A 127,260-nucleotide genomic window follows, 5' to 3' on the forward strand; every position below is an offset into this window, starting at 1 on the left:
TCTCTGACTCAGGTCTTGGAGTTCCCCTGGGACACTCAGTTGCTCTGGTTGCCTGGGAGACGAGCCCGGATGGTGCATGATTCAACAGGAAAGGCAACATCTGGGAACGATTTACAACGCAACAACTGGTCACAGGAGCAAGGCTCTACAGCTGGCAAATTTACATGAACTTTGACAAGAAGGCCTGTGTCAGTGTTACTGGACCTCATCCAGCTGGATGGAGTTTTACTCAGATATTGGCTAGAGTTGGGTCCAGAGCAGTCCTGTGCTCACTGTCTCTACCTGGAGAATTGGAAATGTGCTTCTGCCATTTTGTACGTCAGAAATCATTGCTCCATCAGCCTATTAATGATAACCATTTTATTAGAATTATGTTGAATTTACAGCACAGAATCAGGCTATTGGGCCCAACAGGTCTGTGCCAGTGTTTATGCTCCACATGCATCTCCTCCATCCTGCTCAATCGTTCCTGATAGTTCTATCCTCTCAATTCTGGTATCATCCTAGTAAATCTTTATTGCACCGTCTCCAGTGCATAGCCTTCTATTCCTTTCTCCCTCATGTCCTTATCTAGCTCCCCCTTAAATGCATCTATGCTAATCGCCTCGATCACTCCTTGTGGGAGCGAGTTCCACATTCTCACCACTCTCTGAGTAAAGAAGTTTCTCCTGAATTCCCCATTGGATTTATTAGTGTATATCTTATATTTATGGCCCCCCTAGTTTTGGTCTCCCCTACAAGTGGAAACATCTTCTCTACGTCTACCCTATCAAACCCTCTATCAGGTCACCCCGCAGTCTTCTCTTTCTAGAGAAAAGAGCCCCAGCCTGTTCAATCTTTCCTGATAGGTATAACCTCTCAATTCTGGGATCATCCTTGTAAATCTTTATTGCACCTTCTCCAGTGCCTCGATATCCTTTTTATAAAATGGAGACCAGAACTGTGCACAGTGGTGTAGTCTAACCAAAGTTCTATACAAGTTTTACATAACTTCTCTGCTTTTGAATGTTATTCCTCCAGAAATGATCACCATTTTTCCTTACAAATCCATATTTTAAGTACTTTTATTTCCAGTTTTATTTCTTTGCAATTTTTCTGCCTAACCGTCTGCACCACCGCTCCCCCCCATCCTAAAAACATTTGGGGGGGAAATAAGATTCCAGCGGGGAAACGGTGCATCTTGGTGACCCGTTAAAAACGAGCGCCTGAAGACGGAGGCCCTGAATTTCACCCCGCATTGGGCCTCGGGCCTCAGCTCCATAATCCCAGCAAGCTGCGGGCACAAGGTTGCCAACTCTGGTCTGACGAATTCCTGGAGGTTTCATCGCATGGCCTCCACCCCGCCCCCATGCCACGGCCATTGATCATCCGACATGCCCGTCACATTGGCTTCCCACGCCAATTCGAAAGGCACGGCCACCAGTGGTGGGGTGAAGGAAGTGGGGGATGCGCAAGAGGCAAGAATTGGAGGAGCGCAGAGATCTCGGAGGGCTGTAGGGCTGGAGGAGGTTACAGAGATAGGGAGGGGCGAGGCCGTGGAGGTGAACGGGACTCGGTGCGAGTCAGGATACGGGCGGGAGAGTTTTTTGATGAGCTCGAGTTTACGGAAGGTGGAAGATGGGAGACTGGCCAGGAGAGCATTAAAATAGTCGGGACTGGAGGTAACAAAAGCGAGGATGAGGGTTTCAGCCAGGAAGAAGGACGAAGTATGCCTCACCATGCTGGGTGTTGGCTGATCACAGAGCAGCATTAATACTGATCAGGTAATTTGCAGCGTAACCCACAGGAAAGGGATAACGGGGTGGAAACTCAGCAGACCGGCCGCTCTGCTCTTTGTTAAGAAACGTTTTGTTCAAATACTCACTTAGAAAGCATTAGCTTCGCAAGACGGCTCCCAGGTGAGTTGTGGATTGGGAGGCTGACAAATGCTAATTACAATGTGAGATGGGAAGCTGTTTTTGAAATTAAAAATGTTTCTGTCATAGACCCAATCAATGAAGTGGAGATGCCGGTGATGGACTGGGGTTGACAATTGTAAACAATTTTACAACACCAAGTTATAGTCCAGCAATTTTATTTGATCAACTTTGACAAAAAATGCGAGAGAAACGGTTTCCTCAGTGAAATTAGTTACTGACAGATGCAGGGCTTCTGTTTATCAGTGAAAGTACATCAACAAATACCAAATACTCTGTGGGTAAGTGTACAATCCGATGTACACTGAGGTGTACAAAATAAAATTGTTGGACTATAACTTGGTGTTGTAAAATTGTTTACAACCAATCAATGAACACTTTGATAGCCGTGTCTGGTTACTCAGACTTAGCATCTCAGCGTTGGAAATATTTTCTATTCTCTGTTTTAGGGCTTTTAGAAATCAGAACACAGACGCCAAAGACTTGGGTGCCAGCCGTGGCTCAGCGGGAGCACTCACATCTACTGAGTGTTGTGGGTCTGAGCCCCACTCCAGGGACTCGAGCACATAATCCAGGCTGACACTCCCAGTGCAGTACCGAGGGAGCGCTGCACTGCTGGAAGGTGCTGATTTTCGGATGAGACGTTAATCCGAGGCCCATCTGCTCTCTCAGGTGGACGTAAACGATCCCACGGCCACCATTTCGAAGAAGTGCAAGGGGAGTTCTCCCCGGTGTCCTGTCCAATATTTATCCCTCAACAAAACATCACAAAAGCAGATTATTTGGTTATTACCGCATTGCTGTTTGTGGGACCTTGAAGTGTGGTAAAACTAGCACCTCTGACAGGGCAGCACTCCCTCAGCAACAGATTATGTGCTTAAGTCCCTGGAGTGGGACTTGAACCCACAACCTTCGAACTCAGAGGCGAGAGTGTAAGCCGCTGCGGACACATTTAATTATTTAGGCCAAACAATCCTGGCCAATTATATCACCCCTTCTACTGCCCTCGCTGAGGTCAGATAAGTCAGTACAAATATGGTGGAATAAATGTGGAACCTTTTGGTCTGTACACCTCAGTATACATCGGATTGTACACTTACCCACAGAGTATTTGGTATTTGTTGATGTACTTTCACTGATAAACAGAAGCCCTGCATCTGCCAGTAACTAATTTCACTGAGGAAACCGTTCCTCTTGCATTTTTTGTCAAAGTTGATTAACGCATGGACACTCACACATGTCTCGATACGCACGCTGATAGGAAGGGCCTGAAGAAAGTCTGTCTGTTGTTGAATTCTGCTGCCTGCTCTGTTTGTTTTGGCTTTTGGAATGTAATTGGAGATGAGAGGCCAAAACGAGATTGTACGAGCAGGACTGTTAGTCGATCGCCTTACTCCTGTGGCTCTGGCAACACACTTCGAGTAAGCGTGAGACACTTGACAGCTGAATATACGGAGCAGACTTTATTCACACAGCATCGGTGATCGATCGATACAGTGCAAGGCTGGTATCTGGTTTCTCTCGCTCCTGCTACATGACTTAGCCCTGCAATCTCACCCTCTTTTACACACTGCTTATTTACTAGAAAATGGTATTACAGAACTAGACAGGTCTTCAGGCTGCCAAGTCCTTCAAACTCCCTTATGATTAGTTACCTGGCTTATAATTAGTTGTCTCTGGACTTTACCAAGGACACCATGTTTATTGCAAAGCATCCTGTATTCTATGACTAATTAGTAAGAACTATAGTTATACATTGGAACGAATGTCGGCCGTAATTAATGTATACTCCCTTGCCTTGCAGTTGATAACAACAACAACAACTTGCATTTATCTAGCGCCTTTAAGTAGTAAAACGTCCCCAAGGTGCTTCGCAGGAGCGATTGTCAAACAAAATTTGACACCGAGCCCCATAAGGAGATATTAGGACAGGTGACCAAAAGCTTGGTCAAAGAGGTAGATTGTAAGGAGGTCTTAAAGGGTGAGAGAGAAGTAGAGAAAGGTTTAGGGAGGGAATTCCAGAGTTTAGGGCCCAGGCAGCTGAAGGCACGGCCGCCAATAGTGGAGCGATTAAAATCGGGGATGCGCAAGAGGCCAGAATTGGAGGAGCCCAGAGATCTCGGAGGGTTGTAGGGCTGGAGGAGGTTACAGAGATAGGGAGGGGGCGAGGTCATTGTGGGATTGAAAACAAGAATGAAAATTTTTAAATTGAGGCGTTCCCGGACATGGAGCCAATGTAGGTCAGTGAGCACAGGGGTGATGGGTGAACGGGATTTTGTGCGAGTTAGGATACAGGGCAGCAGAGTTTTGGATGAGCTCAAGTTCATGGAGGGTGGAAGATGGGAGGCCGGCCAGGAGAACATTGGAATAGTCAAGTCTGGAGGTAACAAAGGCATGGATGAGGGTTTCAGCAGCAGATGAGCTGAGGCAGGGGCGGAGACGGGCGATGTTATGGAGGTGGAAGTAGGTGGTCTTGGTGATGGAGCGGATATGTGGTCGGAAGCTCATCTCAGGGTCAAATAGGACGCCAGGGTTGTGAACGGTCTGGTTCAGCCTCAGACAGTGGCCAGGGAGAGGGATGGAGTCGGTGGCTAGGGAACGGAGTTTGTGGTGGGGACCAAAGACAATGGCTTCGGTCTTCCCAATATTTAATAGGAGGAAATTTTTGCTCATCCAGTACTGGATGTCGGACAGGCAGTGTGACAAATGAGAGACAGTGGAGGGGTCGAGGGAGGTGGTGGTGAGGTAGTGCTGGGTGTCGTCAGTGGAATCTGATGTTGTGTTTTTGGATGATGTCGCCGAAGGGCAGACATCTGGAGCGGAACAGAACTCAACCCCCCTTGTTCACGTTCCATCTTTCTTTGCTGATTCATTCACCAGTTGTGGTTACTATAGTTCATTGTTAACACTCAACTCTCCAACATATCCAACAAGGACCAGTTAGCAGGCTGCAGTTCATCAAAGGGTAGTCCTTTTCTTCAGCTCAACATTTTAAAGTATCCCATTATTGATTCAAAACCAGCATTAATTAATATTCCTCTTTGTGTTTTATTTCCCCATTCCTTTTTTATTTTATTTCAGCCGCGGCTCATCTCTCTCACCTCAGTGTCAGATGGCCGTGGCATCGAGCCCAACTCTGGATACTTGAGCCCACAATCCAGGCTGACACTCCCAGTGCCAGTACTGAGGGAGTGCTGCACTGTCGGAGGTGCCGTCTTCCAGATGAGACGTTAAACCGAGTCCCATCTGCCCTCTCAGGTGGACGTAAAAGATCCCATGGCACTATTTCAAATAAGAGCAGGGGAGTTCTTCCCGGTGTGCTGGTCAATATTTATCCCTCAACCAACATCACTAAAAAAAATGTTCCGGTCATCATCTCATTGCTGTTTGTGGGATCTTGCTGTGCGCAAATTGGCTGCCACGTTTCCTACATTACAACAGTGACTACACTTCAAAAGTACTTCATTGGCTGTAAAGCGCTTTGGGACGTCCTGAGGTCGTGAAAGGCGCTATATAAATGCAAATTCTTTCTTTCTAGCCCTAACTGTCTCCACTAAAACTCCCTCTTCTCCTGACTCTGGCCTCTTGTGCACCGACCCCTCCTTCAACGCATCATTGGCGGCCATGCCTTTAGCTATCTAGGCCGCATACACTGGAATTCCCTCCCTAAACCTGACCACCTCTCCACTTCCCTCTATTCCTTCAAGATGCTCCTTAAAACCCACCTCTCTGACCAAGATATTGATCACCCCTCCTGATTTCCCCTTCTCTGGCTTGGCATCCATTTTTTGATTATGCCTCTGTGAAGCTCCTTGGAACATTTTTCTACTTAAAAGGCTCTATCTAAATGCAAGTTATTCTTGTTTTCATCATTGTTGTCCAACGAGTTAACAGTAGGAGACCTTAGCCACCCATTCCATTCCCCTCCCTGACCAGTCTCAGGCTGAACCAGACTATTCGTAACCTTGGCGTCCCATATGACCCCGAGCTGACCTTCCGACCCCATGTCCTCTCCATCAGAAAGATCGCCTACTTCCACCTCCGTAATATCGCCTGTCTCCGCCCCTGCCTCAGGCCATCTGTCACTGAAACACTCACCCATTTCTTTGCCACCTCCAAACTCCACTAATCCAATGCTCTCCTGGCCAGCCTCCAATCCTCCACCCTCTATAAACTACAGTTCATCCAAATCTGCGGTCTATAGCCTACCTCACACCAAGTCTCACTTGCCCATCACCCCAGTCCTCGCTGACCTACTCTGCCTCCCAGTAGGGTTGCCAGCTCTGGGAAACCCTCATCCATGCTTGTGTTACCTCCAGACTCAACTAATCCAATGCTCTCATGGCCGATCACCTCTCATCCCCCTCCATAAACTTGAGCTCATTCAAAACTCTGCTGCCCGTATCCTAACTCGCACCAAAACACGTTCACCCATCAACCCTGTGCTTGCTGACCGACATTGGCTCCCGGTCCCCGAATGACTTGATTTAAAACTTCTCATCCTTGTTTTCAAATCCCTCCATGGCCTCGCCCCTCCCTATCTCTGTAGCCTCCTCCAGCCCTACAACTCTCCGACCACTCTTTGTTCCTCCAACTCTGCCCTCTTATGCATCCCCCACTTCCTTCGCCTCACCATTGGCGGCTGTGCCTTTGGCTGCCTAGGCCCTAAGCTCTGGAATTCCCTCCCTAAACCTCTCCGCCCCCTCCCTCTTCCTTTAAGATGCTCCTTAAAACCTACTTGACCAACCTGCCCTAATATCTCCTTCTTTGGCTCGGTGTCAATTTCTGTCTGATTATGTTCCTGTGAAGCGCCTTGGGACGTTTTGCGATGTTAACGATGCTGTATAAATGCAAATTGTTGTTGAGACAGTTCGATGGGTGCTCTAATACTAAAACTATCAATATCAGTGGCATCTAATCTCCCAAACATGAATGTTGCTTGTGGAACAACATTTAGAAAACAGGACAGATGTGTTTGAAAGTATATGATGTGGAGATGCCAGTGATGGACTGGGGTTGACAATTGTAAACAATTGAAAGTATAGTGAGGTGATTGTTTATACTTTGTCCCCTCCGTTGCTATGGGTAACCGTTAATTGGATTGATATCCAGGACAAACAGGCAGTTCACATCAAAGTTTTAAAAAAAAACTCATCCTCTCAGGTGATTGCACAGGAAACTAGCCAGACAAGATTATTTGCCAACTGACTTGTTTTAAACCTTCCCCAAATTCTTCGCAAGGTTTTTTTTAAAAAATTGTTGCCAAACACTAGCTGATCATTTCAATGATTTTCCCAAGATAACCTCGAATTCCTTTCTTGTTTAAAGAAAGACCTGCATTTATACAGCACCTTTCATGACCTCAGGACTTCCCAAAGCACCTTACAGACAATTAATTATTTTGAAGTGTAGTCACTGTTGCTTCGTAGGGAATTGTGTCGGCCAATTTGTGCACAGGAAGGCCCCACCTTGTGGTAATGCATTTCAAAGCTTTACAAACCTTTGTGTAAAAAATTTCTTGCTCTCTGTCCTAAATCTCATACATTTAATCTTATATCTATGTCCCCTTATTCTGGACCCCTCAAGCACTGGAAACATCTCTATCAAATCACCCCATAATCTTCTCTGTTCTAACAAAAGCAGGCCCCATGTGAAGTCCTATAAAATCACTTAAACCAGGTTGATAAGGCCATAAAAAAGCAAACCAAGCACTGGGGTTCATTTCTAGAGGGATAGAATTGAAAAGCAAAGAAGTTATGTCAAACTTGTGTAGAACCTTGGTTAGACCACACTTGGAGTATTGTGAACAGTTCTGGTCTCCATATTATAAAAAGGATATCGAGGCACTGGAGGAGGTACAAAAAAAGATTCACAAGGATGATACCAGAACTGAGAGGATATATTTATCAGGAATGGCTGAACAGGCTGGACTCTGTTCTCTAGAAAAGAGGGGTGACCAGATAGAGGTCTTTAAGATTATGAAAGGGTTTGATAGGGTAGACGTAGAGAAAATGTTTCCATGTGTGGGGGAGACCAAAACTAGAGGTCATAAATATAAGATAGTCACTAATAAATCCAATAGAGAATTCAGGAGAAACTACCCTGTGATAAGGTACAGCATTGTAGACTCATATCTAAGGTCAGAGCATGTGGAGTCAGGGGGCTGTCAGCAGAATGAATAGCAAGTGGCTACAAAATGGAGAACAAAGAGTAGGGGGTTAAAGGTAGTTACTCAGATTGGCGGGAGGTGGGGAGTGGTTGGTGCTGGGACCACTGTTGATCACCATTTACATTAACGATTTGGACTCGGGAATCGGAAGTACAATTTCAAAATTTGAGGATGACACCAAATTGAGGGGTATATTTAATACTGAGGAGGACGGTAGCAAAATACCACCCTAAACATTCACTCCCTTCACCACCGGCGCACCGTGGCTGCAGTGTGTACCATCCACAGGATGCACTGCAGCAACTCACCAAGGCTTCTTCGACAGCACCTCCCAAACCCACGATCTCTACCACCTAGAAGTACAAGGGCAGCAGGCACAAAGGAACAACACCACCTGCACGTTCCCCTCCAAGTCACACACCATCCCGACTTGGAAATATATCGCCGTTCCTTCATCGTCGCTGGGTCAAAATCCTGGAACTCCCTTCCTAACAGCACTGTGGGAGAACCTTCACCACACGGACTGCAGCGGTTCAAGAAGGCGGCTCACCACCACCTTCTCAAGGGCAATTAGGGATGGGCAATAAATGCCGGCCTCGCCAGCGACGCCCACATCCCATGAACAAATAAAAAAAACTTGCAGAATGGGGAAGTAAACGACAAATTAATTTCAATATAGATGAGTGTGAGGTGGTGCATTTTGGTATTAGGCCACCTACTCCTTAGAAAACAAGGGTCTAAATGGGGAAGAGGCGCAAAGTAATCTAAGGGTACAGATACACAAATCATTAAAAGTAGAGCAATGCAGGTTAACAAGGGCATAAAAATCCAAACAAATCCCTGGGGTTAATTTCTACCACAAGGAGTAGTTGAGGCGAATAGTGTAGATACATTTAAGGGGAAGCTGGATAAACACATGAGGGAGAAAGGAAGAGAAGGATATGCTGATAGGGTGAGATGAAATAAGGCGGGAGGAGGCTCGTGTGGAACATAAACACCGGCATGGACCAGTTGGGCCGAATGGCCTGTTTCTGTGCTGTAAATTCTACGTAATTAACTCAATATTAGGGGGAGTGTAAAGGGAGATAATGTTAAATTTATATGTAAGGAATCTTACAACACCAGGTTACAGTCCAACAATTTTATTTTAAAATCACAAGCTTTCGGAGATTATCCCCTTCGTCAGGTGAGTGAATTCACTCACCTGACGAAGGGGATAATCTCCGAAAGCTTGTGATTTTAAAATAAAATTGTTGGACTGTAACCTGGTGTTGTAAGATTCCTTACATTTGTCCACCCCAGTCCATCACCGGCATCTCCACATCAAATTTATATGGAATCTTGGTCAGAACACTTGGAGGACTGTGCACAGTTCTGATCTCCATAATACAAAAAGAATATTGAAGCACTGGGAAAAGTGCAGAAAAGATTTACAAGGATGATACCAGAATTGAGAGGATGCAACTATCAGGAAATATTGAGCAGGCTGGGGCTCTTTTGTTTGGAAAAGAGAAGACTAAGAGAAGACCTGATAGAGGATTCTATTGGGTTGGTTGTGGTGTTTCCACTTATGGGTGAGTCCAGAACAAGGGGGTATAAATATAAGATAGCCACTAACAGATCAAATAAAGAATTTAGGAGGAATTTTTTTTACACAGAGATTGGTGAGAATGTGGAACTCACTTTCACGTGGAGTGGTTGAAGCAGAGAGCGTTGATGCATTTAATATAGATCAGTATTTACAGTAGAAAAAGAGGATAGCATGCCGGAAATCACAAGAAAATTAATAATGAATCGGGGACAGGGACTCAATAAAATAAACATAAGTAAAACAACTGTAATGAAGAAAATAATAGCACTAAAGAATGACAAATCCCCAGGACCAGATGGTTTCCATCCCAGGGTTTTAAAGGAAGTAGGTGAGCACATTTCGGATGCCCTAACTATAATCTTTCAAAGTTCTCTAGATTGGAAAATTGCACGTCACTCCGCTTTTTAAGAAAAGAGAGAGAGGGAAACCAGAGAATTATAGACCAGTTAGTCCAACATCTGTTGTGGGGAAAATGCTGGAGTCTATAATTAAGGATAGGGTGACTGAACACCTCGAGAATTTTCAGTTAATCAGAGAGAGCCAGCATGGATTTGTGAAAGGTAGGTCGTGCCTGACAAACCTGATTGAATTTTTTTGAAGAGGTGACTAAAGTAATGGACAGGGGAATGTCAATGGATGTTATTTATATGGACTTCCAGAAGGCATTTGATAAAGTCCCACATAAGAGACTGTCAGCTAAGATCAAAGCCCACGGAATCGAGGGAGAAGTACGGACTTGATTAGGAAGTTGGCTGAGCGAAAGGCGACAGAGAGTAGGGATAATGGGAAGGTACTCACATTGGCAGGATGTGACTAGTGGAGTCCTGCAGGGATCTGTCTTGGGGCCTCAATTATTCACAATATTTATTAACGACTTAGATGAAGGCATAGAAAGTCTCATATCTAAGTTTGCCGATGACACAAAGATTGGTGGCATTGTAAACAGTGTAGATGAAAACATAAAATTACAAAGCGATATTGATAGATTAGGTGAATGGGCAAAACTGTGGCAAATGGAATTCAATGTAGACAAATGTGAGGTCATCCACTTTGGATCAAAAAAGGATAGAACAGGGTACTTTCTAAATGGTAAAAAGTTAAGAACAGTGGATGTCCAAAGGGACTTAGGGGTACAGGTACATGGATCATTGAAGTGTCATGAACAGGTGCAGAAAATAATCAATAAGGCTAATGGAATGCTGGCCTTTATATCTAGAGGACTGGAGTACAAGGGGGCAGAAGTTATGCTGCAGCTATACAAAATCCTGGTTAGACCGCACCTGGAGTACTGTGAGCAGTTCTGGGCACCGCACCTTCGGAAGGACATATTGGCCTTGGAGATAGTGCAGCGTAGGTTTACTAGAATGATACCCGGACTTCAAGGGTTAAGTTACGAGGAGAGATTACACAAATTGGGGTTGTATTCTCTGGAGTTTCGAAGGTTAAGAGGTGATCTGATCGAAGTTTATAAGATATTAAGGGGAACAGATAGGGTGGATAGAGAGAAACTATTTCCGCTGGTTGGGGATTCTAGGAGTAGGGGGCACAGTCGAAAAATTAGAGCCAGACCTTTCAGGAGTGAGATTAGAAAACATTTCTACACACAAAGGGTGGTAGAAGTTTGGAATTATCTTCCGCAAACGGCAATTGATACTAGCTCAATTGCTAAATTTAAATCTGAGATAGACAGCTTTTTGGCAACCAAAGGTATTAAGGGATATGGGCCAAAGGCAGGTATATGGAGTTAGATCACAGATCAGCCATGATCTTATCAAATGGTGGAGTGGGCTCGAGGGGCTGAATGGCCGACTCCTGTTCCTATGTTAAGGGAAGGCTTGATTCACACACGGGGGAGAATGGAATAGAGGGCTATGGGGGCAGAGTGGGAAGAGGCCCTTTTGGATTATCAACACTGGAATAGACCAGTTGGGCTGAATGGCCTGCTTCCAATCTGTAAATTCTACACAATGAAGAACTGTTTGCTGGGACACTGGGAAAGTCCCACCTCCCCTCTTTGAATAGATCTTTAATGGGTACTGGAAGAGACAGAGGTAATTGGCAAAAGATGAGGGTATGGTAGCATAGTAGTTATGTTACTGGACTAGTAATCCAGAGGCCTGGACTAAAAATCCAGGGTCATGAATTCAAATCCTGCCACGGCAGTTGGCGAATTTAAATTCAATTAATTAAATTTTTTAAAATCTGGAATTAAAATACCATTATCAGTAATGGTGGCCATGAAACTACCGGATTGTCGTAAAAACCCATCTGGTTCACTAATGACCTTTAGGGAAGGAAACCTGCCGCCCTTACCCGGTCTGGCCCACATGTGACTCCAGACCCACAGCAATGTGGTTGATTCTTAATTGCCCTCTGAAATGACCTAGCAAGCCACTCAGTTGTAAAATCTCGCTACGAAAAGTGATAATAAGAATAAAACCGGATGGACCACCCGGCATCGGATCATGAGGCACCGGACACGACAACGGCAAACCAAGCCTAGTCGACCCTGCAGTGTCCTCCTCACTAACATCTGGGGACTTGTGCCGAAATTGGGAGAGCTGTCCCACAGACTAGTCAAGCAATAGCCTGACATAGTCCTACTCACAGAATCAAACCTTTCAGCCAACATCCCAGACTCTTCCATCACCATCCCTGGGTGTGTCCTGTCCCACCGGCAGGACAAACCCACCAGAGGTGGCGGTACAGTGATATACAGTCAGGAGGGAGTAGCCCTGGGAGTCCTCAACATTGACTCTGGACCCCATGAAATCTCATGGCATCAGGTCAAACATGGGCAAGGAAACCTCCTGCTGATTATCACCTACCGCCCTCCCTCAGCTGATGAATCAGTCCTCCTCCATGTTGAGCACCACTTGGAGGAAGCACTGAGGGTAGCAAGGGCACAAAATGTACTCTGGGTGGGGGACTTCAATGTTCATCACCAAGAGTGGCTCGGTAGCACCACTACTGACCGAGCTGGCCGAGTCCTAAAGGACATAGCTGCCAGACTGGGCCTGCGGCAGGTGGTGAGCGAACCAACACGAGGGAAAAACTTACTTGACCTCGTTCTCACCAATCTACCTGTCGCAATTGCATCTGTCCATGACAGTATTGGTAGGAGTGACCACCGCACAGTCCTCATGGAGACGAAGTCCCGTCCTCGCACTGAGGACACCATCCAACGTGTTGTGTGGCACTACCACCATGCTAAATGGGATAGATTCAGAACAGATCTAGCAGCTCAAAACTGGGCATCCATGAGGCGCTGTGGGCCATCAGCAGCAGCAGAATTATATTCCAGCACAATCTGTAACCTCATGGCCTGGCGTATTCCTCACTCCACCATTACCAACAAGCCAGGCGATCAACCCTGGTTCAATGAGGAGTGTAGAAGAGCATGCCAGGAGCAGCACCAGGTGTACCTAAAAATGAGGTGCCAACCTGGTGAACTTACAACTCAGGACTACATGCATGCTAAACAGCGGAAGCAACATGCTATAGACAGAGCTAAGCGATTCCACAACCAACGGATCAGATCAAAGCTCTGCAGTCTTGCCACATCCAGTCGTGAATGGTGGTGGACAATTAAACAACTAACGGGAGGAGGAGGCTCTGCAAACATCACCATTCTCAATGATGGCGGAGTCCAGCACTTGAGTGCAAAAGACAAGTCTGAAGCGTTTGCAACCATCTTCAGCCAGAAGTGCCGAGTGGATGATCCATCTCGGCCTCCTCCCGATATCCCCACCATCACAGAAGCCAGTCGTCAGCCAATTCGATTCATTCCATGTGATATCAAGAAATGGCTGGGTGCACTGGACACAACAAAGGCTATGGGCCCCGACAACATCCCGGCTGTAGTGCTGAAGATTTGTGCTCCAGAACTAGCTGCGCCTCTAGCCAAGCTGTTCCAGTACAGCTACAACACTGGCATTTACCCGACAATGTGGAAAATTGCCCTGGTACGTCCTGTCCACAAAAAGCAGGACAAATCCAATCCGGCCGATTACTGCCCCATCAGCCTACTCTCAATCATCAGCAAAGTGATGGAAGGTGTCATCGACAGTGCTATCAAGTGGCACTTACTCACCAATAACCTGCTCACCGATGCTCAGTTTGGGTTCCGCCAGGACCACTCGGCTCCAGACCTCATTACAGCCTTGGTCCAAACATGGACAAAAGAGCTGAATTCCAGAGGTGAGGGAGAGTGACTGCCCTTGACATCAAGGCAGCATTTGACCGAGTGTGGCACCAAGGAGCCCTAGTAAAATTGAAGTCAATGGGAATCAGGGGGAAAACTCTCCAGTGGCTGGAGTCATACCTAGCACAAAGGAAGATGGTAGTGGTTGTTGGAGGCCAATCATCTCAGCCCCAGGACATTGCTGCAAGAGTTCCTCGGGGCAGTGTCCTAGGACCAACCATCTTCAGCTGCTTCATCAATGACCTTCCCTCCATCATAAGGTCAGAAATGGGGATGTTCGCTGATGATTGCACAGTGTTCAATTCCATTCGCAACCCCTCAAATAATGAAGCAGTCCGAGCCCGCATGCAGCAAGACCTGGACAACATCCAGGCTTAGGCTTATAAGTGGCAAGTAACATTCGCGCCAGATAAGTGCCAGGCAATGACCATCTCCAACAAGAGAGAGTCTAGACACCTCCCTTGACATTCAACGGCATTACCATCACTGAATCCCCCACCATCAACATCCTGGGGGTCACCATTGACCAGAAACTTAACTGGACCAGCCATATAAATACTGTGGCTACGAGAGCAGGTCAGAGGCTGGGTATTCTGCGGCGAGTGACTCACCTCCTGACTCCCCAAAGCCTTTCCACCATCTAGAAGGCACAAGTCAGGAGTGTGATGGAATACTCTCCACTTGCTTGGATGAGTGCAGCTCCAACAACACTCAAGAAGCTCGACACCATCCAAGATAAAGCAGCCCGCTTGATTGACACCCCATCCACCACCCTAAACATTCACTCCCTTCACCACCAGCGCACAGTGGCTGCAGTGTGCACCATCCACAGGATGCACTGCAGCAACTCGCCAAGGCTTCTTCGACAGCACCTCCCAAACCCACGACCTCTACCACCTAGAAGGACAAGGGCAGCAGGCACATGGGAACAACACCACCTGCACGTTCCCCTCCAAGTCACACACCATCCTGACTTGGAAATATATCGCCGTTCCTTCATCGTCGCTGGGTCAAAATCCTGGAACTCCCTTCCTAACAGCACCGTGGGAGAACCGTCACCACACGGACTGCAGCGGTTCAAGAAGGCGGCTCACCACCACCTTCTCGAGGGCAATTAGGGATGGGCAATAAAATGCCGTCCTCGCCAGCGACGCCCACATCCCGTGAACGAATAAAAAAAAAGAACCAGAGGGGAAATGAGGAGTTTCTTTTTTTTTTAGACAGGGAGTCGTTACGATCTGGAATGCGCTGTTCGAAAAGGAGGTGGGAGCAGATTGGATAATGAACTTTCAAAGGGGAATTGGGTATATGGGGGAAGGAGGAGAGGGCCTGATTGGATAGCTCTTTGAAAAGAGCCTCCTCCTGCACTGTGTGATTCCCATCTCAGGCAAGAAAGACAAACCAGGCGGGGTCAGTGTCTTCTTCTTTGCCTTTCCCTCCCCTCCCACAACTGCATCAGCGACGAGGCGGAGCTCTCGGGTTATAAACCTGACGCTGGCGTGGTTTCTACCAAAGGATGGGCTTCGGGAGTCAGTTTCAGCCGCAGATCATTGGAAATTAACAAGTGATTAACCAGCGCCTCTCACCCGGCGGCGGATTTTAACAACCCATTTCTGGTCTTGGGTAAGAGTTTTTGTGGGTTTTTAAAAAAAAAATCCATCCTATTGCATTGAGTAGATTATTTCATCCTGGGTTTATTGGGTTTTTCATTTCTCTCTCTTTTGGTGTCAGGAAGTGCTACTTTTATGGGTTTCATATCTATATTTTTGTTTTATTTTTTTTAATATATATAATGTATATACACAACTGCACTTTAAGAAATTGCGGCAGAGTTTGAGGTTGCAGGGTCGGCGGGGAGAAGTCCCGCCCCGGTTGTTGCCTTTGCTCGTTTCTCATTGCTCGGCTCCGCTCTCATTCATTGCGATTAGCGGAGTTCCCCTTTCATTGATGGCAAGGCTCATTCACTCAAATGCGCAGACTCTCCTCCAGTTTAAAGCCCCCCACCCCATTGCTCCCCCCAACCCCCCCCCCAAAAAAAATATCCCCCATGGGAACTCCAACTCCAACCCCCCCCCCAATTGTTCTCACTTTTGGAGCTATCAATGGTGGAGATAATAGGGAAAGGGGGGATTTGAACCCGTTCGCTGTGGGTAACGAGGCTGAAGCCAACTTGCTAATTCACAAAAAAATGGCATCTGCGAGGCAGCCTTTGCTAAACAAAAAAAAACACCTGAGAGAAACTGAGGCTAAGTTTTCGAAATAAGTGAACAAAGGTTATCAGGCAATAATCCCCCCAGTCCAGAATTTGAGTGACCAATTATATTTTGGGAAGTTATAATGTCTTGATCATATATACCACCTCTGTGGGTTTTAAGGAATGTTGGAGAAAGGGAGGGTGAGAAACATAGAAAATAGGAGCAGGAGAGGGACATTGAGAGAGGAGAGGGACAGTGTCTACCAAAACCCATTCTTTTAAAAAATTCTGACGGTGGATTTCTTTAACCTCTGGGGCCCAACGTTTGAATCCAGCACCCACTGAAAAAAAAAATTGCATTTATATAGCACCTTTCACAGCCTCAGGAGGTCCCAAAGTGCTTTACAGGCAATAAAATACTTTTTTTTTTGAAGTACAGTTGTAATGTAGGAAACAGGGCAGCCAATTTGTGCACAGCAAGGTCCCACAAACATCATTGAGATAATGACCAGATCATCGGTTTTAATGATGTCGGTTGAGGGGATAAATATTGGCCCAGGACACCTGCGCGTCTTGGAATAGTGCCATGGGATCTTTTGGGCCTTGGTGTAATGTCTCCTCTAAAAGACTGCAGTGCAGCACTCCCTCGGAATGTCAGCCTGGATTATGTGCTCAAGTCCCTGGAGTGGGACTCGAACCCACAACCTGCTGACTCAGAGGTGATAGTGCTACCCACTGAGCCAAGGCTGGCACTACAACTGATTTAATGATGATGAAAGTCTATATTTTCTCTTGCTGGCTGAGAGGGCATGCTCCATCTCGTCCGTAGTCTATTGTACAAAAATGCCTTCCGTTGGGTGTCAAATTTGACACAGCCTTGGGAGCGGCCAGTCCAGGAAATGGAGACCCTCTTAAAGTTGGGAAACAATGGCGAGAGCTTCACTCTGTAGCTGGCCCTCCACTAACTGAACTGGGAGTGCCGAATGGTGACACTGAGTGTTGCAAGCGGAGAATTATTCTATTCCCTAGCACTGATACTCTTTACTAAAACACATTGCTGTTTGTGGGATCTTGCTGTGCGCAAATTGGCTGCCGTGTTTCCTACATTACAACAGTGACTACGCTTCAAAAATATGCTTAATTGGCTGTAAAGCGCTGCGGGACGTCCTGAGGTCATGGAAGGAGCTATAGAAACGCAAGTCTTTTACTGCGATCGATCAAAAAAAATTTTCCAGCCCCTGAACAAAAGTTAAAATACAACAGTATGACAATTATTGAGATACTTGGTAACTTGACTGACTAAAATATGTTACTGTCCCTTCAGTAATGTGAATGTTGTTACTTAATAACTCCATGATCTGGTTTTTAAAAAAGAATGACGAGCTTGCATGTTTTTGGGGGCAGGAGTGGACTTTGGGTAATTGCACTTTGGCTGCTCCCTCTAGCTCCTGAGCAATGTTTCCCTCTTAATCCAAATAAGGAAGAAAGGACCTTGCATTTCTATAGTGCCTTTCATGGCCTCAAGGCAATCCCAAAGTACTTTTTTAAAGTGTAGTCACTGTTGTAAAGTAGGAAACGTGACAGCCAATTTGCGCACAGCAAGATCCCACAAACAGCAATGAAATAAACGACCGGGTGGGGGAGGGGGCGCTGCTGCGGTGGAAAATTTAACGGGTGAACCCTTTCTCAGGCCGCGAGCAGCAGTGCCCAGGACGTTCATGCCGCATTCTGGGAGATTCCCGCGGGGGGCAATTCGGGAGGGTTGGTTAAACCATAAATCCGTTGCCTTTGGGTTATATAAAAAAGTGTCTGCATTACTTTCCTTCTCACTTCAAATTCCCTGATTTTTAACCTGTTTCCCCTGGTGTTTGAATGTTCCCTGGTTCCTCAGTGAACCTTTTAACTAAATCAGCTTCATCAATTCTCCCCATTATCTTAGTTTATAATAACAACTTGCATTCATATAGTGCCTTTAACATAGTAAAACATCCCAAGGCGCTTCACAGGAGCGTTATCAGACAAAAATTGACACCAGGCCACATAAGGAGATATTAGGACAGGCTTGGTCAAAGAGGTAGGTCTTAAATGAGGAGAGAGAGGTTTAGGGAGGGAATTCCAGATCTTAGGGCCTAAGCAACTGAAGGCATGGCCGCCAATGGTGGAGCGATTAAAACCTGGGATGCACAAGAGGTCAGAATTGGAGGAACGCAGAGATCTCGGAGGGTTGTAGGGCTGGAAGAGATACAGAGATAGGGAGGGGGCGAGGCAATGTAGGGATTTGAAAACAAGGATGAGAATTTTAAAATCGAGGCGTTGCTGGACCTGGAGCCAACGTAGGTCAGCGAGCACTGGGGTGATGGGGGAACGGGACTTGGTGCGAGTTAGGATACGGGCAGCAGAGTTTTGGATGAGCTCAAGTTCGTGGAGGGTGGAGGATGGGAGGCCGGCCAGGAGAACGTTGGAATAGTCGAGCCTGGAGGTAACAAAGGCATGGATGAGGGTTTATGGCTTGCTTGAAATCTCTTTCTAAATGGACAACAGGACCAACTCCCTTAACGTCCCTGATGCCTGGGCTCACCTTTGTCTGTACACTTTCTGGGCCAATTGTATCCTTCAGTTGGGTTTTGCTAAACTTTTTTTTCCGATGTTCAATACCGATTTTTTTTTTTCTCTCCCCTCTTAAAACTAGGTTGAGAAGATGGTTCTAGTCAACAAGATCTGCTGTATCGGTGCCGGCTATGTTGGGGGTCCAACCTGCAGTGTCATCGCACAGATGTGCAAGGAGATCACCGTGACTGTGGTGGACGTAAACGTCGAGCGAATCGAGGCCTGGAACTCCAACCAGCTTCCTATCTTTGAGGTGAATCTATTGAGTGCATTCCTTTTGTTGAAGGAATGTGTGAAGATGATCTTTGGACGGGGAAGCATAAACGTTCCTGCTGATACAGCCCCGTAATTTTAATTTTTGATTAGTGAGTTGAATCCTGTGCGCACGGTGCTGAATCTCACGCTCCTATCCCCGGGGGTCAGACTCGTAGGAAATTAGTGATCTAGAGGTCGTTGCTGGGATAAGGGAGCCATTTGTAGGCAGTGTAAATGCTGATCTCGCCGCATTTAAATTAAAATGGTGCCAGAATGAGTACTGCTTCAAGTGTTAACTAGAGGGAGAGGGAGGTGGGCAGGGAGAAGAGAGAGTGAGTGAGAGAGAGAGAGAGAAGACCATGGGAACTTAAACTTTCTCCACAAGAGAAACTTTCTCACTCACTCACCTGACGAAGGAGATAATCTCCGCAAGCTTGTGATTTTAAAATAAAATTGTTGGACTATAACCTGGTGTTGTAAGATTCCTTACATTTGTCCATCACCGGCATCTCCACATCATTTCTCCACAAGAGACTAAGGAAGCTGGGAATGTTTACACAGTGGGAGGGGAAAGGCTGAGGGGCTGATTTTAGGAAAGATTTCACATTTCTGGATAAACTGAACCCCTTTCCCTTTGTCCCTCCGACATTCCGATAGGGCAAGAATTCGACTGCATGATCCATCAGAGACTGAACATACCTCCACAGGGACAATGTGCTCCTCTAATCTACAGACACTCTTTTAGCAAATACTGAACACCCACCAGACCTGAGCCCTTCCCATGATCACATGACTAGAGGCTCGCTCCTCAACCAGGAGAAGAAGCCATGATGTGGAGATGCCGGTGATGGACTGGGGTTGACAATTGTAAACAATTTTACAACACCAAGTTATAGTCCAGCAATTTTATTTTAAATTCACAAGCTTTCGGAGGCTTCCTCCTCCCTCAGGTGAACGTTGTGGAGAAGAAGCAGCCTATCCTGTAACTTGGGTGACAGATTACGTTGGCTCAGTGGGCAGCACTCTCGCCTCGAGTCAGACGGTCACGGGTTCAAGTCCAACTCCAGACACTTGAGCACATAATGCAGGCTGACGCTCCCGGTGCCAGTTCTGAGGGAGAGCTGCACTGTCGGAGGTGCCGTCTTTCGGATGAGACGTTAAACCAAGGCCCAGTCCGCCCTCTCCAATGGAAGCACTGTTTCGAAGAAGAGCAGGGGAGTATTCTCCGGTGTCCTGGCCAATATTTATCCCTCAGCCAACATCATTAAAACAGATTAATTGGCATTAATCTCAGTGAGAGCTTACTTTGTGCAAAATTCTTTCCTTCCCTTCCATTTCCTTCCCTCACGATCTAACTCTTCGTCATCCGTTTGGACTACTTCGCTTCCCTCAAAATATATCTGCCACAATCTATCATAAGAATTTCTTGGATCTTCTTCCTTTTCTTCGCTCAGTTTGATGAACCATCATAACAAGCTCCTCAATTCCTCTGGTGTTGCGTCGAACTCTCTTATTAGTGCTGACCTCATGAGTGTAGCTCATTCTTGTTAACGTCTGCTGATTACTTTTACATTCTGCTTCTTTGCTCAACTAATCTTTGCTTAGCTTCTCATAAAAGTGATCTTTTGGTTATAAAACTTTTTGTGCCAACTCTGATCTAACCTCCCGCGTGGCTAATTCTTTCTGGTTTAACTGTTGTGCAACTAGTGCTATCTGAATTAACCGTTGTGTAAGTTCTCGCTCGTTTTGGTTCATCTGTTGGGTGAACTCCCAGTTCTTTGAGTTAGCTGTTGCTTCAGTTGTGCCTCTTGCAGTTCCTGGGCTACCTGCTGTTTTAAACACTTGCACTTTTTGAACTAACTTGTTGTTTAAATCCTGCTTGTTAGTTGCTGTTTAAATTCTAGCTCGCTTTTGCGTTGACCGTTTAAATTCTGTTCGCATGGCGCCTGGCCTCTTGTGCGTCCCCCCGCTCCCTTCACCCCACCGTTGGCGGCTGTGCCTTCAGCCGTCTAGGCCCAAAGCGCTGGAATTTCCTCCCTAAACCTGTCTATAGAACCATAGAAAAGATTCTACTTCTCTCTCCTACTTTAATTCGCTCCTTTTAAAACCTACCCCTTTGACCAAGCTTGTGGTCACCCATCCTAATATCTCCTTCTTTGGCTCGGCGTCACTTTTTTGGCTGATAACGCTCCTGTGAAGCGTTTTCCTACGTTAAAGGCGCTGTAGAAATGCGAGTTGTTTGTTGCTGCTTAGCTTTTGAGTATGGAAATACATTATCGCAACAAGAGAAGTGTGGATGGCTAATTATTATTGTTCAGTTTCTCCACTCTTGGACTTCTCGAGTGTAATTTTGAACGGTGGTTGTTTTGAAGATTCAGGAGGCGACAGCTGCATCTGCAAGAGTTCATCAGTCGTGATGATTACATCTGATTAATCCACGTTGAGAACTTTTTTTTTTAATCGCTTGTTTTGGTCGATTCATTGCGGTGCCTCTTTAAATGTACGCAACGAACAGCAAGTGCTGGCTCTTTAAACGGCCTGTGCTGCCGACTAGTTCTGCCCCCCTTTCACTCCCACGGGTCCGCTGCCATTAATTACTCTTGTACACAGCTTCTGCTTTAAGGTAACGTATAAATTATTCATGCAACAAACTGTGATTTTTACCAAGGGGATTCAAAACCTGGCGACAAGCCCTGAGTAAATGTAAGAACGCTGGGTTTTGGTATCGCGACAAATGTATGTCAAAGAACCAGATAAAACCTTCATCCCTCACCCCTCACCTCCGCAACAACAACTTGCATTTATATAGCGCCTTTTAATGTAGTAAAATGTCCCAGGGCGTTTCACAGGAGCGAATATCAAACACAATCTTGACACCGAACCACATAAGCAGGTATTAGAACAGGCAAAGAGATGGGTTTTAAGGCACGTCTTAAAGGAGGAGAGAGAGGCGGAGAGGTTTAGGGGAGGGAATTCCAGAGCTTAAGGCCTAGGCAGCTGAAGGCACGGCCGCCAATGGTGGAGCGATGAAAATCGGGGATGCGCAAGAGGCCAGAATTGGAGCAGTGCAGAGATCTCGGAGGGTTTTAGGGCTGGAGAAGGTTACAGAGGTAGGGAGGGGCGAGGCCGTGGAGAGATTTGAAAACGAGGATGAGAATTTTAAAACAAGGCGTTGCCGGAACTGGGAGCGCAGGGGGTGACGGGTGAACAGGACTTGGTGCGAGTTAGGATACGAGCAGCAGAGTTTTGGATGAGTTAAAGTTTATGGAGGGTGCAAAGTGGGATTAACTCCTCAATAAGGAACTGTCTGGGATTTACCATTCCGCCTACGCCTGGGGTAAATGATGCCCAAATTTAGTTCGCTGAACTGTCTTGTGTCATCCAGTTCGGATTGAATTGAGTTCACTTCACCAGCCCTCCATTAGGATACCCGCAGGCCGCTGAGTAAATGTATTAACCCTTTCTTGCCAAAGAAATGAGACAGCAGATCACGCACTGACAACTATTGATTGACTTTGAAATCATGATTAGTAACATAAGATAGTCGCTAATAAATCCAATCGGGAATTCAGGAGAAACTTCTTTACCCAGAGAGTGGTGAGAATGTGGAACTCGCTCCCACAAGGAGCAGTTGAGGCGAATAGCATAGATGCGTTTAAGAGGAAGCTAGATAAACACACGAGGGAGAAAGGAATAGAAGGATAGGGTTTGATGAAAAGGGAGAGGAGGAGGCTCGTGTGGAGCGTCAATGCCAGCATTGACCAGTTGGGCTCAACGTGCTGTACATTCTATGTAATATGTAATTAAACATTTGAGTATAGCAATAATTAGTAGATATAACTAGTTGTAGATGGTCAACTGAGCAATTCAAATGATAAATAATTAATAGACAGTGTTACTTAATGAAATGAATAACCCAGAGGCTGTAAAGGCAGCTCGGTGCATCCCATAATCAGCATTAACTCCCCAGGGCCGAGTTTCAGTGCTTGCCGTCAGCGAGACAGGTTTGGAACTGGGGCGGGAGACGAGTGCATTGGTGAACTTTATCAAGTTGCAAATGAGTTTAAAATGCTCAGTGCAATCTTTAACAGTCAACGGTAACTCGATGGTTTTCTCCATCGCTGAGCTTGTTTCTGAAGTTCAAAATTAAAAAGCAAAAGAGTCTCGCACCCAACACTCAAACTCTGCAGGGGGTACAGTCCCACTGAACTGGGTCCTGACGTGACCGTATAGAGTTTCAAAGTTGCAAATCGTTTTGAGGTTCAGGGCAGTTGTGGAGGTTTGATTAACGATTAAACATTTATTAAATGAAACAAGTCTTTTCTTTTTAAAAAGTAAACTTCTCATCTTCATATAGAAGGTAAGTGTCTTTTTGGCTAACACATGTCCCATGTGATCTCCTGGACTGGTTTAGACCGCCTGAGGGGGTCAGAGAGGAATTTTCCAGAGATTTTTTTTTTCTCCCTAATTGGCCCTGGGTTTTTTTTTCTTTTTTGCCTCTCCCGGGAGATTACAGGGGGTGGGAAGAAGTGTTTAGTCATGGTGGTCTGGCCATCAGGGTGTGGGGACGGCTTGATAGACCAGCTGGACTTTTCCTGCCCATTAATTTCGTATGTCCGTATAGTCTCTCACTCGGGTTTAATCGGAGAGATCTGATATCAGAGATCGCTGGAATTTGAATTTAAACCATCAAGCCATGACTAGATTTTAATATATGTGCAGTCAGTTTGAGGGGTGGGTGTTTATATTTGGGGGGGTAGGGGACACTGAATTCCTGTCTTCAATGATTTAATGCAGATGTTAACTGTGGTTATAAATATCAGAAAATCTACCCTGTGCTGTTTAAAGAAAGCTGGAATGAGCTCCCATGTTATGTGTAGCACAATATTGCGAACAACCGTGTCCTTCCTTTATTCCAGCCAGGCTGCTTGTAAACTCTTAAGACTTATTAAAGTAATCTAGCATTATTTAAAAGGCTTTATTATTGACCGCTCCATAACCCAACAACATCCTGGTTGCATTGTGTCAGACCCAGTGATTGAGTGACTTGGCCAGAACTTCAACAGTGGATAAGGCAGGTTCAGCCAGTTAACGATGGGTTTGAAAGGCAGGTATCTCAGCTTGGTGATACCGCGTGCGCTCGAGTGTGTCCCGCGTGCGCTCGAGTGTGTCCCGCGTGCGCTCGAGTGTGTCATGATCTGTTTAACTTGGAGGAGGTGAAGATAGCCAGGATTGAAGAGTAGCAAAGAGAGAAAGGGGGTGGGGAGAGTAACCGAGAAAGGGAGGAAGAGCAAAAAGATTTGCCAGCTGGTGAGAGTTTCCTAGGTTGATCAATGCTCTCCAGGTCACTCTGCGGTGGATCACGTTGGCCTATACAGAGCTAGGTGGGAAAGTAAGCTGTGAGGAGGACGTAAAGGGATATAGACAGGTTAAGTGAGTGGGCAAGAAGATGGAGTTTAATGTGGGGAATATGAAATTATCCACTTTGGGGAGAATAGAAAAACAAAATTTTTTTATAAGACTTAAGAAATGTTGGTATTCAGTGGGATTTGGGTGTCCTTGTACACGAATCACAGAAAGTTAACGTGCGTGTACAGCAAGCAATTAGGAAGGCAAATGGTATGTTAACCTTTTTTGCAAAGGGGTTGGAGTATTAGAGTAAGGAGGTCTTACTGCAATTATATAGAGCTCTGGTGAGACCACACCTGGAGTATTGTGTACAGTTTTGGTCTCCTTACCTAAGGAAGCATTTACTTGCCTTAGAGGGGGTGCAACAAAGGTTCACTCAATTGATTCCTGAGATAAGATGGTTGTCCAATGAGGAGAGTTTGAGTAAAATGGGCCTATGTTCTCTGGAGTTTAGAAGAATGAGAGGTGATCTCCATTGAGAAGTATAAAATTCTTAGAGGGCTTGACAGGGTAGATGCTGAGAGGCTGTTTCCCCTGGCTGGAGAATCAAGAGCTAGAGGTCATAGTCTCAAGATAAGGGGTGGGCCATTTAGGGCCGAGATGAGGAAAAATTTCTTCACTGAGGGTTGTTGATCTTTGGAATTCTCTACCCCAGAGGACTGTGGATGCTCAGTCGTTGAGTATATTCAAGATTGAAATCAATAGATTTTTGGACACTGAGGGAATCAAGGGACATGGGGATCAGGCGGGAAAGTGGAGTTGAGGTAGAAGATCAGCCATGATCTTATTAAATGACAGAGCAGACTCGAGGGCCGTATGGTCTACTCCTGCTCCTATTTCTTATGTTCTTATGGAGCATTGAATGAGATTTAAGCAAAAGGAAATGTTCTAAAACTGTGGCCCTCAATAAAATGTTGGTAGAAAAGACTTGTTTTTTTTATAAATAAACAACCTGCAGCGAGGCACTTCAAAAGATGCATTTCCTCATTGTAACTCTACGATCTACCGTAGCTTTGTAAGATCCAATGTAACTCTACGATCTACCGTAGCCTTGTAAGATCCAATGTAACTCTACGATCTACCGTAGCCTTCCAGTTTTCTTCCTTGCTCTCCTGAAGGTGTTGACGTAGGGTCGGATACAAATCCACGTGTGTGAGCTGCCTTCTGGTAACTTGCCCAAGTGACCATTGATCGTGTATGAACTTGGATGGTGCAGATCATGAGGGAGCATCACAGCTGAGCTGGTTCCTGCACTCTCCCTCCTTCGTGTGCGTGCATGCGTGATGTTTGTCCCCCTCCCTCCCTCCCTCCCCCGCCTCCAACGTTTAGGGGCAATGAGACGGACTGCTTTTGTCGACCTCCCTGAGATCAGCGGGCTCAGCACAGATTGAGATTGCACCTCGGACCCTCCTGATCCGTGTAGCTCAGTCACATGTAGGACTTGCCAGACGAAAGAAGACCCTCGCTCCATCTAGTTCACCTTCTACCCTCCCGGTAATCGCATGATACAATTATAATGGAGTTGTTGACTAAACATAACAATCAATGAGTCTACAACAGACCCAGATATGAGGCGAGGAGAACCCCCAGTGGTGGAGAGCTTTGGGAAACACAGGTCTAAAGCCCTCCCAAGCATCTTACACTTACCACATGTCCTACTACTGGGCCAGTGAATATACCAATCAAGTCACTGGGGGATATTGAGTGTTTTTGATTATTAATGTGATTTTTTTTTTATATATAATGTGAATCAATACGTGACTTTTCCAATGTTAACCACAGCCAGGTCTTCAGGAAGTGGTGGACTCCTGCCGTGGGCGAAATCTCTTCTTCTCCACTGACATCGACAGTGCGATTAAAGAAGCTGATCTGATCTTTATATCGGTGAGCACGTTTAATATCCCGCGTTTTTAACGTTTCCCCTCAGTTCACAACTTCCTCTCCTTTGTGCTGCTGTCGGCCTCTCCGTTCTAGACCATAACAAAACAAAGCAATCGCTACAATAGAAAGCCCACCGCCAGTTTCCCCCAGGGACAGCGAGGGGTGAGCGGGCAGTGCGGCATTGCCAGAGTGCTGCCCATGTCCAAAAAGCGAAGTAATACGCTGCCCGCCGACACCAACAGCTGCCGCCCCTGAGGCTGAACCCACAGGACTGGCTCCCTGCAGTTTGTGCCACTCAAACCACAAACCTTAACCCAACTGGAGTATTATCGCGGTATCATCCTTGTAAATTTTTTTGCACCTTCTCCAGTGCTTCTACACCCAATGAATAAATGCACCTTCACTGGGACTGTTGTTGATGTCAATCATCTGATCATCTTGCTTCCCTCCCCCCGGCGGTTCTAAATAGGTAAACACTCCCACAAAGACCTTTGGGATTGGCAAGGGCCGGGCCGCGGACCTGAAGTACATCGAGGCTTGCGCTCGCAGGATAGCGGAGGTGGGCAACGGTGGCAAGATCGTGGTGGAAAAGAGCACCGTGCCAGTGAGGGCGGCCGAGAGCATCAGGAGGATATTCAACGCCAACACCAAGCCCAGCTTGAACCTTCAGGTAGGAGAGCAGGTTCGGTCAGGGATCGACTCGTCCTACTGCAGCCGATTCTCCGAACCTTGACCGTGGTTGAGTTTTGACACTTATATTATTTTGTGAGGGGTGAGGAAAGAAAGGAAAAAAAAGACTTGCATTTATACAGCACCTTTCACGACCTCAGGACGTCCCAAAGCGCTTTACAGCCAGTGAAGAACTTTTGAAGTGTAGTCACTGTTGTAATGAGGGAAACGCGGCAGCCAATTTGCGCACAGCAAGATCCCACAAACAGCAATGTGATAATGACCAGATCATCCGTTTTAGTGATGTTGGTTGAGGGATGAATATTGGCCCCGGGACATCGGGGAGAACTCCGCTGCTCTTCTTTGAAATAGTGACGTGGGATCTTTTACGTTCACCTGAGAGGGCAGACAGGGCCTCCGTTTAACATCTCATCCGAAAGACGGCACCTCCAACAGTGCAGCCCTCCTCCAAGAGTAGTTGAGGTGAAAAGCATAGATGCATTTAAGGGGAAGCTAGATAAGCACATGAGGGGGAAAAAGGAATAGAAGGATATGCTGATAGGGTGAGATGAATTAGGGAGGAAGGGGCTCGTGTGGAGCGTAAACACCGGCATAGACCTGTTGGGCCGAATGGTCAGTTACTATGCTGTAAAATTCCAGGCAATTCTGTATAATACAATCGATCCTAGGTAGAATAACTTGTGTACAAACTTCCAGCATGAGAGAGTTGAACGTTGCTTTGTATATTAATGTGTGTGAACATTTGTATTTCAAGGTACTCTCAAATCCTGAGTTTTTGGCTGAAGGAACGGCCATTGCTGATCTCAAAAATCCCGACAGAGTTTTGATTGGTGGAGACGAGACGCCTGAAGGTCAAAAGGCCATTCTGGCCCTCAAAAGTATCTATGAACATTGGGTCCCGGAGAACAAGATCATTACAACCAACACCTGGTCATCGGAGCTCTCTAAACTGGTACATAGTCTTTTAGTAGGGCATGGGGTTTTTAAACTGGGGTCCCTGAGGTATCGGACTTACATAGAACGTACAGCATAGAAACAGGCCAAACGGCCCAACAGGTCCGTGTCTGTGTTTATGCTCCACACGAGCCTCCTCCCTCCCTACATCATCTCACCCTATCAGCATATCCTTCTATTCCTTTCTCCCTCATGTGTTTATCCAGCTTCCCCTTAAATGTATCTACACTATTCGCCTCAACTACTCCTTGTGGCAGCGAGTTCCACATTCTCACCACTCTCTGGGTAAAGAAGTTTCTTCTGAATTCCCTATTGGATTTATTAGTGGACTATCTTATATTTATGGCCCTTCGTTCTGGTCTCCCCCACAAGTGGAAACATCTTCCCTACATCCACCCTATCAAATCCTTTCATAATATTAAAGACCTCTATCAGGTCACCCCTCAGTCTTCGCTTTTCTAGAGAAAAGAGCCCCAGCCTGTTCAATCTTTCTTGATAGAAGACTTCTGTCTATCTTGGGCACAGCGATTCAAACCCTATAATCTGTATTTGTTGACTTGCATTGGGTTATGCCTCTGTCCCATACTTAAGAAAAGACATACTTGCTCTCGAGGCAGTACAAAGAAGGTTCACTCGGTTAATCCCGGGGATGAGGGGGCGGACGTATGAGGAGAGGTTGAGTAGATTGGGACTCTACTCATTGGAGTTCAGAAGAATGAGAGGCGATCTTATTGAAACATATAAGATTGTGAAGGGGCTTGATCGGGTGGATGCGGTAAGGATGTTCCCAAGGATGGGTGAAACTAGAACTAGGGGGCATAATCTTAGAATAAGGGGCTGCTCTTTCAAAACTGAGATGAGGAGAAACTTCTTCACTCAGAGGGTAGTAGGTCTGTGGAATTTGCTGCCCCAGGAAGCTGTGGAAGATACATCATTAAATAAATTTAAAACAGAAATAGACAGTTTCCTAGAAGTAAAGGGAATTAGGGGTTACGGGGAGCGGGCAGGAAATTGGACATGAATTTAGATTTGAGGTTAGGATCAGATCAGCCATGATCTTATTGAATGGCGGAGCAGGCTCGAGGGGCCGATTGGCCTACTCCTGCTCCTATTTCTTATGTTCTTATGTCCCCAAAGGATTCGACAAGATAGATACAGAACAGAGAAGCTATTTCCTCTGGTGGAAGGGGCACAATCTTAAAATTAGAGCCAAGCCATTCAGGAGTGAAATCAGGAAGCACTTTTTCACATTAAAGGCAGTGGAATTTTGGAATTCTCTTTTCCCGACCCACCACCAAAGGGCTGTGGATGTTGGGGGTCAATTGAACTTTTCAAGACCTCAGATCGACAGATTTTTGTTGGGTAAGGGAATCATGGGATATGGAGCAAAGGCGGGCAAATGGAGTTGAGCTACAGATCGGCCGTGATCTGATTGAATGGCGGGAAAGGCTCGAGGGGCTGAATGGTCCACTCCTGTTTCTATATTTCTGTGTTTCAAGACAATGCAGCTTTGAGCTTTACAGATGGGGTGAAAGGCTGAAGTTTACTCTTCAAAAGTGAATTCGTGTCTGGGTGTCAGAATGAGCTTGGCATTAACAGCCGAGTTAGGCCTGACTGGAGTCATTTGTGTTCCTGGATTTGTTAACTGAAGATATACAGTGAGTTCCAATCCCCTTGAATCCATTTGCCATCTCGATTACTTTTTGTACCTGTGCACTAGCTATTTAGTGAGAAAAACACGCTGTGTAAAATGTAATATTTAATCAAAGATCTGTGCGTCTGTTTCCTCCTCCCCACTGACCTGACCTGCTCCCCCTCCCCTAGGCTGCGAATGCCTTCCTCGCCCAGCGGATCAGCAGCATTAACTCCATCAGTGCCCTGTGTGAGGCGACTGGTGCCGATGTGGAGGAAGTGGCCCATGCCATCGGCACCGACCAAAGGATTGGAAGCAAGTTCCTAAAAGCCAGTGTCGGTAAGAATCTGATTGCATCGAATTTACAGCACAGAAAACAGGCCATTTGGCCCAACACGTCTATGCCGGTTTTATGCTCCACACGAGCCTCCTTCCACCCCTCTTCATCTCACCCTATCAGCATATCCTTCTATTCCTTTCTCCCTCATGTGTTTATCTAGCTTCCCCTTAAATGCATCTACACTATTCACCTCACCACTCCATCTGGTAGCGGGTTCCACATTCTCACCACTCTCTGAGCAAAGAAGTTTCTCCTGAATTCCTTACTGGATTTATTAGTGCCTACCTTATAATTATGGCCCCTAGTTCTGGTCTCCCCCACAAGTGGAAACATCTTCTCTACGTCTACCCTATCAAACCCCTTCATAATCCAGGTCACCTCTTGGCATTCTCCTTTCTGAAGAAAGGAGCCCCAGCCTGTTCAATCTTTCCTAATAGTTATAATTTCTCAGTTCCGGTATCATCCTTGTAAATTTTGTTTGCTCCTTCTCAAATGCATCTACATCCTTTTTGTAAACATAAACAAATGTGAAAGAAAATGAGGTACTTTTGAAGTGTGGTCACTGTTGTAATGTAGGAAACGCAGCCGCCAATTTACACAGAGCAAGATCCCACAAACAGCAATGTGATAATGACCAGATAATCTGTTTTAGTGATGTTGGTTGATGGATAAATATTGGTCCAGGACACCGGGGAGAACTCCCCTGCTCTTCGAAATAGTGACCATGGGATCTTTTAGTTCCCCCTGAGAGGGCAGGCTCTGTTTAACGCCTCATTTGACGGTGCAGCACTCCCTCAGTACTACACTGGGAGCATCAGCCGAGATTTTGTGCTGAAGTGTGTGAAGTGGGACTTGAACCCACAACGTTATCTATTACTCGCTTTTTATTTACCAGTCAGAATTTCAGTTAGCCATATCTGAATTCTCAATTAGCCACATGTGGCTAAAGTATTGGAAAACGCTGATCTAAAGCAGCCTTTATTGGCCAGCTGTCCCAATGTGGCGTTCGCTTGTTAGGCTGCTTTAGATGTCGTCGGGCAGACGACCTCGATACTTCTATTCGCGTGGCGTACGCATGTGAACTTTTTAACCTTTTTGTGCGTTTGTTGGTAAAACGGTGAGATGAAAAGCAGGTTCGGTGCCCAAAACTGAATGGAGTATTCCAGAAAGGATCTGACCGAGACTTTCTACAACTGGAGCATAACTTCCTCCCCTTTGTGTTCCAGTCACCCTTGAGATAAAGGCCAACATTCCATTAGCCCTTTTTTGATTGATTTTTGCACATGTCTACTAGGTTTTGATGATTATGAACTTGGACTCCCAAATCTCTTTGCTCCTCTATAGTTCCTAGTTTCTCACCATTTAGAAAATACTCTGATTTATCTTTCTTGGGTCCAAAGTGGACGACCTCACATTTGCTCACATTGAACTCCATTTGCCATAGTTTTGCCCACTCACTTAGTCAGACATGACGTACCTTTAACAAAGCCATGTTGGCTCTGTCTGATCAGTTTATATTTGCTCGAGTGCTCAGTCACTCTATCCCTAAAGACAGATTCGAGTCTTCGCCCCACAATTGACATTAAACTAACAGGCCTGTAATTACCTGGTTTCTCTCTCCCATCCTTTCTTTAAATAATGAAGTGACATTAGCAAATTTCCCAACTATTGGCACGATTCCCGAATCAAGAATGCTTTGAAAGATTATGACTAATGCTTCTGCAATTTCCTCACCTACTTCTTTTAATACCCTAGGGTGGAAACACAAGAAATAGCAGTAGGCCATGCGGCCCCTCGAGCCTGTTCCACCATTCAATAAGATCATGGCTGATCTTCTACCTCAACTCCACTTTCCCGCCCAATCCCCATATCCCTTGAAGGCGGCTCACCAACACCTTCTCGAGGGCAATTAGGGATGGGCAATAAATGCCGGCCTCGCCAGCGATGCCCACATCCCATGATATAATAATAATAAAAAAAAATTCCCCTAGAGTCCAAAAATCTATCGATCTCAGCCTTGAATATACTCAACGACTGAGCATCCACAGCCCTCTGGGGTAGAGAATTCCATAGATTCACAACCCTCTGAGTCCCTGGAGATTTATCTATCCTAAGTTCCATTATTTTCTCCATTTACCATTTTGTTACTTGGATTGAATCTGAGAAGTTCCTCCCCTTGAATTATTTTTAGATTGTTTCTCTTCTTTCACTGGTATTATATTCTATCGCTCTTCCTTCAGACTTGTGTTTTTTTAATTGCAGGCTTTGGAGGCAGTTGCTTTCAGAAGGATGTTCTCAATCTGGTTTATCTCTGCGAAGCCCTCAATTTGCCAGAAGTGGCCAGGTACTGGCAACAGGTGAGAATTTGCTAACTGAATGAGATCACAACTAGAGGTGGAAGATTAATGAAGAAGGCAACGTGCAAATGGGATCTTTCAGCAGTTAGACTCGTTCAAATGTTCTCATTTCTCCAACACCTTCTCACATCTCGAGCAGCTCCAAACCTTTCACATATTAACTCAATACACTCCATGGGAAACACCATCACCTCCCAAGTGCCCCTCTCAAGTTACAGCCGTCCTGACTTGGACGTGTATCGCTGTTCCTTCATTGTCGCTGGGTCAGTATCCTGGAATGCCCTACTGAACACCATTGTGGGAGCACTATCAGGACTGCAGCGGTTTAAAGAGAAGGCCCATCACCAACAACATCTCAGGGCAACAAAGGATGGGCAATGAATGCTACCCTTGCCAGCGTCACCCACATCCCGAGAACAAGCCTAAAAAAGTACACTGAATTACTTTGGAGTACAGTTAGTGCGTTTTGCATACAGCAAGATCCCAGAAACAGCAATGAGACGAATGACCCAGTTAATTGTGGAGTTTTCTTTGTGCGTGTGTGGTATTAGTTGAGAGAGGAATGTTGTCCAGGACAACCTCGCCTTAAAAATAGTGCCAAGGGATCATTAATATCCACTGGAACAGACAGATGCAAAGTCTATAATCACCTTTTTATATACCAGTAAGATTCAGTCTGGTTCTGGACATTTTTATTTTGTCTGGAAATTTAAAAAAATAATTGCCTCCCCTTCCTTTTCTTGCCCTCCCAAGATTATGTCTGTCAATTATTAATGTTATTAAGGCTTCCAGTGAAATCCCTTCATTGGTAAAACAAAGTACTCGAGCCATGATCCACCCCCACTTCATTATTCTGCTGAATCTGAGTTTAATTTGCTGCACTTTTTTTTTTAATGGCACTGAAGTTTTTTTATACAGAGCTGATCTATTAATCATGAACAATACTTTTAATTTACAGTGATCTGGAATTCACTGCCTGAAAGGGCGGTGGAAGCAGATTCAATAGTAACTTTCAAAAGGGAATTGGATAAATACTTGAAAAGGGAAAAAAAGTGCAGGGGAGCGGGGCTAATTGGATAGCTCTTTCAAAGAGCCGGCACAGGCACGATGGGCCAAATGGCCTCCTTCTGTGCTGTCAGATTTTACGATTTACCGTTTTTGCCGGCCATTTAACCCATTATTTCCTCCCTGACTGGAAAAGTTGTTATTCTTTTCTATCTGTCTTTTATTTTCGTTGCCCACCCCCTATTAAATTAAATTAAATTATTCGGTCCTATTAAATGGCTCATTTATCCTTTAGCTTCTGATGGAAGGTCAGGGAAAGATGGTATTAATCCCACAGTGTGGAGAGAGACGAGGAAGGAGATTTCTGAGGCACTGACAATCATTGAGGGAGTAACTAGACACTGAGGAGGTACCAGCCTATTGGAAACAGGCCAATGAGGTGACAAAACAGAACCAGGAAACGACAGACTCATAGTCTCACCTCCATTCCATGTAAAATAATTGAATTGATTATCTGGAGTAAACTTGAGGATTATCCGTACAGTAATAACCCAGTAAACAGCAGTCACATTCAGAAGGGGAAGATCCCGCATGATCAACCTCCAACTTTTTTGAGGAAGTGACTACCCCACGTGGACTGTGGAAAGCCCTGTGACATGGAGAACTTTCAAAAGATTATGACAACTGTGACGGCCAAGGCTCAGTCGGTAGCACTCTCACCTCTGAGTCAGAAGGTCGTGGGTTCAAGTCCCACTCCATAGACTTGAGCCCATAATCCAAGCTGACGCTCCCAGTGCAGCACTGAGGGAGTGCTGCACTGTCGGAGGTGCCGTCTTTCGGATGAGACGTTAAACCGAGGCCCTGTCTGCCCCCCTCAGGTGAACGTAAAAGATTCCATGGTACTATTCGAAGAAGAGCAGGGGTGTTCTCCCCGGTGTCCTGGCCAATATTTATGTCTCAACCAAAACCACTAAAACAGATTATCTGGTCATTATCTCATTGCTGTTTGTGGGACCTTGCAGTGTGCAAAATTTGCTGCCATGTTTCCTACATTACTAAAGTGTCTATACTTCAAAAGTACTTCATTGGTGATAAAGTGCTTTAGGACATCTTGAGGTCGTGAATGTCGCTATATAAATGCAAGTTATTTCTATCTTCTTTTAAATGACGCGGATTAAGAAACTCAATGCAAGTTGGTCAAATTCCCTAGAGCATACCGAACTGTAAGAGGCAGCTCAAAATTAACAATGCGATGGAAAACTTATGCCCGTCGCTCCCAGATTTCCTGCCTGACGCTCACCTCGTGACCTCCTGCTTGGCCGCCAGGAGCCAACTCTGTGCCTCGGTTGGCCATCGTGCTCACCAATGACTTCAATCGCAGTCCGACTAATTAATGATCATTGGCCCGATCACCTCCTTCCTCTCTGTTTAGATTCTTGTCACTGAAAGCCTGTACGTCCCTATTGGTTGAGGCCGAGGGAAGGATCCAAAAGGAAAGGGTTTGAGGTTATCATTGAATGGGGTCTAATGAGCCCTGTGGAGAAACAAGTTTGAAAGTAACTTTTTTTTAACAACTGGGTCATAAAAGTATATAGAGCAAGTCTAGTTTCCCCAATAGGCATCAGGAACCATAGAATCATAGAAGGTTACAGCACGGAAGGAGGCCATTCAGCCCATCTAGTCCGTGCCGGCTCCATGCATGTGCAATCCCACTGCCCCGCTCTATCCCCGTAGCCCTGCACATTTCTTCATCTCAAGTACTTGTCCAGTTCCCTTTTGAAGGCCATGATTGAATCTGCCTCCACCACCCCCTCGGGCAGTGCATTCCAGATCCTAAACACTCGCTGTGTAAAACATTTTTTCCTCATGTCACCTTTTGGTTCTTTTGCCAATCACCTTAAATCTATGTCCTCTGGTTCATGACCCTTCCGCCAATGGGAACAGTTTCTCTCTATCCACTCTGTCTAGATCCTTCATGATTGGAAGACAGAAGCCATCATTTTGGCCCCTTCCATGAACTCTGCTCCCTTGCTCCTGACTCCACCTCCTTCCCCGTCATTTGCCTAGATAGTGCAAAAACTTGGTGTCCAGTGCTCAACTTCAAGCAGCACATCCCATCCATCACGAAGACTGTTTACCTCCACCTTAGCAAGATCTCCTTCCTCCACCCTTACCTCATCTTCTCCCACTACCCCTAAAGCCCTTCTCAATGATTTTGTCACCTCTGCACATTCTTTTCTCCAACGTCCTCCTTGCCACCGTCCTCCACCTCCATAAGCTCTGACGTGTCTCAGAACTTTAGCTGCTCGTATCCTGCCCTGCGCAGTGTGCGCCCCCACCCCCCACCCGCCGTGACCATTACTCGCGTCCTCACTGATATCTCCCTGTTGCCCAACGCATTGCATTTAACGTCCATGTCTACAAATTGGATATATACTTGAAAAGGAAAAATCTGCAGGGCTATGGGGAAAGAGCAGGGAGGGAGTGAGACTAATTGGATAGCTCTTTCTGAAGAGCCAGCACAGGCATGATGGGCCGAATGGCCGCCTTCTGTGCTGTATGATTGGATGAACTCCCCCGCTGGCTTTGGCCCCACTCTATCTCTGCATCCTCTCCGACTCCCTGCAGCCCTGGCTCTGGCAATCTGTACACTTTTCCCCCTCCATCTGCCCACCATTGTTGGCAAAGTCTTCAGCCACCTCGATGCTGGAAGGTCTCTCCCAAAAACCTTTTCCCCATCCGTTACTCTTCACCCAAAAACATTTAAAGTCCATCTTTACGACTAAGCTTTCAGTCACCTCTCCTAATTCTCGTGCCATGCCTCAGCATTCAATCCTTTATTTCTTTGATCTGTCCTCCCCCACCACATTAAATACTTTGGGACTTGTTCGACATTAAGGTGCTAATTAAAAGCAAGTTGCTGGTTTGTTTTATCGGGCGATAGAATTTTTTTAATGGCGCTGTGAATCAAATATGAGCGATTGGTGCAGACCATAGAGGACGTTTATAATCCCCCCGTTGATTTAACTAAATTGGGCTCGTAAAACCAAATCATCTCTCCCAAATCCTAAGATTTTGGGTATTTGTGTGAATTAGCAAGTCTGTCAATGAGAAAGCCATTACGGTTTCCAAACTGAAAACCAAGATCTTGGCATCAGGTGGTATTTAATGGGCATGTCTTTGTATTTAAGCCTGACACTGCACATGACATCCTTTGGAAAGCCATCTTAAGACCTTAATCCAGGGCTGTGATTTCTTTCACTAATTTTGCAGGGGAGACCAAAACTAGGGGCCATAAATATAAGATAGTCACTAATAAATCCAAAAGGGAATTCAGGAGAAACTTCTTTACCCGGAAAGTGGTGAGAATGTGGAACTCGCTACCACAAGGAGCGGTTGAGGAAAATAGCATAGATGCATTTAAGGGGAAGCTGGATAAACACATGAGGGAGAAAGGAATGGAAGGATATGCTGATAGGGTGAGATGTAGTAAGGTCGGAGGAGGCTCATGTGGAGCATTATCACCGGCATCGACCAGTTGGGCCCCATGGCCTGTTTTTAGGGTTGCCAACTCTGGTTGGCGGCATTCCTGGAGGTTTGAACATGTGACGTTCTAGCCACATGACATCTGACCGTGCGATGCCCGATCGGGTGACATCTGATCACATGACTCCTACAACTATTATTGCATTTACTGTATAAAGGTCGGGTCCCGTGTAGTTGAGTATTTTTGCTCATGGTTTCGCGTCAGTAGCTGTTGAGACAAGTTCCAAGAACCAGGATGCCACACATGAGCAGGAGAATCGGGGGAGGAGGGCAAACCGAGACCGGGGAAGAGGGGATACGGCCCCCCCCCCCCCCACAATTCCGGGAAACTCCTGGTCATTCCGGGAGGGTTGGGAGCCCCAGCCTGCTCCTGGGCTGTAGATTCTATATAATTCCACGTGATTTTTTTTTTGCGACCAGGTGATCGAGATTAACGACTACCAGCGGAGAAGGTTTGCAGCGCGGGTAATCGGCTGCCTTTTCAACACCGTCACCGATAAGAAGATCGGATTGTTGGGATTTGCCTTCAAGAAGGACACCGGGGACACGAGGTACGGTTTGGTGAATTGCCGCAGTGTCCAAACAGCTCTGTCTTTGGGCACAAGCCCTGCACCGATGGAACATGCTGTGCTAACACATCACTTAATTCTTCCATGATGTGGAGATGCCGGTGATGGACTGGGGTTGACAATTGTAAAGAATTTTACAACACCAAGTTATAGTCCAGCAATTTTATTTGAAAATCACAAGCTTTCGGAGGCTTCCTTCTTCCTCAGGTGAATGTCAAGAAATCCTCGAACCTTTCGCATTTATAAATCACAGAACAATACCTGGTGATTACAGATAGTCTTTCCAGCTGCCCGTTGCCAAGGCAATCACAGTGTGCAGACAGAGAGGTGTTACCTACAGGGCCACCGAATATACAAACAACCAAAAAAAAAACAGAGAGAGAGAGAGGCAGAAACATAGAAACATCCTGAAGGAAGAGAAAGACAGCAAATGACCCGTTATATTAAAAACAGATAACTTTTGTTCGCTGGTGGGGTTACGTGTAGCGTGACATGAACCCAGCCAGATGATCTGAAAACCGGGCAACGGTTGTGTGTTTGTCTTTTCTCTGTGGTAACTGGGACATTTACCACAGCGAGCGATTCTTTATTTTTGGTACTGCAGAATATCCCACAGCAAGTCCTGCGAATTTCCACACTCGTGTGATTTGCTGTCTCTTGAGTACGGCAGTTTTACACAAGTCCCTCAGGTGGTCAACTTGCTGGTTTTGGAGCAAGAACATACAGGAGCAGGCCGTTCAGCCCCTCGAGCCTATTCCACCATTCTGTTAGATTATGGCTGGTCTGTACTACAACTCCATTTACCTGCCTGTGGACCAAACCCTTACCTAATGAAAATCTATCAATCTCAGTCTTGAAAGCTTCAATTGACCCCCCAGCATCCACAGTCTTTTGGGGGAGAGAATTCCAGATTTCCACTACCCTTTGTGTGGAAGAAGTGCTTCCTGATTTAATTCCTGAATGTCCTAGCTCTAATTTTAAGAATTGGTCCCCCTCTTTTTTGATTTCCCCCACCAGAGGAAATAGTTCCTCTATATTTACCGTATCAAATCCCTTTATCATTTTAAACACCTCAATCAGATCATCCCTCAACCTTCTGAACTCGAACAAATACAAGTTTTGTCCAACCTGTCCTCATAATTTAACCCTTTAAGCCTGGGTATCATTCTGGTGAATCTGCGCTGCGCCCCCTCCAAGGCCAATCTATCCTTCCTGAGGCTCGGTGCCCAGAACTGAACGCAGTCTCTCCAGATGGGGTCTGACCAAGGTTCTGTAGAACTGTGGCATAACCTCCTCCTCAGTGATTCAAACTTCCTTGAGATAAAGGCCAACATTCCACTCGACTTTTTGATTACTTGTACCTGTGCACCAGCTTTTAGTGATCCGTGTACATAGACGCCCAAATCTCTTTACTCTCCTACAATTCCTCGTTTCTCAACATTTAAGAAAATATTCCGATTTGTCTTTCTCAGATCCAAAAAATCCCCACATTGAACTTTTCTTAAAAAAAAAATTAAAACACTTTTTTTTTAAATAAAGGAAAGCCATTTATTTCCAGCTGGCTTCTTGTTGTAAATCCTCCCCTTAGAGGGGGGGGGGGCCAAGAAGCTGCCAATCTACCAAGGAACTGTGACTCAGCAACATTAATTAGCCTCTAATTGATCCAGGGAAGGGCCTAATTACGACAATTAGTCTTTGTGGCTTTAAATGGATAGGCCAGTTAAATCTGGATCCACCTTTAGTAACATTATTTTAAAACAGCAGCGTCACTGGAGACCTATCAGTATGTTTGTTATTATTATTCATTCTCGGGATGTGGGTGTGACCGACAAGGCTGGCATTTATGGCCTATCCCAATTTGATACAATTAAGTGGTTTGCTGGGCCGCTTCAGAGGGGAGTTAAGAGTCAACCACGTCGGTGTGGGACTGGAGTCACATATAGGCCCAGACCGGGTAAGGACGGCAGGTTTCCTTCCCTAAAGGAGATTAGTGAACCAGTTGATGATATAAATTGATACCAGGGAAGTTCTTGGTGCACAAAGTAGTCCCTTAGTTTTCCTTCTTTTTAAAGCCAAATATTTTGTGGAAATCCTTTCATTACAGGGATGGAGGAAAATTCTACTTTTTTATTGATGGGTTGGACAAGTAGCAATTTTTTTTTTCATTTTTGTAAGCAAGAAAATAAATCTTCCCTTGTAAATTGGGAAAACAGAGAAGCTGGGATTGTTCTCCTTTAGAGCAGGGAAGGTTAAGGGGAGATTTGAAGAAAGTTAGAATCATAGAAAGTTATGGCACAGAAGGAGGCCATTCGGCCCATCGTGTCCGTGCCTGTAATAGAGCTGCTCAAAATTATGAGGGGTTTTGATGAGTAAATTGGGAGAAAATGTTTCCACTGGCGGGACGATCGGTAACCAGAGGACAGGTATTTAAGATAATTGCCAAAAGAACCAGGGGGAAGATGAGGAGAATTTTTTTTTTGTAATGCACTGCCTGAAAGGGTTGGCAGAAGCAACTTGAGTAGTAACTTTCAAAAGGGAATTGGATATATACTCGAAGGTGAAAAAATTGCAGGGTTATGGGGAAAGAGCAGGGGAGTTCGACCAATAGGAGCAGGAGTAGGCCACACGGCCCCTCGAGCCTGCTCCGACATTCAGTAAGATCATGGCTGATCTTCGACCTCAACCCCACTTTCGCGCCCCATTTTCCATATCCCTTGATTCCCATAGTGTCCAAAAATCGATATCAATCTTGAATATACTCAACGACTGAGCATCCACAGCCCTCTGGGATAGAGAATTCCAAAGATTCACAACTCTTGAGTGAAGACATTTTTCCTCATCTCGGTCCAAAATGGCCGACCCCTTATCTTAAGGCTATGACCTTCCAGCCGAGGGAGGCAACCTTTTAGCATCTACTGTAATTTTATATGTTTCAGTGAGATCACCTCTCATTCTTCTAAACTCCAGAGAGTATAGGCCCATTCTACTCGATCTCTCCTCATAGGACAATCCACTTTCTCAGGAATTAATCTAGTGAACCTCTGTTGTACCCTCTAAGGCAAATATATCCTTCCTTAGGTAAGGAGACCAAAACTGTACACAGTACTCCAGATGTGGTCTCACCAGAGCCCTATATAATTGCAGCAAGACCTCCTTCCTCTTACTCCACCACCCTTGCCATAAAGGCTAACATAGCATTTGCCTTCCTAATTGCTTGCTGTACCTGCATGTTAACTTTTTGTGATTTTGTGTACAAGGACACCCAAATCCCTCTGAATACCATCTTAGTCTCTTACCTTTTAAAAAATATTCTGTTTTTCTATTCTTCCTACCAAAGTGAATAACCTCACATTTCCCCACATTATACTCCATCTGCCACCTTCTCGCCCACTCATTTAACCTGTCTATATCCCTTTGCAGCCTCTTTGCATCCTCCTCACAGCTTACTTTCCCACCTAGTTTTGTATCGTCAGCAAACTTGGATCCATTACACTCGGTCCCTTCATCTAAGTCATTGATATATATTGTAAACAGCTGAGGCCCAAGCACTGATCCTTGCGGCACCCCACTAGTTACAGCTTGCCAACCTGAAAATGACCTCTTTATTCCTACTCTCTGTTTTCTGTCCATTAACCAATCCTCAATCCATGCTAATATATTACCCCCAACCCAATGAACCCTAATCTTGTGTAACAACCTCTTGTGTGGCACCTTATCAAAAGCATTTTTTTTTTCTTTTTGTGAACAAGAAAATAAATCCTCCCCTGTAAAGTCGGCAAACAATTCTAACACCAAGCTTTTAATTTCATTGCTGGTGGTGCTCCTGAGCCAACTGGCTTCTTGTTTCAAGTTTGAATTCTGTTGCAGAGAGTCTTCCAGTATCTACATATCCAAATACCTCCTGGATGAGGGAGCCAGGCTGCACATCTTCGATCCAAAAGTGAAGAAGGAGCAAATTGTTCAAGACCTGTCTCACCCCAGTGTTTGCGATGATGATCCCGACAGGGGTACGTATTCAAGGCGATGGACAAGATTTTTTTTGACCAGATAGGTATGTGTGAGAAAGGCCAATTCTCTTGGCTCATCCGTCCAGAAGAGCCTGCAGAAACCCATTATGCTGTTTCTGAAAATTGCTTTGAAGGTTTTTGCCTGCACTATCCTACCAGGTTGATTCCATGTGTTTCTTACTCAGTATGAAGAAAAAAACTTTCAAAACTTGCCTTTTGCTAATTTGAGGGAATTGGATATAAACTTGAAAAGGACTTTATTGTAAGGGGGTTGGAGTATAAGGGTAATGAGGCCCTCCTGCAATTATATACGGCTCTGGTGAGACCACATCTGGAGTACTGTGTACAGTTTTGGCCTCATTATCTAAGGAAGGATATACTTGCCTCTGAGGGGGTGCAACAAAGGTTCACTGGATTAATTCCTGAGATGAGAGGGTTGTCCTGTGGGGAGAGCTTGAGTAGAATGGGCTTATATTCTCTGGAATTTAGAAGAATGAGAGGTGATCTCATTGAAACGTATAAAATTGTTAGAGGGCTTGACAGGGTAGATGCTGATGGGCTGTTTCCCCTGGCTGGAGAGTCTAGAACTAGAGGTCTTGGTCTCAAGATAAGGGGTCGGCCATTTAGGACAGAGATGAGGAAAAATCTCTTCACTCGGAGAGTTGTGAATCCTTGGAATTCTCTACCCTAGAAGGCTGTGGATGCTCAGTCGTTGAGTATATTCAAGACTGAGATCGATGGACATTAAAGGAATCGAGGAGTATGGGGAACGTGGAGTTGAGGTAAAAGATCAGCCATGATCTTATTTAATGGCGGACCAGTCTCGAGGGGTCGTATGGCCTACTCCTGCTCCTATTTCTTATGTTCTTATGACACAGATTTAAGTTCATTAGCAAAAGAACCAGGGGGGAAATGAGTAGAATTTTTTTTTTTGCTGGTGAGTTGTTATGATCAGGAATGCGCTGCCTGAAAGGGCGGTGGAAGTAAATTCAATAATAAGTTTCAAAAGGGAATTGGATAAATACTTAAAAAGGAAAAAATGACAGGGCTATTGGGGAAAGAGCACGCGGGAGTGGGACTGATTGGATAACTCTTTCAAATAGCCAGCACAGACACAATGGGCCGAATGGCCTCCTTCTGTGCTTATACTTATTCAGCTTGTTGGTTAACCTGTAATCTAACAATGCCTTCACTCATTATTTTTGTGTGTATTCCATTGTTTGTAATGCGCTTTGGGGAGTCCTGAGGTTGTGAAAAGTGCTGTATAAATGGCTCAGTGGCAGGACTCTCGCATCTGAGTCAGAGGTTGTGGGTTGAAGTCCCACTCCAGAGACCTGAGCACAAAATCTAGGCTGACTCTCCCAGTGCAGTACTGAGGGAGTGCGGCACTGTTGGAGGTGCCGTCCTTCAGATGAAACGTTGAACCGAGGCCTTCTCGGGTGAACGTAAAAGATCCCATGGCATTATTGGAAGAAGACCAGGGGAGTTTTCCCTGGTGTCCTGGCCAATATTTATCTCTCAACCAACATCACTAAAACGATTATCTAGTCATTATCACATTGCTGTTTGTGGGATCTTGCTGTGCGCAAATTGGCTGCCGCGTTTCCTTCATTACAGCAGTGACTACACTTCAAAAGTACTTCATTGGCTGTGAAACGCTTTGGGACGTCCTGAAGTCATGAAAGGCATTGTATAAAATGCAAATTCTTTCTAAATGCAAGTTTGTTCTTTTCTTGTAGTGTCACGTTTGGTCACCGTCTCCTTGGACCCATATGAAGCTTGTAAGAATGCCCACGCCATTGTGATCTGCACCGAGTGGGATATGTTCAAGGTAAAAACAAAAAGAACTGGACCCTTCACATCACTGCCAGTGTGGCTACTTTTCTTTGTATCCTCTCACTCCGCCCACGAAGGTCGTTGAGAAGCCTGGCCCTTTGCTGGCCCAGTGGTTATCCCCCTGTTATTCCACTTATTTGACTGTAGGTCAATTACAGCCAAACCTGACCTGCCCTTATCTCACATCCACCCAAGTGCATATCCAGATAATATCTGAAGTCCAGATTTGCTTTTACCATTTAATGTGCTTTGTTTGAATCAAAAACATGAGGGAGGTTCAAAAACATGTTGGTATGATTGCATAGAGCATACAGCACAGAAACAGGCTGTTCAGGCCAACTGGTCTACGCCGGTGTTTATGCTCCACACGAGCCTCCTCCCACCCCTCTTCATTCAACGGCATTACCATCGCCGAATCCCCCACCATCAACATCCTGGGGGTCACCATTGACCAGAAACTTAACTGGACCAGCCATATAAATACTGTGGCTACGAGAGCAGGTCAGAGGCTGGGTATTCTGCGGCGAGTGACTCACCTCCTGACTCCCCAAAGCCTTTCCACCATCTACAAGGCACAAGTCAGGAGTGTGATGGAATATTCTCCACTTGCCTGGATGAATGCAGCTCCAACATCACTCGAGAAGCTCGACACCATCCAGGACAAAGCAGCCTGCTTGATTGGCACCCCATCCACCACCCTAAACATTCACTCCCTTCACCACCGGTGCACTGTGGCTGCAGTGTGTACCATCCACAGGACGCACTGCAGCAACTCGCCAAGGCTTCTTCAACAGCACCTCCCAAACCCGCGACCTCTACCGCTTAGAAGGACAAGAGCAGCAGGCACATGGGAACAACACCACCTGCACGTTCCCCTCCAAGTCACACACCATCCCGACTTGGAAATATATCGCCGTTCCTTCATCGTCGCTGGGTCAAAATCCTGGAACTCCCTTCCTAACAGCACTGTGGGAGAACCGTCACCACACGGACTGCAGCGGTTCAAGAAGGCGGCTCACCACCACCTTCTCAAGGGCAATTAGGGATGGGCAATAAATGCCGGCCTCGCCAGCGACTCCCACATCCCATGAACGAATTTTTAAAAAAATCTCACCCATCAGCATATCCTTCTGTTCCTTTCTCCCTCATGTACTTAGCCAGCTTCCCCTGATGTGTGTAGTCCTTTTTGAAATCTGAACAAAGATTGGCTTCAACCAATGAGAGAATATGTGGGCACAAGGAATAGTCCTTTGGGCCAAATAAGCCTGTCCCCTTTTATGTAGATCAATAATTGGTTAATTATATAGCCGTGCTGTCATTCTGAAGCTGTACACAGGCCAAAGTTTACACCTGGGACTTTCCTGATTTGTGTGGCTTGGTGTCACCCTATTTGATGGGTATACCCTGACTGGGAGCGGGGAGCTTCCAAAAACAGGAAAAGTGTGTCCCATATTATGTGACCGAGGTTGAAGTTAATGCTGTAAAGTGGGTGTATCTGATGGTGCCCAGGATTTTAAACCGTGGAAATAGATGTTTGAACTATCATACCGCAACACGTTTTATTTGAAGGAATGAAAAGGAACTGTCAGAGCATTAGTTAGGTGATTTCCAGTTGCCACTTTCATTGGGAGGGTCTAGGACTACGGAACATAGCCTAAAAATTAGAGCCAGGACTTTCAGGAGTGAAGTTAGGAAATACTTCTACACGCAAAGGGCGGTAGAAGTTTGGAACTCTTCCGCAAACGGCAGTTGATGCCAGCTCGATTGTTAATTTTAAATCTGAGATTGATAGATTTTTGTTAACCAAAGGTATTAAGGGATATAGGGCTAAGGCCGGTAAATGGAGTTGAGATACAGATCAGCCATGATCTCACTGAATGGCGGAACGGGCTCGAGGGGCTGAATGGCCTACGCCTGTTCCTATGTTCCTGTGTGTGCTGGCAAGATCAGCATTCGCAAAAGTATCTGATCTGGTGGTTAATGCGCAGCAGTTCTATTTAAAATTCTGACTATTTTATAAAACCCTTATTAAAATAATTGCAACTCAGGGGGCCATGCCAATTTGCATGGGTTAATTGTTCCAGGTTCCAATCTATCCTGCAGCCTTAAGTAGGAGGGGTTTAGAACACTGATAACCGGGTCGTATTGCGAGTGTAAACGGGATATCGATGAAGATCTTGTCCGCATCTCAGTTTTAAATTTGTCGCCTTTCAGGAGCTGGACTACGAGAGGATCTACAAGGCAATGCTGAAACCAGCGTTTATCTTTGACGGTAGGCGCATTTTGGACAGTCTTCATGAAAAGCTCCAGCACATAGGTTTCCAGGTAAGGGAACGAGTGGTAGCAAAGCATGGGTCCCAGCGCTGGGATTGACCGCTTGGGTCAAGTCCAAAATTGGGTGAGGTGGGCAGGGGAGGTGAAGGGTACTTTCTCTGTGACCTCCTCCAGACCTAAAACCCTCCGAGGTCTCTGCGCTTCGCCAATTCTGGCCTCTTGCGCATCCCCGATTTCCACCGCTGCACCATTGGCGGCCGTGCCTTCAGCTGTCTAGGCCCTAAGCTCTGGACTTCCCTCCCTAAACCTCTCCACCTCTCTCTCCTCCTTTAAGACACTCCTTAAAACTTACCTCTTTGACCAAGCTTTTGGTCACCCGTCCTAAAATATATAGCTCGGTGTCAGATTTTGTTTGATAATCGCTCCTGTGAAGCGCCTTGGGACGTTTTACTACATTAAAGGCGATATATAAATGCAAGTTGTTGTTGCTAGAGGTCTGATGTTCTGCTCTGCTGCTGAATATTTACCTGAAAGCCTTAACTCTTCACACTAATAAATGATTTTTAAAAAAAAAGCCACGCTGGAAACTCAGTGGGGCTGATTTTTGTCTACTGGTGTTAAGTCCGATCTGAATGATCTGATGAAAGATCTTCGACCTGAAACATTAACTCTGTTTCTTTCTCCACAGATGCTGCCTCACTTGCTGAGTATTTGCAGCATTTTTTGTTGTTTTTTATTTCAGATTTCCAGCATTCGCAGTGTTTTGCTTTTGCCTGAATGATTAAGAATTGGTGCAAATCTTGCTAGAATAATGTGCTAATTTGATTTAATTTAATGTGTTAGCTCATTTGCATAATTATTCACCGCAAGGAGTGCACTGATGGTTGGAGCTTAGAATTGTGTGTCGCTTAAATTTCAAGGGTAATTAAAGGGGAGGGTCTCAATGGGGCGGCAAAAATTATGCAAGTCTTTAGAAAGATTCAAATGGCGTTCCAACCCATTGGCAGCCCATGCCAAGGCTGACTGGAGAGGAGATTAATAAGTGACGGGCAAAATTGAAAGGGAAACCCAAGTAACAAGAATAGCCCAGTACCCGAGCCCCTGTTTGATGATTGCTGAAATGGAGATGGTAATCCATGAGGTTTGTTATGAGAAGGGTGGCCTTCTAGAAACATAGAAAATAGGAGCAAGCGTAGGCCATTCAGCCCTTCGGGCCTGCTCCGCTGTTCAAAATGGTCATGGCTGATCGATCTTCTTTGGCACTCCGATGTACCATTCTCATAAGTCCTATAGGGGGAGAACAAAAAGGTCTATTGTCACATTGGGCTCAATTTTAGGGTCGGGTTTCCGGCGGGTTACCAGCGGGGTGGCCCCGAAAATCCCGATCTCCGGTCACGTGACCGGATCGCGACGAAATCCCGGCCACTTCCGGGTACCGCGCTGACGTGCGGGGCTGCGCGCGCAAGCCCCGCTGGTGGGAATCCCGCAGGCAATTAAAGCCAGCGGGGTTCCACTTGAGAGTACTTAACTTGCTCGTTGTGGTCAGTTAATGAGCTGAAGCAGCTGTCAAAAGAGGAAGTGTGGGATTTTAGGTTCAAGGCAGTGAGTTTCCCACACTGGGGGAAACAGACTCCCTCCAACCAGGCGTGTTGCAGCCAGCAGCCTGTGGCAGGTGCCAAGGTGCGCTCCACGGGGGAGAGCCCTCACCCACGCAGGAGGCCACCGCGTCACATAGGGCAACCCCTGCCCTCCACCACCCCCCGCCAAGCCAGAGGACAGACCGACACGAAACCGCAGCCCCAGTCCGAGGACCCACACACCTACCCTGCACAACCCCTCAGACCAACACCTGCCAGTTGGGTGGTGTGTGGACACCCTCGGAGGACGAAGAGCATGACCAGCACCAGCAGCCTCGCAGTCCACGCCGTCTGCCGCAGAGACGTGGATCCCCCCAACACGGTGTTGTTGCACGCCCACCTGCACAGCAGGAGGGAGGGCTACCGCAGAGAGAGACGCGTCGCAGAGGGCACTACCCTCGCCACAGGGTCCACAGACCGAGGCGCAGCTCCCCGGACCTCTCCGAGCAGCAGTGCACAGGGAGGCGCAGATTCGCTCGACATGTAGTCGTGGAGATCTGCAGCCTCTTTCATGCCGAGCTGCTCCTGGCTGGCCCCAGCACCAACTGCTTACCTGTCGCTGGCAAAGTCACCACTGCCCTCCACACCTTCTCCTCCGCATCCTTCCAGGGTGCAGCCGGCTACACCGCCGATGTCTCTCAGTCGTCAGCGCGGACGAGCCCTGCAAATACACCTGCACCTACTCTGCAGTAACACGATGGGTGGCATCAGTGGTGGGTCCTCATAGTGATACCCAGGAGCGGGCATTATTGGACACAACGGACAGGATTCGCGGAGACATGGCAGTGGTGGTGTCAATATAATGTGTGCTGTTTGTTGCTCTGAAATTCAATATGGGTAACACCCATGACAAACCCTCAGACACCCTTGTGTACCCCCTTCATGCTGACGAGACGTTTGCCTTACCCTGCCTACTGCACATATGTGATGCATGCCCTGTGGCTGCAGCACAGGTGGTGGCAGGTTGAGTGAGGCTGGCTGTGAGGGAGATGCACGAGAGGGTGCGTATGGGATGGAGCCATGAGATTGTATGAGGATTGGGTCGCGTGTTAGTGGCAGGATGAGTACTGGCGAGGTGAGTAGGTGGAGGTAAGATGAGGATGGGGTGTGAGTGGGTATGAAGGGTGATGTGACAGAATAGTGTTGGCGGTGCCGAAGGAGGTGTGGGGTGGGGGCAGTGTTGTGGCAGACGGAGTGTAGGGGAAAGACTTCGTGTTCTCACTGTGGCGGACCTACTGCGGTCATTGCAGCGCCTCCTGCACTGTATGCAGGTGGGCGATATGTTGGTGGCGCAGGTGACCCCCTCTGCCACCTCGAGCCAGGCCTTCTTGGTGGCAGAGGCAGGCCGCTTCCTCCCGCCCGCCGGGGGGAAGATCTGTGTCCTCCCCCTCCTCCTCACCCCATCTGATGATACCTGGGGTGAGGCATCATTAAACTGGGAGCAGCCTTCCCCCTGGGCTGCTCCATGCTGCAATTTGTCCCATTGGTTGCAGCATCTGTCAGTGGAGGACTGCCCCTTTAACTGGAGAGCCTCCAGCTGACAGATCGTACTGCGCATGCGCAGCCCGACCGACGCGCAGACCAGCGCCGTGGACCCCGGAGGAGCAGGTAATTGATTCCTATTAGTGTGTTGCCTGCTACGATCGCGTGGGCAACCCACTAATTTCGCCGTTCGCGTTTTCGACGCTCCCGGAGGACCACCCGCTGGGAACCCGCAGGCCTGCTAAATTCGAGCCCATTGTCTCACGTAAAATACTTCCGTTCCTCTGGATGGGATTCTGATTTTTTTGTTCGCTTTCTCGTTTGAACATTTTGTGAAGGTGGAGAGGTTGTTGCTGTTGGCGGGCGAGGGGGGAGGGAATGAAACTCTTTCCCATTTCAGGCACGCCATGTTAGCTCAGCATCCAGCTCTCCCAGGTCAGATAACACACGGTTAGATGCACAGTAGATCTCCCTCTCCTCTTCCCCAACGCCAACCTCAATAAATTTGCGCCAGTGTGATTTTTTTAAGTACATAAGAAATAGGAGCAGGAGTGGGCCATTCGGCCCCTCGAGCCTGCTCCACCATTCAATAAGATCATGGCTGATCTTTGACCTCAACTCCACTTTCCAGCTTGATCCTCATATCCCTTGATTCCCCCGGAGTCCAAAAATCTGTCTATCTATCTCAGTCTTGAACATATTCAACTATTCCAAATATTCAGGACCCTCTGAATGAGGAAATTCCTCCTCATCTCCGTCCTAAATATCCGACCTCTTATCCTGAGACTATGTCCCCAAGTTCTAGACTTTCCAGCCAAGGGAAACATCTTCTCGGCATCTACCCTGTCAAGCCCCCTTATAATCTTATGTTTCAATGAGATCACCTCTCATCTAAACTCCAGAGAATATAGGCCCATTCTACTCAATCTCTCTTCACAGGACAACCCTCTCATCCCAGGAATCAACCTAGTGACTATTTGTTGCACCACCTCTAAGGTAAGTATATCCGTCCTTAGGAAAGGAGACCAAAACTGTACTCAATACTCCAGGTGTGGTCCAATCTCCATTTGAGTCACCCTGTGATCTGTTTAAAGGTAAAGTCAATCTTGTACTTGGCCTAAACTCTTTCCCAATTGGACCCTTAACACCAGTATTCAGAGAGGACTTTAATCCCATCAGTCTCGGCTGGATTTTAACACCGCTCCTGGAGGTGAAAGACTAATTGTCCAACCCACTGCTTCACCCAATTGTCGTGTCAGACCTTTTTAAAGCATTTTTCTTTCTTTTGAGCCAGTCAGACTCTTGACTCGTGAGTCTCCCAGTCGGCCACACTCAACAGTATAAATTGGTCAGCCTGCTTTGTTCAAGTGGCAAAGGAGACCCTACTGTTTTTATTGTGTGTGTGTGTGGGCTACTGAATCTGCTTCTAATAAAAACAGAAAATGCTGGAAATGCTCAGCGGGTCAGGCAGCATCTGCGGAGCGAGAAACAGAGTTAATGGAGGGCGGGGCAATTATAACCTAACCCACCCGTCAGGAAACTGACAGGGTTTGATGCAAAACTGGCTTTACACCCTGCCTGATTTTACACTCCACTGAAGTCAACAGAGAGTAATTATCGGGCGGGGTGGAAGACCATTGTTCCAAACAATCCCGGGGGTTTCCTGACCGGTGAGTTACCACAGCAACAACTTGGATTTATATTGCATCATTAACATAGTAAAACGTCCCAAGGCGATTCACAGGAGCGATTATCAAACAAAATTTTACATTGAGCCACATAAGGCGATATTAGGACTGGTGACCAAAAGCTTGGTCAAAGAGGTAGGCTTTAAGGTGCGTCTTAAAGGAGGAGAGAGAGGTAGAGAGGAGGAGAGGTTTAGGGAGGGAATTCCAGAGCTTAGGGCCCACGCAGCTGAAGGCACGGCCGCCAATGGTGGGGCGATTTAAAATCGGGGACGTGCAAGAGACAAGAATTGGAGGAGTGCAGAGATCTCAGAGGGTTGTAGGGCTGGAGGAGGTTAAAGAGCTAGGGAGGAGCGAGGCCGTGGAGGGATTTGAAAACATGGATGAGAATTTACCCCCAACGTTTCAGGTCGATGACCGTTCATCAGAACTGGAAGATGTTAGAAATGAACAACTTTTAAGCAAGTACAGATACAGGGAAAAGGGGGTAAGAAAAGATCAAAGGGGAATAGGGTGGAGGGCAAGAATGATTAAATGACAAAAGTGATGATGGTGCAATGATAAAGGAGGTGATAATGAGACAAGTATAGAAACAAAGAATGGGTCCAGAGGAGATGCAAACGATTGAAGCTTTGCACTTGCTTAAAAGCTGTCCATCGCTAACGGGACGTTTTACTATGTTAATGACGCAATATAAATCCAGTTCTGATGAAAGGTCATCGACCTGAAACGTTAACTCTGTTTCTCTTCCACCCCGCCCGATAATTACTCTCTGTTGACTTCAGTGGAGTGTAAAATCAGGCAGGGTGTAAAGCCAGTGTTGCACCAAACCCTGTCAGTTTCCTGACGGGCGGGTTAGGATAAAATTGCCCCCGCCCTCCATTAACTCTGTTTCTCTCTCCGCAGATGCTGCCTGACCTGCCGAGTATTTCCGGCATTTTCTGTTCTTATGTCAGATTTCCAGCATTCGCAGTGTTTTGCTTTTGCCTAGGCCCGAAGCTCTGGAATTCCCTCCCTAAACCTCTCCGCATCGCTCCCTCTCTCTTCTCCTCCTTTTTAAGTCGTGCCTTAAAACCTACCTCTTTGACCAAGCTTTGGGCCACCTGTCCTAATATCTCCTTATGTGGCTCGGTGTCAGATTCTGTTTGATGATCGCTCCTATGAAGCGCCTTGGGGTGTTTTTCACTACGTTAAAGGCGCTATATAAATGCAAGTTTCGCTGAATCTGCCTGTTGGAAATACTCCCTAAGATCCCAGGAGATCCTGATGGGAGACCATGGCGGGCTTCACTCGCGAGCACGATGAGGGAGGATGTTTTGAACTGCACCGAGCCGCCATGTAATGGGGCCTCTGACTCAAATTTCCGTTTCTCTAACTCCGTTAACAGGTTGAAACCATCGGAAAGAAGGTGACGGAGAGGATACCATTCACAGCCAACAAAGATATCTCCAGGATAGACCTGCAAGCTCCTCCTGCCAAGAAACTAAAGATTTAATGAGCAACTGATCCTTGTGCCTTTCAGGCCTGTGTTTTATACACTCAGTATTAGTTACTTTTTTAAATGAGAGAAATTTTCAACCTATATCTATTATGCTCTATGACACTACACTACATTTTTAGGTAGTTTTTTATTAAAAAAAATGTTACAGCGGCCTCATCAATCAGTGTTTCTCGTCCTTTTGATTTGGATGGGGCCTATGCACAAGGCCCCGTTGAACTGGAGGAGTTTTCACTGGTTTACATTGAGGCCCAATGTCTAACCTGAGAGTTCATTATTGAGTAAGTTATTCTGAATTTTTAATCATAACCCAAAGTAAGCTTGTTTGGTGGGGGGGGGGGTTAGCGGGGAGTGGGGGGCAAGAGTAGAAATGAAATCCTTTGGCCGTGTCTTTCTAGCAATTTCCTCATGGACCAAGTAGGGTTGCCAACTCTGGACGTGTTCCTGATCTCCTACTCCCGCCATTGGTCGCCCGACAGATCCACACTCGCGGGGCACCATCCTCCCACGGCCAATCGGAAAACGAATAGACTCTTCCATTACCCGATTGGATGATTCTTGACTGTTGGTCAAACAGCCCTTTCTCCACCCCCCACCCCCCCTCCACCTCCATGAACAAAAGCGTTCAAAGAAAAACATTTCTTTAAAACACAATTCACTTTAACGCCCCCTATGATTTTTTTCTCCTGGGTTTTTGCTTGTAGCAGTGTCCTGGAGATCAGTCTTTAATTTCTGGAGACTCCAGGGCAAATCCTGGAGGGTTGGCGACCCCTAGGACCAAGTGGGTAGAACCTTTCAGCTTTCTTAACTGAATTGTCTGCCTACCGTCTCCCTTTCCAAAGAGGGAGCAGTAACTTTTTAGTCTTTAAGCAAAAAGTGGCTTAGTCCTTTTTTATAAAAGATATTTTAAGTTCACTGCTCTGTTGGGCACCGTTAGTGCCCTCTGCTGCTAATCTTCATTTAGGATTGCCACCTGGTGCCAAGCCCATAACCGGAGAGGTGCAGGGCTTAGAAGGGATGGGGAAAATCCTTTGGCTTGTGTCCTGACTTTAGCTTTGCTTCATTACTTTTTTTAGTAGCTCCTCCATATTATAAGGCACAGTAGGGAAGGGGGGAAATGGATTCTATTTTAATCGTCTATACTTTAGTTACACGTTGGAAATTTCTAAACATTCCACTCCGAAACCAGACATGGTGGTAGCACTAGATTTCACCCAATGTCGTCAGACCCCGCCTGATCATTCTCTCCGTTGATTTCAGTAGAGAGTAAAATCGGGCGGGGTGTAAATCCAGTGTTGCATCCAATCCCGTGCGTTTCCTCACGGGTGAGTTAGGTTAAAATTGCGCCCCTCCCCTCCCCAAGATATGAATCTCCGCTGAAGCAGTGGGAGTTGAACTTTCTATAAATCACGCGGGGGCAACAGCAGTTGGGAGGTGTGACAACGCAGATCAAGATTACCGTATAGGTATTGTTCCCCCCCCCCTGAAGCAGTCTTTTTTTTTTAAACTGGTAGCTTAAGTGTTTAAAAAAAAAACTCTTCATTGCTGCTCTAACTTTTGTACTGAGGGTAGAGAAATGGGGCTTCATTCAAAATGGCCGTCGAGTCTTGACGGGAATGGTGCATTTGAGTCCACTGGATTATTATGGGCAAACCTTGGTGTGTTTGGAACATGATCAAAATGTGTTCAAAATCATGGAAGGGCCTCGGCAAAAAACTGTTCCCACAGGCAGAAGGGTCGCAAACCGGAGGACACAGGTTTAAGGTGATTGGCAAAAGAATCAAAGGCGACATGAGGAAAAACTTTTTTAGGCAGCGAGTGGTTAGGATCTGGAATTCACTGCCCGAAAGGGTGGCGGAAGCAGGGTCAATTGTGGCTTTCAAAAAGAAATTAGATAGGTACCTGAAGGAGGAAAATTTGCAGGGCTACAAGGAAAGAGCGGGGGAGTGGGACTAGCTGGGTTGCTCTTGCAGCGAGCCATGCACAGGCTCGATGGGCCGAATGGTTACGGCACAGAAGGCCATTCTATGATTCTGAAATGCTAATTTATACAAGAGACTGAGATCTAATCTAATTTTCACATTTCACAGTAAACTAAAAGTGTCTCTCTTTCAAAAAGGGTAGATTGCACAGCTGGTAGATTTTGTATAGTTAAATGTACTTTTTTTTTTAAAAGTCCTCCAGTTCCACAAAAGTTGGGTTTTATTGGCATTATTAGCAAATTGAAAGATAAGTGAATTCACTTCACAAACCCTTTGTTATCTATCCTTTGTTATGCCAGGACTGGAGTGCCTGTAGGTTGTGAAATGGAGCAGAAAAGGATCATGAGACATAAATCCAAGTTTTTAACTTTCACGATTGATGTAGAATCATAGAATCATACAGCACAGAAGGAGGACATTCGGCCCATCGTGCCTGTGCTGGCTCTTTGAAAGAGCTATCCAATTAGTCCCACTCTTCCCCCGCACTTTCCCCGTAGCCCTTCAAATTTTTTCCCTTCAAGTATTTATTCAATTCCTTTTTGAAAGCTGTGATTGAATCTGCTTCCGCTGCCTTTTCAGGCCGTGTATTCCAGATCATAACTCACTGCGTTTTTTAAAAAAAATTCTCCTCATGTTGCCTCTGGTTCTTTTGCTAATTACCTTTAAATCCGTGTCCTCTGGTTACTGATCCTCCCGCCCGTGGGCGTCTATTGATACTGTGAAAAAATGTGCATTCATACTCCCGAGTCGATAATACCTGGTTCCTGGTTTACCAATTTTTTTAAAAATTTTAAGAACACTTCTGTACAAACCTTTGTTTGTTTGTTTATTGAGGTCGGACCATAAATCATATTTGATATGCCTCTTTCTTAATAAAATCGAGATTTGGAAACTTGAGGGATTTAGTGTACGAGTCTTTTTCCACACCCACCACAAGAAATGAGGGCCTAGCTTTGTGTCGGTCGGCATTATATTAAGGCGAGCAATGGCTCTTGGTTGAAATAAGGCCTCTTAATGCTAAAGGGATCAAGGGATATGGGGGGAAAAAGCTGGAACAGGGTACTGAGTTAGAAGATCAGCCATGATCATTTTGAATGGCGGAGAAGGGCCGAATGGCCTACTCTTGCTCCTATTTTCTATGTTTCTATGGAAACCCTAGGCTTACATTGGTGTTGCCTCTAATACTTGATGCAGCGGTGGAGGTTTTCGTTCTGCCAGTGAATGTTGAGCCCTGTTGAATCTCTAATTTCCTTGATGAAATATCAGCAAATTCTCCTAAGGGTTTGTTGCCTGCTGAGTTAATCGGTGGGCACTGCAGGGCAGCAAAGTATTTCTATGGACAAGAGCTGGATTATGGATTAGTTTTATTTTGTAAACCTCTTCTTAGTTTGAGTGGACCATTTGTATGAGTTATATCCTCCTCTTGGGGTGGGGGCACTTGTACTGCTAGTTTTGTCCTAGTGGCATTGGGTTACCCTGGTGTCACCCTAGATGGATAGTTTTATCTTTTATCATCGGGCAAAAAACGGGTGATAGCGAATCAGCTGCCTGTTTTACACCTTGCCTGATTTTTTTTTTTCCTCTTCATTTGGAAAAGAAAATCCTTTTCTGTTGTTGCATTGAACCTAACTATGTTGTGGTCACTGTTTCCCAATTGTTCTCCAACTCACACATAGGTTATTTGCCCTATTTTTAATTTCCCAGAGCTAAATCAAGTAATGCTTCTTTCCTTGTTGGACCAGAAACATACTGATCCAAGAATTAGTCCTGGACACGTTCTAAAAAGTGTTCCTCACTTTGCATTGCCTTCATCCCATCCTCCCAATATTATTCCCTGTTTTCCTTGTCTATCTCCCTCGCTGCCTCATCTCCACTGTGTGGTGGCCAGTGACGCAAACCGAGAATTCTACTGTTTCCCTTTCTGTTTTGTAAGTCTATCCATATAGATTCTGTCTTAACACAACCCCTTAGCACATCCTTACTTTCTAGCCCTGTAATAGACTTTTTTCGCTAACACTGCCACCCGACCTTTTTTTACCCTCCTCTCTATCTCTCCTGAAAATGTTATAACCAGGAATATTAAGTTCCCAGTCATAGGAATAGGAGTAGGCCATTCAGCCCCTCGAGCCTGTTCTGTCATTCAATTAGATCATGGCTGATCTGTATCTCAACCCCATTTTCTCGCCTTTGCTCCATATCCCTTGATACCCTTGCCTAACAATTATTTTATTCAAACCTAAGCCATGCCTAGAAGGACAATGGCAGCAGGTGCGTGGGAACACCATCACCTCCATGCTCCCCTCCAAATCACACACCATCCTGACTTGAGCGTATAGCGGCCATTCCTTCATCGTCGCTGGGTCAAAATCCTGGAACTCCAAAAGTCTTCTACAGGTATATAAACAGTAAACGGGTAGTAAGAGGAGGGGTGGGGCCAATTAGGGACCATAAAGGAGATCTACTCATGGAGGCAGAGGGCTTAGCCGAGGTATTAAATAAGTACTTTGCATCTGTCTTTACCAAGGAAGAAGATGCTGCCAGAGTCTCAGTAATGGAAGATACAGTTAAGATACTGGATGGGCTAAAAATTGATAAAGCGGAGGTACTCGAAAGGCTAGCTGTACTTATAGATAACCCTAACTTATAGATAAGTCACCTGGTCCAGATGGGATGCATGCTAGGTTGCTGAGGGAAGTAAGGGTGGAAATTGCGGAGGTACTGGCCATAATATCTGGGGGTGCTGCCAGAGGACTGGAGAATTGAAAATGTTACAACCTTGTTCAAAAAAGGGTGCAAGGATAAACCCAGCAATTACAGGCTAGTCAGTCAGTGGTGGGGAAACTTTTAGAAACGATAATCCGGGACAGAATTAACAGTCACTTGGACGGTTGTGGATTGATTAAGGAAATCCAGCATGGATTTGTTAAAGGCAAAGTTTTTTGATGAGGTACAGAGAGGGTAGATGAGGGCAATGTAGTCGATGGGCTTTCAAAAGGCGTTTGATAAAGGTAGGCTTGTCGTCAAGATTGCGGCCCATGGAATAAAGGGGGCAGTAGCAACGTGGATAAAGAATTGGCTAAGTGACAGGAAACAGAGAGTAGTGGTGAATGGTTGTTTTTTGGACTGGAGGGAGGTGTACAGTAGTGTTCCCCAGCGGTTGGTGCTGGGACAACTGCTTTTCTTGATCTATATTAATGACTTGGACTTGGGTGTACAGGGCACAATTTCAAAATTTGCAGATGACATGAAACTTGGAAGGGTAGTGAACAGTGAGGGGGATAGTGATAGACTTCAAGAGGATATAGACAGGCTGGTGGCATAGGCGGACACATGGCAGATGAAATTTAACGTAGAAACATGTAAAGTGATACATTTTGCTAGGAAGAACACGGAGAGGCAATATAAACTAGAGGGCACAATTCTAAAAGGGGTACAGGAACAGAGAGATCTGGGGGTATATGTGAACAAATCGTTGAAGGTGGCAGGGCAGGTTGAGAAAACAGTTTAAAAAAAGCATATGGGATGCTGGGCTTTATAAATAGAGACATGGAGTACAAAAGTAAGGAAGTCATGATGAACTTTTTATAAAACACTGGTTTGGCCACAACTGGAGTATTGTGTCCAGTTCTGGGCACCGCACTTTAGGAAAGATGCGAAGTCCTTAGAGGGGGTGCAGAGGAGATTTACTAGAATGATTCCTGGGATGAGGGACTTTAGTTACGCGGATAGACTGGAGAAGCTGGGGTTGTTCTCGGAACAGGGAAGGCTGCGAGGAGATTTGATAGATGTATTCAAAATCATGAAGGGCCTAGACAGAGAGAAACTGTTCCCATTGGCGGAAGGAACAAGACCAGAGGGCATAGATTTAAGGTGATTGGCAAAAGAACCAATGCTTACATGAGGAAAAGCTTTTTTACATAGCGAGTGGTTAAGATCTGGAATGCACTGTCCGAGGAGGTGGTGGAGGCAGATTTAATCATGGCCTTCAAAAGGGAACTGGATAAGTACTTGAAATTAAAAAATTGGCAGGGCTATGGGGATAGGGCGGGGGAGTGGGACTAGCCGGATTGCTCTTGCATAGGGCCAGTGAGGGGGACGATGGGACGAATGGCCTCCTTCCGTGCTGTGACCTTTCTATGAACTCCCCACCTAACACTGTGGGAGCACCTTCACCTCACGGACTGCAGCGATTCAAGAAGGAGGCAGCCCACCACCACCACCACCATCACCACCACCTTCACCACCATCACCACCACCATCACCACCACCTTCTCAAGGGCAACTAGGGGATGGGCAATAAATGCCGGCCTTGCCAGCGACACCCATTTCCCTAGAATGAATTTTTAAAAAATTATAGCTACTATATCACTTCCCTCCGTAGTGATTAATGCTTCTCATTCTCCAAATTCCTTTTCGATGCCTTCTGCATTCATGTACACACCACTCCCAATTTTTTTGGAATGCTGTCCCTTAATTCTGTTTCCTGGTTTTCTACTTTAAATTTTTGATTTAGAAAGCAGTGTTTTTAACCCTCACTACCTCTTCAGCCTCTCCCTTTCACCATCAATGTCATCTCCTGGACTGGTTTCGATTGCTTGAGGGGGTCGCAGAGGAATTTTTCAGAGATTCCACCTCCTCCCCCCCCACCCCGACCCTTATTTGCCCTGGGGTTTTTTTTCTATTTTTATTTTGCCTCTCCCAGGAGATTATATGGCTGGGGTTGGGTTGTGGGTGGGGGGTGTGTGGAGGATGTGTCTAGACATGAAGCTCCAGGTGTCATGAGGTGTGGGGCAGGCTTGATGGACCAGTTGGTCTTTTTCTGCCCATCATTTTTCATGCTCGTGTCAGTAGAATTGCCTGAATATTATCAGTGGGTAAATATACTGCACAGTGTGGAACTAAGTTATGCAAAGCAGGAAATCAGCCAGAGCCCCTGTTACCTGATCACTGTCTCTGCCCATTGCAAAGTGTTGAGGGAATGGTGTTTTCTGTTTCAATAATGAATTGCTAGTTGAGCAGGGTATCAGAAGGTACCTTCGGGATGGGGGTGAGGAAGAGGAAGAGGATGAGGGGGAAAAAATTGATGGTTATTCTGTTTCCACTGGCAGGAGGGTCAGCAACAAGAGGATACAGATTAAAGATAATTGGCAAAAGAACCAGAAGGGGAGATGGGGCGAATTTTTCTTTGCGCAGTGAGTTGTCATGAGCTGGACTGAAAGGGCAGTGGAATTGGATTCGATAGTAACTTTCAGAAGGGAATTGGATAAATACTTGAAAAGGAAAAATTGGGGGAAAGAGCAGAGGGAGCTGGGCTAATTGGACAGCTCTTTCAAAGAGCCGCACAGGCATGACGGGCCGAATGGCCTCTTTCTGTGCTGTAAAATTCTATTAGATTTTTGTGGCGCGTAGACGTGATTTAGTCGCATGGAATCAGTGAGCCCTCTTCGATGAAATGGAAAATTAACAAGTTATGAGTGCCCGAAACCAAAACGGAACAAACTAAAGGCAAAAAAAAACGTCAAACTTTATTTTTTAAAATGTACAGCAATCTTTTAAAACTTCTGGCGTAATGCAAACTTGTGCACAATAGAATCTTTCGTGAAATGTGTTTACAGAGAGCGCGTGGTCACAGAAAGAGATTCCTGGGTAAGACTTCGGGTTGAATATACTCTGCTAGCTGCTCCGGCCTCGTGACAAAAATTACTTTCTTGGCTGTGTTTTCATCCAGCCTGAAAGAGAGTGGGGTTCAAAAATGTTAATGTTCCAATACAGCTAAACACTAAGCAGTGCCCGTGGCTCAGTGGGTAGCTCTCTCGCCTCGGAGTCAGGAGGGCATGGGTTCAAGTCCGACTCCAGAGACTTGAGCACAAAATCCAGGCCGACACTCGCAGTGCAGTTACTGAGGGAGTGCTGCGCTGTCGGAGGTGCCGTCTTTCGGATGAGACGTTAAACTGAGGCCCTGTCTGCCCTCACAGGTAGGTGTAAAAGATTCCAGGGCACTTATCGCAGAAGGGTGGGGGAGTTCTCTGCTGCCCTTATCCTAATTCGCACCAAGTCCTGTTTGTCTATCACCCCTGTACTTGCTGACCTACATTGGCTCCTGATTTTAAAATGTTTATCCTTGTGTTCAAATCCCTCTATGGCCTTGGCTCTCCCTATCTCTGTAACCCCCTACAACCCTCTGGTCTCTTGTACATGCCCCACTTACTTCACCCCACCATTGGCAGCCATGCCTTCGGCTGTCTGGGCCCTAGGCTCTAGAATTCCCTTCCTAAACCTCTCCTCCTTTTAAGACGCTCCTTAAAACCTACATCTTTGACCAAGCTTTTAGACACTGTCCTAATATGACCTTATGTGGCTTGGTGTCAATTTTTGTCTGATTACGCTCCTGTGAAACACCTTGGGATGTTTTACTACATTAAAGGTGCTATATAAATGCAGCTCTCACCTCTGAGTCAGAAGGATTCAAGCCCCACTCCAGAAAGTTGAGCACATAATCCAGGCTGACAGTCCAGTGCAGTCCTGAGGGAGTGCTGCACTGTCGGAGGTGCCGTCTTTTGGATGAGACGTTAAACCGAGGTCCCGTCTGCCCTCTCAGGTGGATGCAAATGATCCCATGGTACTATTCGAAGTTCTCCCCGGCGTCCTGGGCCAATATTTATCCCTCAAGCAACATCACTAAAACAGATGATCTGGTCATTTACCTAATTGCTGTTTGTGGGATCTTGCTCTGCGCAAATTAGCTGCCGGGTTTGCCTACATTACTACCGTGACTACACTTCAAAAGCACTTCATTGGCTGTAAAGCGCTTTGGGGCGTCCTTGGGTCGGTAAAGGCTCTATAGAAGATTTTTCTTCTTTACATAGAAAGGGGAACTTCTGGCCCCTGATTAGTCATTTATCAATTAAATTACATGCAAAAATTACTAACTTTTTTCTTCTCCTTGACTATGATTTTTATTGTTGCTGATCCACCTTTCCCTGGGTTGGGGTTCCACCCTAGTTACAGCAGGAGACGGTAAGATCCCATTCCCCCCTCGGAATTTCAGCCCCAAAGGTGGTTTTATTTAGAAAAATAAGACATACCAACTGCGTATAATCACCCAGCATCCGCTGAAAAGCACCGGAGGGTTAATGATGAGCCAAATGCCTAGTCGCTCTGGGTAATAATTGGAGAGCAACCAGATTAAATTCTTAACAAACTGGTAATCCATGCTATTCATCGAAAAGTCTTTCATGTCAAATACAATGCAGAAGTTATCACATATGTCATCATCGCACAGGTTGCCTGCTGATTCCTGCAGAGTACAGAACAAATTAAAAGACAGGCCGTTTAATGGATGAAGCTTTTGCTGCTGTTTGTTTGAACATAAGAAATAGGAGTAGGCCATTCGGCCCCTCGAGCCTGCTCCGCCATTCAATCAGATCGTGGCTGACCTCCGACCTCAACTCCACTTTCCTGCCTGATCCCCATATCCCTTGATTCCCCTAGAGTCCAAAAATCTGTCTAACTCAGCCTTGAATATATTCAACAACTCAGTATCCACAGTCCTCTGGGGTAGAGAATTCCAAAGATTCACCACCCTCTGAGTGAAGAAATTCCTCCTCATCTCAGTCTTAAATGGCCGACCCCTTATCCTGATACTATGCCCCCTAGTTCTAGACTCTCCAGCCATGGGAAACAACCTCTCAGCATCTACCCTGTCAAACCCCCTCAGAATCTTGTATGTTTCAATAAGATCACCTCTCATTCTTCTAAACTCCAGAGAGTATAGGCCCATTCTACTCACATTCAGACAGTGTATAAGAATCTTGTGCCAGCTATATCAGCAACTTTCCCCTCCCTCCGGGTTCATCCCCCTCCTTTCTCGAAGGCACAGGGTATAATTCCACATTAGCCTGTAACCCTCCACTACCTGATCCAAGTAGCTATTTTTCATGTGTGTGTGTGTGTCAGCAGGGGCTCAGTGGGCAGCACTCTCGCCTCTGAGTCAGGAGGTTGTGGGTTTCAGTCTCACTCCAGAGACTTGGGCACAAAATCCAGACTGATACTCCCAGTGCAGTACTGAGGGAGTGCTGCACTGTCGGAGGTGCTGTCTTTCGGATGCGATGTTAAACCGAGGCTCCATTTGCCCTCCCAGGTGGACGTAAAAGATCCCACGGCCACTATTTTGAAGAAGAGCAGCGGAGTTCTCCCCGGTGTCCTGGGGCCATTGTTTATCCGTCAACCAAGATCACTAAAAACAGATTATCTGGTCATTATCACTTTGCTGTTTGTGGGATCTTGCTGTGCGCACATTGGCTGCCGTGTTTACTACATTACAACAGTGACTACACTTCAAAAGTACTTCAATGGCTGTAAAGCGCTTTGGGATGTCCTGAGGTTGGGAAAGACACTATAGAAATGCAAATCTTTCTTTTTGGGAAGGATAGTCCACCAGAGTGGATGTTCCAGCTGATCCTGACCCTCATTCAACGTTCCGCACATACACACACACACACACACACACACACACACGCACACACACACACACACACACACACACTTCCAGTACAGTTCACCGGATAGCAGTCTGGAGTAGGAACCCTGGCAAATTACCACCATCTCTCCTCCAACCAATTGAAAATAAAGAACAGAAAATGCTGGAGAAGCTCAGCAAATGAGGCAGCGTCTGTGGAGAAAGAAACAGAGTTAACGTTTCAGGTCGAAGACCTTTCGTCAGAACTGGAAGATGTTAAAAGAATTTAAGTTTTTAAGCAAGTACAGAGCCAGGGTAAGGGGGGGTGGGAGAGAGGGGAGGGGAGGAAAGAACAAAAGGGAAGGTCTGTGATAGGGTGGAGGGCAGGAGTGATTAAATGACAAAAGGAATGGTGGTGCAAGGCAAGGAGGGTGGGAATGGGACAGTAAAGAAACAAAAAATTGGTCAGGAGCAGCTGTAAATGGCAACAGCAGAACCATTACCAGCACCTGCTGTCCGAGAAAATGGGAGCAGTGGTTATGATCTGAAGTTATTGAAATCAATGTTGAGTCTGCAGGATTGTAAAGTGCCTAAATGAAAGATGAGGTGCTGTTCCTCAAGCTTACGTTGAGTTTCATTGGAACAGTGTAAGAGGCCGAGGGCAGAGAGATCAGAGTGGGAGTGGGACGGGGAATTAAAATGGCAAGCGACCAGCAGGTCAGGGTCACACTTGCGGACAGAGCGGAGGTGTTCAGCAAAGTGATCACCCAATCTGCATTTGGTCTCCCCGACGTAGAGGAGACCCCATTGTGAGCAGCGAATACAGTATACTAAATTGAAAGAAGTACAAGTAAACAGCTGTTTCACCTGGAAGGAGTGTTTGGGGCCCTGGATGGTGGGGAGGGAGGAAGTGACGGGGCAGGTGTTGCATCTCCTGCGCTCACACGGGAAAGTGCCGCGGGGAGGAGAGCGGGTCTTGGAGGTGACGGAAGAGTGGAGCAGGGTGTCGTGGAGGGAGCGGTCCCTTCAGAATGCTGAAAGGGGAAGATGTGTTTGGTGGTGGGATCGCGCTGGAGGTGGCAGAAATGGCGGAGGATGATACGTTGAATGTGGAGGCTGGTGGGGTGGAAGGTGAGGACAAGGGGATCCCTTATCATGGTTCTGAGGGGGAAGGGAAGCGGTGAGGGCAGAAGTGCGGTAAATAGTACCGATTCGGTCAACTACAGTGGAGGGAAATCCTCAGTTGAGGAAAATTCTACAATGGATACTTAATTGGTTGACTGATAGAACCCAGAGGGTGGTGGTACAGGGATTTTCATCAGCCTGGGAGAATGTTACCAGTGGGGACCCACAGGGTCTGTTTTGGGACCTCTTTTGTTTAATATCTTCACAAATGATCTGGAGCTAGGAATGGCTAAATTTGCAGATGATACAAAGCGAAGGAAGGTGGTAGACACCAAAGCTGAACAGGATAAGCTACAGGAGGATTTGAATATACTTGAAAGTTGGGCAGACAGGTGGCAGATGAACTTCATTGTAGAGAAATGCAAAGTGCTTCTTACGGGAACTGAAAATCCAGGAAGGGACTTGCACTTAAATAGATGGAAAATCATGTGCATGGAAAATGAGAGTGATCTGGGGGACCTGAGTGACAATCAACTGAAGCTATCGCAACAATGCTTGGTGGCAGTGAGTAAAGAAAATCAGATGTTGGGTTGCATTGAAAGGTCAATATTTAGCCGAAAATAGTGAGGTAATCCTGCCACTTTGTAAATCATTGGTGTGACCGCACTTAGAATAGTGTGTACAGTTCTGGTCTCCACAGTACAAGAAGGATATTGAAAGTTATAGAAAGGATACAGAAGAGAGCAACCAGAATGATGGAGGGATTGGATTATGAGGAGCGATTACGTAAACTGGAAAAGAGAAGATTAAGAGGTTATATGATTGCTGTTGTTAGAATTCTAAAGGGACTAGATAACGTAGACCATGATAAGCTGTTTCACCTTGTCCAGAACAGTAGAACCAGGAGGACACGGCCTGCGCTCGAAGGGGAGTAAATTCAAAACTAATCTGCATAAAAAATTATTTCACTGAGCGGGTGGTCAATCTATGGAACAAGCTCCCTCGGGAGACGGTGGAAGCAGATGGTATTGATTCATTCAATTGAAAATTAGATAGATTTCTTTCAGAAAATAATATTTTGGGATACAGTACGTGAGTAATTTGAGACGTGACATGTGGTGCGTGTAACGGGCTTGGGAGGAACTGGTAACTTTGGACCTATGGTTCCCAAAGCTCTCCACCGCTGGGATTTTTCCTCACCTCATGTCAGGGTCTGTTGGAGACTCGTTGATGGAGATTGATTACCACGATTAGTCAACAACTCCATTATCATTGTATCATGGGACTACCGGGATGGTAGAAGGTGAACTAGATGGACCGTGGGGGTCTTTTTTCGTCTAGCAATTTCCATCGCCATCTAATGCCGTTCTGGCTGAGATCAGCTTACTCAACACAGACTGGAGATTAAACCTGGCAACTCCCTGTACACTGGGTAAACTCACAGGTTATAGTGTCGACTCGGGCGGAAGTGCAAAGTGGGCGATAGTGAATCGCCAACCCGTTTTGTACTCCGCCCTGTGGGAAAGAAAATCAGGCGGGGTGTAAGCGGGGCAGCCGATTCGCTGGCCGCCCATGTTCTAAACTGGATAGCCCGGTGGTGAAGGATCAAATACTGGAGCCCGGTCTTCAGTTGCTTCCAAGCCTCTATTCTCAGAGCACCACATCACACCCACACCGCACCTGAGATCAGCTCTCTTATAAATGGATTCAAGAGAGTTCCCAATTGATAAACGCCACCTGAAAACAATTAACATTAATTAATATAAATCACATGGATACAATTAACAGCACAAAACTAATTTATACCCCACAGAGTCATGGCGAAAGCTGAAGGAGATTAGGAATATTAATTTAGTGATATTTTAAATACCGTTCAGATTCTCTATTTTCAACATTCAAATTGGATAGATTTCTTTCAGTAAATAATATTTTGGGATATAGTACGTGAGTAATTTGAGACATGATGTGGTAAGTGTAATGGGCTTGGGATAAAGCAATGGATCCTTATTAAACTATAATGTTTGATACTTCTATAAAGTTTGCTGATATGCGTGCTGAACTCACCAGAAGATATACAATGAATTTCATAAGGCTTTGCAGGTTCCGGTCCTTTGAATGATGGAGTTTGGCTGTTACCAGTAGGATGGGCCTGAGGGAACAAAATCATAACCTTAGGTCCCGTGAGCATCCGATCTTATGGGTTCCAGCCGGCAGTTGCAGCAACTCATTAATAGACTTCCAGCAGGTCCAAGGAAATTTCAGGCACCAAGGGCTGCCCATTTTAAAAGCAATCAGTGCATACGCTGCCTTTCAGTTCTGCTACTGTGCTCACTTCTGCAATTTTTCTTTTATTCGTTCATGGGATGTGGGCGTCGCTGGCGAGGCCAGCATTTATTGCCCATCCCTAAAGCCCTTGAGAAGGCGGTAGCGAGCCGCCTTCTTGAACCGCTGCAGTCCGTGTGGTGAAGGTTCTCCCACAATGCTGTTGGGAAGGGAGTTCCAGGATTTTGACCCAGTGACGATGAAGGAACGGCGATTTATTTCCAAGTCGGGATGGTGCGTGACTTGGAGGGGAACGTGCAGGTGGTGTTGTTCCCATGTGCCTGCTGCCCTTGTCCTTCTAGGTGGTAGAGGTCGCGGGTTTGGGAAGTGCTGTCGAAGAAGCCTTGGCGAGATGCTGCAGTGCATCCTGTGGATGGTACACACTGCAGCCACGGTGCGCCGGTGGTGAAGGGAGTGAATGTTTAGGGTGGTGGATGGGGTGCCAATCAAGCGGGCTGCTTTGTCCTGGATGGTGTCGAGCTTCTTGAGTGTTGTTGGATTGCAAGGTGTTTCAGGATGAGGAAGGCCATACGGCGTATCCATCCATAAGACCCTAAAGTCCCCCCAGTGCAGATCCAACGAGTTCTTGGCCAATATTTATCCCTCAAGCAACATCACTAAAAAAAATTACCTGGTCCTTTATCTCATTGCTGTTTGTGGGATCTTGTTGTGTGCAAATTGGCTGTCCATGTTTCCTAGATTACAACAGTGACTACACTTCAAGAAGTACTTCATGAGCTGTGAAGAGTTTTGGGATGTCCTGAGGTCATGGAAGGCGCTGTATAAATGAAAGTTCTTTTCCTTAATGAATGCAGGATTTTGCCTCCACTACTCTATCTGGGAGTCCATTCTGTGACTAGATCACTCTTTGTGTGAAGAATAACCTCCTGATATCAATCCAACATTTCCATTTTACTACTTTGAATCTGGGTCCTCTTGTCCCACTCTCACAATATAGTTTGAAGTAATTTTTCAAATTTCCCTTTTTCATAACGTTTACTATCGTATGTACCTTTACAACATTAACTCTCAGAAGCCTTCTTTCAAGGCTGTATAGCTCAGGTTTCACTAGGCTTTTCTCTCAATTCAGATCTCTAACACTAGGAGTGACCTTTGTGGCTCTTCACTGTATTGCCTCCAGTACGTCTTTTGAAGGAGACGTTAAACCGAGGCCCTGTCTGTCCTCTCAGATGAACGTAAAAGATCCCATGGCACTATTTCAAAGAAGAGCATTGGAGTTCTCCCCCGGTGCCCTGGCCAATATTCATCCCTCAACCGACATCACTAAGACAGATTATCTGATCATTATCACATTGCTGTTTGTGGGAGCTTGCTGTGCGCAAATTGGCCGCTGCATTTCCTAAATTATAACAGCGACTACACTTCAATAGTGCTTCATTGGCTGTAAAGCGCTTTGGTCGTGAAAGGCACGACAGAAATGGGAGTTCTTTCTTTTACTTAAATGCCTCCCCTGTGTCTTGGACATGTCGCAGTACTTTAGTATACAATGCAATCTAAGAGCAGAGGACACAGGAAAGGTCACTCATCTTCACTCTTGTGAATGATGGCTTTTTTTTAAATAGATGTATTTTCCTCCCCTTGTTTTTTAATTAAAGAACCTGGTTAGTAAAGTGTGGGGATACCTGCCTGCCAACATTGTCTTTGTGCTCCAGCAACATCGCTTTTCCACTTCTCAGTTCATTTTTGATATCCGAGTCCTCAACTGTAATCGAGTCAACACCAAACTCCTTCCTCCATTTCAAATAACGGAGGATCGCGTTGAAGGCCTGGTCGACTGACCTGAAAGCTCGCAGGAACCTTGCAAATGCCTTGTCATTCAGATCCTGCAAAAGCATCAATTAACGCTCATGACATTTTGCTCTGATTCGTTCTTTGATGCAGTTCATTTTTTTTCCTCCCCATCTGAACTCTTTTTGAGCGACAGTTCCAAGGACTCTGGCCTTCTCCATGAGTGAGTCTAGGCTGTGAGCACCAGTCGGCTTTTTAACCCCCGGGGAAGGATCACATACTAGCCTGATCCTGTACACGCCCGTACATTTCGAGTATTGGTCGCAGGCTAGTGTTTCTGTCAGCCGTGGCTCAGTTGGCAGCACTCATGCTTCACAGCCAGAAGGTTGTGAGTTCAAGTCCCACTCCAGAGACCTGAGCACATAATCTAGAGCTGACACTCCCAGTGCCAGTACTGAGGGAGTGCTGCACTGTTGGAGGCGCTGTCTTTTGGATGAGATTTTAAACCAAGACTTAAAAGATCCCACGGCACTATTTGAAGAAGAGCAGGAGGAGTTCTCCCTGTTGTCCTGGCCAATATTTATCCCTCTACCAACATCCAAAACAGATTATCTGGTCATTTATTTTATTGCTGTTTGTGGGATCTTGCTATGCACAAATTGGCTGCCGCGTTTCCTACAGTAACTACGCTTCACAAGTACTTCATTGGCTGTACTTTGGGACGTCCTGAGATCGTTAAAGGCGCTATATAAATGCAAGATCTTTCTTTCTTTAAATCCATTGGACTCCATGCGTAACACACCTCCCAGTGCACTGTCTAGCTCCGTCCACATCACACCACATTTAGTCCCAATAGGCCTGCACCTAGTCTTCACACAAGGTATCTTCAAAGGGAGATTTTGATGTTGTAATTTACGAACCTAATCCCTACCTTTGGAAAAGTTCTGCACAGATCCTGAAAAGGAAAATAAACAAAATATAAAAATTGTGATTATTTTTGGTAATTAATATCATTACTCGGAGATGGGTGAAACAATCATACCTTTGCTTTCTCTCCGAGCAGGACTTTATTCTCCTCTGAGTCTGATACAGTTGGACAAGCCCTTTCTTCACTCATGAGGTTTTCATTTTCCCTAATAAAATTTTAAGACATTTAAAAATTAAAATGATATATGTGCAGTGGATATACAATAGGGTATAGTGAGGTACAAGTTTTATTCCGCAAATTTTACATTTATTCCATCCAAAACTCAAGTTCCTTTGGGAATTATCCTCCAGCTCTCTTTGACAGGATACATGGAACCCCTCTTTGTAATGAACCAATAAATCCATTCAAGCCCACATGGATCACACCGCTCCTCCAATTCTATCTGGTACGCCCTCTGCTGATTTTTGAACGCTGGGTGCCGGGGCCAAATAGCGGTCTGTATCCAGACTCAACTATTCCAATGATCAGCTGGCTGGCCTTCCATCTTCCACCCTCCATTATCTTAAGTTCATCCAAATTCTTGCTGCCCGTATCCTAACTTGCACCGTTCCGTTCACCCATCACTCCCTTTGCTCGCTGACCTACATTGGCTCCCAGTCCGGCAATGCCCTCGATTTTAAAATCCTCATCCTCTTGTTCAAATGCCTCCGTGGTCTCGCCACTCCCTAGCTCTGTAACCTCTGACCGAGAGTCCCGAAGGCTGTGGTGCCTGTCCACTGCCAGGGTTAAGGCCATCTCCTCGCGGCTGGAAAAGAACTTGGTGCATAAGGGGTAGGATCCAGTCATCATGATCCGCGTAGGAGCCAACAACATAGGTAGAACTAGGAATGAGGGTCTGCTGAGACAGTTTGAGGAGATAAGGTCTAAATTAATAAGTAGAACCTCAAAGGTAATAATCTCTGGATTACTATCTGAGCCACGTGCAAATCGGCATAGGGACAAACAGATCAGTGAGTTAAATGTGTGGCTCAAAGAGTGGTGTGGGAGACAGGGGTTTCGATTAATTGGGCACTGGCCCAGTACTGGGGAAAGAGGGAGCTGTTCTGACAGGATGGGCTCCACTTAAACCGGGCTGGGACCAGCGTCCTGGCGAATCGAATAACTAGGGCTGTAAATAGGGCTTTAAACTAAAAAGGGAGGGGGGAGGGGGGAGGGGGTCAGGTGAGAGGAAATTTAGAAATCTAATGAGAAAAGTTAAGACAATAGCGCAGTGTAGTGACTTGGGTAAAGATAAGCAGAGTGTGGCAGGAAGGGACAGAGAGTTTACCAATAATAGTGCATCAACAACTAAGGTCAAAGCAGGAAAAAATAGTAAAAGTCAAAATTAAAGGCTCTTTATCTGAATGCACGGACATTCATAACAAGATAGATGAATTAATTACACAAATAGCCATTTGTGCAATAGCCATTACAGAGACAAGGTTGCAAAATGACCAAGGTCGGGAACTAAATATTTCAGGGTGCATGACATTTAGAAAAGACAGGCGGAATGGAAAAGCAGGGGGTGTAGCCCTGATATTAAAGGATGGCATAAGGACAGTGGTGAGAAAGGATCTTTGCTCGGAAAATCAGGAAGTAGAATCAATATGGGTAGAAATTAGAAACAACAAGGGGCAGAAAATATTGGTGGGAGTAGTTCATAGGCCCTCTAATAGGTGCAATACAGCTGGACAGAGTATTAATCATGAAATAATGGGAGCTTGTAACAAAGGAAATGCAGTCATGAAGGGGGTCTTTAATCTGCATATAGACTGGGCAAATCAAATTGGCAAAGGTAGTTTGGAAGACTAGTTTATGGAATGTATTTGAGATGGTTTCCTACAGCAATATGTCATGGAACCAACCAAGGAACAGACTATTTTAGATCTTGTATTATGTAATATAGAAACATAGAAAATAGAAACATAGAAAATAGGAGCAGGAGTAGGCCATTCGGCCCATCGAGCCTGCTTCGCCATTCAATATGATCATGGCTGATCCTCTACCTCAATACCATATTCCCGCTCTCTCCCCATGCCCCGTGATGCCTTTTGTGTCTAGAAATCTATCTAACTCCTTCTTAAATATATTCAGTGACTTGGCCTCACAGCCTTCTGTAGTAGAGAATTCCACAGGTTCACCAACCTCTGAGTGAAGAAAGTTCTCCCCCTCTCAGTCCTAAATGTCCTATCCCGTATCCTGAGACTGTAATGAGATAGGGTTGATTAATAATCTCACAGTAAAAGAACATCTGGGGAAGAGTGATCATAATATGATAGAATTTCACATTGAGTTTGAAAGTAATGTACTTATGTCAGAAACTAGAATCTTAAACTTAAATAAAGCCAATTATATAGGCATGAGGGGCAGGTTGACAAAGGTAGATTGGGAAATTAAATTAAAGGGTTTGACAGTTGAAAAGCAATGGCAAACATTTAAAGAAATATTTCAATATTCTCAATAAGTATATATTCCATTGAGAAATAAAAACTCCACGGGAAAAGTGATCCACCCGTGGCTAACCAAAGAAGTTAAGGATAGTATTAGATTGAAAGGAAAGACGTAGAATGTTACCAAGAAGAGTAATAAGCCTGGGGATTGGGAGAGTTTTAGAAACCAACAAAGGACAACCAAAAAATTGATAAAACGGGAGAAAATAGAATATGAAAGTAAACTAGCAAGAGATATAAAAATAGATTTTAAGAGCTTCTACAAGTATGTAAAAAGGAAGAGAGTAGCAAAAGTAAACGTTGGTCCCTTTGAGGCTGAGACAGGAGAAATTATAACGGGGAATCAGAAAATGGGAGATGTGTTAAACAAACATTTTATATCTGTCTTCACAGTAGAAGACACAAAAAGCATACCAGAAATAATGGGGAACCAAGGGGTAAATGAGAGTGAGGAACTTAAAACAATTGGTATCAGTAGAGAAAAAGTACCGGACAAACTAATGGGACTAAAAGCCGACAAATCCCCGGACCTGATGGCCTACATCCTAGGATTCTAAAAGAGGTGGCTGCAGAGATAGAGGATGCATTGGTTGTGATCTTTCAAAATTCTCTTGATTCAGGAAAGGTCCTAGTGGACTGGAAGGTAGCAAATATTAACTTGCTATTCAAGAAGGGAGGGAGAGAGAAAACCGGGAACGACAGGCCAGTTAGTCTGACATCAGTCATCAGGAAAATGCTGGAATACATTAACAAGGAAATGGTAACAGGGCATTAGAAATCATAATATGATTAGGCAGAGTCAATACTGTTTTATAAGAGGGAAATTGTATTTGACAAATTTATTAGAGTTTTTTGAGGATGTAACTAGCAAGGTAAATAAAGGGGAACCAGTGGATGTAGTATATTTGGATTTTCACAAGGTATTCGATAAGGTGCCACATAAAAGGTTGTTACACAAGGCGCGGGCTCATGGGGTTGGGGGTATATTAGCATGGATAGAGGATTGGTTAATGGACAGAAAATAGAGAGGAGGAATATACGGGTCATTCTCGGGTTGGCAGGCTGTAACTAGTGGGGAATCAAGGATCGGTGCTTGGGCCTCAGCAATTTACAATCTATATTAATGACTTAGATGAAGGGACCGAGTGTAATGTATCCAAGTTTGCTGACAATACAAAGCTAGGTGGGAAAGTAAGCTGTGAGGAGGACACAAAGAGTCTGCAAAGGGATATAGACAGGTTAAGTGAGTGGGCAAGAAGTTGGCAGATAATGTGGGGAAATGTGAGGTTATTCACTTTGGTAGGAAGAATAGAAAAACAGAATATTTTTTAAATGGTGAAAAGCTATTAAATGTTGGTGATCAGAGAGATTTGGGTGTCCTAATACAAGAAACACAACATTTAGCATGCAGGTACAGCAAGCAATTAGGAAAGCAAATGGCATGTTGGCCTTTATTGCAATAGGGTTGGAGTACAAGAGAAAGGAAGTCTTATTATAGTTGTACAGGACTTTAGTGAGACCTCACCTGGAGTACTGTGTACAGTTTTGGCCTCCTTATCTAAAGAAGGATATACTTGCCTTGGAGGCAGTGCAACAAAGGTTCACGAGATTAATTTGTGGGATGAGAGAGTTGTCCAACAAAGAGAGGTTAATTGGAATGGGCCTATACTCTCTGGAGTTTAGAAGAATGAGAGGTGATCTCATTGAAACATATAAGATTATGAGGGGGCTTAACAGGGTAGATGCTGAGAGATTGTTTCCCCTGGCTGGAGAGTCTAGAACTAGGGGGCGTAGTCGCAGGATAAGGGGTCAGCATTCTGGACTGAGATGAGGAGGACTTTCTTTTCTCAGAGGGTTGTGAATCTTTGGAATTCTCTACCCCAGAGGGCTGTGGATGCTGAGTCACTGAATATATTCAAGGCTGAAATAGATTGATTTCTAGACTCTAGGGGAATCAAGGGATATGGGGATCAGGCGGGAAAGTGGAGTTGATGTTGAAGATTAGCCATGGTCTGATTGAATGGCGGAGCAGGCTCGAGGGGCCTGTATGGCCTACTCCTGCTCCTATTTCTTATGTTCACCTCCTCCAGCCCTACAACCCTCCAAGAGTTCTGCTTTTTTCCAACTCTGGCCTCTTGTACGTCCCTCACTTCTTTCGCTCCACCATTGGCAGCCGTGCCTTCAATCATATAGGCCCTAAGCTCTGGAATTCCCCAGCTAAACCTCGCCGTTTCTCTCTCTCTCTCTCTCTCCCCTCTTTTAAGACCCTCCTTAAAACCTACCTCTGACCAAGTGTTTGGTCGCCTGTCCTAATGTCTCCTTCTTTGGCTCAGTGTCAATTTTTGCCTGATTGCTCTCCTGTGAAGCGCTTTGGGGACGTTTTACTATGTAAAGGTGCTGTGTAAATGCAAGTTGTTGTTCAAAAAAAAGACATAAGGAAGCAGACATCGAGCCGTAGGGGTGAGATTAGAAAAGACGACCAAGAGCTTGGTCAAACAGATGGGTTTTTAAGAAGGTCTTTAAGGACGGAGAGGGAAAATTTAGGGAAGGAGTTCCTGCAAGTAGGATAAAGTACCTGAAGGCTCTGCAACCAATGGTGGGATAAAGGGAGCAGGGAGATACACAGAAAGCTAATCAGAAGAAGAGCATTTGGGAGTGGGTACCGGGCCAGGTGATGCGTAATGTCAAAGGATTAAATTATGAAGAAAGACTGGGAAATGTGTTAAAAGTATAGATAGAACTTGCACTTATATTGCAAACTGGTTGCCACCTTCAACTGCATAACAATGGATGCATTTTACTGTATATGAGTTACTTTGAGATGTTTTCTAGAGCCTAGATTATGTGGCCAAGTCCTGGAATGGGGCTTGAACCCACAATATTCTGACTTAGAGGTGAGAGTGCTACTAAAAAAAATAAAAGAACTCGTATTTCTACAGCGTCTTTCACAACCTCAGGATGTCCAAAAGCACTTTACAGCCAGTGAAGTACTTTTAAAATGTAGTCACTGTTGTAATGTAGGAAACGGGGCAGCCAATTTGCGCACAGCAAGATCCCACAAACAGCAAAGTGATATTAACCAGATAATCTATTTCAGTTATGTTAGTTGAAGGATAAATATTGGCCATGACACTTTGCACTTCTTCGGATAGTGCCATGTGCAGACGGGGCCACGGTTTAACGTCTCAGCTAGAAGGCAGCATCTCCCTCAGTACTGCACTGGAGTGTCAGCTTAGATTATATGCCCAAGTCTCTGGAGTGGGACTTGAACCCACGTCTTGCTGACTCAGAAGTAAGAGTGCTACCCCTGAGCCATGACACTTGTTACATAACAGGGATAAATATTAAGCGGTATAGGACAGTTAAATCCAGAGCACTACTTCAAGTAAAGCCATGACAATAGAACAAGGACCCACAAGCTCAAACTGGTGACAGAAAAATTTAGGACCAGAGAACGCAAGTTCAAATCACACCATGCCAGTTTGAGAATCTGCATTCAGTTTAAAAAATCTGGAATAAAAAGCTGGTATCAGTAAAAGTGATCAGGAAGCTTTCAGATTGTCATAAAAATCCAACTGGTTCACTAATGTCCTTTAGGGAAGGAAACCTGCCGTCCTTACCCAGTCTGGGCCTATATGTGACTCCAGTCCCACACTAATGTAGTTGACTCTTAACTGCCCTCTGGAGTGGCCTAGCAAGCCACTCAGTTGTATCAAAAATTGGGCAACTAGGGAGGGGCAACAAATGCCGGCCTTCCCAGCAATGCCCACATCCTGAGAATGAATTGAAAAAACATAGGCTTATACAATAGGAAAATCTCTTCTTTTGCTATTATTCCCCAGATTTTTTCCATTGCTTCCCACGTCAGTTATTTCCTACTGTTAACATCCTTCCCTAGTGGTATGTATCTGTTCTGTACTCTGTGTACAATATCACTAAACATCACCCAGTTTTCTTGCATACTTCTCCTTGATTTTCACCCTGGCTAACCTGTGCTAAGAGCTCTATGTGAGCTGTTTGAATCCCAGCTTCAAACCACCTCACTCACCAATTACTTCCTTTTTCTCCCCCGGTGAGGGAATTTGGGTTTCTTTGGTTGATGTTGTGAATGGCCCACTCCTGTTCCTATGTTCAGGTCGCTTCCCTGTCTCAGCCTCACTCGTGGAGTTTCTGACGCTGAAGTCAGGCACCTGGGTGGGCTGGCTGGCAAGGGCGGAAAAATGTCACTGTTGTAATGTAGGAAACGCAGCAGCCAATTTGCACACAGCAAGCTCCCACACACCAATGTGTTAATCTGTTTCAGATGTTGTGTGGGGGACAAATATTGGCCAGGACAATGAGTGAATGCAGTACTAAGTTTATTTTTACATTTCAAAATCCAACAGCACTGGGACTAGAATATGTGCTGCTGCAATTGTAGATCAAACACTCCAGCTTATACAGTCCATTCCTGATAATTCAAAGTTAATTTGTGCTAAAAGTTTAATTATCCAATAATATGAATTAAGCATTGGAGATGGCACAGCAAAGTGGGAGTTTAGTGCTTAACAAACTGAATTAAGCAACTTTGAATTAATAGACTCTATATGAACTAGCATCTTTATATGCTCATAATCATGTACCCATTTCAGATACTTTGAGGTGAGTCTGTGGAATAAATAGCGCCTTGGAGAGGGTGCAGAGGAGATTTACTAGACTGGGACCAGGGATGAAGGACTTCAGTTATGTGGAGAGACTGGAGAAGCTGGGGTTGTTCTCCTTGGAGCAGAGAAGGTTAAGGGGAGATTTAATAGAGGTTTTCAAAATTATGAGAGGTTTTGATAGAGTCGATGGAGAGAAACTGTTTCCACTGGCAGGAGGGTCGGTAACCAGAGGACACGGATTGAAGATAATCGGCAAAAGGGCCAGAGGGGAGATGAGGAGACTTTTTTTTTTATACAGCAACTTGTTATGATCTGGAATGCACTGCCAGAAAGGGCGGTGGAAGCAGATTCAATGGTAACTTTCAAAAGGGAATTGCGATTCTATACAAGGCTACGGACCAAGTGCTGGAAAGTGGGATTAGGCTGGGTGGTTCATTTTCGGCCGGCGCAGGCACGACGGGCCAAATGGCCTCCTTCTGTGCCGTAAACTTTCCATGATTCACAGTATTGCTGTGACAAACTTGGGGCTTTTTTTTTTATGTGGTTCGAGCGGTCTTTTCCCAGCTCTCACTCAGGGTTTAGTTGGATTAGGTTGCTACTGCATACAATACCCTATTGGCTACCTTGCCGAAGATGCCATTCTATTCTGACCCCGGTGGTTTCTTGAAGTCATTTTATCCCCAGTATCTGACTGGTGGGAAGTTTGACTTTGATCAGAAACTTGCACCGAATCAGTCTCATTGTGTCGTCAGTCGCTCCTCGGTGCTCACAATGGAACAATGCAACGGCAACATTCCCAGAACATCAGCGCAGCGCTGGGAATGCGGGCATCGCATCTTCAACTTAAACTGCAACCCAGTCAATGCAGAGTTAAATCGGTAAACGCATTCTGAACGGTCGCAATATTACCGCCTGTATTAAATAAACCCGGCGCGTTTTTGTTTTGGCGAACGTTTATTTTTCTTAAATAGCAAAAAAAAAACGAGAACCATTGCTGCAAAAATAAAATTGGACATGGGAAGACTTTGCAACTTTTAAATAGAGTAAATGCACCAAAAATGGACCTCCCCTCCCCCCCGGGTCATTGCTGGGTTTGCGTTGCCGCTTTACATTGCAGCACCGACTTTAACCACCGACCCCGGGCAATCGAGGCCGAGCTTCCCGAACAGGGGAACCTAAACGTGGGCGGGGCCTCTGTGATAGACATGCACACGTGGTACAAAAGGGGGCGGGGCTTCAGGCCTGAGGTGGGCCGTTCTTCGGCGGACTCGAGCGTAGGGCGGGGCTTCGGTGACGGGCATGGGCGGGGCTTCGATGACAGACGCGAGCGTAGAGGCGGGACCTCGACGACCCCACGCCCCCCGCCCCGGCTCCTACATGGGGGGGGCGTGGCTTCGGTGACAGGCGTGGGCGGGGCCTCGCTGATGGACGCGAGTGCGGGCGGGGATTCGACGAACTGAGTGGGCGGGGCTTCTGCGACCCCCCCCCCCCCCCACTGGGTGGGCGAGGCCACGGTGACAGACGCGAGCGCGGGCGGGGTTTCTGTGACCGACGCGAGCGCGGGCGGGGATTGTGTGAGAAGCCGGGCGCGAGCCGGCAAACGGTCGCTTTCCCTTTTCGGCTTGCGGCCATGGCGGACCGAGCGCGGCTGGAGATTGCGGTGAGGGAGCAAGGAGAGCGGGTGCGCAAACTGAAGGCGGAGAAAGCCCCTCAGGACCAGGTCGGTGACACGATTACAGGAGAATGGGGACGGGGACGGGGGCGGGGGTGGGGGTGGGGAAAACAATCAGCTCCTGTGAAGCCGCGGGCTGGAGTGGCTGCAGCCGCCGGGAATCGTGGCTTCAGCACAGCCGAGGGAGCGGCCGTGGATGGAGGCCTTCTCTGGAGAGGCACCGTGGCGAACCAGTTGTAAGGTGTGGGGATAGTGAGCTGCTGCCCGGCGCTAGGCCGAAGGGAAGGTTTGATCCCCGGCCTGTGTTGAGGTCGCAGGTCTCGGCTGGGCGCCTCCGGGTCAGGAAGCGGAGACTGTTCCCACTCCTGATCACCAACCAGCCACTCCTGCTGGCAAGTGTGAGGACCAGGCTTCGCTGTGATTTTCCCCCCATGGTGGAGAAACCCACCCCGCCATGGAGGTGTAGCTCACTGTCTAGGCTCACGCATCATCAATGGCCATTTGGATAAGATGCAGGATGCCTGCCTGTGTCCATGAAGCTCTTAACGATCGATGGGAATCCTAGAGCAAGTGCCCGTAATGTCCTGGAAGCAAAATACTGCGGATGCGGGCAATCTGAAATAAAAACAGAAAATGCTCAGCAAGTCAGGCAGCGTCTGTGGGGAAAGAAACAGAGTTCATCGAAGATTTGACCTGAAACGTTAACTCTGTTTCTTGCCCCACAGATGCTGCCTGACTTGCTGAGTATTTCCAGCATTTTCTGTTTTTATTGCCCATGCTGTACCATCGTCAGTTGCAGCAAACATTGTTAATACAATGAATAAAATTATTTCACTAAATTCAATCTGAATGCACCTAATTAATGCAGTTGTATGTACAATTGACAGCTTCAAGTATAAGAATAATGACTCTACATTACTCTAAAGGAATTTGCATGTATTAGGGATTTGTATCGATTGGAGTTGTACTCCAAGTAGATTTCGCTCAGATTGGAGACAGTGAGATGACAGAAAGGAAGAGTCTCATAATGAGCAACGTGTAGCTGTAACTGGCATCGCAGAACCGCTTCCTGAAATTAAATTTAAAGTTACAGCATGCAAATGCAGCGTTAAACAACTTGCGTTTATAAAGCGCCTTTAACTTGGTAAAGTTTCACAGGAGTGTAATCAGACAAAAATTGACACCAAGCCACATAAGACATTAGAACAGGTGACCCAAAGTCAGAGAGGTAGGTTTTAAGGAGCGTCTTAAAGGAGGAGAGAGAGGTGGAGAGGTTTAAGGAAGGAATTTCAGAACTTAGGACTGAGGCAACTGAAGGCACAGCTGCCAATGGTGGAGCGATTTAAAATAGGGGATGTGCAAGAGGCCAGAATTGGAGGAGGGCAGAGATCTCCGAGGGTTGTGGGGCTGGAGAAGGTTACAGAGATAGGGAGGGGCGAGGCCGTGGAAGGATTTGAAAATAAGGATGGGAATTTTAAAATTGAGGCGTTGCTGAATTGGGAGCCAATGTAGGTCAGCGAGCACAGGGGTGATGGGTGAACGGGACTTGGTGTGACTCTCTAACATTGCCTGTGTTCTGTCAGTTTTTTGTTTTCTGAAGAGAGAGAAACATTAGGAACAAGAGTAGGCCATTCAGCCCCTCGGCTTGCTCTGTCATTCAGTTAGATAATGGCTGATTTGCACCTCAACTCCATTTACCCGCCTTCGTTCCATGTTCCTTGATACCCTTACCTAGAATGTATCTATCAATCTCAGTCTTGAAATCTTCAATTGTCCCAGCATCCATAGCCTTTTGGGGGAGCGAGCGTTCTAGATTTCTACCTTTTGTGTGAAAAAGTCCTTCCTGATTTCACTCCTGAATGGCCTAGATTATGCCACCTTGTTCTTGATTGCCCGCCAGAGGAAATAGTTTCTTCATATCTACCCTATAAAATCCTTTTTAACATTTTAAATATCTTGTTCAGATCACCCCTTAATCTCCTATACTCAAGGGGCTACAGGCCATGTTTATGCAGACGTTGAAATTGTGCTTCCTGATGTCTTCAGAATATGTGCTGGTATTTGAGGCTAAAGACAACGGCACAGGGGTGTTGACTACTTGCAAAAACATTGCAGAAAAATGATAGTTTCCACAGACATTTGTGCAATGGAACTACTTCTCCCAATACTAAAGACGTGTGTGGGAATCAGTTTTCTGTTCTCTGTGTAATACATTTTTCTGCATGTTTTCTAACTGATTAGTTTTCCTACTTTTGTCAGACAAAGTGGGTTGGATATTTGAGTCTGATATCGACCCGATACTCAGGTTATGCTGAGACCTGGTGCTGTGGTCTGCTTCGGCATTCAAACTGATTTACTGGTTTTAGTGGATATGCCTCAGTTAGATTGTCACCAATCTCACTTGGTAAAAAGAAACACCGTAATGTGCTTCCTCTCGTATGCCCAGTGCTCCCTCCGGCTTATCGTAGCTTCTGTAAGTTTTTCTTATTTTTAATTTATTAGGGCAGCGGTTGGTTGGGGAAAGAGGAAGGACCTGGAGATGATTCTGAAGTCGAGTTTGGTACATTTATTGGGGAGAGAGGAAATGCCAGGCTTTGGCCTACTCCTGTTCCAATGTTCAGTCAGCCCCTTGAGCCTATTTAGCCATTCTATTAGATCATGGCTGATCAGTACCTCAACTCCATTTACTTGCCTTTGCTTCATATGAAAAGAAAAATCTGTCAAACTCAGTCTTGAAAATTTCAATTGACTTCTAGCATTTTGAGTGCGAGAGTTCCAGATTTCCACTACCCTTTGTAGAAAAAATGTTTCCTAATTTTACTCCTGAATGGCCTGGCTCTTTTAAGATTTGCCCTCTTGTCCTGAATTCCCCCACTAGATGTAATAGTTTCTCTGCATTACCCTATCAAATCCCTTTAATATTTTAAACACCTTGATTAGATCATCCCTCAACCTAATAAACTCAAGGGAATACAAGCCGAACTTATGCAACCTATCTTCATAATTTGAGCCCCGGTAACATTCTGGTGAATCTGCACTGTACCCTCGCCAAGGCCAATATATCCTTCCTGAGATCTGGTGCCCAAAACTGAATGCAGTATTCCAGACGGAGTCCGACTAAGGCTCTGTTCAACTGAAGTAAAACTTCCACACTTTTGTATTCTAACCCCCTTAAGGTAAAGGCCACATTCTGTTGGTATGTTTGAATACTTTTTGTACCTGTTAGAATAAATCTGTCCTCCTTTTGACCGATTGAGTCCACAAGATCCACTCAAAAAAAAGTGTTCTTGATCTGCCATATGTGTCCTGTTCATTCCCCCTCCCTCTCCCTGCAATTTCAGGGAATGAAATTTAAAAACAAAAACCAAACCAAAATCACTTTTGTCGAGTAGGTATTTTTTTAATGCTTTCTTTTGTTTTTGAACTTTGCTCAGTGGGAGCAGAGGAAGTTATTAATTAGATAAAAATAGAAAATGCAGGAATTACTCAGCAGGTCAGGCAACATCTGTGGAGAGAGAAACAGAGCTAACATTTCAGGTCGATGACCTTTCATCAGAACTGGAAGAAGTTAAAGATTTAACAGTTTTTAAGCAAGTTACATCGAGTCTACAGCAAAGAAACAGGCCATTTGGCCCAACTGGTATATACCAGTGTTTATGCTCCACATGAGTCTTCTCCCTTCCTACTTCATCTAACCCTATCAGCATATCCTTCTATTCCTTTCTCCCTCATGTACTTATCTAGCCTCCCTTTAAATGCATCTATGCTATTTGCCTCAACTACTCCTTGAGGTAGCAAATTCCACATTCTCACCATTCTCTGGATAAAGAAGTTTCTCCTGAATTCTCTATTGGATTTATTAGTGACTATCTTATATTTATGACCTCTAGTTTTGGACTCCCCCTGCAAATGGAAACATTTTCTTACATCTATCCCATCAAACCCTTTCGTTATCTTAAAGACCTCTATAATGTCACCCCTCAGCCTTCTCTTTTCTAGAGAAAAGAGCCCCTGCCAGTTCAGCCTTTCCTAATAAGTATATCTTCTCAGTTCTGGTGTCATCCTTGTGAATCTTTTTTGCACCTTCTCTAGTGCCTCGATATCCTTTTTACAATATGGAGACCAGAACTGTTCACATTACTCCAAGTGTGGCCTAACCAAGATTCTATACAAGTTTAACATAACTTCTCCATAATAGTACATGCCAAAAAACTTTCACCTCTGACTATCCATTCTGAAGTTGGCTTTGGATCATTAGATTCGCATTATAAATGAATAAATGTTAACGGATAATATGTATCTTCTATCGTTTTTCAGTATATCATGTACGTTAGGTCTGCAGTTGAACTAAAAACTACTTCAGCTAAATTGAGACACATGCTGTGTAAATGCTGTAGGACTACATTCATTTTGGATCATCCCTATCCAAACTCAGTACAGTCCAATTTAAAAAAAAAATGCCCTTAAAGCTGAGGAAAACTTTCATTGGAGCGAGACAATGAATGAAATTAAATTGTATCACATTTAGTTCCTTGAATTTCATCCTGATACTGTTGAACGGGTGGAGCTGTAACTGCATGATGCAATGCTGACTGAAATTGCCTCAAGAAGCACTGCAGAGGAAAAAATCATGGAAGTGTCTTCTTGATCACTTTAATACTTGTTTCAGTAGATTCATTTATGTTAAATTAAGTTTAGGCATTTATTTGGGTCCTAAAAGTTGCAGATGAGCACAATATACCAGCTGCAATATTAATACCAACCCCAGTCTAGATGCTGTTGAGGTTAATTGAATTGGTTCATTGAAAGCTGTAGCATAGCTATATTCTGGTAAGGATTAAACACATTAATACTTAAAAGTCTGTAGTGCATGATCCAGAATCAAAAATTAACACAAAACTAACATCTTCATATTGAATTTTGTGCCAGTATTACCGCAGAATCCCAGTTAATGTCCACCCAACATTACCCACATTTTTAAACTGAGTTGATAAATGCCATATTAATTGCAATAGTTTTATAATAGTCTAGCTAATGTAAATGCCCACATACTTTGAACTATTATAACTAGAAAACTCTTTCTTAAATTAGAAAAGACGCTATATGCTGCTGTTAACTCAATTAGTATATATCATGAAATTCTATAATCCAGGTTAACCGTAGGCAAATTCAACCCTGTCTCACTGAGATTGGTGTAATGCTGATGGTCATTACCATGCTTGAAATGTTTATGTGGGTTTATTGGTGAATAGGTTAACTGTTGGCATCCTTGGGAGAGTGTGGATGATGTGACTCTTGTCAACTGCAGAGAAGGTTTATAGTTATATCGTTTTGAGAAAAGTGGGAAAATGTGAACATAAAGTTCAGTATCCACTCCACATTAAGTTTGTTCAGAAGTGATGGTGAAAGGACAATTTATAAACTGTAACAGGACTGGAAGAACTTTGCCAAAAAATAAAAGTATGGAGGGGAAACAAAAACAGATATAGGGCACATATTAAAAGTGTACAGTAACAATTTAAAGGAGGGTCAAGCCCCAGAGTGCGTGGCATGCTTACAAGTATGTGTAACTTGTCCCAGTTAATCTTACAATCCATATACATACATAAATGAATTGATTGTACCCTCCTTGCCAAATTGATATGAAATCTATGATGGTTGTAACATTTTAGTACTGTAGTTTGAGAAATGTAGCACCTGTACTACATGCTGTCATTTCCTGGCTTTAGTAGCAATAAGAAATGGGCTCAGCAACAACTATCACTAACTTGCAAAATATTCTTCCAGGCCTGTGTGATTTGAAATCTGTTGTTCAGTTTAGTTAATTGCCATTGTTACTCCTCCCCACCATGCTTTGCTGCCTCACTATACCACTGGATTAGTGGTAGTTGCTGACCAGTTTTCTCCTGTTCCTCCATGCACAATCCGTCTGGAAACTCCTTCCTCTTGTGATATATAATTTTTGGACCTGGTGAATTCTGGGCACTGGATGGAATCTGCGGGAATGAAAATTTTGACTGGTGGATTTTAATGGGACTTGAACGTTAACATTGCTTAATGGGACGTTTGTGATTATTGGAATTGCATACTTGTGCACTGAACTTTAAACCAAAATGAACAAATTTGGAACATTTGCTGTGAAATACTGGTCTGGATTCGTCTGCCACCGGATTGGACGCTGTAACGTGGCTCCACGCGTGATGTGCTCTCTGCCTAATGAACAGGTGCGTAACTTTTAACCGGTGTGTAAAAAGAAAAAAGTTTTCATCTCGTAGACCAGAAGGTCTGGCATTTAATTTTGTAGCCAACTTATGTAGAATATGAAAACATTTTAGTGCTTAGGTGAACTATAAAGAACACAAAATATAGAGACTAGAAATTGCAGTCCAAGAATATACCTATGCAGATTTTAATGTTTACTGTGATTGTATAAAGAAACCCTAATTTCTATCCTTAATTAGAAAAAATCTTATATGTAACTTTTCCAACTCTGCATTGTATGAGTGTTTTAAACAAATTATAATGCAGTTTCTTGTCAGGATTTCTTGTTTGAAATGGCATCAGGTTTTATTTGAAATATCAGCCATTTATAATCAGCATTCACAGAGTTTTCTCCGTGGGTTCCACTATCTTGCAAATTGTGGAAACCTTGAATGTTTAATGATATTTCTGCAGACGTTAGTGAATGCAAGACTGGGGATCCACTCTTCTTCCCTCAGGAGAGCTCTTATTTGACCATCTACTGTTGACCTGAACATGAACACTCTTGTAATTACTATTTAGTTACAGCTTGCTTCATAGGTGTTTGCACAAACATTCTAGCCATCTTCATTCTTGCATGAATGAAGAACTGTATGGAAACTGGAACTGGTTAGAACTGTTCACAAAGTTGCCTTCAATGCAATTTTCAGTGTGAATTAAACTTTGCTCTTAGATGTATCTTATTTATGAATTTGCTGCAATTATGTGAGCTTTGAGTGATTCCCCCAAATAAAAGCTGTTTTACCCCCCCCCCCCACCTTACTATGTAAGTAACGATTGTGAAATTTATCACTGCTTTATCTTTTTTAGCTTTCCAGAAATTGTATTTTTTTTACACAAAGGCTGGTGCAAATTAACATCTGTGCTTGTGCCACCATTAAACTGGGCAGGTAGAAGTTCTGAAAAATAGCCAAAAAAAGGACACATTACAGCCTCAGTAACGTTAGCCTTCAGTAGGCCAGACTGATGCTTCTTGGATCGGGTTCTATATAAGCACACATAGTATCATAGTAGTTACAACACAGGAGGTGGCCATTCAGCCGATTGTGTCTGTGCCGGCTCTTTGAAAAGCTATCCAATTAGTCCCATTCCCCTGTTCTTTTTTTCTTAGCCCTGTAAAGGTCTATTCATTGGTATATTGTGAGTTGGAAGCATGTGAAGATGCTGCATCAGTAGTGTGAGTTTAGATTTGGCCAGTCCTTTTAATTTTCTGGAGGGAGGATGGGAGCAGTGAGAGTTACCACGTGAAAATTCCCCAAAGCATGGCAGTTTGTGGTGTACAGCCATTAATCAGTTACTGCATTCTGTGTGTTTCAAACTGTTTAAGTTATAATCTTGGTAAAGGGTTTTGAGTGTTTTGATCATGTGGACCATTGTACCATAAATCAACATGGAACTTGTAACATGCAGAAAGTGAGTGTAATATTACATAATGGCCATGCAAGATTTACACAGTTAGGAGGCTGGATGATGGTGTAGCCATGGTACTTCATTTTATCATTTGAGACTGGCAGAATGGGCTTGAATTTTCTTTTTTGGATTTGGGTTCAAGACTCCTTTTTCACTTTCATTCAAACTCTGACACCCAGATGTACTGAAGGGTTTTATCTATGTTTCTACACACGGTTCCTGGTTGGGTAAGGAGGGCTATCCCTTGGGCAGGCGAGTGCAGTGGAATTGGTAAGGAGATATCCCCAAGTGTGACTTGTCATCTAATCAAGAGCAACGTTGATGGCTTCTGCAGAGAAATCTGCGGCCTATGATAATTCCCTTTCTTCCTGATAAAAGGAAGACTTGAATGGAGGTAGAAAGGCAGGGGGAGAATGCTGGCAACTCCAAGGAACTCTATATTCTATGGACTAGTGTATTTTTTTTTCCTAAGCAATTCACTTCACACACAATGAAGCTTAAAAAAAAATCCACAAGTATTATAGTAATGTTTCTGAAATGTTGGGAGTAGCTTCCTTACTATAATAAAATCATGTTGATAGAATCTGTACAATTAAAAGCCTTGCATCTAACAAGCAACCATAGCACCGCACCTTTCAGAGCTCTCCCATCTCCAGAGCAAAAAATCAGATGAGCTGAAATAACCACTAGTCTGTTAGGTTACCAGTTAAATGTCTGTTACGTTTTTTTGTTACAGCACTTTTGATTCGCCAATGTGGAATGAGTAGCCAGCAGAAACTGAGCAATCAGATCTGCATTTTTTTCAAAGCTGCTATCACCAAGTACCACAAAACCAACCAATCAAATCGCCTGAATAATTTCTTCGCACTGCCATCAAACGCCATTTGTCAATGTGTGTAACGAAAATTAAAATTTGTAACATAACACATTAAAAGTTACACAATTCATCATGCACTCCATGGTCGAATAGCCTGGTAGCATTTGCTGTTGAGGCTTAAACTTGAGGAAGGTACAAGGCAGCTACCTTATTAAATGCAAACTGTTTTTCTAGTTTGAGTTGCTCGTATCAGTGAGACGCCAACCTCACTCCTACTGATCTCAAGACTGTTTTTAAATGTTGGCTACCTGCATAGCTTCTAAATGTTTTGTGTATATGATTTGGAGTATCTTTTAACCGTATTGTTCCACGTGAGCGGAATTTGTGGTCCAAGCACAATTTTCTGTAACTTTCATTAATACTAGAAATATGGAGAACTGATGGCAATTGAGTGCAAGGACAGTTCTTGCATTCATTAATGTCACTGCACTATCTCGGGTTCTGGAAAGACTTACACTGGAATAAGTAGTTTTGAAATGACTAAAATTTTCAAAATATTGTCCTGGCCCACGAGAGCCCTGATAAATTTAGTGTTACTTTTGTAATTTCTGCCAAATTACAGCAAATTCTCAGCTTTCTCTTTACAGACTTTAAATAGCAAAGGTAGTTTAGCAGAGAGCAATTTTTTAAATGAAATTGTAAATTGGTTGAAAGGGCAAGATTTTATTCAAGGTAATTTTTTACTGTTTTATTATTTTCAGATTTCAGAGGAATTGGCAAAGTTGTTGGAACTGAAAGCTCAGCTTGGGACTAATGATGGGAGACAACAGTTTGTACTCAAAACACCCAAGGTATGTTCAGTGTATCTGTAACGGGACAGCTTCAGGAAGTGGTGTAGAAATTGCCCTGTTTATGTTGCAGGGTCGTTTCAATAGCCAGATGGACTTTAAAGCAACTGTGTTTGTCAGCACAGAGGCAGCTGGGAGTGCTCCAGCATTTATATACAGCCACGTTCATCTGCCATCTTTCCCATCAACACCGATGGTAAACCGGTGGCAGATGAACTACAAGACATCTACTTTGACACGTGTTGCCACCTCCGATGGGCAGCCGTGGCACTGCATTTGTATTGGGAGTTTTTCATTATAGTGGTTGTGATTTTTAAAATCTTTATTGCAGCTTCGTATTGAAGGAGGGCGCTTCAGTTTGGTCTCTTAAGCAAGCTTTCAATTTTACAGGGAACCAGAGACTACAACCCGAAGCAAATGGCTATCCGCGAGAAAGTCTTCAGCACCATCATTAACTGCTTTAAACGTCATGGAGCTGAGACCATTGACACGCCAGTGTTTGAGCTCAAGGTAAGGCATTCGGTGAGGTTATGCAGCACCTGAATATTTTTCTCTTTTGGTGGTGGGGTGGGGGGAGGGGGGTGTTCTCTGGTAGAATGGTACTATTGCCGGGGTTATTTAGCATATTGATACCATTACATCGTGGAAAAATTCGCACCTGAGCCAATAAACGTTAACGCAATAGGCTTTTGTGCGATATTCCTACTTCATCACCAGAAATTGCACCCGTGCTGGATCTGTAACCATCAGTATTTTATGCTACATCTCAGAATTTTCTCTCCAGACACAGTCTAAGTTTGGAAGCACAAAATCCAATTCCCACTTCTCTCCTGATAACGTTTGAAGATAGTTGGGTATGTGGATAGTGGGGAGTGTGGATAATAGAAGTCGGACTGTAATTACTGCACATTTGGTTGAAAATCCATAGTTGATACCAGGAAAAGACAACATATGTTGTATAGATAAGTGTTACATTGATTCTTATTTCGCTGCCAAGGCAGTATTTATTGCCCATCCCTAGTTGCCCGCATTAAGAGTCAACCACATAAAATGGAACTGCAGTCACGTATAGGCAAGATCGGGTAGGCGGGTTTCTTTCTCTGTACCAATTGAGTTTTTACAACACTCTGGCAGTTTTCATGGTCATTTTAATTTCACAACTTGTCATGGTGGGAGTTGAACTCACAACCTCTGCGATTGTTAGTCTAGTACCATAACCACTAGGCTACCATATCTCTGTACTGCTGATTGTTGTTCACAAATCACGAGGATGTAGTGTAGTTCTCTTGATACCATCAACATTATGATTTATTGCAATCCTAATGCAATGCAGTAGCAGCCTCATTGAGTGCTAAGTTCTTGCAGTACATTGCATGCAGATTTTCCCTTTAACCTGTCTTCACTGCAGTAGGACTATATACGTGGGCTTGAAAGAAGTTGCTAATCCAGAATGATTAAAGTATGCCTGAGTATGCTGGGATACTCCATCGATACTGCACCTGAGGGGGAGTTGGGAGTAACCTCTGTTTTTCTGCCAACCCATGTTGTACATTGGTCAGTGGGCTCCATACACAGTGGTATGTCATAAATAACTGGAAGAGTTCAAATAATTCATGCTAGTAGCTCATAAATTGGTATTAATGATAAAGGATTGAGTCCTATCACAGAGCCTGAATTGGACTTGTGACTGTTCAAACGCTCCTGGCCGCAATTCCCACTTCTCTCCTGATAACGTTTGAAGATAGTTGGGTATGTGGATAGTGGGGAGTGTGGATGATAGAAGTCGGACTGTAATTTCTGCACATTTGGTTGAAAATCCATAGTTGATACCAGGAAAAGACAACATATGTTGTACAGATAAGTGTTACATTGATTGTTATTTCACTCAAGATCCATATAATTTAATCATGAAAATGTATTTTTTTATTATTATATTTTGTTGAATCACAGTATATTTCTGTTCTTTAGGAAACCCTGACAGGAAAATATGGTGAAGACTCAAAACTTATCTATGATTTAAAGGACCAGGGTGGTGAGCTGTTGTCACTGCGTTATGACCTAACAGTATCCTTGATCTGTCAATAAGATAAAAATGGACGATCCTTGAATCATTGCTGGGGTCGAGTGGGGGGTGGGGGGGCTGGGCGGGGTCGGGGGGCTGGGTAATGCAGCGCATTTATCACACTGGCCTTTCGCCTCTGGGAGCTGAGCTGAAATCCATGACAGTATTGGTACGAGTGGAGACGAAGTCCCATCTTCACACTGAGGATACCATCCAACGTGTTGTGTGGCATTACACATCTAGCAGCTCAAAACTGGGCATCCATGAGGCCCTATGGGCCATCAGCAGCAGCAGAATTTTTTTTTGTTATTCGTTCATGGGACGTGGGCATCGCTGACGAGGCCAGCATTTATTGCCCCTTGAGAAGGTGGTGGTGAGCCAACGCCTTGAACTGCTGCAGTCCGTGTGGTGAAGGTTCTCCCACAGTGCTGTTAGGAAGGGAGTTCCAGGATTTTGCCCCAGCGACAATGAAGGAACGGCGATATATTTCCAAGTCGGGATGGTGTGTGACTTGGAGGGGAACGTGCAGGTGGTGGTGTTCCCATGTGCCTGCTGCTCTTGTCCTTCTAGAATTGTATTCCAGCACAATCTGTAACCTCATAGCCCAGCATATTCCTCACTCTACCATTACCAACAAGCTAGGGGATCAACCCTGGTTCAATGAGGAGTGTAGAAGAGCATGCCAGGCGCAGCACCAGGCGTACCTAAAAATGAGGTGCCAACCTGGTGAAGCTACAACACAGGACTACATGCATGCTAAACAGCGGAAGCAACATGCTATAGAAAGAGCTAAGTGATTCCACAGCCAACGGATCAGATCAAAGCTCTGCAGTCCTGCCACATCCAGTCGTGAATGGTGGTGGACAATTAACCAAGCAACAGGAGGAGAAGGCTCCGTGAACATCCCCATCCTCAATGATGGCAGAATCCAGCACGTGAGTACAAAAGACAAGGCTGAAGCGTTTGCAACCCTCTTCAGCCAGAAGTGCCGAGTGGATGATCCATCTCTGCCTCCTCCCGATATCCCCACCATCATAGAAGCCAGTCTTCAGCCAATTCGATTCACTCCACGTGATATCAAGAAACGGCTGAGTGCACTGGATACAGCAAAGGCTATGAGCCCTGACAACATCCCGGCTATGGTGCTGAAGACTTGTGCTCTAGAACTAGCCGCGCCTCTAGCCAAACTGTTCCAGTACAGCTGCAACACTGGCATCTACCCGACAATGTGGAAAATTGCCCAGGTATGTCCTGTCCACAAAAAGCAGGACAAATCCAATCCGGCCAATTACCGCCCCATCAGTCTATTCTTAATCATCAGTAAGGTTTACTCACCAATAACCTGCTCACTGATGCTCAGTTTGGGCTCCAGACCTCATTACAGCCTTGGCCCAAACATGGACAAAAGTGCTGAATTCCAGAGGTGAGGTGAGGTGAGAGTGACTGCCCTTAACGTCAAGGTAGCATTTGGCCGAGTGTGGCACAAGGAGCCCTAGTAAAATTGAAGTCAATGGGAATCGGGGGGGAAAACTCTCCAGCGGCTGGAGTCATACCTAGCACAAAGGGTAGTGGTCGTTGGAGGCCAATCATCTCAGCCCCAGGACATTGCTGCAGGAGTTCCTTAGGGCAGTGTCCTAGGCCCAACTATCTTCAGCTGCTTCATCAAAGACCTTCCTTCCATCATAAGATCAGAAATGGGGATGTTTGCTGATGATTGCAGTGTACAGTTCCATTCGCAATCCCTCAGATAATGAAGCAGTCCGTGCCCATATGCAGCAAGACCTGGACAACATCCATGCTTGGACTGATAAGTGGCAAGTAACATACGTGCCAGGCAAGTGCCAGGCAATGACCATCTTCAACAAGAGAGAGTCTAACCACCTCGCCCTGACGTTCAACGGCATTACCATCGCCAAATCCCACACCATCAACATCCTGGGGGTCTCCATTGACCAGAAACTTAACTGGACCAACCTCATAAATACTGTGGCTGCATGAGCAGGTCAGAGGCTGGGTATTCTGTGGCGAGTGACTCACCACCTGACTTCCCCGAAGCCTTTCTACCATCTACAAGGCACAAGTCAGGAGTGTGATGGAATACTCTCCACTTGCCTGGATGAGTGCAGCTCCAAAGAAGCTCGACACCATCCAGGACAAAGCAGCCCGCTTGATTGGCACCCCATCCACTACCCTAAACATTCACTCCCTTCATCGGTGCACCGTGGCGGCAATGTGTACCATCTGCAGGATGCACTGCAGCAACTCGTCAAGGCTTCTTCGACAGCACCTCCCAAACCCGTGACCTCTACCACCTAGAAGGACAAGGGCAGCAGCCACATGGGAACAACACCACCTGCACGTTCCCCTCCGAGTCTCACACCATCCCGACTTGGAAATATATCACCGTTCCTTCATCGTCGCTGGGTCAAAATCCTCGAACTCCCTACCTGACAGCACTGTGGGAGAACCTTCACCAGACGGACTTTTTAAAAATTCATTCATGGGATATGGGCGTCGCTGGCGAGGCCGGCATTAATTGCCCAACCCTAATTGCCCTTGAGAAGGTGGTGGTGAGCCGCCTTCTTGAACCGCTGCAGTCCATGTGGTGACGGTTTAGGGAGGGAATTCAAGAGTTTAGGACCTAGGCAGCTTAAGGCACGGCCGCCAATGGTGGAGCGGTGAAAGTCGGAGTTACGCAAGAGGCCAGAATTGGAGGAGTACAGAACTCTCGGAGGGTTGTGGAGCTGGAAGAGGTTACAGAGATGGGGAGTGGCGAGGCCATGGCGGGATTTGAAAACAAGGGGGAGAATTTTAAAATCGAGGCATTGCTGTACTGGGAGCCAATGAAAGAACGGGACTTGGTGCAAGTTAGGAGATGGCGCAGCAGAGTTTTGGATGAGCTGAAGATTTTGGAGGGTGCAAGGTGGGAGGCCAGAACAAACAGCAGCTGGTTCAATTTTTAATTAAATCAGATTTTTAAAGTGCCAGTTTCAAGAAAAGCTTTAACATTTGTGGAAGTTCTAAAACAGACTTTTTTTCCTTGGTGCTTAAATTTGACGTTTCTCTTGGTGTCTGAATTGGATTTTTTTCATGCTCTGCCTAGTGGCTTTCTCTATCACTGACAAACTTTTTGGTTTTGCAAGAGGAAAAGAAAATGAGAATTTAGTGTGAATGAGAGAATGAAGACTTGGTTCCAGTTAAAGCATCCATTAAGCAACCTTATTAGCAAGATTTTGCTTACTGAGTGTGGCTAAATCTAATTCGAGGGGCCATATGGCGTATTGCTCCTATTTCTTATGTTCTTATGTTAAGGCCTTGTCTGATGTAGACCGGTTGCACTATGCACATAATGTGAAGTCACCTACTCTGTCCTGTGCAGTATGGTACACATCTGATGTGTGCCCTAAGTTTAAATTTTATTTTAGCTCTTTATAGTATAAAAACTGTTGATATTCAAATATTACTGATACCAGCACAAAATAGAAAATGTAGAACACAGCAGGGATAAAATCAAAAGAATGTAGTGAACTTGTAGATTTCAGTCAAGTTAAGCAGAGCACAACTTTAGCAAACAACTCAATAGATAGAACTTAACGAAAGAACTGATTTCTGAGGCAGCTTTCTATAGGAACATAGGAACAGCAGTAGGCCATTCAACCCCTCCAGCCTGTTCTGCCATTCAACTAGATCATGGCTGATCTGTATCTTAACTCCATCTACCCATCTTGGTTCTGTAACCCTTAATATCCTTGCCTAACAAAAATCTTATCAATTTCAGTCTTGAAATTTTCAATTGACTCCCAGTCTCGACAGCCTTTGTTGCAGGGGTGGGGGGTGCGGGGAGGGGAGAGAAAGAGTTCCAGATTTCCACTACCCTTTGTGTGAAGAAGTGCTTCCTGACATCACCCCTGAATGGCCTGGCTCTAATTTTAAGGTTATGCCCACTTGTTCTGGACTCCCCCCACCAGAGGAAATAGTTTCTCTCTATCTACCCTATCAACTCCTACAATCATCTTAAACACCTCAATTAGATCACCCCTTAATCTTCTATATTTGAGGGAATACAAGCCTAGTTTATGCAGCCTGTACTCATAATTTAACCCTTTTAGTCTCGGTATCATTCTGGTGAATCTGTGCTGCACCCCCTCCAAGACCAGTCTATCCTTCCTGAGGTGCGGTGCCCAGAACTGAATGCAGTACTCTAGATGGGGGTCTAACCAGAGCTCTGTACAACTGTAACATAACTTCCACCCCTTTGTATTCCAGCCCTCTTGAGATAAAGGCCAATATTCCATTAGCCTTTTAAATTATTTTTTGTACCTGTCCACTAGATTTTAGTGATTTCTGTACTTTCTGTATGTCTCTGTACAGAACTGGCTGCAAAATAAAACTAAAAACAGTCTTTGATTTCAGAAAATCTGATTCCAATACATCACCTGAAGTTCAAGGTGCTACTGAAAAGGGCTACATTGTACTCCATTGCCTCATCAAGGAGCTATAGCCAGCAGGATTCCACTTTTCCTGAAAGTAATCTATATCTTGGACAGCATATAATAGCTGTAGAATTGTAGTTCTGTCTCTTACAGAACCAAAACAAAGGTTCGTTTCCAGTGGTATGCCACAGGGCTCCGTGTTGGGTCCCTTGCTGTTTGTGGTATATATTAATAATTTGGACTTGAATGTAGGGGGCATGATTGGCAAATTTGCAGACGACACAAAAATTGGCTTTGTAGTTGATAGTGAAGAGGATAGCTGTAGACTCCAAGAAGATACTAATGGGTTAGTGGATTGGGCGGAAAATGGAGTTCTACCCGGAGAAGTGTGAGGTAATGCACTTAGGGAGGGCAAACAGTAAAAGGGAATACGCAGTAAATGGGAACATATTGAGAGGGGTAGAGGAAGTGAGAGACCTTGGATTGCATGTGCACAGGTCCCTGAAGGTGGCAGTACAGGTAGATAAGGTTGTGAAGAAGGCATACGGAATGCTCTCCGTTATTAGCCGAGGTATAGAATACAAAAGCAGGGATGTAATGATGGAACTGTATAAAACGCTGGTAAGGCCATAGCTGGAGTATTGTGCACAGTTCTGGTCACCACATTACAGGAAGGATGTAATTGCTCTGGAGAGAGTGCAGAGAAGATTTACAAGAATGTCGCCAGAGCTTGGAAATTGCAGCTACGAGGAGAGATTGGATAGGCTGGGGTTGTTTTCCTTGGAGCAGAGGAGACTGAGGGGAGACTTGATTGAGGTGTACAAAATTATGAGGGGCCCAGATAGAGTAGACAGGAAATACCTGTTTCCCCTAGCGGAGAGTTCAAGAACTAGAGGACGTAGATTTAAGCTGATTGGCGGAAGAATTAGAGGGGACATGAGGAAAAACTTTTTTACCCAGAGGGTGGTGGGTGTATGGAGTTCACTGCCCGAATTGGTGGTAGAGGCAGGGACCCTTAACTCCTTTTTAAAAGTACCTGGACCTGCACCGAAAGTGCTGTAAGCTGCAGGGCTACAGACCGGGTGCTGGAAGGTGGGATTAGAATGGGCACCTGGATGTTCTTCGAGCTGGCGCGGACACGATGGGCCGAATGGCTCCCTTCTGTGCTGCATCTTTTCTATGGTTCTATGGCCTGTGGTCTGTATGTATTCCCTGATCTTGAGTAGCCCCTTTCAAAGTTGTCCATTTTTCCTTCAAGAACTGGGATATCCTTTATATGTATTTTTTTTAAAGTGATGAAAAGCGGAGTAATGCTACAGTGAGGGCCACCTTTCAACATTGGTGAGTGCTGCATGTTCCCATCCACTAGTATTCTGACCCATTCTCTCAAGAAGTGTCGTACCTTTTATTGCACCTGACCTGAAGACACCATTGGAAGGCAGTGGAACTGGTTTGGTTGAAGATGTACTGTTTTAAACATTTAAAATACTGAGATCTGCTCATTACCCAGCAGGTAGTTGCACTGCCTGGTTTGATATTGAGCCACATGCACTGAGTAAGCTGGGGCAGTAGTGGGGACACTACAGTTGGCCTTGGAGTCCACAGAATAGAAAAGGAAAAATCACAGAGGTTCCCATTCCTGATTGCTGGGAAGTGTGTACATTCAGACGTCAGGTGAGAGCAGATGGGGCTCAGCTGAATAACCATCTGACTTTCACTGTCAAGGCTCAAAATGAGGGCTAGTCAATTGGTTGACATACTGGAGGTCAACTGGCAGCTAAGGAACCATACCTAAACATGAGCCAGTCATCTGGAAAGGAGAATAAGGGAGATATTTAAAGGGAAGGAGTCTAAAATTGACGTATGATGGATAGTATTTACTTCAATAATTGAAATTTCCTGCTTTGTGAAAAACGTAAAAAGCAAAAGATTTCAAGTAGTGCTCTGCAGTCAATACTGTCACCATTGCTGTATTTGTCCTTGACCTTTTCTCAGGTTCCTTTTGCCCGTTACTTAGCTATGAATAAAATTACCAACATTAAGAGATATCACATTGCAAAAGTGTACCGAAGAGACAATCCAGCCATGACCAGGGGCCGTTACAGGGAGTTCTATCAGTGTGTGAGTATATGTCATTCTGATGTTATTAGAGAAACATTCTACTTGGAACTCATTTACACTGCAGAAATAGAACCATTTAGGAGTAGCTAAATATTAATGACCATAACAAGAAATGCACAAAAAACTGCATGTATATTTTACAGACAGCTGCACTGTAAAATACCAGTGTATAGGTTCCACTGCTGTATAAGTTGTATTTTACAGTGTTTCTTTGCTCTGTTTTGTTGTCTACAGTATGCTGATCCATACATAGGTTTTCAAACTGGGGTCCCTGGAGGGATTCTGGAAAGGGATCCCAGGGAAGCCTCAAGGTCATTGGTTTTTCTATATTTGATAACTTACCAGCACATTTTTGTTGCTGTCTACTAATAAAAGTTTTCTGCAGTGATACAACTATTTTCCTTTGGGTAGCTGATACTATTTTTTGGAATTTGGAACAGAGGGTCCCTGGGCATGTGTCATTGTTGTTAGGGATTCCCTGGAACTATGTTGGTACTGGGTGCCTGTGGGAGTGATTCGGTATTGGAAGGAATTCTGAAAATGACAAAGAATTCAAAATTGGTTTTTGAAAACTGTTTAGAGAATCAATTAAAGTTAACAACTGTAATGATCTTTATCTGCTGATCTGTTTTACTTCTATATAAATCTATAAATGTTTCAATAAAAACAATATGTGGTTTAGCCTGAAATATATAGTTTGTCAAGATGGTGTTTTTTTTTTTGCCTATTGGGGAAGTTGAGAGTATGGGTATTCCTATACAAAAGTAGATAGTTCATGCATAGTTCATGTTTTGGTTCACATGTGACATAGGCCTGCCTGAGGAAGCTGCATTTTCAATTCGCATGAGTGAAGATGCTCCATTTAGAAGCTCTAAATTGTAAAAACGAGTCTGGCTACCTATTGAATTTGCTCTTTATCCTATATTCAGTGTTGCAATGCAAAATGTATTGACATATCCAGTCCCAATTTAATTTAAAAAAAAAAATTATTTCCTTTCTCAGGATTTTGACATTGCTGGCCAGTATGATCCAATGATTCCCGATGCCGAATGCCTGAAAATTGTCCATGAGATATTGAGCGAGCTGCAGTTGGGAGAGTTTCTAATTAAGGTAAAATCGAGGAAACTTCAGTAAGATCAAAGGATTTTCAACAATGAGGGGATGAAGATCAGGTGAAATGATTGAGTTATCATAGCAGGACACCACCATTTTAAATTAAATCTTTTCTATTGAGAAACCTAGATGGAGGAGTGAAGGATTCGATGGTCATACCGCTGTATAAAGGTAGATAGGAGTGAGACTAGCTGTGTGTGTTCTCTATAAATTTAAAGCTAAGGAACATGCAAACTTAGGCTGGCTGACCAGAGTCAGTTCACCTGGGTGTCACAGATGTTTTTAGTCCTTGACTTTCAGGCAGGGTTGAGACACTAATTAAACCAGATAGACTTTGCTTCAGGGATCTGAACAGCCTCATTCTGTGTCTCATTCAATTTGGAACGGAGACTTTCATGGGGAGCTTTAACCAGTTAAGATAGGTTAAAGCAAATCTGTATTTTCTGCTTGCATTCAATTCCCTGTGAGCTCCAGGCAAATCAAAGACAAAATAGCCAGTTAAGCCCCTGTCAGAGAGTACTGAGTGGGAAATTAGTCTGAACTAAGAGGAAGAGGTGTGTGAGATAGAGGAATGATATTGAAAGCTTGTGCTGGAGTGAGATGAAGAGAGAGAGAAACTCGTGGTGCAAATCAACCATCTACATTCACTGCTGAAGGAGCAGAGTGTGGCTTCAAAAATCAAGGCAATTTAAAGCATTCATTGTATAATTGTGTTGTCCTGTATGTTCTTTTCTTGTTAATAACATTGCAAATAAAGCTGATTACTTAATTTGGAGCTCGAAACAAACTCGAGGGTGATTCGTTGATACTTCCGTTCACGGAAGTGGCTTGGAGTGAAACAAATTTGTATAGGGCACTGGCGAAGTAAGGTTTGTGCAAGTCCTATGGGTACGAGATCCCTGTAGGGGCAGAAATCTGAATGGCTGCATCTTTTGGATTGTAGGGGACCCAAACTCCACTTAACAGGGAACACAGTGAGTTCATTGAAAGAGAGAATAGCTCATTTGAAATAAAAGCTTTCATCACAGAAGGGCTAAAGTCCATAGATCAGGACTCTACCTAGGGTGAGAGGAGATGGAGAATAAGAATTAAGTGTTAGGTGACACCATGGTTGGGAGTTGAAAGCCTGTAGATTGTTATGAGGATAGAAAGACTGAGGTGGATGAGGTGTCCCATGGTTTTCAGGTCCTGTGTAAAGAATGAGTTAAAATAGGAGACTGCTTGATAGCAGATGCTGAGAAGAAATACAGCTTTTGAAGACCAATGTTGAATGGGTTTTTGTAAGGTTTGTTCTGCTGGCCGGTGGGTAATGACTGAAAAGGAACTTTGTTTAGGTGAACCTGCAGATATGAATTCTGCATTGTGGAGTTTAAATTTCCTTCCATTGTTCTTAAACTTCCATACAATTGGATGTTAAGGAAGCATGCTCCTACACTTTCAAATATCCAATTTTGTATTTCCATTTAGATTCTGCAGTGAAATAGTAATCCAGCACAATCTTTGCAATGCAATTGTTGCTTATCTGCAGACGTCCGTTTTTGTGCTGTTGTTCATAGCATTGGGAGTTTCCAAATACTGTAGTATAAACCCGAGGGAATGCAAATATGCCTCAATCTGAAACCCAATCTCTTTAAATGCTGGCAGTCCATGCTCATTACCAATTTTACTGCTGACTTATGATACCAACACAGCCAGCACGATTCAGTACGTACAGGATACTTGCTGCACAATGGTGCAATTTTCCATCCATTCTCAAGTGAGGTCGACCTAGTGACAGCACCTCACCTGCAAGTGATTTTATACGCCTACTCTTACTGTTTTTTATACATAATCCAACAGGCTGGGGCTCCTTTCTCCAGAGAAAGAGAAGACTGAGGGGTGACCGACAGAGGTCTTTAGGATTCTGAAAGGATAGACGTAGAGAAGATGTTTCCACTTGCGGGGGCGACCAGAACTAGGGGCCATAAATATAAGATAGTCCCTAATAAATCCAATAGGGAATTCAGGAGAAACTTCTTTTCCCCAGAGAACAGTTAGAATGTGGAACTTGCTACCACAAGGAGTAGCTGAGGAGACTGGCATAGATGCATTTAAGGGGAAGTTAGATAAACACATGAGGGAGAAAGGAATGGAAGAATATGCTGATAGGGTGAGATGAATTAGGGAGGGAGGAGGCTTGTGTGGAGCATAAACACCTACATGGACCTGTTGGGCCGAATGGCCTGTTTCTGTGCTGTAAATTTCTGTGCATTTCTATGTATTTGTGTGTGTGTTCTGTACATACTAACTTTTTAAAATGTTAAATTCATTCTCTGGATGTGGGAGTCACTAGCAAGGCCGGCATTTATTGCCCATCCCTAGTTGCCATGAGAAGGTGGTGGTGAACCTTCTTGAACCATGCAGTCTGTGTGGCTTGTTATTCTTTGTGGCAGGTTGATGCAACTGAGTTTGCTAGACCACCTCTGATGGCAGCTAAGAGTCAACTACATTGGTGTGAGACTGGAGTCACGTATAGGGCAGACCAGGTAAAGACGGCAGGTTTCCTTCCCTAAAAGACATTAGTGAACCAGTTGGGCTTTTATGACAATCTAACAGCATCGTGGTCACGTTTACTGACACCAGCCTTTTATTTTTAAACTGAATTCAAATTCTTAAACTGGCATGGTGGGATTTGAACTCACATTATTAGTCCAGTCCTCTGGATTATCATTCCAGTAACATAACCACTACACTACTGTACCCTTATATAATTGGCATTCATCTGTTTGTGGATGTTGTCTGCAAAATGGTTGGGTTCTTAGTGTTGTAGTTTCAGATTATAAAGTTCAGCTCCAAGTGTGGCTTCAAGGCGATTTAGACAAGTTGAGTGAGTGGGCAAATACATGGCAGATGCAGTATAATGTGGATAAATGTGAAGTTATCCACTTTGGAAGGAAAAACAGAAAGGCGGAGTATTATTTAAATGGTGATAGATTGGGAAATGTTGATGTACAAAGGGACCTGGGTGTCCTTGTACACCAGTCACTGAAAGCAAACATGCAGGTGCAGCAAGCAGTTAGGAAGGCGAATGGTATGTTGGCCTTCATTGCAAGAGGATTTGAGTACAGGAGCAAGGATGGCTTACTGCAGTTATACAGGGCCTTGGTGAGACCACACCAGGAGTATTGTGAGCAGTTTTGGTCGTCTCACCTAAGAAAGGATATACTTGCCATAGAGGGAGTGCAGTGAAGGTTCACCAGACTGATCCCTGGGATGGCAGACTGTCATATGAGGAGAGATTGGGTCGACTCGGCCTGTATTCACTTGCGTTTAGAAGAATGAGAGGGGATCTCATTGAAATATATAAAATTCTGACAGGGCTAGACAGACTGGATGCAGGAAGGCTGTTTCCCCTGGCTGGAGGATCCAGAATGAGGGGTCACAGTCTCGGGATACTGGGTAGGACATTCAGTACTGAGATGAGGAGAAATTTCTTCACTCAGAAGGTGGTGAATCTGTGGAATTCTCTACCACAGAAGGCTGTGGAGGCCAAGTCACTGAATATATGTGAGGAGCTAGATAGATTTCTAGACACAAAAGGCATCAAGGGGTATGGGAAGAGAGCGGGAATATCGTATTGAGATAGAGGATCAGCCATGATCATATTGAATGGCGGAGCAGGCTCGAAGGGCCGAATGGCCTACTGCTCCTATTTTCTATGTTTCTACGTATGTGATCTGCTGCTCGTTATTCTCCACCATTGTGAAGGAGATACAAATCTGTTTGCTTCAGGGCAAGTGAAACTGCACTGATGGTCTTGTCTGATTATTTTCTATGGCAGTGTTTCACATTTGTTGGCTTCAGGAGCTAATGGGGAGCCCTGGGTCAGCTTGTCATCCTGCTTGAGATTAGTTTATGGAAAAGCGCAAACAGAAGCTTGAATGTAATTCCTTATCCAGTGAGAATAAACAAAACCCATTTAACCTCTTGACAACGCAATATCCTTTCTGCATCACAATGTAACCAGGATTAAAAAGGATGGGGAATGATGTGGCAGATTAGCTGTACCCTCCCACAGGAGATAGGGTTATGGTCTATATTCCCTACATTGTGTTCCAATTTTACCTGTGTTATGAAAGGTGACTAAAGACTGGAAGTATTTCCAATAGAGGAGAAGGCAGTTCTTCCACAGCAATTTGCTTTTTGTCTGCAAACAGTGCACAGGACAGGTTACAAATTTAGAGCTCAGCCATCCTAAGGATTTGTATGTTCTTATGCTTGTCTGCATTTATATTACATAAGAAGTGGTTCAGCAATACACTAGATTCTTGGAGCAGCAAAGCTCTTTGTACGGCAGGCAAGATTCCACAGAACGGAGCAATGAGCAAACAGCTGTGTATACAATAGTTTGAACAGTTGTTTGAGACTTTTGTGCCTTTATTTTCTGGCCACAAAATGATGGTTTCCAAAGGTCTGTGTAGATTGTTAATCAGGCAACAGTGATACTGGCCTGTATAACTGTGGCCAGAATAGACATTAGGCTTGTGCTACAAGGGGCAGGGTTTATAATAAGTTGCCACATTGCTGCTGCTTTCAGAAGTTGAAACCCTGGTTGGAACTCTCTCTTGAAGTGGGTTCTGACGCCTTGGGAGACAGAAACATGGCATCAGGGGAGTGAGAAGGTTTCAAATTCTATCTTCCGATTTGTAAACCAAACTTGCTGTCATCCAGTCGCTATTTCCTGATTTGCTTTTCTGTTTTTTTTTCAAATCTGGCGGTGTCCTGCACTGTGGATCTTGCCTCTCACGTCAATTTCTCAGCAAATTAGAACTGTGAACGTCCAGTTTTACACCAATTACAGTGACTTCATAAACTTGGAACTCGTCTTGTGAAAAATCTATTCTGATGCAAAGACTTTGTAACTGTCTGTTTATCTGTATTCAGGTTAATGACAGGCGTGTCTTGGACGGAATGTTTGAAGTGTGTGGAGTCCCAGCTGATAAATTTCGGACAATCTGTTCCTCAGTGGATAAAATGGACAAGGTAATGGGTTTATGGGCCAGATTTGGTGCCCCTCCATAGAGAATGGGTGGAAAATCTAGCCTGTTGTTTTTCACTGACTGTTCAAAGTCCTTGACGAAACCATTGGGTTCTGAAGTTTTGTTTTGAGGAGTTTCTGGTTTATAAAATCAACATGAATTCAAAGCAGAAAATGCTGGACACACTCAGCAGGTCAGCATCCGTAGCAACATAGGGTTAACGTTTCAGGTCAATGACCTTCCGTCGGCTGATGGAAGGTCATCGACCTGAAACATTAACTCTACATTTCTCTCCACAGATGCGGTCTGTGTTTAGTTAGTGAGCTCAGCCAGGGATGGCTACAATTGGCCTCAGCGCCTCCTGGGTCAGGCAAGTGGAAATCGGCCAGAGTTCCTGCTGCTGCTGATAACCTAGTGATCTGCTGCTGGAAGCACAAGTATCAGGAAAGATAAGGTGTGGACCTTGGGTAAGGATAGGATCTGGCTCTGCTGTCCTGGCTCCCAGTCTGCCAGCACTGGCCGTTGAAACTCTCTGATGAATTGGTATTTGTGCCATGGATCCACACCCCAGCAAGGAGTCATCGCCTTTAAAATGGGAGAGAAGAAAAACTTAACATGTACGGAGTATCACAACAGAACAGTTGTCAGCTTAACAGCACAATCAACTTGCATAACTCTAGTTATGACCAATTAAACACAACAGAACAATATCAACACAAATAATTATTAATTTTGATTATTAAATGATGCTCCAATAAAACATAGCACCTCTTTTTAATCTGACAACAGATCAACTTGTAGAACAAGGTGGTCAAATTCAGAACGTACCCCCTTGTGGGAATGAGTGCTTAGTTGTACTTTGGCTTGGCAATAATTCAAAAGTCTTTTCTGCCTGTTTAGGGCACAGACCAATCTTTAAAAGCTGATAATACTTAATATAGCTACCAGTCTTTATTTTGTAAGAATCATGCTTTATCTTAGTTGTCTTTTCCTCCAAGATCTCAAAGGGAGAGGTAGCTGCATGTTCGGTTGCAGTTTTTTGAGGTAGAATTTAAATATAATTTCGAAATGCTTCCCGATGATAATGTTTAGCGATTCCCTCCTGAACTGACTGTCTCTTTATACACTTCTGCTTCAGTTTAAAAAAAAATTGAAGACAATGGAACAACAATTAGAATTTTTTCCCCAAGTTTTGTGAAAATATGTTTTAATTGCACTGAAGGAGATAAACATTTTCACTTTGGGTGCATTTGTTATTTACATCAAACTAGTTTGCAGAACTCGTAGATGTTTTAGTGCCAACTCATCTGGGTGAAAGGCAACCCAAGCATTTTAAGTGCCCTTGGTCACAATTTTATTGGTCTTAATGGTCAGATAAGTGTTCTGCCTGATGCAAACGGCTCCTTATCTTTCCTGATTTCCATTTCATGACCTGGTCACTGAAAAGATAATTTCTCTGCAACTTAAACCTCCCAAATTGGATTGTCCTTGTGAACTGCCTGTGTTGTTAACCCTTGTACTGCAGGAGATGTTCACATGCTTTCTAAGCGGAGTACCTTTCAAACAGCACCATCATTGGGTATTTCTCCTTTTCTGTGCATATATTAAATCAAAAAGAAGCCTTTGTAATCTTGATTGACTGACTTAAGTGATCCAAATTCAAATTTTGGTACTGATCATGGTGGTGTTTGTTTTCTATTTTTTCTTCAATTTGTTTCATCTCCTTTCTTGAGATGCCGACTCATGCTGGGGTACAACTCCTCAGATGCCAGTACCCCACCCTAGTGGGCATTGTTTGTGTCGGCCTAGGCAATAAGTTCTGGCTGGCTAATCTCTGTGGGAAATGATCCTGTCTCCGCCTAATGTTCATGCATGTGCACTTTACATTGGCTATTGGATAGGGATCAGCATTGGGGAAGCCTGATTGACTTTGACTTTGTTCCCCTGTCTTCCACCTTGACCCCAAGAGACACCAATGCCAATTGTAGTTTTCCCCCAACACCATCCTAGCTAAAATCAGCTCACTCCATGCAGAATGCAGATTAAGCCTTCCTGACCTATACAGCTAGTTCAGTACTGGTGCATTTACTCACAGTCACCATGCGAGCTACGTATTGGTGGTCCGTGTTCACTCCTGGCATGATTTATATACACTTGACCAACATGTGGGATCTTTAATCAAATGGCATCATTTCCCACTAAACACATGAGCTGACTTTTGATTTTTTGATTAAATTAATGGTGATGTTACATTACATGTATATTTTAGCTGAAGTAATCCTTGAGCCTGAGTTTTCTGATAGCACCCAGTGATTTTATTTTAAATGATTGCACTTATCCATCTTTCATTTGTTACTAGCCACAACTTCAAAAAATAAATGATCTATTTATTTATATTATTTTTATATATTATATATATTTATTTATTGCTATATACCCTGGTCCATATGTGTCCTTTCTTTAAAAGCCCTGCTAATACACTTCTGTTCTGGTCACCATATCAGGTTTATGTGGACTCGCTTACTTCATGACTCACATCTTTCTATTGTCTTCCTGTAGATGGCATGGGAAGAAGTGAAGAATGAGATGGTTGCAGAAAAGGGACTTGCTCCAGAGGCTGCTGACAAGATTGGAGAATATGTTCAGCTCAATGGTACGCTTTCTTAAAAAAAAATCAAATTGATTGATTGAAAAGGGTGTAACTGACCAAGTCAATAAAGCCTTCTCAATTTTCCGTTGATTCATGCTCCGCACATGCACGACGGTTCTTTTTAATGTTTCTTTGTGCATAAAAAACAAACTTGCTTTTATGGGATCGTTGACATCCTCAGGATGTCCCAAAGCGCTTCACAGCCAATGAATTACTTTTGAAGTGTAGCCACTATTGTTGTTTAGCCAAACGCAGTGGCCATTTTGCACGCAGCAAGGTGTCATAAACAGCAAATGAGTTAACTGAGCGGATTATATGTTTTTTGGTGGTGTTGGTTGGGGAAGGAATATTGGCCAGGACCCTGGGAGAATGTTCAGGGAAGAATGCAAGCACGCTAAGCGCAGCTGTCCACAGGCATGGTCACCAAATGAACAAGTTTTCAGGCAAATGGACAGCAAGTGTCTGTCCCCAGGTTGGCGTGACTCGCTAGTGGAGGATGGCAAGCCTGCCTCTCGTATGCAAATAATCCTGTGGTGAAAAATATTGAGGGGGGGAGGGGAGCGTCTTCAATGTGGGCAGTGGTCTCCCCACTAAAGGAAATGTGCCCCAGTCAAGGGGGTGCGGAAAGCCCAGACCACAGTGTAAATGTTCATAGAGTGGCATACGTAATTGAACATTTAATCTATCTGTCAGTTACTTAATTTTGATTATATGATGTAAACCATCAGTTAAAGTGGTTATTTTTCCCATATCCATCTTGTTACTTACTCCTTCACTGAGCATAGAGAATAATCCAGTGTTTTTTGCAGGTAGGACAGAGTTGATTGACAAGCTGGTACAGGACGCCAAGCTGTCCCAGAGCAAGGTGGCTTTGGAAGGTCTGAATGACATGAAGCAGCTCTTTGCGTATTTGACACTCTTTGGTGTTGAGGAGAGGGTAAGCAGCGCAGATCCATGATTTAGAGTTTTCTAATATGCCCAGGCAACTCTTCTGGTTTCAGTCCTATTGGGACGATGGGAAATTCATTTGTGGAACGCAACCAGTCAGGGATGACTAATAACGATTATAGTGATGAGTTTTTAACTTGAGTCTGTTTGGCAGTTGAGAAAAATGTAGTAATTTTCTTTACCCCAAAGGACATATATGATATAAACTAGAGAGAGTGCCCCGCATGGTGCAAATTGTATATCGTTTCCTGAAAGGAGTAGGTTTGATGGCCCTAATTTTGTTTGTGCTACTTTCATTCTCATGAACTCAGAGTTCAACTTTAGAATTGTTGTTTTAAAGCAAGTGAGGTAAGGGTATAAGAAGGGCATAACCTTAAAATTAGAGCTAGGCAGTTCAAGGGTATTGTGAGGAAGCATTTCTTCACACACAGGGTAACAGAAATCTGGCACTCTTCTTCCTTCCCCCCCAACACCCCCCCGGCCAAAAAAAATTGTTGAAGCTGAGGGTAAATTGAAAATTTCAAAACTGAAATTGAAAGAAAGACTTGTATTTATATAGCGTTTTTCACGACCTCTGGACGTCCCAAAGCACTTTACAGCCAATGTAGTACTTTTGAAGTGTCATCACTGTTGTAATGTAGGAAACGCGGCAGCCAATTTACGCACAGCAAGCTCCCACAAACAGCAATTTGATAATGACCAGATAATCTGTTTTAGTGTTGGTGGTTGAGGGATAAATATTGGCCCCGGGACTCCGGGGATATCTCCCCTGCTCTTCTTCGAAATAGTGCCATGGGATCTTTTACGTCCAGCTGAGAGGGCAGACGGGGCCTCGGTTTGATGTCTCATCCAAAAGGCGGCACCTCGAACAGTGCAGCACTCCCTCAGTACTGCACTGGAGTGTCGGCCTAGATTTTGCACTCAAGTCTCTGGAGTGGAACTTGAACCCACGACTTTCTGCTTCAAAGGCGAGAGTGCCACCAACTGAGCCACAGCTGACACATCTTGTGTCAATTGGTAGATTTTTTGCTAGGTAAAAGAAAAGAAAGAACTTGCATTTATATTGCACCTTTCATGACTTCAGGACTTCCCAAAGCGCTTTACAGCCAATGAAGTACTTTTGAAGTGTAGTCATTGTTGTAATGTAGAAAACGCAGCAGACGGGGCCTCAGTTTAACATCTCATCTGAAAGCTGGGACTTCTGACAGTGCAGCACTCCCTCAGTATTGCACTGGAGTGTCAACCCAGATTTTGTGCTCAAGTCTCTGGAATGGGTCTTTAACCCACAACCTTCTGACTCTGAAGCAAGAGTGCATCTCGGTGAGCCACAGGCTGACAAACTGAGGACACTGTCTAGCGCTGGGTGGAGTTACACCGAGCCCCTGCTGCCCTTTGGGACCCTGTCCACATGACTATTCTTCGTGTGTGAAGACAGTCAGTGAATTTTGTTTTATTCATTCTTGGAATGTGGTAGATAGAAAGAAACTATTTCCTCTCCAGAACAAGGGGGTATAACCTTAAAATTAGAGCTAGGCCGTTCAAGGGTGATGTCAGGAAGCACTTCTTCACACAAAGGGGAGTGGAAATCTGGAACTCTCTTCCCCCAAAAAGCTGTTGAGGCTGGGGGTCAATTGAAAATTTCAAAACTGAGATTGATAGATTTTTGTTAGGTAAGGGTATTAAGGGTTGTGGAACCAAAGCGGGTAGATGGAGTTAAGATACAGATCAGCCATGATCTAATTGAATGGCGGAACAGGTTTGAGGGGCTAATAGGCCGCCTCCTGTTCCTATGATCCTAAAAAAAAAATTTTTAAGTCCATTTTATATATTTATATAATTTACTTGAAGGCCTATTGTCATCCTGCATCTGCCCTGATACTTTGAAAATGGGTGTTGGGATGGAGTAATGGTTGTTTGGTAATCTGTGATACATTAAATGTCCAGTGTGTAGCACGTACCTCCTGTAATTATCATGCTTACTTAACACCTTCCTCGTATAACTTTTTTGATACTCGTGTTGTTGTGAAGTAGCAACTCTCAGCGAGCAATGCCACAGGCAATCTGCTAGTTGAAATGTAAAATCTACACAGTTAATTCTTAAGCTCACTTTAAAAAAAAAATACGGACCTGGTAGATGTTAGGGAATGGTTCAAACGTTTTTGGGAGCCTTCCCTGAAAAAAAAATCATTTCAGTGAATATTGTTTGTGTGTAATTTTCATTTATGTTGATTTTTCTTTTTTCAGGTTCTCTTTGACCTGAGTTTAGCTCGAGGTTTGGACTACTACACCGGTGTCATCTACGAAGCTGTGCTAGTTCAGAGTCAGGCCGACATGCAGACACAGCAGAACGAACACTGTGAGTCAGTCAGTGTCGGAAGCGTAGCTGCTGGAGGACGGTACGATGGCCTTGTTGGGATGTTTGATCCTAAAGGCCGGAAAGTGCCGTGTGTGGGACTCAGCGTTGGGATTGAAAGAATATTCTCCATAATGGAACAGAGGGTAGAGGTACCACAGCTGATTTATTTGCGTTATTTTGGAGTAAAAACAAGTAGAAGACATTTAAGAAAAGAAACATTGAATGTTGCTGTAACACTTTACACCTGTTACAGTTCTGTTCTTCAGTGAAGGCTATTGGTTGCGACATGTGCTGTCTCTCTGGTTCCCTTAATCGAGTGTGCCCATTGTATGAGGTCCTTGTCAAATCAAATTTCATACATTTTCTTGCGAGATTGAATTGCACCTTTATTTAAAGTGCGAGTTGTGTGTGAGCCTTGGGGGTAATGGATGGTTCCACGTTTTTAGTGCATTAACAACCTGAAAGGTAAATATTTCAGTGGATTGAAGCTAAGTTTGACAGTTTGATTTCTGACCCATTTGATCCTCAGCTCTTTGGTATTTCCCATGGTAGAGCACACATTAAGTTCATCATTGTTTGTCATTTTTCCTTTGATTTTAGTTAGCTTTGCAAACATCTTCAGGCTTGACTGCCCTCTTGTATCCCATTCATTGGTACTGCGGTGGTTATGTTAGTGTACTAGTATAGTAATCTAGAGGCCTGCCCTAATAGTCTAGAAAAAGTGAGTTCAAATCCCACCATAGCAGTTTTAGAATTTGAATTCAGTTTTTTAAAAAAATCTGGAAATAAAAAACTGGTATCAGTAAAAAGTGACCATGAAGCTGTCGGATTGTTGTAAAAAAAAAACTCCACTCGTTCATTAATGTCCCTTTAGGGAAGGAAACCTGCCGTCCTTACCCGGTCTGAGCCTATATGTGACTCCAGGCCCACACCAATGTGGTTGACTCTTTACTGCCCTGAGTGGCCCAGCAAGCCACTCAGTTGTATCAAACATTAGGGATAGACAGATGTCGGCCTTGCAGATGATGCCCACATTCTGAGATAGGTGTTGACTATAGGTGTTGACTGCTCTTTTTCTTAGGGAAGGTGTTCCAATTTTCACACTTCTCAACAATGGGGTATAATTCCACTCAGACTTTCTGGAGACTCCTTCCCTGTTATCTGCTACAAGGTTTCTTTAGTTAAATTTTCAGTGTTAATTGGTTCTTTTCCTCCCAGGATTGTTTGTGAGAAGGGCTTTCTAGTTAGGCCTACCAATGGTCCTTGTCTGATTGATTGTTCAAAAAGGTATTATTCATATGTTTTTAAGTGATCCTGTTTACGAATCATTAGCACAGAGTGCAAGCATTTCTTCTCACAGTTCGTTTGTGTTCACATTTACATTTATTCTATCAATTTGTAACTAGCTTTAAGGAATATGATTAAGCAAATATCAAATGCAACTACTTTGGATGATACAACAAGAAGAAGAAGCAGCAGCAGCATTTATATAGCGCCTTTAACATAGTAAAACGTCCCAAGGTGCTTCACAGGAGCAATAGTCAAACAAAATTTGACACCGAGCCACACAAGGATATGTTAGGAAAGGTGGCCAAAAGCTTGGTCAAAGAGATAGGTTTGAGGAGAGGAGAGAGAGACTGAGAGGTTTAGGGAGGGAATTCCAGAGCTGAGGGCCTAAGCAGCTGAAGGCACGGCCGCCAATGGTGGACCGATTTAAAACTCGGGGACGCGCAAGTGGCAAGAATTGGAGGAGCGCAGAGATCTCTGAGGGTTGTAGGGCTGGGGGAGGTTACAGAGATAGGGAGAGGTGAGGCCATGGAGGGATTTGAAAACAAGGATGAGAATTTTAATATGAAATATAAGATGAAATTATACGTCACTATGCACTGCCAAAATCCCTTTGCTCCTCCACAGCTGCTAGTCTCTCGACATTAAGGAAATATTCCGAATTGTCTTTCTCTGCTCCAAAATGGCTGACCTCCACTTCCCCACATTGAACGCCATAGTTTTTCCCATTCGCTTAGCCTGCTCTAGTCTACACATCCAACTGTTCCTCCTAACGCAGTGTCATCTGTCAATTTGGATATACAACTCTCTTCTTTCAACCAGGTCATTGATATATATGATGAAAAGCTGAGGCCCCAGTACAGATCCCTGGGGAAGACCAGACAGGGGGAGTCCGGGGTTTTGATGCAGCGAAAGCGAGGAGCCGCAATTTATGTCTGAGTCAGGATGGTGGTGACTTGGAGATGATGGTATTCCTGTGACTCTGCTCCTCAGTACTAGAAGCAGAAGGGTTGGGAAGTGCTTACATCAATCACCCTAAAGTATCTGGATGATTTTCTTGCACGGCTATCCCTAGCCATGAATTTGCTGCGTTCAGTGACCTCCAGTGGACTATCGGGTGGTAATTTTCCAACTTGGGTGCTGCTGGCAGGGAGCCTCGTGCTCTGCTGGCGCTTATCAGAAATTGGGTAAATGGTTGTGAAAGTGTGCGCAATACATGCCTGAATTTCGATGATGCTCTGGTGAGCAAGTGTCCTGCCAGCAGCGCCAAGTGAGAACATCCCCTCTTTTAATGTGCAAAGAGCTGGCAAGGGAAAATGGGCTGAACAGCCTCATTCTGTGCTGTATGGTTAAAACATAAGAACATAAGAAATAGGAGCAGGAGTAGGCCAATCGGCCCCTCGAGCCTGCTCCGCCATTCAATAAGATCATGGCTGATCTGATCCTAACCTCAAATCTAAATTCATGTCCAATTTCCTGCCCGCTCCCCGTAACCCCTAATTCCCTTTACTTCTAGGAAACTGTCTATTTCTGTTTTAAATTTATTCAATGATGTTGCTTCCACAGCTTCCTGGGGCAGCAAATTCCACAGACCTACTACCCTCTGAGTGAAGAAGTTTCTCCTCATCTCAGTTTTGACAGAGCAGCCCCTTATTCTAAGATTATGCCCCCTAGTTCTAGTTTCACCCATCCTTGGGAACATCCTTACCGCATACACCCGATCAAGCCCCTTCACAATCTTATGTTTCAATAAGATCGCCTCTCATTCTTCTGAACTCCAATGAGTAGAGTCCCAATCTACTCAACCTCTCCTCATATGTCCGCCCCCTCATCCCCGGGATTAACCGAGTGAACCTTCTTTGTACTGCCTCGAGAGCAAGTATGTCTTTTCTTAAGTATGGACACCAAAACTGTATGCAGTATTCCAGGTGCGGTCTCACCAATACCTTATATAACTGCAGCAATACCTCCCTGTTTTTATATTCTATCCCCCTAGCAATAAAAGCCAACATTCCGTTGGCCTTCTTGATCACTTGCTGCACCTGCATACTAACTTTTTGATTTTCTTGCACTAGGACCCCCAGATCCCTTTGTACTGCAGTACTTTCCAGTTTCTCGCCATTAAGATAATAACTTACTCTCTGATTTTTCCTGCCAAAGTGCATAACCTCACATTTTCCAATATTGTATTGCATCTGCCAAATCTCCGCCCACACACTCAGCCTGTCTATATCCCCCTGCAGGTTTTTTTTTTCTGTAAATACCGCTCTTGTATTCATGCGGGTTCTCTTGACTTACTTCAATGAGTACGTTCCCTGGAGGTCCTTCTTTCCGAAGCATCATTGCTCATTTTCATGCTATAATATGGCCAGTATGTTAAGGGTATAGCCTGAGAATTTTTTTTCTCTCTGATCACTGATCACTGGTGCTGATTTCAGTTCTGTTTCATCAGGCCTCAGATCAGAAAATTCGTACGACGGAGACGCAGGTTCTTGTCGCTGCCGCGCAGAAGAAGCTTCTGGAAGAGAGGATGACGTTGGTGGCAGAACTCTGGAAGGCTGGGATCAAGGTCTGTGTCATGTTGTAATGTGTACAGTATACATAGCAAGTTCGCAGTAGGTACAGCACAGGAGGAGGCCATCGTGCCTGTGCCAGCTCTTTGAAAGAGCTCTCCAATTAATCTCACTCCCCTGCTCTTTCCCCATAGCTCTGTAATTTTTTTCCCTTCAAGTATTTATCCAATTCCCTTTTGAAAGTTACTATTGAATCTGCTTCCACCGCCCTTTCAGGCAGTGAATTCCAGGTCATACCAACTCACTGTGTAAAAAAAAAAAAAAATTGTTTCCTCATGTCGCCTCTGGTTCTTTTGCCGATCACCTTAAATCTGTGTCCTCTGGTTACCGACCCTTCTGCCACTGGAAACAGTTTCTCCTTATTTACTGTGCCAAAACCGTTCGTGATTTTGAACGCCTGTATCAAATTTCCCCATAACTTTCTTTGTTCTAAGGAGAAAAACTCCAACTTCTCCAGTCTCTCCATATAACTGAAGTCCCTCATCCCTGGTACTATTCCAGTAAATTTCTTCTGCACTCTCTCGAAGGCCTTGACATCCTTCCTAAAGTGTGGTGCCCAGAATTGAACACAATACTCCAGCTGAGGCCTAACTAGCGTTTTGTAAAAGTTTAGCATAACTTCCTTGCTTTTGTACTCTATGCCTCTATTAATAAAGCCCAGGATCCCATAAGCTTTTTTAACAGCCTTCTCAACTTGACTTGCCACCTTCAAAGATTCGTGTATGTGCACCCCCAGGACTCTCTGTTCCTGCACCCCCTTTAAAACTGTACCATTTAGTTTATATTGCTTCTCCTCATTCTTCCTACCAAAATGCATCTCTTCACACTTCTCTGCGTTAAATTTCATCTTGCATATATCTGCCCATTTCACCAGCCTGTCTATGTCCAGATTTAATTCAAGTGAAAGTGGGTAGAAATATCTTTGATGCAGCATTGTGTTTATTTAAATTGCTTTAGTATTAGTTCCCTTAAAGGTACAGTACTGACTAATATACTGCATTTAGTTTCTGTGTTTCCAATGGGCTCAGCTGTAATGTGCTCCCCCCCCAGTTGAATAGCTTGTCAATATTCTCTGTATAAAATATGAGCACCACTTAGGGAAGGTGCTATAGGGTTCTTGGTGAACCTGTGGAACTATAAGACAGTGAAGATCGGAGTCTTTAAGTGGAGGGGGTGGGGGGTGTGGGAGAGATTGAAAATTAAAGAAAAGGACAGAATGTTCTATAATGCAGCCGGGTGCCGGCTTCCCCCAGGTCAGTGCGTGCTTATTATACATGTGACTATATTGCACGTTGCTAGGCAATGGGGTTATGTTGCAAGTGGTCAGAAACTGGAATCTGCGCAGACTTCTTGAGTACAAAATGCTAGCCCTGGTGGATAAAATAATTTAAGCAGTAATTAGATGATATTATTTGAATTACATCGAATGTACAGCACAGAAACAGGCCATTCGGCCCAACATGCCGCTGTTTATGCTCCACACGAGCCTCCTCCCATCCTTCTTGATCTAACCCTATCAGCATAACCTTCTATTCCTTTCTCCCTCATGTGTTTGTCTATCTTTCCCTCAAATACATCAATGCTATTCGCCTTAACTACTCCTTGTAGTAGCGACACAAATGGAAACAGATTAGGAACAGAAACATTATGCTCAAGTAAATGTTGAATATTCAGAAAATCTACAGTGAAAATGGTTGTAATGTTTGCAACTGCTGTACCCCATATAAATATATGCAATACTGGACAGTGACCAACTCTGCTGCCCATGTCCTAACTCGCACCAAGTCCTGTTCACCCATCACTCCTGTGCTCGATGACCTACATTGGCTCCTGGTCCAGGAACGTCTCGCTTTTAAAATTCTCATCCTTGTTTTCAAATCCCTCCATGGCCTCGTCCCTCCATATCCTGTGACCGCCTCCAGCCCTACAACCCTCCGAGATCTCTGCGCTCCTCCAATTCTTGGCTCTTGCGCAGCCCCGATTTTAATTGGATCTCAATGTTTAATGATTCTACTAACACCAGGACTGAAATGATTCAAAAGTCCATCAAACTTGTTGACACTGTCAACTTGCGGTGAATTATTAGAAATGTTGTTAACCCATTCCAAGGTATTTACAGTGGCGGAATTTTTTATTGTGCAATTATACAGGCAGAAATCATGTACAAGAAGAACCCAAAACTCCTGAACCAGCTCCAATACTGTGAGGAGACGGGAATTCCCCTGGTCGCTATAATTGGAGAGCAGGAACTAAAGGATGGAGTTGTCAAACTTCGAGATGTGTCTACACGAGAAGAGGTTTTCTTTATTTACAAGTCCTTTTTTATATTTTAAAAAAAATATTCTTGCATGCTTCCTTATGATTTAGTGGCATAGAACCCTTTAATACAGTGAAACCTGTATAAATGGACACTCAAAAAAAAAACATAAACTTATTGAGAGACCCAAATAACTTATATAAAAAGAAAAAGGGTGGCTAAGGCAAACGTAGGTCCCTTAGAGGATGAGACCGGGAAATTAATGGTGGGAAACATGGAGATGGCAAAATTGCTGAACAAATATTTTGTTTTAGTCTTTACAGTAGAGGACACTAAGAATATCCCAACACTGGACAAACAGGGAGCTCTAGGGGGGGAGGAGCTAAATACGATTAAAATCACTAAGGAATTGGTACTCAATAAATTAATGGGACTCAAGGCAGATAAATCCCCTGGACCTGATGGCTTACATCCCAGGGTCTTGAGGGAAGTGGCAGTAGGGATTGTGGATGCTTTGGGAATAATTTTCCAAAATTCTCTGGACTCGGCAAAGGTCCCGGCAGATTGGAAAACTGCTAATGTAACACCCTTATTTAAAAAGGGTAGTAGGCAGAAGGCTGGAAATTATCGACCAGTTAGCCTAACATCTGTGGTGGGTAAAATTTTGGAGTCTATTATTAAGGAGACAGTAGCGGAACATTTGGATAAGCATAATTTAATAGGACAAAGTCAGCATGGCTTTACGAAGGGGAAGTCATGTCTGACAAATTTGCTTGAGTTCTTTGAGGACATAACGGACAGGGTGGATAAAGGGGAACCGGTGGACGTAGTGTATTTAGACTTCCAGAAGGCATTCGACAAGGTGCCACATAAAAGATTATTGCTCAAGATAAAGAATCACTGGATTGGGGGTAATATTCTGGCCTGGGTGGAGGATTGGTTATCTAACTGGAAGCAGAGAGTTGGGATAAATGGTTCATTCTCGGACTGGCAACCAGTAGCCAGTGGTGTTCCGCAGGGGTCAGTGCTGGGTCCCCAACTCTTTACAATCTATATTAACAATTTGGAGGAGGGGACCGAGTGTAACATATCAAAGTTTGCAGATGATATAAAGATGGGAGGGAAAGTAGAGAGTGAGGAGGACATAAAAAAGCTACAAGGGAATATAGACAGGCTGGGTGAGTGGGTGGAGATTTGGCAGATGCAATACAATATTGGAAAATGTGAGGTTATGCACTTTGGCAGGAAAAATCAGAGAGCAAGTTATTATCTTAATGGCGAGAAACTGGAAAGTACTGCAGTACAAAGGGATCTGGGGGTCCTAGTGCAAGAAAATCAAAAAGTTAGTTTGCAGGTGCAGCAAGTGATCAAGAAGGCCAACGGAATGTTGGCTTTTATTGCTAGGGGGATAGAATATAAAAACAGGGAGGTATTGCTGCAGTTATATAAGGTATTGGTGAGACCACACCTGGAATACTGCATACAGTTTTGGTGTCCATACTTAAGAAAAGACATACTTGCTCTCGAGGCAGTACAAAGAAGGTTCACTCGGTTAATCCCGGGGATGAGGGGGTGGACATATGAGGAGAGGTTGAGTAGATTGGGATTCTACTCATTGGAGTTCAGAAGAATGAGAGGCGATCTTATTGAAACATATATGATTGTGAAGGGGCTTGATCGGGTGTATGCGGTAAGGATGTTCCCAAGGATGGGTGAAACTAGAACTAGGGGGCATAATCTTAGAATAAGGGGCTGCTCTTTCAAAACTGAGATGAGGAGAAATTCCTTCACTCAGAGGGTATTAGGTCTGTGGAATTTGCTGCCCCAGGAAGCTGTGGAAGCTACATCATTAAATAAATTTAAAACAGAAATAGACAGTTTCCTAGAAGTAAAGGGAATTAGGGGTTACGGGGAGCGGGCAGGAAATTGGACATGAATTTAGATTTGAGGTTAGGATCAGATCAGCCATGATCTTATTGAATGGCGGAGCAGGCTCGAGGGGCCGATTGGCCTACTCCTGCTTCTGTTTCTTATGTTCTTATGTAACTTACATGGTAAAATACACAAGAGGCACTCTGAGACCACGGACACTCGCAAATTACGAGCCATGGACAGCCTTCAATGCATGAAGTACCTCTTACAACTTAAAACACAGGACACGCAGGTCAGTGCAAGGCAGCAACGGGTTTTGTGATAGAAACGGCTTTTGTGGAATGGGGAGCTGTTTACCCAGCGTCCCATAGCGGCAGAGAAACCGCTCTATCTCTGGGATTGAATGCCTGCAGGGATAGAGCGGTTTCTCTGCCGCTACGGATGCTGGGTAAAGAACTCCCCATTCTACTGAGAATTTTTACGGTACATACGATGACCATTTTGAAGATTTAAAAAAAAAGACAGCTGATGCCAGTCCCTAAGGTGTCCATAATTTACAGGTTTCACTGTACATTAAAAATTTGGTGGCCGATTTGTGGTACACAGTATTTCATAAATAGATCCTTTGTAAGTTTGCCCTATGTGCTTTGAAAAAATGTGAGCAGCTAGATTAAAGTGTGGTGTTTCTTTTTAAATGTGGATAAATACAATTAACATGGACTATGTTAATCTGATCAATACAATTAACATGGACCAGTAATTCTGATTTTTGCCTGAATTGATTTTTTTTTTGTGTGGCTATCTTTTGCAGGTTGATGTTGCAAGAGAAAATCTCACAGAAGAAGTCAGGAAGAGAACGTGTCAGTCCTAACCCCTTCAGAAAGATGAATAATGTCTGCCTTTCTAAGGCATGTCTTATTTCTGGAGAACTACTTTTACATAATGGACGTTATTGCAGGATACCATGCTACATAATTAACATCAACTACTGCTCGTTAATAAGCACTCGTGAACAAGCAATGTGCTGATCTATTCGCAACATGGGGCTGAAAGGACTTTTTAAAAAAAAATTGGACATTAAATTTGGTTTTGAATGTATGTTCTGTCTCAATTATGTATGACGAGATTACCCTGTCTTTTACAAAGGCAGAGGGGGTGTAGCATTTGCTGGCCCAACCAAATCAATAAAAAGCATGCTGGCAAAGTTATGATGTCCGTTTATTAACTCACTTTATTTTACCACAACTGTTCTGAAAACCTGATTCAAGAGAATTCTTTGAAATCACTTTACATATCAGAACAAACAGGAATAAAATTTGTTTTCCTATAACCATTCCTACACAGTACTAATCTAATTATAACCATTTCTCAGGTACAGGTAGGTTGTTCAGACTGAAGATTTCATAGAAAAAAGCGAAGCAGTCATCACATGGCGTGGTACTGGGTCATGAGACCAACAAGGACCTATGTTTTGATGCCCTAGTTTGTGCAGAGTCAGCTGATCTGGGTTAGCGCAGCGAGGGAGTGCTACAGTTGGCTCTGGTGCCTCTTGAGCTCAGGAGTGGTAAAATCAGGTCCCTACCTCTGCAGGATCACCTGTTAGAAGTGCATGAAGATTGGATCAGGCTTAAGCTGTGATAAACCCCTAGCCCTCCTCCCCTATGATGGAGGAGCCACCTACACTCATAAATCGCCTGTTAACTGTATTAGTGGTAGCTGTGACTCCGTGGGTAGCTCTCTTACCTCTGAGTCAGAAGTTTGTGGGTTGTGGGTCCCCTCCGGAGACTTGAGCACAAAATCTCGGCTGACACTCAGACAGGAGTGCTGCACTGTCTCTTGGATGAGACCGAGGCCCCGTCTGCCCCCTCAGGTGGATGTAAAAGATCCTATGGCACTATTTCGAAGAAGAGCAGGGAAGTTCTTCCTGGTGTCCTGACCAATATTTATTCCTCAATCAACATCTCTTTTTAGAAAAAAAACATTATCTGGTCATTATCACATTGCTTTTTGTGGAACATGTCATGTTTCCTACAACAGTGACTACACTTCAAAATATACTTCATGGGCTGTAAAGTGCTTTGGGACAGCCTGAGGTGAAAGGCACTATATAAATGCTAGTCTTTCTTTTCAATTGCTACTTGCAGAGGTACTGGAGAGGCACTGCTACCAGCAGGACTTCACTCTAGTGTTACACACTGCCGAGGGAGGAGAGGCAGTACGAAGATAATGGCATAAATTGGTGATTGTTGCATCGAGAGATATTTTTGTTGTGTACAAAACATATTGAACTTGAGTTTTGTGATGGATATTTGAGGCATTGTACGTAGAGTTTGGCCTGGATTTTCCTCCCAGAGTGGAGTACCAAGGAATATGGGGCAGGAAGGCATCATGCCAAATTCCCACCCTTACAATTGGTCTCCACTGAATGTCAGCCCCCTGCCCATTGCCCACACCGCTGCCTGCAAATGACAGCTTCTCTTCCTTCCCACCCCCTGAACTGCCATTTCACAAGAAGGAAGGAAAGGATAGGTGGGGGGACCGGGGGACTGATGACAGGTAATGGTTACCTCACTAGATCCCTGAGTGTCAAAGGGATTTTAAACCCATAGCTGGGCTCATTCCAAGCCCCTTCTACATATTATATGGCAGCATTTAGGGGCTTCTTAAACAATAGCCCTGTGCCTTTGCGGTACTGCTTGAACCCTCTACCCAGATAAAGACGACAACTTGCAATTATATAGCGCCTTTAACGTAGTAAAAACATCCCAAGGCGCTTCACAGGAGAGTCATCAGACAAATAAATTGATAGCATGCCAAAGAAGGAGGCATTAGGACAGGTGACCAAATGCTTGGTCAAAGAGGTAGGCTTTAAGCTAAGTCTTAAAGGAGGAGCGAAAGGTGGAGAGGTTTTGGGCGGGAATTCCAGAGCTTCGAGTCTAGACGGCTGAAGGCACGGCCGCCAATGGTGGGGCAAAGGGTGATGCACAAGAGGCCAGAGTTGGAGGAACACCGAGTTCTTGCAGGGTTGTTGGGTTAGAGGAGGTTACAGAGATAGGGAGGGATGCATCCAGGGAGAGATTTGAAGAGGATGAGAATTTTAAAATCGAGGCATTGGTGGACCAGGAACTAATGTAGGTTCGCGAGCACGGGGGGTGATGGGTGCGAGTTAGGATACGGGCAGCAAACCAAAAAGAAATGTAATAATCCAGAAACTCCCAGCGTTTCATTGAATTTTATTGTGTATCAGTTTGGCACAATTGGTAACACTTTGGGTCAGAAATGGGTTCGAGCCCCACTCTAGGATTTGATCATTTAGACTGAGACTCCAGGAGTGCTGCAGTAGTAAAGGTGCCATTCCTAGGATGACATATTAAATTAAGGCCTTGTCAGCCGTGGCTTAGTGGTAGCACTCCCACCTTTGAATCTGAAGATCGTGGGTTCATGTCCCACTCCAGAGACTTGAGCACATAATCTAGGCTGACACTTCCAGTAATGAGGGAGTGCTGCACTGTCGGAGGTGCCACCTTTCTGAGCAGGCGTTAAAGATCCCATGGCACTGTTTGAAGAAGAGCAGGGTGGTTCTCCTCAGTGCTGTGGACAATATCTATCCCTCAACCAACATCACTGAAAAACAGGTGATCTGGTGTTTTATCTCATTGCTGTTTGTGGGAGCTTGCTGTGTGCAAATTGGCTGCCTCGTTTCCCTACGTTACAACAGTGACTACACTTCAAAAGTACAACGATATAGGTAAAAAACAGGATGAGGTCCTACAAGCTGAATTTAGGGAGTTAGGAGTTAAACTAAAGAGTAGGACCTCAAAGGTAGTAATCTCAGGATTGCTACCAGTGCCACGGGTTAGTCAGAGTAGGAATGACAGGATAGCTAAGATGAATACGTGGCTTGAGAGATGGTGCAAGCTGGAGGGATTCAAATTCCTGGGCCATTGGAACCGGTTCTGGGGGAGGTGGGACCAGTACAAATTGGACGGTCTGCATCTGGGCAGGACTGGAACCAATGTCCTAGGGGGAGTGTTTGCCAGTGCTGTTGGGGAGGGTTTAAACTAATGTGGCAGGGGGATGGGAACCGATGCAGGAAGTCAGTGGGAAATAAAGTGGTGACAGAAACAAAAGGCAGTAAGGGAGAGTGTACAGAACATGACCGGACAGATGGTCTGAGAAAGCAGGGCAAAGACCAAGGGAAGTCTAGATTAAACTGCATTTATTTCAATGCAAGAAGTCTGATGGGCAAGGCAGATGAACTCAGGGCATGGATGGGTACATGGGACTGGGATGTTATAGCTATTACTGAAACATGGCTAAGGGAGGGGCAGGACTGGCAGCTCAATGTTCCAGGGTACAGATGCTATAGGAAAGATAGAGCAGGAGGTAAGAGAGGAGGGGGAGTTGCGTTCTTGATTAGGGAGAACATCACGGCAGTAGTGAGAGGGGATATATCCGAGGGTTCGCCCACTGAGTCCATATGGGTAGAACTGAAAAATAAGAAGGGAGAGATCACTTTGATAGGATTGTACTACAGACCCCCAAATAGTCAACGGGAAATTGAGGAGCAAATATGTAAGGAGATTACAGACAGCTGCAAGAAAAATAGGGTGGTAATAGTAGGGGACTTTAACTTTCCCAACATTGACTGGAACAGCCATAGCATTAGGGGCTTGGATGGAGAGAAATTTGTTGAGTGTATTCAGGAGGAATTTCTCATTCAGTATATGGATGGCCCGACTAGAGAGGGGGCAAAACTTGACCTCCTCTTGGGAAATAAGGAAGGGCAGGTGACAGAAGTGTTAGTGAGGGATCACTTTGGGACCAGTGATCATAATTCCATTAGTTTTAAGATAGCTATGGAGAAGGATAGGTCTGGCCCAAAAGTTAAAATTCTAAATTGGGGAAAGGCCAATTTTGATGGTATTAGACAGGAACTTTCAGAAGTTGATTGGGAGAGTCTGTTGGCAGGCAAAGGGACGTCTGGTAAGTGGGAGGCTTTCAAAAGTGTGTTAACCAGGGTTCAGGGTAAGCACATTCCTTATAAAGTGAAGGGCAAGGCTGGTAGAAGTAGGGAACCTTGGATGACTCGGGAGATTGACGCACTAGTCAAAAATAAGAAGGAGGCATATGACATGCATAGGCAGCTGGGATCAAGTGGATCCCTTGAAGAGTATAGAGATTGCCGGAGTAGAGTTAAGAGAGAAATCAGGAGGGCAAAAAGGGGATATGAGATTGCTTTGGCAGATCAGGCAAAGGTGAATCCAAAGAGCTTCTACAAATACATAAAGGGCAAAAGGGTAACTAGGGAGAGAGTAGGGCCTCTTAAGGATCAACAAGGTCATCTAAGTGCGGAACCACAAGAGATGGGTGAGATCCTGAATGAATATTTCACATCGGTATTTACGGTTGAGAAAGGCATGGATGTTAGGGAACTTGGGGAAATAAATAGTGATGTCTTGAGGAGTGTACATATTACAGAGAGGGAGGTGCTGGAAGTCTTAACGCGCATCAAGGTAGATAAATCTCCGGGACCTGATGAAATGTATCCCAGGACGTTATGGGAGGTTAGGGAGGAAATTGCGGGTCCCCTAGCAGAGATATTTGAATCATCCACCGCTACAGGTGAGGTGCCTGAAGATTGGAGGGTAGCAAATGTTGTGCCTTTGTTTAAGAAGGGCGGCAGGGAAAAGCCTGGGAACTACAGACCAGTGAGCCTGACATCTGTAGTGGGTAAGTTGTTAGAGGGTATTCTGAGGGATAGGATCTACAGGCATTTGGAGAGGCAGGGACTAATTAGGAACAGTCAGCATGGTTTTGTGAGAGGAAAATCATGTCTCACGAATTTGATTGAGTTTTTTGAAGGGGTAACCAAGAAGATAGATGAGGGCTGTGCAGTAGACGTGGTCTACATGGACTTCAGCAAAGCATTTGACAAGGTACCGCATGGTAGGTTGTTACATAAGGTTAAATCTCATGGGATCCAAGGTGAGGTAGCCAATTGGATACAAAATTGGCTTGACGACAGAAGACAGAGGGTGGTTGTCGAGGGTTGTTTTTCAAACTGGATGCCTGTGTCCAGCGGTGTGCCTCAGGGATCGGTGCTGGGTCCGCTGTTATTTGTTATTTATATTAATGATTTGGATGAGAATTTAGGAGGCATGGTTAGTAAGTTTGCAGATGACACCAAGATTGGTGGCATTGTGGACAGTGAAGAAGGTTATCTAGGATTGCAACGGGATCTTGATAAATTGGGCCAGTGGGCCGATGAATGGCAGATGGAGTTTAATTTAGATAAATGTGAGGTAATGCATTTTGGTAGATCGAATCGGGCCAGGACCTACTCCGTTAATGGTAGGGCGTTGGGGAGAGTTATAGAACAAAGAGATCTAGGAGTACAGATTCATAGCTCCTTGAAAGTGGAGTCACAGGTGGATAGGGTGGTGAAGAAGGCATTCAGCATGCTTGGTTTCATTGGTCAGAACATTGAATGCAGGAGTTGGGATGTCTTGTTGAAGTTGTACAGGGCATTGGTGAGGCCACACTTGGAGTACTGTGTACAGTTCTGGTCACCCTATTATAGAAAGGATATTATTAAACTAGAAAGAGTGCAGAAAAGATTTACTAGGATGCTACCGGGACTTGATGGTTTGACTTACAGGGAGAGGTTAGACAGACTGGGACTTTATTCCCTGGAGAGTAGGAGGTTAAGGGGTGATCTTATAGAAGTCTATAAAATAATGAGGGGCATAGATAAGGTCGATAGTCAAAATCTTTTCCCAAAGGTAGGGGAGTCTATAACGAGGGGGCACAGATTTAAGGTGAGAGGGGAGAGATACAAAAGGATCCAGAGGGGCAATTTTTTCACTCAAAGGGTGGTGAGTGTCTGGAACGAGCTGCCAGAGGCAGTAGTAGAGGCGGGTACAATTTTGTCTTTTAAAAAGCATTTGGACAGTTACATGGGGAAGATGGGTATCGAGGGATATGGGCCAAGTGCAGGCAATTGGGACTAGCTTAGTGGTATAAACTGGGCGACATGGACATGTTGGGCCGAAGGGCCTGTTTCCATGTTGTAACTTCTATGATTCTATGATTCTATGATTCTACATCATGGGATGTAAGGCACTATGGGACATCCTGAGGTCGTGAAAGACGCTACACAAATGCAAGTTCTTCCTTCTAGATATTAAAAATCCCCAGGCACTATTCAAAGAAGAGCAGGGAGTTAGTTTTCTTCATCCTACCCAATATCCAACCAGTTACAACAAAGAAAAACCTGATTAACTGACCACTCATCTCATCCCTGTTTTATGAATTGTTTCTGGCATTTCAAAAGTAATTCATTGCATGAAACACTTTGAGCTTTTAGATGTGTTAAGGTGATATATAAATTACAATTACAATCAGTATGATACTGGTATATTGCAGGGAGATTGCCAGTTATGAAGGGCTCCCAGTGTAACGGCTGCATGGTTGTTCTTTGTTCTGTTACAAGTGGATGTTAGTTACGTCCATGATGTAAACTTCTGTACTAGTACCCCAGCCCACCAATTAACAGTGAAAAGACTGGCTCCGGGAAAGTTCACTTGATTCTCCTGACACCTTCACCCTTTGGATACCTGACAGCTACAGACAATAAAACTGTTTTTATACATGAGCAGGTGAAGCTTTTAAAAGAAAATAGCAAGCACCTTTTAAATCGAGCCAAGAAGATAAGACAACAAAGACAATAGCCTTTCTTCTCTGGAATACAGCTGACTTTTTTTTTCTCTCCTCCATTCTTAAGGTCGCCTGCAATGACTTTATGAAACATTGGTTCGGTCACAACTGGAGTATTGTGTCTAGTTCTGGGCACCGCACTTTGGGAAATATGTGAAGGCCTTAGAGAGGGTGCAGAAGAGATTTACTGGAATGATTCCAGAGATGAGGGACTTTAGTTATGTGGATAGAGTGGAGAAGCTGGGGTTGTTCTCCTTGGAACAGAGATGGTTGCGAGGAGATTTGATAGAGGTATTCAAAATCCTGAAGGGTCTAGACAGAGTAGATAGAGAGCAACTGTTCCCATTGGCGGAAGGGTGAAGAACCAGAGGACATAGTATTTACGGTGATTGACAAAAGAACCAAAGGTGACATGAGGAAAAACTTTTTTACACAGCGAGTGGTTAGGATCTGGAATACACTATCCGAGGGAATGGAGGAGGCAGATTCAATCATGGCTTTTAAAAAGGAACTGTATAAGTACATGAAAGGAAAAAATTTGCAGGGCTACGGGGAAAGGGCGGGGGAGTGGGACTAACTGGATTGCTCTTGCATAGAGCCAGCACAGACTCAATGGGCCGAATGGCCTCCTTCCATGCTGTAACCTTTCTATGATTCTATGACTTCTCTTCCTGCTCCCGCACTGTTACCTCTGGAGTCCCCCAAGGATCTATCCTTGGCCCTCTCCTATTGCTCATCTACATGCTGCCCCTTGGCGACATCGTCTGAAAACAGGACATCAGATTCCACATGTACACTGACGACACCCAGCTCTACCTCACCACCACCTCCCTCGACCCCTCCATTGTCTCTCATTTTTCACATTGCTTCTCCGACTGGATGAGCAAAAATTTCCTCCAACTAAATATTGGGAAGGCCGAAGCCATTGTCTTTGGTCCCCGCTGCAAACTCTGTTCCCTAGCCACCGACTCCATCCCTCTCCCTGGCCACTGTCTGAGGCTGAACCAGACCGTTCACAACCTTGGCGTCCTATTTGACCCTGAGATGAGCTTCCGACCACATATCCGCTCCATCACCAAGACCGACTACTTCCACCGCCGTAACATCACCCGTCTCCGCCCCTGCCTCAGCTCATCTGCTGCTGAAACCCTCATCCATGCCTTTGTTACCTCCAGACTGGTCTACTCCAATGGTCTCCAGGCCGGCCTCCCATCTTCCATAAACTTGAGCTCATCCAAAACTCTGCTGCCCGTATCCTAACTCGCACCAAGTCCCGTTCACCCATCATCTCTGTGCTCGCTGACTTACATTGGCTTCCAGTCTGGAAACACTTTGATTTTAAAATTCTCATCCTTATTTTCAAATCCCTCCATGGCCTGCCCCTCCCTATCTCTGTAACCTCCTCCAGCCCTACAACCCTCCGAGATCTCTGCGCTCCTCCAATTCTGGCCTCTTGCGCATCCCCCGATTTTAATCGCTCCACCATTGGCGGCCGTGCCTCCAGCTGCCTGGGCCCTAGGCACTGGAATTCCCTCCCCTAAACCTCTCCACCTCTCTACCTCTCTTCCTTTAAGATGCTCCTTAAAACCTATCTCAGCTGTCTTAATACCTCCTTATGTGGCTCGGTGTCAAATTTTGTTTGATAATCGCTCCTGTGAAGCGCCTTGGGATGTTTTTCTACGTTAAAGGCACCGTATAAATGCAAGTTGTTGTTGTTGTTGGTTGCTTTCTCGGGAGAAGTTTGATGGGAGCGATTGGATTGTGTCGGATTGAATTTAAATAGTGTTGTCAGTGCTTTCTTTAAACTGCAAAATACCAGTTCACCTTGAGGATATGTGGAAAATAGCGCAAAGTGTGACTTCTGCGAGCATGTTAAGGAACCATTTAACTAAATCCATTCGACCAACCCCAAATTGTTGTTGGTCCTGTAACGTCAATTTCGGACTTACACAAACTCTCAGGACTTGGTTGAGAATCTTCATTCTTGAAGCATTTCAGCTTGATGCTCAACATTGGGTTAGGAGATCCTGCTCCAGGAGTGTGGAATCCCTTTACCACCTTCATTTTACTGTTCTGAGCCAGCCACCTTAGTCGTCCTGGGCTTCACGGCATGCTGGAGAGCAAACATTTAGGATCAGCTCCCATTTTTACAGAAACTGGGCAACCTTAACCTGACAGCACAATCAGACCTGTAGCAGCTAATGGCAGCTGCAACATTCTCCGTCCCTGAGCACCCCCAAAAGGACGAGAACTGGTCACCAAGGGAGTGCTGCACTGTCGGGAGTGTTGTCTTTCAAACGGGACGTTAAACCGAGGCCCCGTCTGCCCTCTCGGGTGGATGTAAAAGATCCCACGGCCACTATTTCGAAGAAGAGCAGGGGAGTTCTCCCCGGTGTCCTGGGCCAATATATATCCCTCAATCAACATCACTAAAGAACAGGTTATCTGGTCATTATCACATTGCTGTTTGTGGGAGCTTGCTGTGCGCAAATTGGCTGCCGTGTTACCTGCGTTACAACGGTGACTACACTTCAAAAGGACTTAATTGGCTGTAAAGCGCTTTGGGACGTCCTGAGGTTTTGGAAGGCGCTATACAAATGCAAATCTGTCTTACATTTTTTCACCTGCCATTAATAACATTGCTGAGCGATGTCTTTACATTAGCACAACCAACTGTACACCGACACGACCCAGCCTAGCTGCACCCTGGCTTCTATATAAACGGATCCAGTCTGCAGCTTTTCAGTTGACACTTATTATGCTTCATCAGCTCACCCTACAGTCTAACTGACCTATCAAAACCATTCAGCCCATCTTTGATAGAGCTGTCCAATTAGTCCCATTCTCTTTCCCCAAAGCCTTGCAATTTTTTCCCCTTCAAGTATTTCTCCAATTCCCTTTTGAAAGTTATTATTGAATCTGCTTCCATCACCCTTTCAGGCAGTGCATTCTAGATCATAAAAACAATTCTCCTCATCTCCCCTCTGGTTCATTTGCAATCTGTGACCCTCCTGCCAGTGGAAACTGTTTCCCCTTATTTACTCTATAAAAATCCCTCATAATTTTGAACAGCTCTATTCAATTTCCTCTTAATCTTCTCTGCTCTAAGGAGAACAATCCCAGCTTCTCCAGTCGAAGCATATAACTGAAGTCCCTCATCCCTGGAATCATTCTAGTAAATATCCTCTGCACCCTCTCCAAGGCCTTGACATCCTTCCTAAAGATAATGATAAAATGTTACCATCCCTGGAACATCCCAGTGAGTCTTGGCTGCTCCATTGCTTTTATATCCTCCCTACAATGAGGTGCCCAAAACTGTACACAGTACTCCAACTGTGCCCCTAACTCAGGTCTTGTGGGATGTTTTCAATAATCACTGTGAGGGAAACTTCAACTTTGAAAGGAAAAAACTAATCCATTGTCTGCCTTCTAGGCAACTCTTCGTTGATAGCACAAAGCTCCAGAAGTGATCAGGGTCCCTTCCGTATAACACACTGTCAACACTCTGTAAATGACACATTACAGTGCAACTATCGTTCGGCTTCACCTTCGGATTTACACCAGCAATGTTTGGCCTGTTGAGATAAATTGACATCCAACTTCTTAAAATATTCAGCATGATCCCTCCTCCAAAATAAAAATCCAAGGGGAATTATCCAAGGCGTTTATATAAAAAAGTTAGCTGAAGGACTTCCTGTTTTTCAAGGTCATTTAAAGGTGATAACAACTCTTCGCTTTATTGGGGCGGAACGTCACCGTTTATCGTTTTTGTAATACTTTGTTTAGCTCACAGAAACTGATAGGATTCCGAGTTTTTTGCTCTTTGCTCAATTCAGCCTTTACTCAAACTTTCTTTCTGTGTTGCATCAACTGACAAAACCCACACACACCCCTCGTCCCCACTGAGACAGGACCCCCCCTCCTCCCCAACTGAGACAGGACCCCCCACCCACCGTCCCACTGAGACAGGACCCCCCCTCCTCCCCAACTGAGACAGGACCCCCCCTCCTCCCCAACTGAGACAGGACCCCCCACCCACCGTCCCACTGAGACAGGACCCCCCCTCCTCCCCAACTGAGACAGGACCCCCCCTCCTCCCCAACTGAGACAGGATCCCCCTCCTCCCCAACTGAGACAGGACCCCCCACCCACCGTCCCACTGAGACAGGACCCCCCCTCCTCCCCAACTGAGACAGGACCCCCCCTCCTCCCCACTGAGACAGGACCCCCCCTCCTCCCCAACTGAGACAGGACCCCCCCCCCTCCTCCCCACTGAGACAGGACCCCCCACCCACCGTCCCACTGAGACAGGACCCCCCCTCCTCCCCAACTGAGACAGGACCCCCCCCCCCTCCTCCCCACTGAGACAGGACCCCCTCCCCTCCCCTCCTCCCCACTGAGACAGGAC

At 44.8% G+C, this 127,260-nt stretch overlaps 3 protein-coding genes across 5 annotated transcripts; 2 read left to right on the forward strand and 1 right to left on the reverse strand.

Moving 5' to 3' along the window:
* Positions 1–15,381: 15,381 nt before the first annotated feature.
* LOC137332296 (UDP-glucose 6-dehydrogenase-like) lies at positions 15,382–54,618 on the forward strand. Its single transcript, XM_067996006.1, has 12 exons — positions 15,382–15,503; positions 18,764–18,934; positions 26,128–26,229; positions 26,696–26,896; positions 27,671–27,868; positions 29,695–29,842; positions 32,106–32,200; positions 37,172–37,302; positions 41,188–41,327; positions 43,067–43,158; positions 45,378–45,488; positions 51,629–54,618. The coding sequence occupies exons 2-12, from the start codon at positions 18,773–18,775 to the stop codon at positions 51,734–51,736; spliced, it is 1,488 nt and encodes a 495-aa protein (XP_067852107.1). The 5' UTR covers positions 15,382–15,503; positions 18,764–18,772; the 3' UTR covers positions 51,737–54,618.
* Positions 54,619–59,347: 4,729 nt separating this feature from the next.
* LOC137332634 (uncharacterized) lies at positions 59,348–69,176 on the reverse strand. Its single transcript, XM_067996592.1, has 5 exons — positions 68,949–69,176; positions 67,274–67,470; positions 65,369–65,453; positions 60,807–61,018; positions 59,348–59,450 (listed from the first exon to the last, which is right to left on the reverse strand). Exons 1-5 carry the CDS (start codon positions 69,174–69,176, stop codon positions 59,348–59,350), a joined length of 825 nt encoding a protein of 274 aa, XP_067852693.1.
* A 7,800-nt stretch (positions 69,177–76,976) lies between these two features.
* Positions 76,977–116,341, forward strand: hars (histidyl-tRNA synthetase). Of its 3 annotated transcripts, XM_067996007.1 has the most exons (14): positions 77,065–77,155; positions 82,990–83,331; positions 86,357–86,446; positions 86,834–86,953; positions 88,412–88,507; positions 94,934–95,059; positions 96,062–96,169; positions 101,096–101,194; positions 103,750–103,843; positions 104,650–104,777; positions 107,033–107,293; positions 110,884–111,000; positions 113,155–113,301; positions 115,945–116,341. In XM_067996007.1, the coding sequence occupies exons 2-14, from the start codon at positions 83,221–83,223 to the stop codon at positions 116,002–116,004; spliced, it is 1,557 nt and encodes a 518-aa protein (XP_067852108.1). In that variant the 5' UTR covers positions 77,065–77,155; positions 82,990–83,220; the 3' UTR covers positions 116,005–116,341. The 3 variants fall into 3 exon arrangements, with proteins under 3 accessions (XP_067852109.1, XP_067852108.1, XP_067852110.1); XM_067996008.1 differs by lacking the exon at positions 82,990–83,331 and having other exon boundaries at positions 76,977–77,155; XM_067996009.1 differs by lacking the exons at positions 77,065–77,155; positions 82,990–83,331 and having other exon boundaries at positions 86,775–86,953.
* Positions 116,342–127,260: the final 10,919 nt, after the last annotated feature.

Source organism: Heptranchias perlo, chromosome 14 (genome assembly GCF_035084215.1).
Source record: "Heptranchias perlo isolate sHepPer1 chromosome 14, sHepPer1.hap1, whole genome shotgun sequence".
NCBI lineage: Eukaryota > Metazoa > Chordata > Chondrichthyes > Hexanchiformes > Hexanchidae > Heptranchias > Heptranchias perlo.

Excerpts from the sequence above, each read along its gene's own strand:
- hars (XM_067996007.1), top strand. The coding sequence starts at position 83,221 with ATGAACAAATTTGGAACATTTGCTGTGAAATACTGGTCTGGATTCGTC. Across the intron at positions 83,332-86,356 it reads GCTCTCTGCCTAATGAACAG|ATTTCAGAGGAATTGGCAAA; the intron begins GTGCGTAACTTT and ends TATTATTTTCAG. Across the intron at positions 103,844-104,649 it reads AGAATATGTTCAGCTCAATG|GTAGGACAGAGTTGATTGAC; the intron begins GTACGCTTTCTT and ends TGTTTTTTGCAG.
- LOC137332296 (XM_067996006.1), top strand. The coding sequence starts at position 18,773 with ATGGTTCTAGTCAACAAGATCTGCTGTATCGGTGCCGGCTATGTTGGG. Across the intron at positions 26,230-26,695 it reads CTGATCTGATCTTTATATCG|GTAAACACTCCCACAAAGAC; the intron begins GTGAGCACGTTT and ends GGTTCTAAATAG. Across the intron at positions 32,201-37,171 it reads TGGCCAGGTACTGGCAACAG|GTGATCGAGATTAACGACTA; the intron begins GTGAGAATTTGC and ends TTTTGCGACCAG.
- LOC137332634 (XM_067996592.1), bottom strand. The coding sequence starts at position 69,176 with ATGTTGTTGGCTCCTACGCGGATCATGATGACTGGATCCTACCCCTTA. Across the intron at positions 65,454-67,273 it reads CACAAAGACAATGTTGGCAG|GCCCATCCTACTGGTAACAG; the intron begins GCAGGTATCCCC and ends TTGTTCCCTCAG. Across the intron at positions 59,451-60,806 it reads TGGGTGATTATACGCAGTTG|GCTGGATGAAAACACAGCCA; the intron begins GTATGTCTTATT and ends ACTCTCTTTCAG.